Below are 144,179 nucleotides of genomic sequence, written 5' to 3' on the forward strand. Positions count from 1 at the left end.
TCAGTCGTTTTAGGTATTCTACTGTTTATACGGGGAAGTCATTAAACGACACTGAAGCTTAAACTAATTTAAAGGTATTAAGTTAGAAATAAAAATCATCAAGAGATCAGCATATTCACAGCGCCAGCAATGTAAATCTTTGCTTTTGCAGGAGAAAAAAATATGAAAATTGGTTTCGTTTGAAACGATTTCATTTTGATACAAAAAGCTTAAATAAATAACGTAAAAACTATACTAAAGTAAGTCATTATATATTTTGGATTCAAAGAAATTTAAGAATATTTAACATTAATAAAATGATGAACCGAGCGTATAAAAATATGTATGTATGTCCAAATGGGAAATTAAATTGCATATAGCTTTTACAGGCAGAAAATTTCATATTACTTACTTATGCCAGGCCTCTGTGCCTGGCAATAGAGAGGTTTTTCCCAAAGTCTTCTCCATGCGACTGGATTTGAAGCCTCTCTTCTGGGCGAAGTGCTTTCCACCAGACTTTGATACTGCATTGTAAAAACTCTACTTCCACGATTGAGATTCACTCTGTCCTCTTAAAAAAGTTCTAAAAATATAGACATTAACGAAGTAGCTGTTTTCCGAGAAGAGTTTTCTAGTTAATTTAAGAGCACTATAAAGTCAGAATATAATCATTGTACAAGTCAACACTATTTTTCTAAGCAAAAAACATTTACTTACTATTTGTATGTAAGTTAAGCTTAATATCATATTTGTTGTTTTACAAATTTAAAAACAACAAGTTTAAAGTGGGATGTAGTTAAAATTGATTACTTTAGGGGATGCCAGTGAAGACTAGTTTCGTCCAACGCCACTTGGACCCATCATTTCTCTTAGTTCTTTGTATTGAAACAAAGAACCCTTCCCCAATTTTATAACGACTCGAGCTCAAGAATAAGTGTGACTGATGAATTCGTTTAAATGCGAATTCAACCGAAACACCTATAAACTCTAGTAGCCACATATGTAAACCAAATTAACTGATGCTGCAGGCCCTCCTCAGAGCACTGGTCCCGCATGGACAAGAATATAAACGTTTCGGGGGCCGCGTTGCTGGCCGGTTGTCTGAGTTCTCCGTGTAAACCTTAGTGATCCATCTCTCTATTGTTGATACATACCTCCAGTTTTTGGAACCGAATTGACCATAATTATGAATTCTTTTCACTTCATAATATAAATCGTCGTTTTGACATAAAGCTCAGGTAATGATATCTGAAAATTTAAGATAGAAAACAAATCTCTTTTATTATACCCTTCGTATTATAGTAACACATCGAAATATTCGAAAAATTTACTGATAATTATAGTCAGGCCGATGTAGAGGAAGGTTTGGCGGCACTGTCAATTCATCTAAATATTTGACGTGTAGTCAAGTTAGGGGGTAGTAAATGGCTAGTCCATTCAGAAAGACATTCGGACTTGGACAGACTCTATAAACTAAAGCGCTTGTTTACAATCGACATAGTGGTTCGCAAGGACCAGACACAGTGTCATAACTGCCAACGTTATGGTCACGTGTCAAACAATTGTGGCATGCCCTTCCGGTGTGTCAAATGTGGTGGCACAATACCTGCTGGCACTCTCAAGCCAAAATTGGTTGCTGTAAAGGATACAGTTACTGGGCAGGTGACCATGAAGCCAGTGTTCACACTGAAATGTGTGAACTGTGACAAAAAATGGACATTCTGCAAATGTCCGCAGTTGTCCAACTAGACAAAAGCTATAAGCTCAGATGAAAGAAGCTAAGGCTAAAAAGGCTGAAACCCAGCCAAAGGCTACATTTGCTCGTGGCAGTGGCAAAGTACGTCCAGGTACGTCATTCGCTGCTGCCTCCGCAGGTAAGACCTCAACTCTACCCAAAGCTAATCCAACTTTGGGCCAACAATCATTGGGGTCAGCTGTTACTGAATTCACCTCATTTGACGAAATATGCATGGAAATCTGTGGTAAAGATTTCTTGACATCTGTCACGGAAGTTCGTCAATATTCGGATGAATTAAAGAGTAAGGACAAGGCGAGCCAGGCTAAAGCCATGGCATCCTTGGTTGGTATGTTGGGTATAAATGGATAGAATATCTACATTTATATTTGTCAACATCAACTCCATTATATCGAGGCATAAGAGGCACTACCTCCACTTGTTCCTCGATGAACATAAGCCGGGGGTCATGATGTTGGGTGAAGGCAGATTATCTCAAAATCACAGATTTGAGATGGGCGGGTATGTTAGTTTCTTACAGTATAGGCGGGAAGGACCTGGTAGAGGTACAGGTATACTGGTAAGGGATGATATTAGATGTGAACGGGTACCGCTTGATTTGGGAGTAACCGAGTGTACTTGTGTTGGGATCGATAGGGCCGGCGGTTCCCACTATATGTAGTGGCTATGTACTGCAGGCCGGGGGATAGGTTTGATATTGTTACTTTAGAACCTCTTGGGGATTTAGCTAGATCTGGGGAAGTAGTTATAGGGACAGACCTTAATGCTAGACACATTAGCTGGGGGGATGACCAAATGTGTTTAAGAGGGAGGATAGTTTTGGATTTTTTAAGCGGCTGTCCAGATTTAAATGTTATGCCTACAGATGGTCCAACCAGAGTCAGTATGGGATCTCAGTCCTATATTGATATCTGTTTGGTATCATCTGGCATTCATATTGATGACAATGGAGGTCGAGGATTTGAAAGTTTGGATTGCAATTCCGAATAAGTTTTTGCGCATTCCGACCTCTGAATATTATTTGACCATCACCAAACTCAATATGATTCTCTCTCTCTCTCTCTCTGGTACCCCCATTCGTGACGATCCGATCAAAATTGTGACCTGTAGCTGGATTACAAAAAATGGAAAAATGGGATGCATTTCTGACTATTGCGATTTCTCCGTTCTTTGACCACCTACGCCAAACTACTTTGCATCAATGTAAAGGTTATATTTTCTTCCTCCGTTGACAGGCTTTGCCGTTGGAATACCCCTGCTAAAGGCCGAAATATTCGCAAAAAAATAAAACTTTGAATTTTCTCCACACACGTTTTTGCCCATTCAGACCCGTGAGTATTATCCGACCATCACCAACATCAATAGGCTTCTTTCTGTGTGAGACCCCCATCAACCCCCAACATTTCGTGAGGATCCGATCAAAATTCCGACCTGTAGTGTGATTGCACAAAAAACTGAAAAAGGGATGCATTGCCGACTATTGCGATATCTCTGTTGTTTGACCACCTACTACAACCTACGTACATTGTTGCAAAGGTGATATTTTCTACTTTCATTAGCAGGTTTTGCTTTTGATATAGCCCTTATAAAAGCGGAGATATTCGCTTTGAAAGAAAACTTTGACTTTTTCTCCAAATAAGTTTTTTGCCCATTCCGACCCCAGAATATTATCCGACCATCACTAACATCAATAGACTTCTTCCCCTCCGGGACTTTCATTAACACCCAAAATTTGGTGACGATCGGATTAAAATTGCGGCCTGTAGCGTGATTACAAAGTTTAGATGGACATAAGTACAGACGAACAGACCGACTTACCTCGCCGAGAAATTCATTTTGGTATATATACATATGTATGGGTCTACAAACTTCTTGGCCAAAACCCAACTTATAATACCCTCCCCACATAGTGGTGTAGGGTATAATAATAATAGGGTTTTGTAAGAACTTTCAAAAATATATTTAATATTTAACCCTTTCGGTGATTCTTTTTTGTTTTTGATTTGAAAAATATATTTTTCCAATTAAGCCCACTATATGAATAATCGAAACTAATTTTTTAACATTTTGTTTGGAAAAGTGGTTTTTGGACACTGTGCCATAGTAAAAAATGGCAAGAAAAAAAAACAAAACTAAAATATTCAAGTTTTTAATTCAATTTTATCTTATAGAAGACCAGGGGTCCTTTTAGAAGAGGAAGATGTCTTCTTATAGAAGGGCAGGACGTCTTCCCATAGAAGAGCAGAAGGTCCTCTCATAGAATGGCAAGATGTCTTCTTATAGAAGAGCAGGAGGTCTTCTTATACAAGAGCAGGAGGTCCGATCATAGAAGAGCAGGACGTTTGCATATACAAAGGCAGGAGGTCTTCTTATAGAAGAGAAGGAGGTCTTCTTATACAAGAGCAGGAGGTCTTCTCAAAGAAGAGCAGTAGGTCGTCTTATAGAGGAGCAGTACGTTTGCATATACAAGGACAGGGGGTTTTCTCATAGAAGAGAAAACGTTCTCTCATAGGAGAGCAGGACGTCTTTTCATAGGAGAGCAGGATATCTTCTTATAGCAAAGCAGGAGGTATTCATATAGAAGAGCAGGAGGTCTTCTCGTAAAAGAGCAGGCAGTCGTCTCATAGAAGAGCAGGACGTCCTCTCATAGAAGGGCAGGTGGCCTTCTCATAGAAGAGCTGAGTGATTTTTATTATAGAAAAGCAGGAGCTCAGCTCATAGAACAGATGGTATTCTCATAGAAGAGCAGGGGCCCTTCTTATAGAAAAGCATAAGGTCTTCTCATTGAAGACCAGGAGGTATTCTTATAGAAGACATGAAGGTTCTTTATAGAAAATCTGGAGGTCTACTTTTAGAAGAGGTCTTCTTTTAGAACATTGAAAGCTTCTTATAGAAGACCTAGGGACTTCTTATGGAATATTTGAGGCCTTCTTATGGAAGATCTGAGACCTTGTTATAGAAAAACTGGAGGACTTCTAATAGAAGACCTGAATGACTTCTTATAACAGATCAAAAGGACTTCTTATAGACAACCTGAATGTCTTCCCATAGAAGGGCTGGAGGTCATCTTGTAGAAGACGTGGGGGTCATCTTATAGAAGATCTGGAGGACTTATTTTAGAAAATCTGCAGGAATTGTTATACATGATCCAGTGGTTTTTTATGGTAGATCTGGAGGCCTTCTTATGGTACATCTGGAAGTCTTCTTATAGAAGACCTGGAGGGAAAAATCTACGCCATATGGTATAGTAAAAAAAATCTGGCAGCTCTATTGAACTGTATTTCGAATCTTTTAATTATTAACTCAATGATTATCTACTAAATTAATTACAAAAAGTTAAAAAAAAAATAATTTTTGTTAATAAAATATATAAAATTGTATTTTCATGCAAATTTTAAATCGAACGAGGAGCGCTCAAAATTTTTTGTCGATTTATTTTCAGGGAAAAATACAAAATCATTAAAAAAGGGTACCCGTAAATATTTTGCCTTAAAACTGGCTTTAAAAACTAGCTATGCCATATGGCATAGAATCACCGAACGGGTTAAGAAAATAAAAAAAATAACAAAATGTGCCATAGCGCCGCAGCACAGTAGTCGAAATCACTGATCTATCGGCGCGAAATTAATAACTTGCAAACGAATGGAGATAGATTTCTGAAATTTTGCACAAACGTAGTATGTGTCCTTGGGTAATAATGGACTAAATATGAACAACATCTGCTAATATTTTGGTATAGCCCCCATATAACGGTACCTCCTGATATTCGGTATTTTGAGGATTTTGTCAACATTTTCAGACCAAATAAGCTGAATGTTGGCATTGGAGCTTCTCGTTGGTTATACATCTTCTCCACCAAAAATTGTGAACATAGGCCAACATTTTGACATAGCCCCCATATAACTGTACCGCCCGATTTTTCGTATTTTGATGATTTAAGCTACAGTTTCCATACATTTATTAGCAATATTTGCTACTATTTGCAAAAGTTGATTATTCCTAATCTAGGAATTCCAATTTAATTTGTCGAAAAAAAACACAAGAAAAATAATAACCCCCTGTTTTTGTAACTTATTTTTGTTCGTTCGTCTATATTCGTAATAATTTAGGCATCCATAGCACAGCCCCCAGAGGACATACACATCTAATTTTTCGTATACCCGTTCCATATCGTTAAGAATTCCTCATCTAAAAATCAGCGCTCTACATTAGCGTTAAAGCGAGTAAATCGATCTACAAAATTTGACAATTCGTGTGAGAAGAATAAAAATTTTTACAAAAACTGGGGGTAAATTTTGAAAATTTATTGCTGTATAACTATGTAACCATAGGCCCAAACATTTTTTTTCGTTTAATTTACACATTCTCTGTTAATTAAAAATAAACTTTAGTTTTATTAGGAATTTTTAACAATTAAACAAATATGAAGTTAGTTATTTTGAAACAATTTTTATAAAATCTGATGCAGCAAAGTTTCTTGCATTGGATAGTGAATAGCTGAGAGAATATTTACAACAAAAAAGTAAAAACAAAATATTAGTCACCAGAGTGACTGTAATGGATACAATGGAAAACATTTCGCGCCGCTAGGTCAGTGGTTTCGAACAGTGAGCGCAGGCGAAATATTAACAAAAATATACAAAATACAAATTTTTTGTATGCAAATCTTTCCTGAAAAACGAAAAGAATCTATAGCGATAATATTTTTAAAACAATTTTTACAAAATTATTTTCACTAGTTAAGAAAATACAAAATTTTGTAAAAATATGCAAATCCTTTAAAACTCGCTGAATAAAAAAAAACGATTTTTAATGAAATTCATTCCAGCTGTTTCGGAGGAGTTTAATTTCGAACATTATGACAGTCTTGAAGAATTTTATATATGTATGTAAGTATTTGGACTATGACGACAATTAAAAAAAATATCCAAATCGGGCCAGCTATGTTCAACTTATACATTTACAATTTTTGTCATTGTCGTCCTCTGCATACTCATTTTGTTCTTTTTATTTATTACAGGTTACTTCTGATTATTTGGCTAATATACCCACAATAATTGTGGGTATATGCAGAAAACTGCACAAAAACTATTCAACGATTCAAATAAAATTTATTAAAATAATTGAATTAGTGTGTATAAAACAACAAATTTAATGTTTTGAAATCTACATTTCCCAGTTAAAGACAATGATTAGAGCGGCAAAGTTTAAACGATTAAAATTTTGTCTACTGTCAGAAAATAATAAATATACTTTATAACAGAATTAGTAACTTCCTTTATTCACTCACTGTCAACTTGTTGCAGATGTACATAAAAAAGAAAATAATAAATGACCTTGACCAATGGAGTTTCTACCGATATTCAAGAAAATTCTATTATGCATTTATTGTAACGATTTTTCTGCAAACTTTTTTTCTTCGTTTTACATACGTATAAATGTATGTTCAGTGATTTGTATGTGATGCAAAAAATACGACCGAAAGAAAGATTGGCGTTGAAGGCTTTGTATTTAGTATACTTGAAAAAGAAATTGTAAGAAAACAGAGAGAAAGAGAAAGAAGAAAATACAAAGTACGGCATGATGATCATCATCAATTATTTGTTGTGTTTGTCTGAGGTGGAATGCTTTCGTATGCTCCGCCACTACTACATGCAGCCAGCCGCAATGCGATTGAGAGAAGAACGTACTGTCTGTCGTATGAGCAATATTCTGCTTACAATTTTTTTACTTAAATTGAATATATCACATTTCAAGATTTTTTTCGTAGTTTTATTATTATCATCGTTGCTTTTTTCGCAATTTAAGGTAGCTAGATTAAACCGTAGACGAGAAAAGTGAATTTAGTCTGAGATAGTCAAGCGGTAAGCGCGTTTTAAATTCGTAACTTATCTAAAAAGAAAAGCGAGAAAAAGTGTTTTGGATACAAATGAATATAGAACCGCATTAAGTGCTGCAAATGTGAATTGATTGTACTACATTCAAACATATAAATCATGAAAATAAATTTAAAACAATAAAATTCAAATGATAATAATTGCATTTTATTGCTGATAATAAAAGCTACACGATCTATTAAAATTAATTGTGATTGTTAAAGAAATTTTGTTGTGATAATTAAAGATTTCTTAAAATCTAACTAATCTAGCATGTCTTATGTAGCCATCGATTATGTAATATGAAATCAACAATTGAACAACAAAATATTATGTGCATATGAATTCAATATCCATTGTGTTTTCTGATTTAAATGTAATTCAATATTTGTTACCGCAAAGTAGACATTTTCATGTGACAGAAATTAATTTCAAATAAGATATTATTAATTGCTTTAGATTATGTGTTGTGAAGTGAATAATCAAGAAAATGACATAATTAACAATAAAATAATAAAAATTAAAACAATCAAATAGATCAAAAATCCAATAAAATTGTTTTGTGTCTATTAGAAATACTCGTTGCTCTTAACGAATTTCAGTGTGCTGAGAATAAATATAAAATTATAAAACATGTAATGCTTCAATAATTTGATAGCCCTTATACTTGTTAGAAAATATTAGCCTTCAAATTTACATTACATTTACATATTGTGATATACACACGTCCAACCAATTTACTATGACGTTTCACTAGTAATTATGCAGTTCATCAAGCATGTAACACCTGAGGCAAGAAAAGTTGATTTTGGGTTGATGTAAAAATATAAACTTCTTTTTGTCTATACACCAGGCCGCAATTATCGTACAGGCTGGCGATCATCACAAAATCTTGCATAGAAGTCGGTTTTAGACCAGGGTTCTATATCATGAAATAATTTGTATACCCTCAGCCTTTAGGCTAGAAAGGGTATATCACAAATGTTGTCAAATATTTGATATTCCATTTCAGAAAAAAATGTTAAATTTTTTTCGCGCTACATCAACGATTTTTTAGACTTAAGAAACAAATCCCATTACGAATCCGCTCGCGAGCCAGTTTTTTGTTGATGCAGACAAAATTTATGGCGGTTTTATTTTCGTTTTAAAGAAAAAAATTATTATAAAAACGCTAATTATTTTACCGCGAGCAATTGCTACTAAAAAATTATCTGGAAGTGGCTTGAGTTAGTAGATTGCATAATATTTGTTAAATGTTACTCAGTACTCGCGAAATGTATAAAAGATTGATAAATTATTGAATGTGAGACAACTTTTTTCAAAATAAAGTTCCATTCACCCGCTATGACATTACGAAAAATTTCGTACGGAAGCAAAACTTCACGGCGAATCAAATGAGACTAAAATCATTGAGATTGGTATTATAGTTTCGATGTCACAGCCAAACACACATAATTTGGGTAAAAAAATTATTTTTTGTTTGAAAAAATATTTTTTCACATTCATTATGTAGTAAAAAAATTTGGAAAAATCTATAGGAATACTTTCTTCATTTTGCTTAAATCTCCCATTAAAATATACGGATTTTGCTTTATAGACATTCATATAAAAGCTTTCCTATTGAGGAAGATAATTGGGTTGCTGAGGATATATCTCAAGGCTTCTGAAATGGAAATAGGGGTCAAATAACCCATTTTAATTTATATGCATTTCAAAATACGTGTAATACGCATGTGATTTTCATTTACAGCAAGACCATCTTTTAATTTGTATATATTTTTCGAAATTTAATTTGGAGGCTAAGATGTAGCATCGGCTGCATCTTAGCACTAAAAAACCTATAAAATATCGCTAATTTGCGCAAAGTGAATACAATTTTTGTCCGCATCCGATTTCAGTGTTCACCATGAAAATCTACATCGATATATATCTATTTCAAGGCGATCAATCAAGAACCGTGGATGTAGCATTCCACACTATTTTTTTTGGATAAAATGAATGTAGTTTCCTTATCATTGAAGTTTTCAAATCTCTCTTTCCGCTAAAACGAAGATGCTGTACTAGTTGTTTCATTGCAGTGGAAACGAGCCGCAGAAAACGCGATAAAATGCGCGATATTTTCAAAAACATTTTTAGGTGATTTTTCTACTACTTAGTAGATGAATTTTCACGGGGAATGACTTATTGGATCCGGAACGCAAAAAACTAAAATGTATAATCAAGTACGAGGAATTCGAATGACAATTGTAAAAAATAGATCCGAAAAATATGATTTTTAGAAAAATGTTCGCACAAAATTTCCGTATTTGGATGCAGATTTCTATGAAGCTGTGCAGACTACATTCACGACACATATATCATATAAATCAGAATCGCGAGTTCTACAATCCTGTATATGATTTTTTGAAAAACCTGTTTGCGGAATGAAATTAGAAGAAAATGCAAAAAACACTGTAAACCTGGCTTCAAAATGTCAGCATCATTTAATGGTAGAAGCAGATAAAATGTTGAAAAGTAGTACATTAGAGAGATGATCCTTATTTAGTTTGCTTCTACTTTTACTTTGACAGGAAAATCGGGAAAAGTTTGGTCTATTCACAAATCAAGAGAAAACAAAAAATGGACACGTTGGCTTCAACCCATTTTTACCCATTTTTTAACATAAATATAGCCACAGCTTCCACACAAATTATCTTTTAAGGCCAATATTTTTTGCCACGTCCAACAACATTTCATTTTATCCAAAAATATTTAATTTGTATAATATAGAACCACAAGTCGCGTATTCTAAAAGGGTAAAACTTGGCTTCAGCTATGTTAAATTTTCAAAAATATTGGTGACATACCACTGTTGGGCGGAAATGCTCGGCCTCATACACACGCAATTTGCCCACCATTGGTATATACCCTCGTTAGCACAAATGCTGAGGGTATAAAAATTAGCTCTCTTTGTAATTTCAGTTCCACAAACGCTCTCTTCTGCTAAGTGAGCAATTGCCACTGCAACAGATAACAGAAAAGTTTGCATTTTGTTTTGCAGGTGAAATATTGATAGGTTTGGCCTAAATTTGCGTGGTATACGACCTCTTTGCCAATGTACATTGTTAAAGCAAGTTAAGTTTTCAAACTGCTACGACGGGAGATTATGTTCGAAAATAGTGAAAAGACGATAATGACAAGAACTCGTAGGATCGAACTAAATTACTCCAAACTCAGATACTATGATAGATCCACTTTAGAAGGAAAATGTTGCAATACTCTTTAAAAGAGCTCATCGTTTTTTTATCCAATACAAGGGTCAGTAGAGAACTTTCTTGCCTAGGTAAAACGCAGTGTCGCCAGGCGTAATTTGACATTTCTTTTAGCCTAAGCGTACACAGGACAGTTTGATATACGACAATGTGTTGGGTTGTTTACATTGACTTGAAAAATCACTTTGCAAAAAAATGGAATTTACTTGTGAACATTTTCGTCTGATAATTTTTTTCTATGCGTCTGAAGCAGAAAAATAGCAGCAATCGCCAGAAGATGCTGTAAAAGCGCTCAAAACCCATGTTTTTAAGGTGTCTCAATCAAGCCATTGTAAACAACCCAACACACGGTCGCATGTCGAACGGTCCTGAGTACGCTTAGACTTAAAAATGTCAAATGACGCCTGTCGACACTGCGTGTTGCCTTGGCCAGGAAGTTTTCTAGTGACCCTTGTACCAAATTACGGCAATCTCAGTTCGAAAGTTTGACAAAAATCCCTCGTAATACACAAAATTCGGCAATACCGGTATATGGGGGTCTGTAGACTAAAACCTACATATATGTATATGTGTAGTTTTTTGCGAGTAAGTTTTCTTTCTTCTGGGAACACAAAATTCCAAATAACAACCAAATCAGTAGGAATAGTTGACAAAAATCTTCAGAAAAAAACACTTAAATTGGGTGGTACACTTACATAGGGCCTTTGGCAAAATGCGATCTAATGCTGTATGATTTTTTGCGAGGAATGTTTTGTATCTGTTATAAATTTGTGTACCATTTAAATAGCAAATTTCACCCATTTCGGAGGAATATTGAGGCCGCAACCTACAGAATAACCAAAATCGGGAGGCACGGTTCTAGGGAAGCTATATTAAGACTTTGACCTATACCGACAAATTTCAGGTGGAAAGTTTTATACCCCCAAAAAGAAGACTAAATACTAATTTCCAACCCTTTCAGTGGTATATTAAGGCTTAAAGCCTTAAACCTCATTCTACTGGGTTATATGAATACGTTGCTCTATACCGACAAATTTCCGGTGGAAAGTTTTATACCTCTAACGAATACTAAGTAAACAAGTGCAGTCATTTAAGTAGTATATTGAGCCAAAACCTTCAAAGTACTGAAAATCCGAAGGTACCGTTCTATGGGGGCTATATGAAGACGTGAACCTATACCGACAAATTTCGGGTTAAAAGCTGTATACCCCCAGCGAAGGCTAAATACTAAATTTCAGCCATTTCTTTGGAATATTCAGGCTAAACTTTTCAAAATTCCAAAAATCGGGAAGTCCCGTTCTATGGGAGCTGCATGCTATATAGCTTCGCAACGGAGTCTAAGTACCGATTTTCAGCCATTTCAGTGGGATAATGAGGCTAAAACCTTCAAAATACCTAAAATCGGGATGTACTGTTCTATATCAAATCATGGACCGATATAGCCCATTTTCAATGCCAAACATCCTAGGAGTAATATGCCAAATTATAAACACCATACCTTAAAAATTTTATGCTGATCAAGAATATATGAGAAAAAGTCAGAATTTTTTAATATTCCATTTGAAAAAAATTAATTTTTTTTACGCTACATGAACGATTTTTGGTACATGCATTGAAAAAAATTACCATTCCATACCATATTGCGCGCAAAAGTTATTGCGGTTTCAATTCTGATTATTAGAAAAAATCGTATAAAAACGCTATTCATTATATCGAGAAACATTGTTAATTTATGTCTTTGTACATAATATATATTTACTGAGGTCCCATAGCTTTAGTGAAAAAGTTGTAAATTTTCGCGGAAATTAGGAAAGCATTCAAAACAATTGGTAGTTTGAAACTTGTTTTAATGAAATTCAAGCTGTTTATGCATCTGATAAATATATAAAAAATATGTACGTAATCTAAACATCGCAAAGATTCAAATGAAACCAAAACTATACAAATCCGTTTAACGATTTGCATATTATAGCAAAAACAAAAAATATATTGAGGACATTTATAAAATTTTTGTATGAGAAAATATTTATTAAAATTTATTTTGTGAGTTAGTTGAAGAAAATTTAAGAAAAATAGGTCGGAGTTATTCTTCCATTTTAGTTAATTTCACGCAAAAAATCACATTTTTATTCTAATCACTTCTCGAATACACGCTAACATCAACAGAAAATATGGGTATATTTCAAATGAATGTTCGGTTCCTTTAAATGGGGTATAATCTTGAAATAAACTGTATCGGGTAATGTTCATTTTGAAATGCATGTAAATCGCGAAATCCTCACAATGACTTGATGCACATGCGGTTTACCAATACAGCGAATTCTTCTCTTTTAATTTGTACACATTTACTTTGGCCGCTAAGATGTAGCATCGTCTGCAGTTTAGTGTGCAACAAGCTGTATAACGCTTATAATTTGCACAAAGTGCATACTAGAGGTGGGCGCGTGTCGTGCTGTGAGCAGTGCGTGTTCGTGCCTTCTCGAAAAACGCCATGTTTGTGCGTGTCGTGCCGGAATGCATTTTCGCCCGTGCGTGATCGTGTTTTTTTGTTCCACACGGTTTTGCACGACACGTCTAAACACGATCTGCACTATGTGACACGATCGTGCTAAATTTTTGGTCTCCCTTTAGAAGTCGTGCAAGATACCTTACTAAACACGAACATCGAACAAGAAACCGACCAAAATATTATTTTTATTTGCTTCGTTTTTGCAGTCTGGTATTTATTGCCGTTTTGTTATGAGTGAAAAAGATGATGTTTATTTGCCATTTGTTTTGTTCATGAGAGAAGCAAATACAAAAACTACTATGAGGGTTAACGCAATATACTCTCTTTGCAAATCAGATGTTTATCTGACTGTATTCCCGAATTGAGAAAACTGATTGACTGCCCAAAAAACGTTGTGAAATATTTTAAACACTCGGAGCTAAACAACAAATTGTCGAAAATGTTAAAACAAAATATAAGAACACGTTGGAATTCAACATATATACTTGAGAGAATATACCAAGTCCAGAGTCTACCAAGTAACAGCCTGTTTCTGTATGTAGAAAGAAGAATGTGTGCGAATGAAACACTCCTAAACTTTAGTTTTCGAAATAATTTAACCTTTGCTTTTACTTCAAAACAAAAAAAAAATTGAAAAACACACAAGAGTTTGGACGTGTTTCATTCGCACACTTTCTTCTTTCGACATACAGAAACTGGCTGTAAGTGTATTTTGCTACAAACGCATGAGTTGGATCGTATATCTGAGTTAAAGTTTTCATTGCTATAACTTCTATTGGGTTTTCATAAAATATTCTCGGAAAAGTACCCTACTATGCACATTTTTGCCCTTTGGTCTAAAAAACTTTTGAAAGCCTGCTCAATTGAAAGATTTGAAAGCTAAAACTAAACAATCATTGCTTAAAAGCTTTGTACCAACAATGACACATCTTATAGGGGCGTTTTTATTTCCGCCGTTTAACAGCTCATTTAGACTAGCCATAAATCCTCATCTAGATTTAATAAATCCAGTACAAATCTCATTGCATTTGGATATACCTTTTCGAGGATTTAAATGTCAATCAGCTGATTTTTGTTCATACCACAATTACCAAGGTAGATGCATCAGCCCATCCGATCGAATTTGAAACGTCAGAAGAAGTTGTTGTAAATTGAACTCGTCTCAAAAAACATACGGCAAATTACAAATTTATTGTTTAATATTGAAAATGTTAGCTTATTGTAATACTAATGCTAACTAATGCGAAAATAAAGAATTATTTTATCGTTTAAACATTTCAAATATTTGTCTTGGTATAAATCAGATTTGTATATCAAATCAAATTTATTATTTTCGTATCGTTTACAAATTTTGACATTTTAAGTTATTTTTGTAATGGCAATTCACCGATGAATCTACCTTGTTTCTTGTCCCAGTTTGCAACTTTTTGTATTTTCTAGCAACATGTTGCAAAAAACAGAGTTGTATACGAGGATTTATGCCGGATTTAAAATAAATCCACCCAATACGAGGATTTATTTTTGACCGGATTTAGCAAATGAAACCTGATAATGCACTAAATCCGGCTAATGAAGTCATATCTAAATGACCTATAAGAAGATGATTTTTTATTAGCTACTGTAAAAGCAATGTTACTTGATATACAAAGTGAGAACATATCGACACCTCCAAATAATAGTATGCTAAGTCTAAAAAGTGAGTTTTGCAGGAGAAGCTCTCTAAGTGTGGAAATTTTTTTGAACTTCAGTACTATGCTAAGTCAATATTTGTTTATAACTTCTGTTCGGATTGACCGATCATTACCAAAATTTGACAGAATTTAAGTTAAAGGACTTTCGACACCTCCAAATAATAGTTTGCTAATTCTGAAAAGTGAGTTTTGCAGGACAAGCTCTAAAAGTTTGGAAATTTCTTTGACCTTCAGTACTATGCTAAGTACATATTTGTTTATAACTTCTGTTCGGATTGTCCGATTATTACCAAAATTTTACAGAATTTAAGTTAAAGGACGTTAAATATAAAAATGTAAAGAACTTGAAAACATGCTAAGTCGACTTAGCATACTATTGTTTGGAGGCGTCGATATGATGAGTAGGAAATTACAATGCCACATTTGCACTAATTATCACAGTTTTTGGATCAAAATGGCAAAAAGACGAAAAATGAAAAAGTTGATATAGAAATTCATACATATTATCGAGTGCCGTAACTAGCCCGACTGATGTTTTAAACTTTTGGAAACAGCCTAATTTTCCAATTAGCCAGGAAATTTTTGGCTATACCCGTCAGCTCAGCAACGAGCGAGACATTTTTTCCACATCTGGAAATATTCTCAACGAAAGGCGTACTAGACTTTTGAGTTCTAACTTGGACAAAATAATGGTTTTAAATAAGAATAAAAAATTAGAAGTATGTACATATGAATATTTTTAAAAACAAATGTACACCTATATCGATCTCTCCTTTTTATACCCTACACCACCTTGTGGTAAGGGGTATTATGTCTTTGTGCATTAGTTTGTAACATGCAAAGAAAACGAGATAGACCAATAGTTCCTTTTAGGGATATACATAGAATCACTTTCTGAGTCGATGTACGCATGTCCGTCTGTCTGTCCGTCTGTCCATGTATTTTTGTAAACAAAGTACAGGTCGCATTAATTGTCCGATTCGCATGAAAATTGGGGAAGATAGTTTTTGGTATTTGATGCACCCAACGCGCTATATATGTCCGATTTCAATAAAATTTGGAATGTTTGCCGGGATTTGGCCTAGTGTGTCGAGTGTGCCAAATTATATCGAAATCGGTTCAGATTTGAATATAGCTCTCATATATTATTTAGGCAGATTTGAGGTATTTGATGCACGAAACACGCTATATTTGTCCGATTTTGATGAAATTTGGACTATGTGACGGAATTTGGTCTACAAATAAATGTGAAAAATTATATCGAAATCTGTTCTGATTTGGATTTAGCTCCCATACATATTTTACATATTCACAGTGGTGTAGGGTATTATGTAGTCGGCCCCGCCCGACTTTGATCCTTTCCTTACTGGTTTTGTAATTTCGTGCGTGAGTATGCGTGTTCGTGCCTTCTCGAAAAACGCCGTGTTTGTGCGTGAATGTGCATAAAAATGTTGGTCCGTGTTCGTGCCTAATTTTTTAGGCACGTGCCCATCTCTAGTGCATACACTTTTTTGCGCATCCGATTTGCCTATCATCCATGAACAAATACATCGATCTAAACATATTTCGATAAAATCCATCAAAATCCGTGGATGTAGCATCACACACTTAATTTTGTAAACCGCTGTTTTCGCAAAAACGCTAGTGATGTGTCAGTTTCTTCATTGAAAAGGAAACGATCCACAGAAAACGAGATAAAATCCGCGATACTTATAAAAACATTTTACGCACATTTTTCGGTTTTTGCAGTTGCTGTTTTCGCCGTTCTAGTCGATGGATTTTCACAATCTATGATTTGTATAATTCGGGCCGTAAAAAAAACTAAAATGTCTTTGGGTCCCAGCACAATCAAAAGTATATTGTAAATACTGTACCCATAAAATAGGGTTTTTCAAAAAAAATATCGCACTAAATTTTGGCCTTTGGCAGTATATCACTCTGCTGCTGTGTGGGCTACATAGCCAATATACATATCAAATTATGAGTAATTGTGAGTACTTTAATCCTATTAAGTTTTTTAAAACACTCGTATGCGCGTTCCAGTTAAATTAAAAATACGAAAAAGACCTAAAATCCGGCTTCAAAATGTCAACATCCATAAAAGGTGGATGCAGTGGAAATTTTGAAATGTGATACTTTAGAAGTGTGGTTTTCATTTTGTATTCTTCTACTTTTACTTTGGACAGATATCCGTAATTTAAATGGTTTAACCGCCAATCGAATAACAACGTAAAAAACTCGTGTGCTTCAACGCGTTTTTACCTATTTTTATTCATTTACGCGGTCATAGCTTCCGCGCAAATTAACTTTTTTAGCCACATTTTTGAGCTTTGATTAAAAACACTTAGTTTGTTCCAACTATGGCAATATTTCGGGGTACACTGTAATATTTCGCGAATTATAACAGTGCAATGACTTTTCGTCATATATTCTTTATAGGGTCTCCAATGAATATTTCGATGAGTTACAAACGGATTGACAAATTTAATTATATCCTCCATATTATGAAGACTCGTCTCGGATCTATTTGAAATTTCTTGCAGAAGATTGTTTTCACAGTCACTTCACAGAGGAAAAAAGATGAGCACAGGCGTGTTCATTTTTTGTACCATCATTATTATTATTTATTTTTTGTTAATCTTTAATATTACAACCACAAACATGCTCCCTTTGACCACAGTACGTTGTCAATTCTCGAAACCGTTGACATCATCTCGTCGTCAAATTAACAACAGCGCACAGTGGACAAACATAGAAAAATGGGAGATTCACTTTTATATATGTTTACGTTTCTTTCTCTGAGTAAACGCATCAGATACGACGAATCAGAAAGAATTTTGCCGATATGTGCATCCATAACGAAGTTATAGCTCTTTTCCAGGTAATCTAAAGCGATAATCGTATGAAAATAAGACGACCACTAAAATAATTATTTTTGAAAATTTTATTGATAATATTTAATGTTTTGGATGGGGATTTGATGGTTGTTTTGTTGTTCTTGTAACAGTGTTTTTTTATTATGTTTGTATGTTCGTTCCTCCGTTAAATCTGGGTCTGGGTCTATCTCCAGTTCCAGAAAAATGGCTGTTTCGATGGGATGTAGCCAGAGATCCACTGGAGTTAGAAGTAGGTTTGGCGGGGCAATTGAAAAGGTGTTCTGTGTCGTGCGGCCCATGCCGCATACTGGGCAGATGTCTTGCACGGCGCGATCGATTTCCGCCCAATAAGAATTTAGGCGACTGCAATATCCCGAGCGTAGTTGAGCCAAAACTACTCTAGTTTGTCGTGGCCGCTGACGCTCCTCATCTGCGATAGATGGGTGATGTACTCCGAGTACTTTATTCACACTATAATTGCTTAAGGCCTTGGCAACTGCGTCCGTGTGAATGCTATTACAACCTGCTTGATATACTTGTTGATCTAGGGGTTCTCTCCTGTATCTCCCTCTAGAGCATGGATAACCTTCCTGATCTGCCTGAATGTGCCAGGCATACCCAAAAGATGGTGATTGGGATGGCTCACACGTAACATCCACGCAGGTACTGACACGAAAGCATCTCATTGTGTTGCTTCACTGGAAAAAAACTTTGCCTCCTCATGTAGAAGATCCACTGAAGATTTCAGGAGGCACCCTGTTGCTGTTTTCAGGGCATTCTGGCAAGTGTGAATCTTTTTCCAATTCGTATCACATAATCTCGGGGACCAGACTGGAGCCGCATAGTTTACCACAGACTGACCTATCGCGTTATATGTGGTCAACAAGGTTTCTTTATCTGCACACAAAGTGCTGCCGGCTAGGGACTTGAGGACCTTGGTACTACTTTTCAGCTTGTCGCAGATAGCTGTGGCGTGTTCGCATAATGTGAATGTAGTGTTGAATGTGACCCCCAAAATTCTAGGGCAGTTTGTGGTCGGAATTCTGCTACCGTCGACCACGGGATTCAACTCACGTCCAAACTGCACTGTCCATGTGGTGAACAGAGTGGCTGTAGATTTTGTGGCGGAAATCTGCATATTCCTCGAATGGAAACAGGTGGTAAGATCGATTACGTAGTTGTTTGATGGGTGGGCTATAAATATACAATTTTAGTACAATAAGTTGACATCAACTGGACATGGGCAAAGTACTGTTACAGTGTGCAACACTAGAAATGCAAACAACTTCTAATGGGCATTTTCTGAAAGTGCATATTGAGACTACAAAAACCTTAATTGGGTTTTGTGTTCTTAGATCGGGTTTAGATTTTATGGCCTCATCTAAACCGACCTAAAATGAGCCTTTTTTCCAGTGATCGGACCTTTATCTCCGAAACTTATAAGAATTTTGCTTTGCAGTCTTCAGCAATATTGTAGCCCTAAATTAGTAGAACTTATGTGTTAAACATATGTACTAAGAAAAGCTGCATCTAGCGCATCAAACTCGTTAAAATATAGAAAAGTTTACATAATTTCTGAAATTCCGGTCAGTAACAACTAAACTGTTGGCAGTTGAAACAAGCAACCATTCTAAAAATTTTCCAAATAATGTGACCATCAATTCTTCAGAACATTCTGAAACTCTAAAATTGTTATTTCACGTTGTTTAAGGGGTATTTCATAACATACCTTTTACAAAACTTATTTCAAACAATGTTCACACAGGCTGTTTACTCTCATGTTGGGGGGTTTCAATGCATTATTGAAATATTTACCAAATTGTTGTTGAAAAATTTTCTATAAACAAGGCGATAGAGGCATTTTACAACAACATAATGTTCTGAAGAGTTGTGTATTACATTCAAGAGAATACTTTCCCAAAAGGTAATATTAAGATGAATTTAAAATTTTGGGAGATACGCTGCGAAATATACACAAATTATAGAATTTTTAGATATATTATAAAATTTGAGGCAATAAATGCAATTTTTCGAGTTCACTATTCCTCTAAATATTTTCTTCTTGCTCTTATCTACAAGTTTGCTGCAGATGTCAAAACAGGATTCGTATTGGTTTCAGAGATACAGCCCCGATTTGTTTTAAAAATTCGATCTTTAACCATGTTTAGATGAGGCCATAAAAACCGAACCCGATCTAAGAAAACAAAACCCAAATATGGATTTTGCCTATTGGTCCTCTACTTTCAGAAAATTCTGGAGAGAAGTTGTTTGCACGCGATTGGCTCAAAAATGTTGCACAGTGTTATCAAGAATTAAAGATACAGGGTGTTTTTTTAAGCCCGATAGAACTTGAAACTGTAAAAAATAACACAAAAAATTAAATTGTAATCAAAAATTTTTTTATTCGAAAGATCAATACGTGACATTAACATTTGAAAACGATTTTGGGCATATGGGCACCGCGGCTGACGAAGTGCATTCTGGGCGTCTAATTTTTGGCCACTTTTTTGAGCACTGCTGGCCGTATGTCACGAATAACACGAACAATGCTGGACTCCAAGGCATCAATTGTTGCTGGTTTATCAGCATAAACCAGTGACTTCACGTAGCCCCACAGGAAATAATCGAGAGGTGTCAAATCGCACGACCTTGGAGGCCAATTGACAGGTCCACTTCTCGAAATCAACTTATCGCCAAATTTTGATTTCAATAAGTCGATGGTTGCGTTCGCCGTATGGCACGTAGCGCCATCCGGATCAATGTCATCCATATTTTCAAACAAAAAATCATTGATCATGGCGCGGTAATGATCTCCATTGACCGTAACGCGAGCTCCGGCCTCATTTTTGAAGAAATAAGGTCCGATGATGCCACCAGCGTGAAAACCGCACCATACGGTGCATTTTTCTGGATGTAATGGAGTCTGTAGGGTCTCTTGTGGATTGGTCTCACTCCATATGCGGCAATTTTGCTTATTAACAAACCCGTTAAGCCAAAAATGCGCTTGTTCAGATGGACGATTATGTACGCCATACAAATGACGAAGTCGTCTATAAGTTGCGCGAATCGACGACTGATTTTCAAAGTAAATTTGGATAATTTCGTAGCGTTTTTCAAGCGTAAGTCTATTTATGATGATTTGTCAGAGTATACTGAAACAAATAAAAAAAAAAAATCATCAAAATTTAATTTTTTGTGTTACTTTTTACAATTTAAAGTTCTATCTAACTTAAAAAAACACCCTTTATATAAATTCTTAATATTTCGTAGAGCATATCTTTTGATTGCCACCTTGGCTCTTGATTTCCGTTAATTGGACATCTCTTCCAAAGCGAAATGTGTAAAAACATTCTGCCCATCCCTGCAACCATCTGAGATACATCGGTTCAGATTTGGATATAGCCCCCCTATAAAAATCGGTTCAGATTTGGATGTAGCCACCATAGATATCTTTCCCCGAATTTGCTATTATTCGCTCAATTTTTGATGAATAGCCTTCAAATTTAACATGGGATGCTTCCTCAAGCCCCTGTTTAGTTTTATCGATGGCCTAGGCTGACGAATTTTTGCACAAGTACTTATGAGGGCACAGGAATGAAATATATCAATTTTGGTCAATATCGGATCAGGTTTGAATATAGCTTCTATATAAAATTTCGTCCGTCTTCTATTTTTGTCCACTTTTGTATGAAAGCAGCAACACTGAGCGGCGTTCTCATTTCGACCTAACACCGACAACGGATGATATTGTGGTGTCATGATGATGATATTGTGGTGTCATTTTCTCTCTTTCTTTTCTTTCTGGTTGTATGTATTACAACAGCACACTTTTTTCCGGAATCATACCATACTTCCTGAGATCATGAACCGAAAGCTCAAAAAAAAACCCTGCCTGACATTAAAAAAATGGATAGAATGCAAACTAACTCTCAACATTTTGAAAAATTTCTTCCAAACTTAGTTTAGCGTAATTTAATATTTTGAGTTCTTTCAGAATCAAAAGTTTGTTTATTAAAAATTTTTGGTATACGACAATGACACATTACCATACTTACATATTCCACGTATTTTAAAGCAAACTCGTGATACAAAATCAATACATTTTATATACCGCATAATTATTGTGTTTACTTCATTTTTTGCTGAGTATAACTCCGTCAGCACAGCTGACAGATACTTTCTTACTTGTTTATCTACATTTTCGTGCAAAAACATATCATTTTGGCATTTATGGTTCATAGTGGTTAAAAACGTCTCTATCAACAATTGTAAACATAGACCCACTTTGTGGTATAGGTCCCTATAACGGTACCGGTATTTTTTTATTTTCAACTGCTAACACCCCAAAACGTACACCCTTTTTCTGATAGCAAAGAAAACGGAAATATTAATTATCATTTGTAGTTTTTAGTGAAGCTACTGTTGATCAAGTTTGCAATTTTCGCTACACTTGACAGAGAAAATAAATTAGTGAAAACATTTCATCTTCTTCTTAAGAGAAGACACTCTAAACAATTAAGCACGTGAAAAAGCTGACATTTTAAATCATTATAAATTGTCTATAACAGAGTGAAGTATTCCAGGCAATGGCTATGACATTTGATGTGGATTTTGTGCAACTCAAAAAAAAAAACAAAACCAACAACAATAGAATTATTTACTTAATAAATAAAAAATATGAGATTACAAAAGCAGAAGTTCGAGTGATCTCAAATCTTTATTAAAGAATACACATCAAATTTACCTAATATCATCAAATGCAATTCTAAGAAAATTCTATAGTATATTTGTATTTGTATACTGCATACAAATACAGTATCTATTTGTATGCTTTTAGAAATATTATCTTGGAACATGCTAAAAATATAAACATAGAAATATGACATTTAGAACAAAAATATCTCTTATTTTAGAAGACTGTGTTTTGGGTATTAAGATATGATTGTTAAATAACATTTAATAAAAATTATAGCGTGGATATCAAAACGTGTTTAAATTGAAATCAGGGGACTTTCTTTTCACAAACATAAACATTTCTTCTTATTAAAATGTGTACATAATTTAATTATGTTATTTATCATTAGTTTTATACAACTCTCCAACCTAATATTTCGTTTATAGCTTGGACATTTATTTATCGAAAACTTTATCTGCTGTGGCGCATCATCTTTGTTTATGGCACCAACCTTAGATAATCTTTTTATTTAACTTTAACACAATCTTATCTTAGCCTACTAAATTAAAATTATTTTCTCTAAGGCTGCAAACAACAAATACTAAGGTGCCACTTTTTTAATATTTTGTTTTGTTAATTTGTTTACTTAAATTAGTTAGCAAATTTTAGCTAAAATAAAAGAGAAAAAACGGTATTATGTTGGCTGCTAATGTTTCACGGTGCTCTTGAACCAACTTTAAATGGAAGGTGCTTACACCTTGGATGAGAAAAATCAATAACGAACGACTTTAAGGTCGGCCGGTCTGAACTTGTAAAATAGAACAATTGGTTTCCTTTCGTTTATGAAGAAGACTTAATAGCAAATGTCAGCAATTTCGGTAAAACAATGTCGCTAACCTTCAAAATACCGAAATTCGGGAGGTACGGTTCTATGGGGGCTATATCAACAAATATACCGACAAATTTCTGACATAAAGTAGTTAGACTCAAAGAAGACTAAATACCAAATTCTTGAACCAACTTTAAATGGAAGGTGCTTACACCTTGGATGAGAAAAATCAATAACGAACGACTTTAAGGTCGGCCGGTCTGAACTAGTAAAATAGAACAATTGGTTTCCTTTCGTTTATGAAGAAGACTTAATAGCAAATGTCAGCAATTTCGGTAAAACAATGTCGCTAACCTTCAAAATACCGAAATTCGGGAGGTGCGGTTCTATGGGGGCTATATCAACAAATATACCGACAAATTTCTGACATAAAGTCGTTAGACTCAAAGAAGACTAAATACCAACATAATGTGGTTAAAACCTAAAAAATACCTTAAATCAAGAGGTACGCTTCTATGAGGGATATAGGAAGACGTGGACCTATACTGATCAGTCTTTTCTGAAACATTTTCTAACCCCTTGAAAGGCTAAATAACAAATTTCAGTCATTTCAAAATTCATTCAAAATTACGAACATTGGAAGGTACCGTTCTATGAGGGCTATATCGAAACTTGGACCTATACTGACGAAATTCAGTCGGAAAGGGTTTTACTTCCAACGTAGACTAAATATCAAACATCAGCCATTTCTGTGGGTTGTTGTGGCCACAATCTTCAAAATACCGAAAATCGGGAGGTACCGTTCTATGGGGGCTATATAAAATAAAGGCTTTTTAAATTTCATATGGAAAGTTTTATACCTCAAATGAGGACTAAATACCAATTTTCAGCAATATCGGAGAAATATTGAGGCCACTACCTTCAAAATACCGAAAATCGGGAGGTACCGTTCTATGGGGGCTATATGAAGGGTGGACCTATACGAACGAAATTCTGGGGGAAATCTTTATATTACCAACGAAGACTAAATACCAAATTTCATCCACTTTGGATGAATATTGAGGCCAAAAGCTTCAAAATACCAAAAATTGAGAGGTACCGTTCTAAGGGGGCTATATGAAGGCGTAAACCTGTACCGACAAATTTAGAGGGGAAAGTTGAATACCCTTAACGAAGAGTAAATACCAAATTTCAGCCATTTCAATTGATTATTGTGGCCATAACCTTTAAAATACCGCAATCGTTCTCTGGGGGATATATGAAGGCGTGGACCTGTACCAACAAATTTCGGGGAAAAGTTTCATCCATTTCGGAGGAATATTGAGGCCACAACCTTTAAAATACCGAAAATCGGGGGTACCGTTCTTCCATACCATACCAACAAAATTCTGGGGAAAAGTTTTATACCCCTAACGAAGACTAAGTACCAAATTTTAGTCATTTCGGTATGATAATGAAGATAAAACCTTCGAAATACCAAAAATCGGGTGGTACCATTCAATGGGGACTATATCAAAACGTGGACCGATATAGCCCATTTGCAGTACCAAACATCCTAGGAGTAATATAAGCTTTTTTGTACCAAATTAAAAAGCTCTTTCTTAAAAATTGCGAGATGTATCTTGATGGTTATATCGACTTAAAATTTTACCCTGATTTCCCTACTTAAACTTATACATATATCTCAAAAATAGTACAACCTATAAAAAAATTGCGTAAGCCAATCTAGTAGAGAATTTTAACAGCTATAAGATTTTCTCTAGTCCCATTTCGATAACACTTACCGTTTTCAAGCAAATCGTTAAAACCTAACAGAAAACCTAACAAGTAAAAAAGAATCAGTCGGCTTTGCCGACAGAGATATATCCTCAGCCTGTGCAAATTAAAAAAAAATTTTTTATAACAAAAAACTTATGTATTTAGGGGGTTTCAAAATTTTGTTCGTATGAACCGACAAAAATGTTGATTAGGATTAAAGTTCAAAAATTTTGCGGAAAAGGTGCTTAAAGGAATGGACCGACATAGACCATGGCGGTGCCATAGGGGGTTTTCACACCCTTCGGGCTGTTTTCTCAAGAAGTATGGACTTACCCCTGAAACAACTTTTACCATCGTAATTGAGGCAGCGAATGTAAGTTGCTTCAACAAAAATCAAAGTGATTCAATAGCAGGTCTTAAAGTGAACATATCAAAATTTTGTGTGGGAGGTACGGGATGGAGTGGACAAATATAGTCCATATTCGATCCTGATCTATATCTGGTAGATATTATGAGAATGTGTAAAGTATGGACCAAATCGGTCACTCTCATCAAGATTTATCGTGCGCACAATTTTTCCGAATATTTTTGAACTTTTGTGGTGTACGAACTTCTACGAACTTATAGTAAGTTTGGAAACAATATTACGAAGGCCAAATTTTGGCCGAAATCGGCATTTCGTTCGAGGTATATTTTGCGCTTCCACCCATAAACATGGTGTCATAGGGTTTGTTTTTCAACTTTCAGGCTATTTTTTCAGGAAGTATGGACTTGCCCCTAAGGAAACTTGTACCTTCGTATAGGGGACAGTGAATACAATATGTTACAACAAAAACCAAGGAGATTCGAGAGCAGGTCCTAAACTGAACTTTTCCGAAATTTTGTGTGGGATGTACTCGAAGGAGTTTACCGATTGAGTCCATATTGGAACCTCATCTAAGTCTGGTAGACATTTCATAATGTGCAAAGTATGGACCTAATCGGTTATTACCTACAAGAGTTATCGTGCGCACAAGTTTTCCGAACATTTTTGCACTTTTGTGGGGGAGGTACCGGAAGGAGTGGACCTATATAATCCATATTTGAACTTAAACTAAGTTTGGACAAAATATTACGAAAGCCAAATTTTGGACCGAATCGGCAGATCCGTTCCAGAGTTATCTTGCGCTCCAACCACTACACACGGTGTCATAGGGTTTTTTGTAACTTTCAGGCTATTTTCTCAGGAAGTATGAACTTGCCCCTAATGAAACTTACAGCATCGTATAGAGGACAGCAAATACAACTTGCGGAAACAAAAATCAAAGCGATTCGAGACCAGGTCCTAAAGTGAACTTTTCCGAAATTTTGTGTGGGAGGTACCCGAAGCAGTGAACCGATTGAGTCCATATTGGAACCTTATCTAAGTTTGGTAGAAATTACACGATGTGCAAAGTATGGACCAAATCGGTTATTCCCTACAAGAGTTATCGTGCGCACAAGTTTTGCGACAATTTTTGAACATTTGTGGGGGAGGTACCTGAAGGAGTGGACCTATATGACCCATCTTCGAACTTAAATCGAATCTGGACAAAATATTTCGATACCCAAAATTTGAACCGAATCGATTGATCCGTTCGAGAGTTATCGTGCGCACCAGCCTGCCAGACAGACAGATGGACGGACATTGCTAGATCTACTCAAAATTGTCTGAAACGGATATCGTGCAAACATACTTGGGGTCTAAAACCATTATTTCGATGAGACACATTTTTGGTCGTATCAAAGTGTAAATACCCTCTTTAGCCTAAAGGCTGAAGCTGAGACTTAGATGAAGTTCCAATATGGACTCAATCGGTAAACTCCTTCGAGTACCTCCCACACAAAATTTCGGAAAAGTTCAGTTTAGGACCTGCTCTCGAATCGCCTTGGTTTTTGTAGTACCATCTTGTATTCACTGTCCCCTATACGAAGATACCAGTTTCCTCAGGGGCAAGTCCATACTTCCTGAAAAAATAGCCTGAAAGTTGAAAAACAAACCCTATGACACCATGTATATGGGTGGAAGCGCAAGATAATTCTCGAACGGAAATGCCGATTCCGGCCAACATTTGGCCTTCGTAATATTGTTTCCAAACTTACTATAAGTTCGTAGCTAAGCCATATCGGTCCACTCCTTCAGGTACCACAAAAGTTCAAAAATATTCGGAAAAATTGTGGGCATGATAACTCTTGAAGGGAGTGACCGATTTGGTCCATACTTTACACATTCTCATAATATATACCAGATATAGATCAGGTTCGAATATGGACTATATTTGTCCACTCCATCCCATACCTCCCACACATAATTATGGATAAGTTCACTTTAAGACCTGCTATTGAATCACTTTGATTTTTGTTGAAGCAACTTACATTCGCTGCCTCAATAACGATGGTAAAAGTTGTTTCAGGGGCAAGTCCATACTTCTTGAGAAAACAGCCCGAAGGGTGTAAAAACCCCCTATGGCACCCCCATGGTCTATGTCGGTCCATTCCTATAAGTACCTTTCAGCAAAATTTTTGAACTTAAATCCTAATCAACATTTTTGTCGGTTCATACGAGACCAAAATTTTGAAACCCCCTAAATACATAAGTTTTTTTGTGAAAAAAAGTTTTTCAATTTGCACAGGCTGAGGGTATATCTATGTCGGCAAAGCCGACTGATACTTTTTTACTTGTTTTTTTTTTTTTTTTTGAATTTTCTCAACTTCCTATCTGTAAGTTCCTTTCATGTAAAGTTGGTTCAAGAGCACCGTGTTTTGTTAACATCATTTAAGATTAACCTAAAATTTTAAATAATAAAGATATGAAAAGATATTGTTGGAATATACCATTTTGTTATTCAAATGGTCGTAATACCGGTAACAACTACAATTGACTGGAAACTGTCATGTTTAAAAATAGATTATTGTAACTGCATTTCAATGGTTACAACGGAGGGAGCCATGCTCAACCGACATGTACGCTGAATGCCCTGGTGCGATTCCCAGAACAGGCAACATTTATTTTTCAACGGTTGCAAAAAATGCCCTTCGGCAATTTTGGCGACATTTCAGCCATGTAAAACTTCTCTACACGTGTTGTCTTAGGACACGTAGTTAGGACTCGGCGATAAGGAGTAGGTAGAATCGGGGTGCACTCAGTGGTTTGTGGAAAATATTTGATTCATAGAGGAATCGAAATATTAAATTACGTTAAACATAGTTGGAAAGAAATTTTTGAAAAAGTTTGTGAGTTACCTTTCACGCTACACATTATTTTACTAAGTGCCGGCAGTGTTTTTTGGAGCTTTTGGGCCATTATCTCAGGAGGTATGGAAATGACCGTTGTAAAATAGATCCCAGACGAGTCGTCAGTCTGCACTTTTCCCAAATTTTGTGTGGGAGGTACCCGATGAACGGGACCGATATATTCCATATTCCAAACCGATAGATGACTGGATGAGATAATACAATGTGCAAAGTTTGTATCAATCAGAATCTCGCTGCGAGAGCTATCTTGCGGATTGCAAAACTTTTAAGGAAATCTTGTGCAAACATTTTAAACTGAGGATTTTTGGAAAGTACAAACTCTAGTTGGGTTTTGTTGTGCCAGATTCAGCATGGCTTTGTATAGTCCCATCTAAATATGGTTAAGTATTGACTTTTTAAATTTATTCGGAGCTATATCTCTGAAACTAATGCAAATATTTTCTGACCTCTGAAATTTGTAGACAAGGGCAAGAATAAAATATTTGGAAAAATAATGAATATCTTAAAATTCCATAATTTGTATACATTTCGCACCATATCTCCAAAACTGTTAAATTTTTCTATCACATTGTTTTTAGTATATTTTTCGATGACAATTTAATAAATATGTCAATAAAGTGGTGAAATCTCGAATACGAGAATAAACTGCTCATTTGAACAGTGTTTGAAATACGTGTTGTAAAAAATATGGTACAAAATTCCGCTGAAACAACCTGAAATAAGCACTTTAGAGTTTGGGAATGTTCTGAAGAATTGCTGAGAACTTTATTTGGAAGATTTTTGCAACAGAATTCTTGGTTCAACTCCCAATAGCTTAGCTGATACCGAAATTATCAGCTTTTAATTTTTCTATATTTTATCGATTTTGAACTTCCACCCTGCACCCTGCTTCCGAACTTCCAACCTCCGAACCACCCCATTCCGAACTTCCAACCTCCGATCAACACCCTCCGAACCACCCCACAAATCACTTAGACTAAAGTCTGTTTCAGAGTTTTTTATTTTATTTTTATTTCATATTTTGTTTTATTTTACTTTTATTTTATATTATTTTTATTTTATGTTTAGTTTATTCTATTTTATTTTATTTTTATTTTTATTATTTTTATTTTATTAATTTTTTTTCATTACTCACTTTAAGTACACCAGTTACTTTTCAGTTCTGTTCTCGCGTCCCATTTTTATATCCTCTTTCATACGGGCAAACTGTGCCTCATTGAAATAATGGTTTTAGACCCCAAGTATGTTTGGACGAAATCCGTTTCAGACAATTTGGAATTGATTTAGCAATGTCCGTCCGTCTGGCTGGCTGGAGCGCACGATAACTCTCAAATGGATCAACCGATTCGGTCTATTCGTAATATTTTGCCCAAACTTAGTTTGAGTTCGAAGATGGGCTATATAGGTCCACTCCTTCCAGTACCTCGCCCACAAAAGTTCGAAAATGTTCGGAACATTTGTGCGCACAATAACTTTTGAAGGAAGTAACCGATTTTATCCATACTTTGCACATCGTGAAATTTCTACCAGACTTAGATGAGGTTCCAATATGGACTCAATCGGTACACTCCTTCGGGTACTACACAAAAATTCGGATAAGTTCAGATTACGGAGAGCACGATAATTCTCGAAATGTTCGATCAATTTGGTACAACATTTGGTCTTCGTCATATATCCAAAAATAGTTTCATGAGGCAATATCGGTCCACAACTTCCGGTACTTCTCCCCAATATTTAAAAAATATCACTAAAATGCTAGGACGATATCACTTGAATGGGGCAACCAATTTGGTCCAAACTATGGATTTCCTAATATTTTGTCAAAATTTAGTTTAACTTCTAAAATGGTCCATATCGGTCCTCCATAAGGGTACCTCCCCCACAAAAGTTCAGCATTTGTGTCTTAGTGCCTAATCTACATTTTTGTCGGCATGTTCAAATGTCCAAAAAGGGCCACAAAATTCTGAAGAGACCTTAATATCTGTCGGCAAAGCCGACTGACACTTTTTTACTTGTTACATGTCTTATTTATCGTTGCAAATCAGAAAATAATGCAAAGATGATAAAATAGCACCCACACTTTGCAAGAGAACGGAGAGATTTAGCAAGATGGCAGAAAAATTAAGCAAGAGAGCACAACCACTTTGCGAAAGTGATAGTCAAATTTGCTAAGTACCAAGATAAACTGAAAAGTAATTTTGTGGAACAAAAAAAAATTATCACTTTTCAAAATAGCTGCTTTTTGATAAGTGCAAAGTGAAAAGCGATAAGTTGTTTCGTGGAATAGGCCATTGTTTTTCGGTATTTTGAGGATTAAAGCGATAAAACTACCCGTAATTTGACATTTGAGGATCCTAACAATCCTAACAAGATAGGTACAAAGGTACATGCCGATTGAAGACAGGTTAATGTATAAAAACACATTTGCATTTGAAAAACGAAAAGTTCTGGGACTGAGAAGCCATTCGACAGTCGATACGTCTGAAGAGCTGCTTAACCAACAGCGAAACCAGGTAACGTAATTTGGTGACTGTGTGGGTTCGAGTCCTTGGCTTTCCTTTTTCACTTGCAAAAAATTTCCGATCATCAAGCTTAACTCTAAACGAGAAAATTAATACAAAACTTTTTTGTTTAATCATTGTATGAATTGGATGTACTCTTTTTCACAATTCTCGTCGAAAAGCATCGAAACGTTTTTAATGAAAATTTTACTTTCGGCCGATGTAAAACATGTTTTTTATTTATTTCGCTGTAAGCAGTTTTTTTGAATGTGAAAACTATAATTAATCAATATTTGCAAACTTACTATACAAATACAACACCTTAAAAATATTTATGAGCAGACAATTTAAAAGCACTTTTATACACTTTTTGTATACATATAGCAGGAATATGAAAGATATCGAAATTTTCTTTTATTTTTAAAATATCATACTAGAATTTTTGTTTGCTGGCTAAATATAAATTTAAAAATCCACCAAGGGGATGATCTCGGTATCTTTCTATTTTCTCTTTTATCTGATGAGATGCCCTCACGTTTCATATCTGTCTTCTGTTGCCGTAAATATGTGTTGATTGTAAATAATTTTCAATGGGATCAGCAAACGAATCCAAAGGCAAACAAATCTCACATTCAATTTACAAACATGAAAACTGGCGACAACAACGCTGAACACTGAACACAATTCAAACAAATTAAACGCAGTCGAATGATGTCGGTATCTTGTGGCGTTTTGACTCCTCTCTTTTATTTAGCGAAAGATAAGACAGTGACAGTGGATTTTCTAATGTGTTTTGCCTCCCTCGCATAATCCCATTGTTTGAATGGATTAGTAAAGAAAATTTAGTGTAATCGTATTATTTTTTGCAGAAGACAGAAGAAATGTTATAAAATAAATATGTTTATAAATGAACGATGTGTGTAGGTTTATGCTTTACCACTTTATAACAGCGTGATATGCAATTAACTTATCTTAGTTGTTTTATTTTTATTATTATTATTAATTTTATTGTTATGAAATGTAGGAAACTGCATTTGTTTTGGTGAGAAAGTGCGTAGTTCCTGGTAGTATTATTTGCTATAACTAACCTTCCAATTAAAGCTTTAAACCTCTTCCGCGTTTTATCAATTTGTTTGCTGAATATCTGTCTTTTCTAGTGGGCATAGTGTACTAACCAAAAGCTTCATGGCTCAAATATCGTTGTGGAATTAATTAATACAATTGCAATCAAACATTTTGGCAGATATCATGAAATATTCCCTAACAATTAAATCCTAAATAATACTTAAGAATACAAAAAATACTTTGCCCATAATAATTTTAATCCAGTTTATTAAAAATGAACTTTGCCCCATGTTTTCTGTTTTCATTCTTCAACATTTCACTATGCAAACTATAGTTCATTTGCCTGGTGTCACAGCCACCTTGAGATGACACACCAATGAAATGACATCCTATTATATATTTAACAGCAAATCTCTTTACCTCTTTATCACGCATAACAAACGGTGTTTTTCACTTCGTTTTTCATAGACAACACAGATGAGATGATAATCATCATATTGAATGGAAATATATAACCCAGCGAATATGTCTGCAACAAAAATAAATGTGACAAACAAGACAAACTTTATTTGAATAGCAAAAAATGACAAGTAATAACATGAGAAGAAGGCACTCCGATAACAGAGACTATCTATCATCCAGAGACCAGAGATAGATGTGATTGCAGTTCGTGCCACTGTTAATCTTTGACGCGTTTTTTTCCAGTAATAAAGCAAGGAGTGATTATTAACGGCAGCACTATTAAAAATAACACTTCTGTGGTGACTGGCCTCGAAGACAGTCACAGAATATCGGATAAATATTTTGAGGACCTCAAGACCCGGAACTGTGTGTGCTTGTGTGGAAAAAAGTGCAAAAGTGTGATGTTAAATTACTGTGCAGTATAATAAAAAAAACTCTTTTCTGATGTCCTATAAGAAATAATTGAAAATAATTAAACTATTTATTGTAAAGAAAAACACTGTAGAAAATGGTGGAAATTGAAGAAAATTCGTGCCATAAAAGTGACACTAATGATAATCGAACAAGTGAACCCGCCGATGATCGTGATGTTATTGATGTGGAGGAGGCACGTTTGCTTAAAGTTCCAGAAAATGGAACTGTACCCAAAAATGGTTTTAAGAAAAATGAAAAATCCGAATTGGATCGCAACACAACAGAGGAAATTAATAAATGGTTACGTGATACACCCTTAACAGATGATATGACCTGTGGTTTTTGGATATTCAAGGGAAAATTCCTACAAAGGTAAGTGGAAATAAAAAACATGCAGGAGTCTTTTTATACATGTCAAAAAAATATTTTGGATATTTTTAAAGAATTATATAGCCACATGACCTCTGTTATCGTTTTAAAAAAGAAAATAATGTGAAGAAAGTCGCAGAGTATGCTATGAAAGTCCAATTAATTATTATTAATAATAGGAAACCCTGTTGTTAAATTAATTGGGAATTTCAAGAAATATATTATTCAAATAGAATCCATAAAAGCGGGGATTAGTCCTTGGGTTTTTATACATGAAAATATTGAGCTTGTTTGTATTACATACGCCTTCAAGTTTATGATGCGTATTTTTGCTGTATTAGGTCTGTTCGACAGCTGCGCAAATAAAAAGTACCTGAAAGTTGTTGAAAGTTCTTGCAAGCACTTGCAATTACTTCTCAGTTCTTTTTTAATACCGGACAGCATTGTGTAAAAGTTTGTAAAAATTTATACAATTTTGGGTTATCGAGCAGACCTATTATCCGTTTCAGACAATTTGGAGTTGATTTAGCGATATCCGTCCGTCTGTCTGGCTGGCTGGAGCGCACGATAACTCTTGATCTCTAACGGATCAACCGATTTGGCATTCGTAATATTTTGTCCAAACTCAGTTTAAGTTCAAAGATGAGTTATATCGGTTCATTCCTTCCGGTACCTCCCACACAAAAGTTCGAAAATGTTCGAAAAATTTGTGTGCACGATTTGGTCCATGTTTTCCACATAGTAAAATTTGTACCAGACTTAGATAAGGTTCCAATATAGACTCAATCGGTTCACTCCTTCGGGTACCTCCCACACAAAATTTCGGAGAAGTTCAGTTTAAGACCTGCTCTCGAATCGCTTTGATTTTTGTTGTAACAACTTGTATTTACTGCCTCCTATACGACGGTACAAGATTCATCAGGGGCAAGTTAATACTTCCTGATAAAATAGCCTGAAAGTTGCAAAAATTCCCTACGACACCGAGTGTAGTGGCTGGAGCGCACAATAACTCTCGAACGGATCAACCGATTCGGTCCATCGTTATATTTTGCCCAAAATTATTTTATGCTTGAAGAAAGGCCATATCGGTCCATTCCTTCAGGTACCTCTCCCACAAAAGTTCAAAAATGTTCGGAAAAATTGTATGCACGTTAACTCTTGAAGGGAGCGACCGATTTCGTCCATACTTTACCATTCCTACCATATCTACAAGACAGTGATCAGATTTAAATTAGGACTATATTTGTCCACTCATTCGGGTACCTCCTACACAAAATTTCGGATAAGTTCACTTTAAGACCTGCTCCCGAATCACTTTTATTTTTGTTGAACCAACTGCATTCGCTGCATTCTTTACAACGGAAAAAGTTTTTTCAGGGCAAATCCATACTTCTTAAAAAAACCGAAAGGCCTTAAAATTCCTAGCTATATGTAGTGGCTGGAGATAAATCTCGAACTGATCAACTGATTTGGTCCAAAAATATTTTGTCCAAATTAAGTTTCACTTCGAAGATGGGCAATACCAGTCCACAACTTCCCGTAGTTTCAATTCGAAGATGGGCAATACCGGTCCACAACTTCCGGTACTTCCCCCAGCACTTAAAAAAATGTCACTAAAATGGTATGCATGATATCTCTTGAACGGGCCACTCAATTTGGTCGAAACTTGGGATCTCCTAATATTTATTCCAAATTTAGTTTAACTTGTAAAATTCTAAAAAAAAAAAACCTAAATACGTTCGATCTGTCCTTAGATGAAAGTTTCAATTCACATAGGCTAAGGGTATATCTGTGTCGGCAAAGCCGACTAATATTTTTTTACTTGTTTTTTGCATAATTTGCTATTCGCGTCGGACAATAATCAGATGAGAATTTGTAGCCCGAAATTAATCTACGCTGCAAACGGGTGCAGAATCGTTTTTCTAAGTCGGTATAACCATATCCGCCTGTCTGTTCAAATCAGCTATGTTTAAGATAGTGCTTTGTAATTGGGCATACAAGTTACAACGGTCCACGTTTTGATATAGCCCCCATAGAAAGCTACCTCCCGATTTTCGGTATTTTGAATGTTGTGACCTCAATATATTGCCGCAAAATGTCTAAAATTTGGTATTTAGTCTTCGTTGAGGGTATACATACAACTTTCCACCGGAAATTTGTCGCTATATGTCAACCATTGAACGGTATTTCCCGATTTTCGGTGTTTGGAAAGTTTTAGCCTCAATATTCCGCCGAAATGGCTTAAATTTGGAATTTAGTCTTCATTGAGGGTATACAACTTTCCATAAGAAATTTGTAGGTATAGATTCACGTCTTAATATAGCCTCCATAGAACGGTACCTGCCGATATTCGGTATTTTGAAGGATTTTGCCTTAATATCCCACAGAAATCGCTGAATTTTTGTATTTAGTCGTCGTTGGGGGTATAAAACTTTCCACCTAAAGTTAATCGGTAAAGGTCCATGTCTTCATATAGCCACGATAGAACGGAATCTCCCGAAATGAAATTTGAAATTTGCCGATTTTCGGTATTTGGAAGGTATTAGCCTTAATATCCCACCGAATTGACTTAAATTTAGTATTTAGTCTTCGTTGGGGGTATAAAACTTTCCACCAGAAATTTGTCAGTGTAGATCCACGTCTGCATATAGCCCCGATGGAACGGAACCTCATTTTGAATGCTGTGGTCTCAATATACCACTAATATGGTTGAAATTTGGTACTTAATCTTCGTTGGGTATACAAAACTTTCCACCTAAAATGTGTCGGTTTAAGTCAATGTCTTCATATAGCCGCCATAGAACGATATCTTCCGATTTTCGGTATTTTGAAGGTTGTGGCCTCTATATCCCCCCCGAAATGGCTGAAATTTGGTATTTAGTCTTCATTGGGGGTATAAAACTTTCCATCTGAAATTTGTTAATATAGGTTTATGTCTTCAGAGTTGGAAGGTTGTAGCCTAAATACCTCTCCGAAATTACTGAAATATGGTATTTAGTCTTCTTTGGGGGTATAAAACTTGCATGCTAAATTTGTCGACATAGGTCCACGTCTGCATATAGTCCCCGTAGGTCGGTACCTTCAGATTTTCGGTATTTTTAAGGTTGTGGCCTCAATATCCCCCCAAAATGGTTGAAATTGAGTATATAGTCTTCGCTGGGAGTATAAAATTTTCAATCTGAAATTTGTCGGCATAGGTCCAAGTCTTCATATTGTCCCTATAGAGCGGTACCTTCAGATTTTCGGTATCTTGAAGGTTGAAGCCGCAATATTTCCTGAAATGGCTGGAATGTGATATTTTGTCTTCTTTGGAGGTATAAAAGTTTCCACTGGAAATTTGTCGGTATAGGTCTTTATATAACCCTCATAGAAAATCTCTCACTCATTTTCGATATTTTGAAAGTTTTAGCCAGGGGTACAAAACATTATTACAGGTACAAAACATTCCTTGCAAAAAATCTGACAGTATATATCCAAGTTTTGCCAATGACCCCATTTTAGGGGGCCCACCTAATATAAGATTTGTTTGAAGATTTTAGTCAGTCAGTTTTTGTGTTGGCAGAAGATATAAAATGTACTTGCAAACTCTCATGGACCGGTATTGTCCAATTTTATGTATTTCGAGGGATTTTTGTCAAATTTACTCTAAGCAAAATAAAAAACAAAAATAATTATTGAAATTGAGAACTATTGTACGAATCGCTTACAAAACAAATTGTCTTCGTAACTAACTTAATTGACCCTCTACATAACATTTGTGAAATAAGCCGAACTAAGCTAATATTCACATTCCTCTCTATTTGTTGCTTAAGGGGTTATGGCCACTTATTTTGCACGAAATATTAAATTTTTCATGAATTTGATTGCTTGAGTGAAGTATTCCCCCATTGGCTCAACTTCATTTATTACCCTCTATTACAGAGAGTAATGTTTTTCAAAACGAACTGACAGTGTTGCAAAATTTTACTGATCGCTACCAATATCATGATTTCATCCCGGCGAAGGGAATTATCAATTGGCTTCTCAGTTTTTGAAATTATGCCTTTTTAGCGAAAAACCGAACTCTTTAAGTGTCTAGTATTCCCATATGAATGAGAATCACACTCACTTTTCGGCTTTTCCAAAGAAACGCCAAAATCAAAATATTTTGCAACATGTCAGCAACGTATCAACTAAGAATTCATCGAATTCTGTGAGTTGAAAAAAAACATCACCATAGTTGCCTGTGAGGTTGTTTTTTGAATTTTGTTTTTAACAAATTTCCCTTTGAGCGGAGGCACCGCTGTTTTTTGTTTGTTTGTTTTGTTTGTTGTTGAAGATTCAATCTCATTTGATTGCTTGAGTGGAGTATTCCCCCATTGGCTTAACTTCATGAATTTTTTACAAGAACAATTTGGAATACCGCGGGCCATGCGGCCCGTATTTATACGCCTTTTTGGCGGGTTCATCATCGTTCATTCTTATGACATGGCCTAGCCAATACAATCGTTGTATTTCGATACGTTTAACTATACTGATATCGTTGTAAAGCAGATATAACTCGTGGTTCATACAACGCATATCGGCAAGTTGATCTTACGAAGAATTTTTCTCTCAAACACTCCAAGCAATGCCTTATCTGCTTACGGAAGCACCCACGCACGGGTAGTATCAGTGATTTGTAACGTGTTATTTTTGTTTGACAAGTTGTGATTTTGACGAAGTCTTGATTTTGTTTTTAGACAAAGTCTTTAACTACCTCAACTTTATATGAACCAACTTCCACAGGTCTAAAGCCGCTTTGTATCCCAATTATTTCGATGACCCTGTTTTTATTAGCATGTAAGCGTTGAGATTCACGTTCGACCGCGTGGCATAGTGTGTTCGTCTACAAATCAGAAGTTCGCATGATCAAATCCAGCAGAGAGCACAATAAAATAAAAATATAAATTGTTTTGAAAATGAAAATAAATTCCACCTCAACTATTCTAAAATTATCTATTTTTAGAATGTTTTTTAGCATATTTTTCAACTTCTAGTGGCCATAGAATAACTGGTTATTCTAGTGGTCGCAGAATAACTAGTTAATCAGTGCCCTTGTTAAAATAATAGGTTAGTAGGGGGTTTTGTAATTAGTACGACTACAAAAAAGTACTTTATCAAGTAAGAAAGTATCTGTCAGCTGTACTGACAGAGATATACCCACAGCCATTGACCAAAACAAACACAATAATTATGCCGTATATGAAATATATTGATTTTGTATCACGAGTTTGCTTTAAAATCTGTATGTACCGTAATGTGGGGCTATACCAAATCATTGACATATACCAAACATTCTTAGTAACCAAACTTCTTCATATAGGACTCGAAATGTTAAATTACGTTAAACTAAGTTTGAAAGAAACTTTTGAAAAAGTTTTAAAGTTATATTGCTCAATAGCCGTTTTGGTATGTACCGGAAGGGTTTTGGAGCTTGGGCCATTATCTCAGGATGTATTGACTTACTCCGGAAAAAGATTGTACCGTGTTAAATAAGGCCGCTAGAACAACCTACTGAAAAAAGAATCAAAACGATGAGAGAGGAGCTCTTAAATATAACTTTTTTCGAATTTTTTTGTGGGAGGACCCGAAGAAGTGGACCGATTTAGCCCATATTCCAACTTCATACATGACTGGATAAAATAATATAATGTGCAAAGTCTGCACCAATCAGGAACTCCCTTCGAGAATAATCTCGCGGATTTGCCATTTTGGTTGGTGCCGTCAGGGTTTCTTGGAACATTTATGCCAATATCTCAGGAAGTATGGACTTGCGCAAGAAACAAATTGTACCGTCTTAAAGGGAGCCGCAAAGACAACTTACTAAAACCAATTTCAAAACGATCCGAGAGGAGCTCTGAAACTTCACTTTATCCGAACTTTGTGTGGGAGGTACCCGAAGGAGTGGACCACTATAGTCCATATTCCAACCTGTTACATGACTGCATGAAAAAATATGATGTGCAAAGTCTGCACCAATCAGAAACTCCCTGTGAGAATTATATTGCGGATTTGCCATTTTGGTTGGTGCCGTCAGGGATTCTTGGAACTTTTAGGCCAATATCTCAGGAAGTATGGATTTGTGCAAGAAAAAAATTGTACCGTCGTAAAGGGAGCGCAAGGACAACTCACTGAAACTAATTTCAAAAGGATCCGAGAGGATCTTTTAAACTTCACTTTACCCGAATTTTGTGTGGGAGGTATCCGAAGGAGTGGCCCAATATAGTCCATATTTGAAGCCGATCTATATCTAGAAGGAATAATACGATGTGCAAAGTTTGGACGAAATCGATTGCTCCCTTCGAGAGTTATCGTTCACACCATTTTACGGGGGAGGTACCCGAAGGAGTGGACCGATATGGCACATCTTCGAACTTAAACTAAGTTTGGACGAAATATTACGATACCCAAAATTTGGTTCGAACCGGTTGTTTCCTTCTAGAGCTATCGTGCGCACCAGCCAGCCAGACAGACGGACGGACATGGCTAAATCGACTTCAAATTGTCTGAAATGAATATCGTCCAAAAATAATTGGGGTCTAAAACCGTTATTTCAATGAGGCACATTTTTGGTCGCATCAATGTGTATATACTAGACAGGGGCGATTTGAAAATCTTAATGAGCCCTTCGCGTTTCTGATTCCTGGGATTGAACTGAGCTAAAAAGTCCACTGGACCATATATCTACCGTGAAAATCGAGCCTCCCAAATTTGACTTTAAGTTTTTTATTGACGTTTTTTGGATATATATAATACAAAAATTTTAGCCAAGACCGTAATTAAGAACTCTCTAATACATCGCGAAAGCATTGGAACGCTCCTTCAGGCAGTTTTGGCCTTGAGAAAGTGCAAACTTTTCGAAAAATGTCGATAAATGACACTGTGCTACAAAAGTTGACCAGAAAATATTCAAGTGTTCTAATGCAAAATTATATCGTGGTGGGATCCATGGACAACGACAATGCCTTTAGTTCGTTGGGGTCACTTCGTATTATTTTTTTATAACGGTAAAAGTAGTGAAAATCTTGGTTTCTTACAGTTTCAAATTTAAACGGACATATCTTCTTTTTTTCACAACAGATTTATTCAGTTATAGTTTTTTGAGGGGGTTTTCAGACTTAAACCACTATAACTTAGCCATTTGTTAACCGATTTAAACAAATAATAACTTCTTCTAAAGATATTAATCACCCCTTTAAAAGGAAGAAGGATCACTAGAAATCCGTTGTGAAAAAAAGAAGATATGTCCGTTTAAATTTGAAAATGTAAGAAACCCAGATTTTCACTACTTTTAGCGTTATAAAAAAATAAAACGGAGTTACCCAATCGAAATAAAGGCATTTTCGTTGTCCATGGATCCCATTACGATAGAATTTTGCATCAGAACGCTTGAATAATTTTTTGGTAAAATTTTGTAGCACTATGTCATTTATCGACATTTTCCGAAAAGTTTGCACATTCTTAAGGCCAAAACTGCCTGAAAAAGCGTTCCAATGCTTTTGCGATGTATTAGAGAGTTTTCAATTACTGTCTTGGCTACAATTTTAGTATTTGTGTTGGATCGAAAATCTCAATGGTTTGGCTGTTATATGCCAAAATATCCAAAAAACGTCAATAAAAAACTTAAAGTCAAAATCGGGAGGCTCGATTTTCACGCTATATATATGGTCCAGTGGACTTTTTTGCTCAGTTCAATCCCAGGAATCAGAAACGAGAAGGGCTCATTAAGGTTTTTTTCCTTCCACACAAATCGCCCCACCCTAGTATATACCCTTTCTAGCCTAAAGGCTGAGGGTATAAAAATGATTTGGGTCGGCTATTCTGATTTCCTGGAGTGAATTAATTAAACATGCTATTCTTCTCCTTCTATAACAGTATTACGTGTTGGCAGATTAATATAAATGTTATAACCTACCCTACACAATGTGCAAAGATTATTTTTTGTTTGTTTTGCCTTAAAGCCAAAACATTCGTTCAAGACGCATATTTTTGTGTAATGATATTCATACTTCGACGAGATAAAACGATATAATTAAAATGATACGACACTCCATCATAAAATATCGAAAAAGAATCTTAACCTTTCCAATAATAACAATGTTTGTATACGTATAATATCGTTATCAAGAAAGAGAACCTAGTACCCAGCTAGTATTACTAATAGCCCTCTCCTACAAGTTTACAATTATTTTATATTACAAACTCTTCGAATATTTTTATTTGCAGATTTGCTAACCAAACATCATATGTCATATTGTACGGCTTGGTAGGATGTATATTCTCAATGACATATGCCTACTTTAATGGAACAATAACAACGATCGAGAAACGTTTTAAGATACCATCGAAAAATACTGGTCTAATATCGGTAGGCAATGACATCAGTCAAATGTTAGTATCAGCAGTTTTAAGTTATTATGCCGGCAAAGGTCATCGACCAAGATGGATTGGTTTTGGTAAGTGTAATGAGATATATTTTGAAAAGATATGGCATTAAATTCCATTCTAATATTTAATAGGTCTTCTTACAATTGTATTATTCTGTATGTTAACGGCGGCACCGCATTTCCTCTATGGCCCCGGTGATGATGCATTGGCATTAACAAAGGAATTTGGTGCAACACCTGATGAAAATGCTACCATCGAAGCGATACGAGAACAACGTTCAAAGACACTGTGTCGACTAAATGGTGCTACTGAATGTGAGGCGGGTGAGGGAAATTTTGCACCACAAGTTGTACTGTTTACCGCACAGTTTATATCGGGTATCGGAGGCTCATTATATTATACCCTGGGAGTGTCGTATATGGATGATAACATAAAGAAATCTAAAACGCCAGCCTTATTAAGTAAGTATGGCAGTAATAAAACAGATTCAGATTTATGAATATTGCATAGTGTTTTAATTTTAAATAGTCTCACAAAGTAAATACAATTAACGTTTGAGATAATTGTCCATTGTTATAGATAGGATAAGATAATGAAGAGGAAATTAGTGTCTCAAGGTGATGAACTGATTTGAATATGAATTGAAATTTGTTATCTTGTTTCAGGTTTGTCCTATTTTTTGCGAATGTTGGGACCGGCAATTGGATATGCCTTGGCCTCATTATGCCTGAGAATTTATATTGCCCCTCAGTTACACCCTGTTATTAAAATGAAAGATCCTCGTTGGTTGGGTGCCTGGTGGATGGGTTGGCTTATTATTGGATCTATGATATTTTTATCGGGTCTTTTGTTAACAATGTTCCCCAAAGACCTGCCCAGAGCTGTGGCACGTCGAAAGGTCGAAGAGGAGAGACGGAAGCAAAAACTTGCCATACAAGATAAAGCGAAGAATGAAAAAGATATGCTCAATGAGCAATTAGAGGAAAAACCACCCGCAGAGCACAAAGCCTCATTTAAGGATATGATGACAACTTTCAAACGTTTGACCACCAACAAAACGCTGATGTATAATAATTTCTCATCGGTATTTTATTTGTTTGGTTATACACCATATTGGATATTTGCACCCAAATATATTGAAATTCAATATAGGCAATCGGCATCAACATCGAGGTATTTATAATTAATAATAAATAATTTTTATTGTTCTCAAATAAAATTTAAATTTTTTTCTTTTAAGTATGGTAACCGGTACTGTGGCCCTAGCATTTTCAGCCGTAGGTGTATTACTTTCTGGTTTCGTTATTTCGAAATATAAGCCCAGTGCTCGTTATATGGCCGCATGGAATGTTATTGTTGGCTTTCTAACAGTTGTTGGAATTGTATCGTATGCATTTATTGGTTGTCCTGGAAATGAACAATCGGTGGTGGTCAATATACATGATAAGTGAGTATCTATTTTGTAGTATTGAGATATAGTATCGGTGGCAGGCTTTAGTGTTCAACAAAATGTGTTTTATAGTTTGCTATGCACTTGTTTGAAGCTGACGAAGTTCTTGTAAAATTTTATAGATAATACAGAGTATTCTGAAGAATTTTTCCTAATCCACACTTCTATATTGGTACGAAAGTAACCGGTGGATTTATGTTAATTTAGATGAATTTCTGTTAATTTAAGAAAATGAATTGTAAGGAAAATTTTCATTAAGCAGTTAGTTTATTTAAATCAAATTTACAACAGCAATTACTGTATAGAATTCCAATCACTACGTTTCTATGTTTGTTTTGCTATCGTTCAGTTGTAGCTAACAATGCACAGTGGATGCGACCAACGACAAAAATCTAAAATTCATGTCAACATTTTAAAAATTTAAAGATGCAAATTGCTTCTAAGCATTTCAAATTTTTTGAAACTAAACCTTTTGCCAATTTTCTCGGTTCTTAAGGAGAAAAAGGTTTACAAACATGACTACACGGAGGAAAAAAAGACTCTCTAACATATGCCCCAAACCTAGTTTGCAGCAAATATTTACAGCCTTATTACGGTTGGCGTACACTGAAAGAAACAGCTACGTAATATGAATGAAATCCTACGTTGTATCAATGAAATTTGTCATTGATTTTGAGCCAACGTAGAGCTTCATTGAATAAATGAAAAAAGTTTCATTGAGTTTCATGAAGTAAAATTAACGAAATTGTTCATTAATGCAATGAAACTCCTACATTTATGCAATGAAAATTTTTCGTTAATGCAATGAAACTTTTTCATTAATGCAATGAAACTCTTTCATTGATGCAATGAAACTTCTTCATTGATGGAATGAAACTTTTTCATTAATGCAATGAAATACTTTTATTGTTGTAATGACACTTCTTCATTTATGCAATGAAACCTTACGTTGGTTCAAAATCAATGACAAATTTCATTGATACGACGTAGGATTTCATTCATGTTATGAAGTCATTTCATACTCACGTAATGAACAAAAATGAAGTCAATGCTAAATATGTTTATTTCATTTTATTGCAATTAGTTTTGACCATTAATACAACAAGTCATATTTAATACCTCAGGTATTAAGCACATTAATGATAGTATTGGGCGTTGCATCTTTAAGTAAAATTGAAACAATAAAAAAATTGCTAACAAATTGACTGGTTTTCTAAACCATAACTTACCTCCAACTTTTGCCTCTGAGTCATCCCCTGTGTACGTCCACGATGTTAGGATACAGCATTTTTTTCTGAAGGGAGTAGTGCTTCCTTGGCCACGGACCGTCTCCGTAATTCCACTGATCATTGGATTTTCTATTTTTTATCTCTATTGCAACTATAAATGAAAATTAAAAAAAGTAAATAAACGAACACATAAAAACTACAAAAAATAATTTAACCAATATTTGAATTTTCATTTCACATTATTAAACACTTCATACTTACTTTCTGCGAAGTTAATTATCCTTTTGAGCGTTGTCATCTGTAAGCAAAATTGAAAACCACAAAACAATTTTTAGTAATTTATCTGGTTTTCTTTCAAAACATTAACTTACCTTTAACTTTCGCCGTTGGACAGAAAACTATACAACAATACAACATTTTCTTTTTCTAAGTGAGAGATGCGTTGTTGGCCAATGGTAACAGTTCCTCCGCCATTCCACTCATCTTTAGATTTTCTATTGAATGCTCCCATTACAAGAAAAATTTAAATGAAAATTCACATAAAAGAATAACTGAACACCTAAAAAAATATTTATATTTTCTTTTCGTGTTAAACACATCACAGTTTTTAAAGTTGAAAACACCAGACGTAAAATAACTTTTTTTTCATCCACACTTGACTGTGGTTTAGTGCAAACTAAAATAATGTTCTTGAACACCTTTTGAAGTAGCTAAGAAAGCGGTGGTTGTTTTGCCAACACGTGTTTTTTTTCTGTTTGTTAAATACTCACACACAACCACAAATGGAATTCAATGAACGACAATACAAACATAAACAAAGAATTGAGAAGAGCATTATTTTTAATATGGATGAATATTTATGTATACCAACGCCAATCGGCGATAGTAGCGAATTTTTGTACAGTTGATGACGTTTCTACTAGTTTTGGCAAATATTCATGTATACGTATTTATGTATGTAGCCAATATATAAGTGTGTTCTTTTTATGATTGTCAAAAATTTAATTTGTTTAATAAAGGCAAAATAATTAGAAGACACATTTTATAACGTAACAGATTTACAAAGAATGCAAAACGCAAAAAGGAATTTCAAAAATGTTTCATATATTGAATGAAACTCATTCATTTAATGAAACTGTTTCATAATTTTTAAAGCAAATCAAACACATCGAATATATACATTTTTCGCCATTTTTTAAAAAGATGTTTTAGCCCATTCTATTTAGTTTGAATTCAAAACATACATATTTCTCTTAAATTTATAGAAATTAAAAGTTTCATTGCATTGGCGTAGACGTTTTTGTTTTCATTGGTGTAGTCGTTGCCGTAGGGTTATTTTATGGTATCACGAAAAATTTACGACAACGTCAATTTTTTCTCATACAAAATTAAAAAAATATATGGGGAATTCCAAGGGAAATCGGACAGTTCGGAGAAAAGTAATTTTTGATTTCAATTGTTTTTGGTTCAATTAATGCTCCTAGCCAACAGAACATTTTAGTATATTTTAAGTTTTTTTTGACCAACGGTACAGAGGTATCGCCTATTGAAATTATCACATTTTTAAAGAACTATGTCCAAATAAATACTCATAACTTCTTTAATATTGGTCCAAATGGGACCATCTTTTTTTGAATTGTTTGTTTTTTCATCAGCTATCGAAAGAAATACTTAAAAGAGAAATGCACAGTGGGCTTCAATGCAATTTTCGGGATTTAATATTTAAAATCAATTTTTAAATATGATTGTACCCTTCGATTTTTTCAAAAAAATTATATGTTAAACTACGTTCAATTACAAAAATTTTAAGCTCTAAATCGTAATGGGATGCGAATAAATACTATTTTTTCTGAATTTTTTAAAATTTGTCAATTTAATTTTTCCTTTATACCTTTGTCCAAAATTTGTATTTCCTGTATTTTTGAAGCTAAGAGTACATATTTATCATTATATGTTATATATTTATCATAAAAAATAGAAAAAAAATGGACAGTGGGCTTTAATGGAATTTTCGCTGATGCATTTTCAAAATCGAAAAATGAAGCAGTTTTTAAGATGTTTGAGATAAATTCATAAATATAAAATCAAAACAAATATTTATAAATGAAACTTTTAATTTTTTTTTAATAAAATAATACATTTTAGACAAAGGTATAAAGGAAAAATTAAATTGACAAATTTTAAAAAATTCAGAAAAAATAGTATTTATTCGCATCCCATTACGATTTAGAGCTTAAAATTTTTGTAATTGAACGTAGTTTAACATATAATTTTTTTGAAAAAATCGAAGGGTACAATCATATTTAAAAATTGATTTTAAATATTAAATCCCGAAAATTGCATTGAAGCCCACTGTGCATTTCTCTTTTAAGTATTTCTTTCGATAGCTGATGAAAAAACAAACAATTCAAAAAAAAGATGGTCCCATTTGGACCAATATTAAAGCAGTTATGAGTATTTATTTGGACATAGTTCTTTAAAAATGTGATAATTTCAATAGGCGATATCTCTGTACCGTTGGTCAAAAAAAAAAATTTTAAAATATACTAAAATGTTCTGTTGGCTAGGAGCATTAATTGAACCAAAAACAATTGAAATCAAAAATTACTTTTCTCCGAACTGTCCGATTTCACTTGAAATTCCCCATATATATTTCTTTTAATTGTAAAATAATTCATTCGAAATCATCTTTTGAACAAGAAGTAAGAAATTTCCATTACTTGAATCGTTATACGAGGACTCTAACAGATTTTCAATAGAAATTTGTCACCTGATAAAAACACGAAATTTGTCATACGAAAATGAATAAAAGAAGTAAAATGTTTATTTATCTTAGTTATTTTTCAATATATTTCATTAATCATTGCAAAAAATTCTTTTGAAATTGATTTTGTTTTTATTTTTATATGCAGTCGTTAAAAAATCGGTCACGACTCTTTCCTCATATTTCAACGCCATACGTGATACCGAGTTGTTGTATCAGAAAAATAAATTTTATTTATAACCCACGAAATCCGTCAAGGGAATGATGAATGCATTTCTTTCGATATTTTATGGATCTATGATGCTATAAAATAAAAAATGATCGTAGTACATAATTTTTCATCATATAAACAAGTAAGAACGGCGTTAAGTTCGGTCGAGCCGAACTTGTCCACCACGAGTTGTATTGAAGTAAAATGGAACAATTCGTTTCCTTTCGCTTATGAAAAAGGCAAACACCAATATTTTTGTAAAATAATGTGGCTAAAACCTAAAAAATATCAAAAATTAAGAGGTATGCTTCTGTGGGGGATATAGGAAGACGTAGACCTATACTATTTTATATCCCTATGGAAGACTTAATAACAAATTACAGTAATTTCGGTGGAATATTCACGTCACATCCTTCAAAATACCGAAAATCGGAAGATACCGTTCTATGGGGGCTATATGAAGGCGTAGACCTACACCGAAAAATTTCAGGTGGAAAGTTCTATACACTTAAAGATAACTAAATACCAAATTTCAGCCATTTTGGTGGGTTAATGAAGCTAAAACCTTCAAAATACCGAATATCGGGAGGTACCGTTCTATGAGGTCTATATTAAGGCGTGTACCTATACCAACAAATTTTAGGTGGAACCGAAGACTAATTACAAAATTTCAACCATTTTGATGGGATAATGAAGCTAAACCCTTAAAAATACCGAATATCGGGAGGAACCGTTCTATGGAGGCTATATGAAGGCCATTTTGGTGGGATATTGAAGCCACAACCTTCAAAATACCGAAAATCGGGACGTACCTTTCCATGGGGGATATATGAAAGCGTGGACATATACCGATAAATTTCTAGGCAAACGTTTTATACACCCGACGAAGACTAAATACCAAATTTCAACCATTTCGGTTGGATAATAAGGATAAAACCTTCAAAATACCGAAAATCGGGTGGTACCTTTCTATGGGGGCTATATCAAAACGTAAACCGATATAGCCAATTTGCAACACCAAACATCCTAGGAGTAATAGAAACTTCTATACCAAATTACAAAGCTCTATCTCAAAAATTGCGAGCTGTATCTTGATTATAATAGACGGACGAACGGACATGGACAGAATTTTACCCTGATCAAGAATATATATATACGTTATAGGGTCTCCGATAAATATTTCGATGTGTTCCAAACGGAATGACAAATTTAATTATACCCTCCATATTATGTACGTTTAGAGGCGCAATTTTACCAAAGCACCCTGTTATACGACACTTCTGGTTTGTACCGAGTGCGACTTTAACATGTAATCTGTCCGGCTTGTTCTTGGATCTGATAAATATCTCAACCTCATCCATCCAGTACCATACATGTCTATAAAAATACCTCCAGGACAATATAAACACCTTCTACATTTTGAGTCAACTTTTTGGATGAGGGGATAAATTCTATTATCTTTCTACATGGTGATACAGTAGATTTTTTTTAAAATCAGTTAACTTAAATATTGATTTAAATCGACGAGAAGTACTCGGTTTAACTACTCCAAAAACAATACCATACATTGTTTGCAAAATTTCTATGAAAAAATTTCATTTTTCCTGGAAATGGTCGTTTTTGCAAAATTTGCCTGTTTTTACACGAGTATGTCACGGTGCTCTTGAATCAAATTTAAATGGAAGGTGCTTACACCTGGGAAGTTTTTGCGGATTCTGAAACTACAATGTTCATAGATGAGAAAAATCAAAAAACAAAAAAGTCGCCGGAGCGCTTTTTAAATAAATCGCGATTCAAGTTGACATTTTTAGGGGTTGTTTAGGTTTTCGCGATTTTGCTTGGAACCCGCAAGTCCTATCAAAATGGGAATAAAAAAAATTTTGTAACTATCAAAATTCTCGTAGGTTTTACAACTTTTTAGATATAGAAGTTGAAATTGGGACAATTCAAATTCCATTCAATTATGTATCGTCTCCTTATAAAACAAAGTCATGACTGCAATTTCCCAACTAAAACTTATATATCTAAAAAATGGTACAACCTAGGAAAAATTACATAAGCCAGTCTTGTAGAGAGTTTACAAAAACCTAAAAAAGTAAACTGGTACATATTTCGATTGGACTTGCGGTTTCCAAGCAAAATCGTAAAAACCTAAAAATCACCTAAAAATGTGAATTTTTACCGCGATTTATTTAAAAATCCCTACAGCGATTTTTTATTGTTTTTGGATTTTTCTCATCTATGAGCATTGCTGTTTCAGAATTCACAAAAACTTCCCCTGTTTAAGCGGTTTTCATTAGAAGTTAGTTAAAGCGCACCCTTCATGACATTGTTTTATAAGGGGGCGATACAGTCAGTGCATTGTCCCAATTTGAACTTCAATATCTCAAAAATGGTAAAACCTACGAAAAAAATGCTCTGGCTATTTAAATTTGATTCAAGAGCACCGTGACGTGCGTATGTGTATTTGCGAATCTACTAGCACGTCGCGTGGTCATTGTGGAACATTCTAGTTAAGGAGACTAGAACAGTCTATGTATGTATTTGTTTTAAGACATAGAGCATACTCAAAAAAAAAAATCTTAAATGGTGTATGGAACGCTTAAGCATGCCTCCGACAACAATTAATTATTCTTTTTTTTTTTTTTTGTCAACAGAGCCCTTGATTCAACGCCAACATGTAATTCAGCCTGTGGTTGTGATTATGTACGTTATTCTCCAGTATGTGGTGAAAATAATATGACCTATATTTCTCCATGCCATGCTGGGTGTAAGAAACAATACATGAGTAAAACGGGTCAAAAGGTAAGTTATTAAAATATTATTATAAACACTGCTGCTGACTTAAATACTGTTCCCTATTACAATTAACTAAATTGGCCATAATTCGAAAAATGTTTGTCATTTTGATGTTCCCTTTGTGTAAATTTACTGAGACTGGTGAAATGACCCGTGAGATTTGGTGTTTGTCTTGGTTCATTTTAATAGAATCTCCCAAAATTAGTGCATATTTGAGACGGGCTTAGTCGATCTTTTTATATGCCAGTCCGTCTATAGAGGAAAAACCCTGTACATTTTGGTGATTCAGTGGTCGGATGTGTAAAACATGAGAAATAGTCAAGGGTTTCGTTGTACTGCAACAAAAGCATACCAGTGTGCTTCTGTAATGGATGAATCTTTGTCTCCTCATGTAGATGATCCACGGAAGACATGAGGTGTCAGCATGATGCAGTTCTCAGGGTGGCATTCTGTCAAGTTTGAATATTTTTTTCCATCGCGTTGGTCTTACATTCGGGTCTGCTCGATGTGCTTGACAGTAACAAAAGAGTGCTTGACAGTAACAAAAGCTTTTGATAAGTCAATCGTCACCATCACTGTTCAATCAAACGGTTTGCTCTGGTTGAGTCCTCTACTAATATGTGTGGAGATGGCGTGCAGTGCTGTTGTTGTGCTGTGCTGCTTACGGAACCCATGTTAATGATCGTCAACTGGGTAGATATTTCTGATGCTGAAAGGACTAAAGCCTCAAGGGTCTTTGATACGGGCGGCAAAAACGAAATCCTCTGTACGATTTACCATTGCGGGCATCCTTGCCTGGCATAAGAAACGGGACCGCTTTGCCCATTTTCCAGACTTCGGGAACGAAGTGAGTGGGAAATTTTCTTATCGTGAGTTTCCACAAAACTGTTCGCAATAATTAAAATGTGCCTCATCGAAATAATGGTTTTAGACCCCAAGTATGTTTGGACGAAATGTGTTTCCGACAATTTGGAGTTGAATTAGCCATGTCCGTCCGTCTGTTTGGGCTGGTGCACACGATAACTCTCGAACGGATCAACCGATTCGGTCCAAAATTTTACTTTCGTAATATTTTGTCCAAACTTAGTTTAAGTTCGAAGATGGGTTATATCGGTCCACTCCTTCCGGTACCTCCACCACAAAAGTTCGGAAATGTTTGGAATATTAGTGCGCACGATAACTCTTGAAGGAAGTAACCGATTTGGTACATACTTTGCACATCGTGAAATTTCCACCAGACATAGACGGGGTTCCAATATGGACTCAATCGGTCCACCCCTTCGGGTACTTCCCACACAAAATTTTGGAAAAGTTCAGTTTAGGACCTGTTCACGAATCCCTTTAATTTTTATTGTAGCAACTTGTATTCACTGCCCTCCATATAACGGTATAAGTTTCATCAGTGACAAGTCCATACTTCCTGAGAAAATCGCCTGAAAGGTATAAAAAAAGCCCTATGACACCGGTGCAGTGGTTGGAGCGCAAGATAACTCTCGAAAGGATCTGCCGATTCGTTCCACAATTTGGTCTTCGTAATATTTGTGCAAACTTAGTTTAAGTTCGAATATAAGCCATATCGGTCCACTTCTTCAGGTACCTCCCCCACAAAAGTTCAAAAATGTTCGGAAAAATTGTTCGCACGATAACTCTTGATGGGAGTGACCGATTTGTACCATACTTTACACATCCTAAAATATCTACCAGATATAGATGAGGTTCGAATATGGACTATATTTGTTCACTCCTTCGGGTACCTCGCACACAAAATTTTGGATAAATTCACTTTAAGACCTGCTCTCGAATCACTTCTATTTTTTTTAACTTGTATTCGCTGCCTCAATTACGGCAGTAAAAGTTTTTTAAGGGCAAGTCCATACATCTTGAGAAAACAGCCCGAAAGTTGTAAAAAAAACCCTAGGAACCATAGGTAGTGGCTGGAGGGCTCGAACCGAATACTGCGTTCGTCCACACGTTGGACGCTAAAATGGTACGCGCGATTTCTCATAGACGTAGCAACCGATTTGGTCCAAACTTTGTCCAATCCTTGTAGTACCACCCACACAGGCTCGTGTGATAAAAAAAGCCCTATCTATCGATATCCCCGCAAATTTTTGAGCTTTAATCCTATCAATACTTTTGTCGGTGCATACGCCCAAATTTTGAAAACCCCCCTAAATACATAAGTTTTTTTTTGGAAAAAAGTATTTCAATCCACATAGGCTGAGGGTATATCTCTGTCGGAAATGTTAATTTTTTGGAAATTGTATGCCGCTGCCTGTAGAGATGTACAAACTGATTTATGTACTTGTAGGGATCTCTAACAACTGCTAATACTCCGACTCCGTTTGGACTGCATCCGGATGCTGTTAAATTGTGAGGAATTGGAGTGCCTTTTTCACTACTCCGTTGAACTGCATGCCGATGTTGTTAAAATGTGACACATGGATGTGATTCTTTGGTTGCATCCAAATGCGGTTAAAATGTGAGGAATGGAGTGCCTTTTTACGTCTCCGTTTTAACTGCATCAAAACATGCAGTGACTGCATCAAAACATGCATTGCACTACTTTCAATTTATTTTGCTGGGGACAGGCTGAAAACTTTAGAGAGATTTTCGACTACCGGCTCATCAAACCGGTACCAGGGCCAACGCTTTAGCGTTCCTGATGTCATTCACAACATCATTGTGGTGGTAAATTGTGGTGGTTCCTCTTATCTTCGGCCTGTCACTTTCTTGGTGTTCAACCAGCAGCGGCTGCAGCAGTGATGATGTCGCGGAAAGTCCTTTCTGCTACCCGAACATCAGAAGGGTTGAGCAGATCTCTGAAGCTTTCGCATGAATGATGAAAGTGTGGCATTCAGAGAAATCGGGCGTTCTGCTGATGGAGACGATTATGGGGATGGTTTGACACAAAAGAAACGATGGGTTGCCAGCTGACATTATTTGTCAGACCAAGGGACTCTCCTCCAATTCTGGTAGCGTCGTCCTCATTGACCGTGTAAAACGTAGAGCTATCAATCTGCTCAGCTGTAAGAAACTGAAAATACCTAAAATCGGTACCTTTCTATAGAGGCTATATGAAGACGTGGATCTATGCTGACAAATTTCAGGTGGCAAGATTTATACCCTCAACGAAGACTAAACATTAGATTTCAGACATTTTAGTGGGATATTGAGGATAAAACCTTCAAAATACCGAAAACCGAGAGGTACCGTTCTATAGGTACCCCTAACGAAGACTATATACCAAATGCCTCAGTGGTACATTGAGGGTAAAACCTTGAAAATGCCGAAAATCGGGAGGCACAGTTCTACGGAGGATATACGAAGACGTGGATATACCCCCAACGAAGACTAAATACCACATTTAAGCCATTTCAGTGGTATATTGAGGCCACAACCTCCAAAATACCGAAAATCGGTATCGACCTCATAGATCGACTTCTGTATAGAAGACGATCTCATAGGTCGACTTCTGTATAGAACACAACTTTATAGCAAGACTTCTGTATAGAGGACGACCTCATATGTCGACTTCTGTATAGAAGACGGCCTCATAGGTCGACTTCTGTATTGAAGACGACCTCATAGGTCGACTTCTGTATAGAAGACGACCTCATAGGTCGACTTCTGTATAGAAGACGACCTCATAGGTCAACTTCTGTATAGAAGACGACCTCATAGGTCGACTTCTGTATAGAAGACGACCTCATAGGTCGACTTCTGTATAGAAGACGACCTCATAGGTCGACTTCTGTATAGAAGACGACCTCATAGGTCGACTTCTGAATAGATGACGACCTCATAGGTCGACTGCTGTATAGATGACGACCTCATAGGTAGACTTCTGTATAGAAGACGACCGCATAGGTCGACTTCTGTATAGAAGACGACCGCATAGGTCGACTTCTGTATAGAAGACGACCGCATAGGTCGACTTCGGTATAGAAGACGACCGCATAGGTCGACTTCGGTATAGAAGACGACCGCATTGGTCGACTTCTGTATTGATGACGACCACATAGGTCGACTTCTGTATAGAAGGCGACCTCATAGGTCGACTTCAGTATAGAAGACGACCTCATAGGTCGACTTCTGTATAGAAGACGACCTCATAGGTCGACTTCTGTATAGAAGACGACCTCATAGGTCGACTTCTGTATAGAAGACGACCTCATAGGTCGACTTCTGTATAGAAGACGACCTCATAGGTCGACTTCTGTATAGAAGACGACCTCATAGGTCGACTTCTGTATAGAAGACGACCTCATATGTCGACTTCTGTATAGAAGACGACCTCATATGTCGACTTCTGTATAGAAGATGACCTCATAAGTCGACTGCTGTATAGAAGACGACATCATGGTCAGCTTCGGTATAGAAGTCAACCTCATTTGTCGACTTTTGTATAGAATACAACTTTATAGCCCGACTTCTGTATAGAAGACGACCGCATAGGTCGACATCTGTATAGAAGACGACCGCATAGGTCGGGAGGTACCGTTGAATCGGGGCTATATGAAGACATTGACCTATACCGGCAGATTTTAGGTGGAAAGTTTTATACCCAAAATGAAAACTAAATTCCAAATTTCAGTCATTTCGGAGGGTTATTGAAGTTAAAACCTTCAAAATACCGAAAATCGGGAGGTACTGTTCTATATGAAGACGTTGAGCTTTACCGCAAAATTGCAGGTGAAAAATTTCATACCCCCAACGAAGACTTAATACCAAATTTAAGCCATTTCAGTGGTTTATTGAAACTAAATCCTTCAAAATACCGAAAATCGAGAATTAACGTTCTATTGGGGGCTACATGAAGACGTTGAGCTATACCGACAAATTTCAGGTGGAAAGTTTTATACCCCCAACGAAGAGTAAGCACCAAATTTCAATCATTTCTGTGTGATATAGATGCTTAATCCTTCATAATAACGAAAATCGGTAGGTATCGTTCTATGGGGACCGACAAACTTCGGGTGGAAAGTTTTATATCCCCAATTAAGTTTAAGTACCCATTTTTATTCACTTCGGTGGAATAATGAGGCTAAAACAAAATACCGAAAATCGGAAGGTTATATGGGGACTATATCCAAACGTGGATCGATATAGACCATTTTCTATACCAAACATCCTAGGAGTAATAGAATCTATCTTATAAAGCTATTTCTACTTAGAATTTTATGCTCATTAAGAATATATACTTTATAGGGTCTCCAACGAATATTTCCAAGTGTTACAAAGGGGATGACAAATTTAATTATAACCTCCATATTATGGTGGAGGATATAACAAATCTTAAGAAAAATAACGAGTCTAAATACAGAATATGTTTACGTATGTTCTCCGGGGTTGACAATATATTCGAAATCGAAACCTATTTTCATAATTTTGGAGAGAGTTAGTCGTTGGGACAGAAAACTTTACAGACAAAAAGTGTGATTAGTTGTAGTGTTTACAAATGTCAACATACATCAAATAGGACACTTTACATACATTGATTTATTTTTCCAAATTCTTTTAAAAGCTATCCTTAGTTTTACTAAAATGTTTGAAATTCTTTTTCAGTTCTTCTATGATTGTTCCTGTATACCAAGTGTTAACACGACTTTGAACATAAATCCAGCATTTGAACGTCTAACATCAATTAATTTAACAGATGACATCGATTTTAAGTTCAGTTCGGTATCACCATCTCTGATGACATCTCTAACAAATAGCAATGAGGATGTGAGTTATTAATAACATGATCTTAAATTGATAAACATTAACGAAAAAATATTTTATTTGCAGTATTACCTTGGCGATGGTGGACAAGCTATATCCGGAGCATGTCCAGTGAATTGTTTTACACAATTTGTAACATTTTTGGCGGTGATGTGTGCTTTGAAATTTATTGGTGCCACTGGTAGAGCATCGAATTTCTTGGTCACAGTTAGATGTGTTCCAGAAAAAGATAAAACAGCGGCCATGGGTTTCGGTATGATGATGATGTCCATGCTGGCGTTTATACCAAGTCCAATATTCTTTGGTTGGGTCTTGGATCGTTTGTGTTTGGTATGGGGTAAAACGTGTACCAACAAGGGTAACTGTTGGCTATATGATCCAGAATCGTTAAGGTAGGAATGTGAAGTCTTATATATACTATTATATACTATTACCTAATTGTTTTGTTTTTTAGATACATTTTAAATATGACAGCAGCTGTCTTCATTGCTATTGGCGCCGTATTCGATTGTGGTGTCTGGTATTATGTCAAAGACCTCAAAATATTCGATGATGAAGTGAAAGATGTTGAAATGGAATTGGTCCAAAAGGAGGAAGAATCAATGAAAACCGAAATTTAATAGAGAGTTTAAATAAATATAGTTTTGTTTTTCATTTATATCTCATTTCTTTTACAAATAGAAGAATCTACAACTGTTATATTTTGCTGTGTATGTGTGTATGTGATAGTTAGTATTATTACTGCGTATTGTGAGTTGTGTGTGTGAATGCGATATAGTGAATGAATGTGTTATTGATTTTAATAATATATATTTTTGATATTCAGAAAGCGAAAAAGAAAACATTTCGAAAATAAATATTTTTGTTGGCTTTTAAATTAATTTCTATTGGTATTTGTTAAGTTTTATTATCTACGCTAATGTATAATGTTACAACATATTGTAATAAATAAAAACAATTTGTTTTCAAAATAAATGAAAATTGAATGATTTTTACAAATATTTGTTTTATAAGCCAAACTAATAAGAATAGATTTCCACTCCATTGACTGTATCGCCTTATATAACAAGGCCATGCAGGGTGCACCTTAACTAACTTTAAATGAAACCCGCTTACACCTGGGAAGTTTTTGTGGATTCTGAAATAGCAATGTTCATAGATGAGAAAAATCGAAAAACAAGAAGAAATCAGTGAAAGAATTTTTAAATAAATCGCGGCGAAAATTCAATTTATTTATTTATTTTAATTTTCAGGATTTTGCTTTGAAACGACAAGCCGAAAATGTTGCTGCAGTAAAAAAACCTATGCAATATCTTCTTTTATTCTCATTTCGATAGGGCTTGCCGTTTCCTAGAAAAATCTTGAAAACCTAACATATATCTAAACATGTGTCATTTGACCGCGATTAATTTAAAAATTCCCCCAGCGATTTTGTCTTGTTTTCGGATTTTTCTCATATATGAACATTGCTGTTTCAGAATCTGCGAAAAGTTCCCAGGTGTAATACCCTAGACAGACGACAACGCTAATTTACATTAAGATGGGCAGTTAATTTTAACCTGACAGACGACAGTTTCTGCATTTACGAAACAGCTGTTTGCTGATAAACGACTGTTTTGTTGTTGTTTGCAATGCGAATTGTGTCTCAGAGCATGAATATATGAATATGCTCTCTCTTCTACATGAATATGGGCTCTCTTTTACAGCATTGCCATATTGAAATACCTAAATTCAGTTTAAATTCCTTTTGATTTTGTGCATTAAGAATGTGGATAATGCACGAATTAATTTGAATTAAGGCAGTTAATGCAAATTAACGCTGTCGTCTGTCTAAGGTATAAGCGGTTTTCATTTATAGCCTAGACAGGCGGCAGCGTTAATTTGCAATAACTGCCTTAATTCAAATTAATTCGTGCCTTATCCACATTCCCTCACATTGTAGTTTCGAAATCCGTAAAAAACTTCCCAGGTGCAAATACCTTTAATTAATAATTAGTTAAGGCGCACCGTGTACATATTTATACCCTATACCACAATGTGGAAAAGGGTATTTTAAGTTTGTTTTGGTAAAAATTCATGTAACACCGCGAAATATTCGTCGGAGACCCCCAATGCGGTATACCAATCTTCATATCTCGACGAGATAAAGTGATTTTGAGATGTGTGTCCGTCCGTCCGTCCGCCTGTCCATTATAAATTGTAAACACGCTCCAGGCCCAATTATGGACCGATCGTCACGAAATTTTGTATGGAGGTCGGGTTCAGATCAGAATAGATCCCTATTCTTATTGGTGATAATCGTGAAATACTTAGCGGGTGAAATGGACCAAAAACATAATATTTATCCAATTTTCTAGCGGCTCTGTAGGTCTCAATAATAGTCCGATCAACGCGTAATTTTAAATAAGGTAAGAGTATATCGCAAAGGAGAAGCTTGCAATTTGACATGGCGATCGGATAATATTTAGAGGGTTAAATGGACCAAAACTTTTGTGTGAAAATTTTTAATATACAGCTTATATCTTAATTCCTGGAAGTGACATTCCGGACAAGTGAGATATACTTCAAAGTGAAACGCTTGACCTTTCAATTGATGCAAATTATGTTGGTGTGCATGATCAGATAACAGAGTTACAGCCTAATATATTCCGTTATTTGTTTGTAGTGTAATAATAAACTCGCTAGAAGTCGCAATTATACATCAATAGTCACGAAATTTTGCACCGGGTAAGAGTATAGGTCGAAAAAGATGCCTAGAATTTTGAATGATGATCTGATATCTTTAGCGGGTTTAATGGACCATTACTTTTGTATGAAAAATATAAACATTTTATTTTTGGTCGATATTTTAATTCCTTGAGGACATATATATTTCTCAAAGTAGCCTACATAGTGTTTGGTAGATAACGGGCCTACTGTCTAATATATAATGGGTTCTGTGTAGAGAACCACATTTTTATCCCATGCTACATATTGTCTCTCCAAAAGTTTATGTAACACCACGAAATATTCGTCCTAGACCCCTTATTTGGTATGCCAAAATTCATATCTCGACGAGATAAAGCGATTTAGCGATGTGTGTCCGTCCATTAAAAATTGTGAACAAGCTTAAGGCCGCAATTATGGACCGATTGTAACGAATTTTTTAAGGAGGTTGGGTTCGGGCCATAATATAAATTATTAGTTTTTGCTGATGATCGTGAAATTTTCAGGGAATGAAATGGACCAAAAACAAAATTTTAACCAATTTTGTAGCGGCTCTGTAGGTCAAAATAATAACCCGCAAAATTTTAAGCAAAGTTTGAATTTATGATGAAGAAGAAGCGTACAAACCAACGTGAAGATCAGATAATACTTAGCGGGTTAAATGAACTGAAACTTTCGTGTGAAATTGGTAAACATTTCAATAACGTAGCGGTTAAACAACGGAAGTAGTAGTACTACATAAGTGGGTTTCATTACATTTTAGTTTGTGTGAACTAAATTTTCCTTTCCTGCTACAAAAATGTCTTTGTCATGCTAGATACCTTTTTGGTTTTTGATAATAAAATTTTCACAATCATTGAAAAGAGTTCCGTGGAGAGCGATTGTCCAGGGATAGTGGTATAGGGTATCCCATGGTCGGCTCCGTCCGACTATAGACTTTTCTTACTTGTTTTGGTATTTGTTTGGTATAGACCCACATTACACAGTGGTCCCACTTGTATGGGAAAAGTATGCCAAAAATAGTTCTAATCGAGCTACCGCCTCCAAATTTTAAACGTAGGTTTATAACAAGCCAAAAAGATAGAAAACCATTTTTAGTGGATGTAGGTCCACTTTGGGTATAGCTCCCATAGAAAGGTACCTCCCGATTTGTTGTATTTTGACGATTTTGGCCAAATTAACCAACCGATTTGGATGTTATTTTGCATTTTGAGTTCTGAGTGAATAAACTACCTCCTTGCCAAAAATGTTCAGTATAGGTATAAGTTTAGGTATAGCTCCCATATGAACGTACCTCCCGATTTTCGGAATTTCGGCGATTTTCGGGCGTGGTGTAAGAGGAATAATTTAGCGGGTGGCAGATGGGGGCAGCTGGACTTTTTTTAATCGTAAACTAGAGTCTTTCCCCTGCATTCTAAAAAATTCAAGACTCACAAATGCTCACAACATTAGTAAAACTCAAAATAAATTAATAGTAATTATATTAAAAATAGCAGAAAAAGTCATTTAATAAGAATTTATTTTTAATTGAGTTAGAAAACGAATTATGAATTTGTTTTTTCGTAAAAACGTTGCCAATGCCATCACCTATAAGTTTAATGTTGAAAATGCACATTTACCCCTCCAATTTTTTATAATTTTTCTCATAACCTACGAATGCTTTGCGGATGTATTTTTCGGCCTCACATACAAATCACAACTTCTTCGACTTAACTTGGCGTATAACTGCTGTAAATTTACAAAAATAAGGCTGGATGTTAAAAATTTGATATGTCTAGAGAATATTTATTTCAATCGCAATAAAATTTGTTGCCATCAATTTTTCGATTTTTGTCCACGGGCGGAACCACTGTGCATTACTGTACATACACGCAGAAAAATATATGTTAGAAAAATGTTTGGATCCAAACAAATTTATGTTTGGGACTGGTTGCAACAAATATATGTTTGGGTCCAAACATAATATGTTGCGGTGCAGCGGCGGTGATTAAATTGACATTTTGGCTGTAAACATTCGTGTGCACGTTAATCCGTTGCCTTCTCAACAACGACTAAAAAACTGAGAGTAAGTGTTCGTATGTGTTGTAGTTAACTCTTTCGTCAAGAAGCGTTCATGCCTGCTATGGTGTAATAGACGACGCAGAGACGAGGAAGGGAAGGTAAAAAGTTCATTTGTTAGTGCTTTGGTAGTGTGTATGCGGCCAAACACGTGTGTTACGTGCTTGCTACGTTGTTAACCAACGTAGCAAGCAAAGAGGAAAAGAAGTGAAATGCTGTTATTTTTCTTCAGTTTTCTAAATGCAATCGTTGAGTAAAACGGTAAAGTTAGTGAATAAATCAGTGTTTGTGTTTTCTTAAAGAAATGGCACTTTTTAGTAAATTAAATGCCAAATACATTTTATAATTGAATCAAAAAAGTGTTTGGAAATATTTTATTGGACAAAGAAGAAACCGCATTTAATATTGGTAATAACATCCCAGTAAAATCTTCGATGAAAAATCATGAGTTGGATCATGGGTGCAAGTGATCTGGCATGTCATCTTTTTGTCATTTTCACTCATGAATTTTATATGACATGTCATTTTCACCAATGCTTTGGCATGTAATTTTAACCAATGCGTTGAAACGTCATTTTCACGCATTCTTTGACATGTCATTTTAACCAATGCTTTGACATGTCATTGTCACCAACCCCTTGGCATGACATTTTCATGTCTTGTTTGGAAAATGGAAATGCTCTATTGAAATATGGACAAACAAAACTCTTTATTAATTCAAACTAATTCACGAAACAACTACAATTAATTGATCAACAAACAGTTTACATCCAAAATTGCAATGTAATCACCACCGCTGCAACGCAAAAGATTACTTCCTCCGTTCTCCGCAACTGATATTTTTTCATCTTACAAAAGGTTTTTTCTATTATCTTCCCATCATCAGTTCAGATTTCGACATGGACTCCAAATGCACTCCTTTAAGTATTTTTATTTCGAAAATTACTTTTATTTTATAATTTTGTTATTTTATAACAACATTTTAGAAATTTATACTCTTTTGATCTACAACCCGGCTTGCTTTAGGTATCTCTAAGAACAAAATGTAACGAACGGGGAGGAGAGCCTTTTTCTGGAAAATACCATTTATGCTTAATTAATTTATTTTTAATTGTTTCTTTCCAAAAGTCGTTTCTGCTTTATTTTCAGATTCTTGTTCCTTTTCGTTTCGGACTTTTTTTTTCAAATTCCAAGAAGCGAGATTTGATTGATTTCGTTCTATGTCAGATTTAGAACAGACAAGGGAACTTTTAAAGTAGCAATGTGTGCAGTCCGATTCTATTTTTAGCTCGATGATTGGGACTTAATTTTTATTGCAGACATTTCGAGCTTCATACAATACCAATTGTTTAGAAGTTTTAGTTGTCAGATATGCAGGAAATGTAAGACAACATCACGACGACAGTTCTAACAACTTTGAAAATAAACAGGTGTGTAAATAAAAACACAAACATCATCTCTATTGGATCGATGGAATGGGTACAAATGCTGAAATGATGAAAATATCGGATCTTTCACGACTTCCTTTGCATTGGTTCACATCCTAATGAAAAAATCGGATCTTTCACGACTTCCTTTGAACCAATGCAAAAGATGACATGAAATTCGCAAGGAGGAAAGACAAAAGAACTTGTGGTATATAAGTTCTGTGGCCGTTCTCTAGGGTTGTGCGTTGTACCTAGACTATAACAAATCAAACAAATTGTGAACTAAGGTCAATAAGGCAACCACAGCATCAGAACCAACGACCAGAAAATCATATTGGGAGGACCGTGAAGTCTTTTTTAATACCAGAATCCGCTTGGTTCGACACCAAGCATATTCACAGGTGATACTAACTCCAAAGAATAAATCAGTAGACACTAGCTACTATTGATTTACTTCTATTCTTGAGTGGTAAAGTGTAGAAATTTGTTCAACTTCTAAAATTTTTAAATAATTTTTAATAATGGTGCTATTTTTTCGCCAAATTTTTGGAGTTTTTGTGAAAATTGGTTTAAATTTGAAAAAAGTTCCGAATTAAACCATTATTTTTGTTATTTTTAAATTCATTAGAGTCGTTTAGTTATAAATAAGCATAAAACGGCCAGCAAAATTTGCACATATTAATAAGAACGTCGATTTCCCGTTAATAATTTCAATTTTGAGGAGTATGTGTTTTATTTTACAACTAACGAGACGCTTTTATTTGTTTTTATACCCTCAGCATTTATGCTAACGAGGGTATATACACTTTCATACGGGCAAAATGTGCCTCAACGAAATAATGGTTTTAGACCCTAAGTATGTTTGGACGAAATGTGTTTCAGACAATTTGGAGTTGATTTAGCAATGTCCGTCCGTCTGTCTGTCTGGCTGGCTGGAGCGCACGATAACTCTCGAACGGATCAACCGATTCGGTCCAAAATTTGGCTTTCGAAATATTTTGTCCAAACTTAGTTTAAGTTCGAAGATGGGTTATACCGGTCCACTCCTTCGGGTACCTCCTCCACAAAAGTTCGGAAAATTTGTGCTCACGATAACTCTTAAAGGAAGTAACCGATTTGGTCCATACTTTGCCCATCGTAAACTGTGTACCAGACTTAAATAAGGTTTCAATATGGACTCAATCGGTCCACTCCTTCGGGTACCTCCCACACAAAATTTCGGAAAAGTTCAGTTTAGGACCAGGTCTCGAATCGCTTTGATTTTTGTTATAGCAACTTGTATTCACTGCCCCCATACGACGATACAAGTTTCATCAGGGGCAGGTCGATACTTCCTGAAAAAATAGCCTGAAAGTTGCAAAAACCCCCTATGACACCGTGTGCGGTGGTTGGAGCGCAACATAACTCTAGAACGGATCTGCCGATTAGGTCAAAAATTTGGCCTTGGTAATATTTTGTCCAAACATAGTTTAAGTTCGAAGATAAGCCATATCGGTTCACTCCATCAGGTACCTCCCCCACAAAAGTTCAAAAATGATCGGAAAATTTGCTCGTACGGTAACTCTTGAAGGGATTGGGCGAATTGGTCCATACTTTACATTTCATTATTTCACCACTCCTTCCGGTAACTCCCACACAAAATTGCGGATAAGTTCACTTTAAGACCTGCTATCGAATCACTTTGATTTTTTTGAAGCAACTTGTATTCGCTGCCTCAATTACGATGGTAAAAGTTTTTTCAGGGGCAAGTCCATACTTCTTGAGCAAACATCCCGAAAGATGGAAAACACCTATGGCACCATATGTAGTGGCTGGAGATCCACTTCCATAATGGTCAATGTAGATCCATTCCTTTTAGTATCTCCTCCGCAAAACTTTTGATCTTTAATCCTAATCAATATTTTTGTCGGTTCATACGCCCAACGTTTTCAAACCCCCTAAATACATACGTTTTTTGGGAAAAAATTGTTTCGGCAAAGACGACTGATAACGTTTTACTTGTTTTTATTTGCAATTTTTATGTATCTACGAGCCTCTTGTTGCTTTTGTGTTTGGTATTTCTATAAATTTCGATAAAAAAACCACCATCATTTATAAATGTGTGTACGAGTATGTCGGAGTAAGACAATGGGTCTCCCGTGAACGTACATTTACTCTCGGTCACCACCAGTTAGTGTTTTTGTGGATTTTGGGTTTGTATTTATATTTCATCTGTACCCAAACATATATTTGTGTGCAGAACCAAAACGTATGTTCCCAGCAAAAAGTTTGCCTCCAAAGAGGCAGTTAAATGATATGTACAAGTGATCTGGAAGTGCATCAAATTATGCATTTTCACTCATGATTTTTACAAGTGCGTGACTACTGAAAGAGGCACTCCATTGCACTGCATTTTAACAGACCCTTAGGCACTGCATTTTAACTGACCCTCTGGCACTGCATTTTAACTGACCCTTTGGCATTGCATTTTAACTAACCCTTTGGGGTAGAATAGGAGGCAGTCCAAAGCACGTGTTTTGATGCAGGCATTCTGCGGAATGTGTGCATTACAAAATATCCCAGAACAAATAAAATGCATTTATTATTTGTGTAAAACAAAAATATTAAGAACTTTATTACATTAACACAAATTATGAAAATTCTCCATTGAACTCAATCGCAAACATTCGTGTTTCCTCCGCTCTCCATTTAACCCAAGCTAAACTGTTTTTGCTTCATTTGCTAAATGAAATAATAATATTGGGAAATTTTCTTCGCGTGAGTTACCGGAAAAATGTTCACAAATTAAATATTATTTAGCTTGCATTAACAAATGTTTGGAAATGTTAACACTCTTATCTATTTTTGGAAAATGTATGCCGCTGCCTGTAGAGATGTACAAACTGATTTATGTACATGTAGGGATCTCTAACAACTGCTAATAAAATGTAGCGAACGGAGTGCCTTTTTCACGACTCCGTTTGGACTGCATCCGCTGTTAAATTGTGAGGAATTGGAGTGCCTTTTTCACGACTCAGCTGAACTGCATCCGGATGTTGTTAAAATGTGAAAAGTGGATGTGATTCTTTGAATTGCATCCAAATGCGGTTAAAATGTGAGGACTGGAGTGCCTTTTTAACGACTCCGTTTGAACTGCATCAAAACATGCCATTGCACTACTGCCAATTTATTTTGCTGGGTTATGTTTGGTACTGGTTGCAAACAAAACATATGTTTGCTGCAAAATATGTTTGAGACATATCGACGCCTCCAAACAATAGTATGCTAAGTCGACTAAGCATGTTTTCAAGTTCTTTACATTTTTATATTTAACGTTCTTTAACTTAAATTCTGTTAAATTTTGGTAATAATCGGACAATCCGAACAGAAGTTATAAACAAATATTTACTTAGCATTGTACTGAAGATCAAAGAAATTTCCAAACTTTTAGAGCTTGTCCTGCAGAACTCACTGTTCAGATTAGCAAACTTTTATTTGGGAGTGTCGAACGTCCTTTAACTTAAATTCTGTCAAATTTTGGTAATGATCGGTCAATCCGAACAGAAGTTATAAACAAATATTGACTTAGCATAGTAATGAAGTTCAAAAAATGTCCACACTTTGAGAGCTTCTTCTGCAAAACTCACTGTTTAGACTTAGCATACTATTATTTGGAGGTGTCGATATGTTAGAGAGGCCTTTTGTTCCTCCGTGTACAGATTTCACGTATTTGCAAGCAATGATACAAAATCAATATATGTTACATATGGTATAATTGTTGTGTTTCTTTGTATCATGTGCTGAGAGTATATCTCCGTCACCACAGCTGACTGATACTTTCGTACTTGTTAAACATTCAATATTCAAAATTAAAAGGGCTATGATTTTTCGAAAGTGAAAATATTGCATACATTATTAAAGTTCATCAGCCTTTATTATCAATTTGGCTTAAACGACCTAGTCACTTTATGCCAAACTATTTATCAGTTCAACTTCTAATCAAATTAATTTAGACCAATTGAAATTATATCGGTAATAAAGTTAAGAAGCCAAACAAAAAGCATTAATGGGCCTCACAATTCATTGTTCACACATACATAGCTTCCATGAATATGAAAAGCTAATTCGACCTATAAACAAAATTTTCTTCACCCGCAAAAATGCCTATCAAATGATCGGTAAACACATTAATTTAATCCCTAAGCAATGAAATTCTCCCGCCATTAGATTTACAACAAATGGTTTACACCTGCCAATCAGTAGGGTGCATATCATTGTTTTTCTGGTGAAGTAAATATTATCGAATAAATAACAATAAAATATAAAGTACAATCATATAAAACAAAACTGATAAGATTTGGTGCCCCTAACCAGCTCTAAGGTTTTGCAATTATAATTCGCTTTTCTTTATTTTAAGAAAATAAAATTTAGAATGATTGCAATCATTCGTTGGACGGTTGTCGTTATTAAACAACAAGTGACGGTGTTTTGTTAGACTCAAATGAGTGGCGTTAGAAAAACGTGATAATTTTGTTTTGTGATATTTTATAAGAAAACGTGATATTGAATAAAAACATAAGCCTTCTAAAAATGTCGAAAACGGACAAGGATGTGGAGAATGATCCGGAATCGAGTAAAAAACTTTTGGATACACAAAAATCAATCGATGCCGAAGAATTGCAGCGTATATATGCCGAATTACCTTTAACAAAAGATACAACATGTGGCGTGGGATTTTTAAAGGGAGCCTTTTTACAAAAGTATTTTCTTTCGATTAAATTTATTATTGTGTTGCTGATTTAGTGCATTTTTCCTTAACCCAGATTTGCTAATCAAACGGCTTACGTTATTATCTATGGCATGGTCGGTTGTGTTTTTGCCATGGCAAGTGCCTATTTTAATGCCACAATTTCTACACTGGAAAAACGCTTTAAAATACCTTCACGAAATACGGGCATGATTATGATCGGCAATGATTTGAGCCAAGTATTGTGTTCAGCATTTTTGGGCTATTATGCTGGCAAAAAACATCGTCCACGTTGGATGGGTTTTGGTAAGTAGCGGAAAAATAAATTGTGTTTGTTTTCAATACCATACAAATTTATGTATAAAGAAAATATTTTAAAGAATAAATGAGCTTATTTTAATTTTCACCAAAGCAAAAATTACCAAACTCCTTCCATCCAGATCTGGATTTCCATTGTGTTTTCAATTTTTTTTTACTTTTTCAAGTCATCATAAATTTCAAATTAAACATAAAACGCTGGTCATAACAACAACTACGTGCACAGAAATTAGTTTCAGACAAAGTAGGAACTTCAAAGGGTGTTTACGCCCACTTGTCCCTTTCGAAAAATCGAAAATAGGATGGCTAACCAAAATATGAATATTTGTGCAAAATGTTTAACCCCAAATGCCAATCTACAGCTAATTCGGTAGCTAAAAACATAAAAATACCGGTTATATGAGGGCTATAACAAACCACGGACCTATATATAGGGCGCTCAGCACCAAAACGGCCTAAAGGCCCCGGCACACACTGGTCGAAACCACTGATCTAGCGGCGCGAAATTAATAACTTGCAAACGTATTGAGATACGTCACTGAAATTTGGCACAAACTCAGCTTGTAACTGTGGGTAATAATGGGCCAAATATGAACAATATCGGCTGATGTTTTGGTATAGCCCCCATATAACGGTACCTTAAGATTTTCGGTATTTTGAGGATTTAAGCCACAATTTCGTAGCAAATTACCTGTAATTTCGTACTTAGGGTTCCTAGTGGTCAACAAATAATTTCACCAAAAATTATGGACATAGGTGCACGTTTTAATATAGCCCCCTTGTAACCGTACCTCCCAATTTAAGGTATTTTGAATATCATGACCACAGTTTTAAACCGACTTGGCTGTAATATTGCATTCCGTGTTCTCACTGCGTATAAAATCTTCTTACAAAACATTTCCAACACGGATTTATGTTTCGATATAGCCCCTTTTATGGTACCCCCGATTCGATGAATTTTTACTTGTTATCCCATATTTAATAACATATTTAGCTATAATATGGTATTATAGTGTCTCCGAGGGTAGAAATCCTCCTTGCAAACATTTCTCAAGATAGGTCCATATTTTGATTTAGCTCCCATACAAATGCACAGCTGAATTTGTTTGAATTTCATGCAAAATCCCTTTTTTTAAAAGTGCAGTCATCAAAAGATTTGCAAATATTTGCAGCCCAAATGTGGTTATTCCGTATCCAGAGAGTCCAATTTCTTTCCCCAAAAAATAATCGAACCTAAGTTCGGCTAAGTTTACAAGATGCACTCTATGGAACAAGCGCGTACAACCCATAAAAACACAAAAAAAAATGAATTTTTTGAAAATTTATTGCTATATAACTAAGTACCTCCAGACCCCAAACTAATTTTTATAATTTAAATCTCACCTTCTGCTATTAATTGAATATAAATCTTGTCCAGTTTCATTACGAATGCATTTAACATTTAAACAAATATGAAGTTAATTTTTTTGCAAGAATTTTTTAAAATCTGATGCAACAAAAACTCTTGCATTTGATAGTGAATAACTGAGTGAATATTTACAACAACAAAAATTAAAAAACAAAATCTTTGTCTGCGAAGTGTCTGTAATCGATACAATGGAAAATATTTCGCAATTTTATAGTTCGATTTTTTTACTTTTGCGCCGCTAGATCAGTGGTTTCGACCAGTGTGCGGCGTTGCGTTACAACAACCACATGAAAATTTCAAGAACAAACTTGGCATCACTTACATATTTTTCATGTGGTTGTTGTTTTTAACGGGTGACGCGACTCGCAACGGATCGTATGCGCCGGGGCCATAACCAACATGTAAAAACTGACTATAAGGATTTAGGCGGAACCCTTTGAAATAAATACCAAAAAACTCCATATTGCATTGCTTTAGCAGGTAGTATAACCTAGTGTTATACAAGGCAATATTGAGTTTTTAATATTTATTTCAAAGGGTTCCTATTAGATGTTTATAGTCAGTTTATAGTCTTTTGGCGCTGTGTGCCTCATATGTCCATAATGTGTGATTAAGGAGTTACTCGATGGGAACCCCAAATGCCAAATTATGGCTAATTCGGCCGAGAAATGTAGCTAAACACGTCAAAATACCTGAAATCGAGCGGTACCATTATATGGGGCTATACCAAAAGGTGGACCGATATAGCCCATCTTGGGATTTGACCTGTAGTATCGTTATACCAAAACATGGACTTCTGATTATTGTTTTTGGTGGAGAAACCCAAAATGCTAAATTGTAGCTACTGTGAAAGTGTAGCTGAAAACGTAAAAATAGCCCCCTTTTATAAGGAGTGATTACCACAGACGGACGGCCCGACGTGCATGGAACTGCCTTTACTACGCGTTAAAGGTAGTAAGCTAACATGTGCCGCGCATTCAACCATAAGAACGTTCAAAACTTGGATTTGAGCGTCGGGTTAGTAACCCTCCCATAGAAAAAGCAGCCTACTATGAAAAAAAACGAAAGAAAAGAAAACTCAAACGTTTTAATGTTCGCACACTTTTTAGAGATGGTCCAGTTCCCGCATTGGCAGATGTACTTAAAATGTACAATGTACGACATTACTGGCATACAGGAAATACGATGGATTGGGAAAAGCATCACAACAACGTTAAAAGTGAAATGTCTTTTCCGCAGGAAAAAGGGAGATATGGGAAAGCGGTAATGTGAAAAAATCAAGAATGAAGTCCGAAAGTTCTTTTACCGAGTGAAACATTAAACTGATGGCTTTTGTACAGGCACATCTTCCTGTTGAGACCAGCAAAATAATTTGGGAACTAATACAGAAAGCGTACTCAGGATATGGAAAGAACATTTTTCCAAACTGTTGTCATCCAATACTAGCGAAGACAACGAATATACCACAGATCCAATCCGGTCGAGATAAAGGCAGCAATAAACCTGCTGGAGAATAATAAGGCAAAATCCGGAGGAGACAAGTTGATAAGTTGTATGCATCAGCTAGTTAGCACCATCTGGCAGGAAGAACGCGTAACAGACGATTGGAACCTGAGCATCATGTGTCCCGTCTACCAGAAGGGAGATAAGACTGTGTGCTCTAACTACAGGAGCATAAGTCTGCTCCGTATTGATTACTAAGATAGTGTCAAGGCTATTGTGCGAAAGACTAAAGCCTATGGTCAACGAAATAATTGGGCAATACCAATGCGGCTTTAGATCTGGCAAATTCACCATTGACCCGATATTTACACTGCTGCAAATCCTGGAGAAGACCCAAGTGATGCAGATCGACACCTAGCATATTTTTGTCGATTATTATCCTTGCAAAGTAGGTCTGGCGGTAAAGGGCGAGAAGACCAAGTCCATGGTGTCGACGGGCAATGAGTCCACAGAGCTCGTACCAACAGTGGGAGTTGGTTCCTATAATTTTGAAGTAGGAAAAGACTTCGTCTACCTCGGCAACGCCATAAACACAACAAATAACATCAGTTGTGAAAGAAGAATTGTATTGGCCAACAGATGCTACTTTGGTTTAAATAAGCCCTAAATGGTTTGGTGGAGTAAAATTTGTTGAACTACTTTAACAAATTATTACCTTTTTTCTCTCTTTCTAATAATTTTATTTATTTATTTATTTATTTTTTTTTTTTTTTTTTGAAAATGTTAAAGTAGTCTTATATTGTTCTGAAGTGAAAATCTACTTCATTAACACGTTCTGTAAGGAATATTTTCAAAATGTTTGCTTGAATACTCTTTTTGAGAGAAGCTGCTAAGTAATATCGGTTCACTCCACTGGGTTCAAAATTTAGTACTTCTTCCACAAATTCACGGTGCTCTTGAACCAAATTTAATTGGAAGGTGCTTACACTTGGGAAATTTTTGCGGATTTTGAAACTACAATTTTCATAGATGAGAAATATCACAAAAAAAATCGCCGGAGCGCTTTTTAAATAAATCATGATTCAAGTTGACATTTTTAAGGGTTTTTAGGTTTTCACGATTTTGCTTGGAAACCGCAAGTCCTACCGAAATGGGACTAAAGAAAATGTTTTAGCTATGAAAATTCTCTACAAGACTGGATCTCGTAATTTTTTCCTAGATTGTACCATTTTTGAGATATATAAGTTTAAGTTTGGAAATTGCAGTCATGGCATTGTTTTATAAGGAGACGGTAAAAACTACGAAGGTATCATAAGAGTCAATATTGTAGAGAATTTTCATAGCTACAGCATTTTTTTAGTCCCATTTCGATAGGACTTGCCACTAAAACCAAGTTAAAGACCAGAACATCATCACATAAATCTGACCATAAATCCCGGAACAAACCCCTGGAGCAAAAAACTGCGCTAGGGGCGCACTGCACCCTCACAGGACACGTCCCTGATTTCGATGACGTCAAAATATTAGCTCAAGAGAAAAACTATCACAAACGCTTCACTCTCGAGATGCTACACATAATCAACACACCTACAAACAAACGATTAAACTATAAAACAGACACTGACAATTGCGCTCAAAGTTACAGACACTTAGTAAATAAATACAGATTCACAAAACTTTAGTTAAAGAAAGTGTTTTGGGCAGTAAACATCCATTACTTCCTTTAAGTAAGTTTTTATTTTTATTCCTCTTAAGCAAACCTTTTGTAATGTGCAATTATTGTAGTTCCCTGAAGATGATTGCAGACTCCAATCGAAATATTGGAAATAAAGAAAACTTGAAAACATAGAACATCAAGTCTTTTTATTTATAAAAAAGCCTGTAGCCGAACAATACTAAAACAAAAGAAATCACAAGAAGGCAAACTATTGATAAACAACAAAAACCTAAAATCCCTTAAAAATGTCAACTTGAATCACGATTTATTTAAAAAGCGCTCCGGCGATTTTTTTTGTGACATCTTTTTTTCAGCAACATCTTCGGGTATCTCGCTCACAAGAGTTCAACATAACTGCAGATTAAGAGCAGTTCGAGGAGCCTTTAGGCATTTTTACCAAAGGCACTCCTTGTGGTCTTGTTTACAGCGATATTCTACTTTCTATAGTCAAATTCATGCTTCCTGACACAATGGTAAAGAACTATACGGTGACCAACTAAAATGGCTGGTGGGGGTTATAACTATCGAAAGGAAGATCTCTCAGAATAAGGTCCACTTGCAATATGGATGTCGGTCCATTCCTTCAGGTACCTTCTCCGCAAAAGTGCAACCCTTTTGCCCACTAATCCAAATAAAATTTATTAACAAAACGTAGGCATTCGGAACGTTCACACTCATTAGGATAAATTCCTCAACCGTTTCGATTTTTTTGTCTGCAAGTTCATATGCCCTTATACATATTTACGTGGAAATGTTTTTTGACCACTGGAAACCCCAATACCTAATTTTAGCTAATTCGGCCAGCAAAAAACTTGAAAATACCTGAAATCTGGCGGTATCGTTATATGAGGACTATTTCAGAACGTAGATATATCTCCATAGCTTTTGGTGGAGAAATTTCGTGATTCGAAATTTTAACGATAATTTGGCCAGAAAATGTAGCTGACAACTCAAAATACCAAAAATAGGGCGGTACTGTTAAGATGGGGGCGGTACCAAAACGTGGACTTATGTCCATAATTTTTGGTGGATAAGTTTCTTGGTCACTGTGAACACTAAATGTCATATTAAAGGTATTTCGGCCAGAAAAGTAGCCATAAATATCAAAATACCAGAAATAGCGCGTTACTGTTATTTAGGGGCTATACCAAAACGAGGACCGATACAACCGTTATAGAATATATATGGGGGTTTCTGAGTGAAATCGGACACTTTTTGAAGATGAGGTTTTTGATTTCCTTTATTTTTTGCTATGGTGATGCTGCTCATTAGCAAAACATTTTTGTATATTTTCAGATTTTTTTGACTAACGGTTCAAGGGATATCGCGCCTTGAAAAAGCCAAATTCTGTAAAAACTACATGCAATGAAATACTCACATCTTCTTTAATATTGGTCCAATTTGAAAAAACTTTTTTTTTGTATGTTTTGTTGTTTTAATAAAAATAGCAAAAAAAATCGCACAGTGGGCTTGAATGCTATTTTCGCGATTTAATATTTAAAATACATTTTTAACGATGTTCGACCCCTTCGATTTTCTTTAATTATTTTTGTATTAAGCTACGTTCAATTACAAAAATTTTAAGTCCTATGGGACGATTACTATTTTTTCTTTTTTTTTTTAAATTTTTCAATACAATTTTTCTCTTATATCCGTGTGAAACATTTGTTATTTTACCAAAACAATACAAAATTAAATTTTTTGACATTGGTTTTGTTGTTTTATTTAGGAATTTATCTTAAACATCTTAAAAAGTGCGTCATTTTTCTATTTTGAAAATGGATTAGCAATAACAATAAGCTCAATAAATTGATAATAAAATAACACGGTTTTGGTATTACATGAATAGGCATCCGAGCAAATAATATACCAATTATTAAAGTAAGATTTTCTCAAGAAGGTGATTATTTAAACACGAAAGTGAATTTGAGATATGAAGTGGCTAAATTTGTCGCAGGCACAAAAAAACGCCATTCAGTAATGCCCACTAATGCTGGTACGCTAATTACAAACCCATTCTTAAAATTAAAATGAAGAAGTTAAATGAAGTTAAAATCGCAAAATGAAGAAGTTTTTAAGATGTTTAAGATAAATTTCTAAATAAAACAACAAAACCAATGTATAAAAATGTAATTTTGTATTATTTTGGTAAAATAACAAATGTTTTGTTCGGTAAAATAAAAGAAAAATTGTATCGAATAATTTAAAAAAAATCAGAAAAAATAGTAATCGTCCGAATCCCATTACCACATAGGACTTAAAATTTTTGTAATTGAACGTAGTTTAATACAAAAATAATTAAAGAAAATCGAAGGGGTCGAACATCTTTAAAAACTGATTTTAAATATTAAATCGAGAAAATAGCATCCAAGCCCACTGTGCAAATTTTTTGCTATTTTTTATTAAATAGCTGATAAAACAACAAAACATACAAAAAAAGAGTTTTTCAAATTGGACCAATATTAAAGAAGTTGTGAGTATTTCATTGCATGTAGTTTTTACAGAATTTGACTTTTTCAAGGCGCGATATCCCTGGAACCGTTAGTCAAAACAAATCTGAAAATATACTTAAATGTTTTGCTAATGAGCAGCATCGCCACAGCAAAAAATAAAGGAAATCAAAAACCTCATCTTCAAAAAGTGTCCGATTTCACTCAGAAAGCCCCATATACTTTATAGGGTCGAATGTGATTATTTCAATGCGTTGCAAAAGGAAAAACAAACTGAATATACCCTATGGTGGAGGGTGTAAAAATATTTGACTTCATTTTCCAATAAATATCAAAAACGGCGTCCAGCTAAGTTTTTGATGTTTCCGGATCCGAAAACTCGTAAAATTAAGAAATTATTAACGTTTCTTCTGCAACATTTTATCAAAAGTAGAGAATGCTTCCTGAACCAAAGTCATGGTGTTTTTTAATTTTATTTTTTTTAGGACTTAGCAAAAAGTTTCTGAGAGTGTGTTTCTGACAATGTTTTCTGATGTATTTGTTCGACCATGTTTTTGTAAAGGCCAAACATGAGTTTCCTAGTCTCAAATAGTACTGCGAGTAGGATTCGGAGTCTATGAACCGTAGTCTGTATCTCCCGATTCCTTGCATAAACGTTTTCCTGTTTTCCTAATGTAAATTCCTGCATGTTTTAGTTGGTTTGCATCGACTCTATCAATTCTGGTAAAATAGCAATGTTTGATGTTTTGATGACATAAAAGAGTCTTGTCATTTTGAGAAAAATGCAAATAACTGAATAATGCCTCCAAAATATTACCTTTTGCCCTGAATAACTTCTTTTGCACATATGGTATCGATGGGGACTTTTAGGAAATTACTTCTAATAGGAAACCCTAGCTCTCCACCAAAATTCTGCTTGTGGTTTTGTTAGTTACGTCTTTGGGTATTTAGGGTGACGATATATAGGATTAGTTCATACCCAATATGTCATACATATTTATTAATTACCCTATTTAATATATCGTACATTTTATCCGTTTTTCTTGTAGGCTTGTTAACGCTTGTCGTCTACTGTATGCTTACGGTGACACCGCATTTTATGTATGGTCCTGGAGATGATGCTCTGAGTCTAACAAAGGAGTATGGAGCAGTATCGGATATAGATATTTCCATGAAAGATTTAGAAGAGCAACGGCAAAAAATTCTATGTCGTGATGATGGCACTGGTGTGGAATGTGAAGTGCGTGAAGGCAGTCTTTTGCCGCAATTATTATTGTTTATAGCTCAATTTGTGGCTGGAGTTGGAGGTTCGCTCTACTACACCTTGGGTGTTTCTTATATGGATGATAATACGGAAAAGGCTAAAGCCCCAGCTATGTTAAGTAAGTTCTCCATCATCATGATAATAAAGACTAAATAATAGCAAAATATTTTTTACTAATTTATTTAGGTATTTCATACTTTTTTGGCTTATTGGGTCCATCATTGGGTTATACTTTGGCCTCAATTTGTTTACGAATTTATATTGCTCCCTACCTAACACCGATCATAAATAATCGTGATTCACGTTGGTTGGGTGCTTGGTGGATGGGTTGGTGTATAATGGCGGTGTTAATATTTCTCTGTGGCCTCTTAATGTTCCTCTTCCCCAAGGAGTTACCAATGACAGCTGCCCGTAGAAGAGTACACGAATTAAGAGCAAAAGAAGAGAATATGGGCCAATCAGTTGAACGTATTCAAAATAAAGCATCCTTCTCCGATATGATTCGTACCTTTAAAATGTTTTTCAAGAACAAAATTATTTTATTTAATTCATCATCGAATGTGTTCTATTTCTTTGGTTATGTTCCATATTGGATATTTACGGCTAAATACATTGAAATTCAATATCGACAATCAGCGGCCACTTCAAGGTTAGTAAATATCATGAAATAATTGGTCAAAATTTTGTGATAAAATTTATAATGCTATAAAAACTAGATTTTCCTTAAAGTAATTTTATTTACATATCTACTATAAATAATAAAACATTTTGTATTGAATTCATATTTAGTTACAATTTTGGAAATAACTTATTTTATTATTTTTGAAAATTCTCTTTTTTATATTTTTAGTATAGTAACCGGCACAGTTGCCTTGGCATTTTCGGCCATAGCCATTCTCTTATCCGGCTTTATCATATCAAAGTATAAACCAAGAGCCCGTTATTTAGCTGCATGGAATATTTTGGTCGATATCATTACCATGTCGGGTATGATTGCTTATGCTTTTATTGGCTGTTCGGGTAATGATGTATCATTGATTAACAATTCTTATGATAGGTAATGGTTGCAATATTTTTTTTTTTCTTTTTTCTACAGACTTGCCATTAAATTTATTATGTGTTATTTATTTCTTCTGTAGCAATATGCTGACTACAACGTTGGGTTGCAATAGTGCTTGTCATTGTGATTATGTACGCTATATGCCCGTATGCGGAGAAGATATGATAACATATATATCACCTTGTCATGCTGGCTGCAAGAGGGAACACATGGACTCAAATGGTATTAAGGTATGTAGGTTTTTTGTTTTTGGTTTTTTATCTACATTTTCCGGCAAGATTTAATGTCCTTTCTCCATCAAACATTGTGGACATAGATAGGCCCACTCATATAACTGTACCGCTCGATTTAAGGTATTTTGAAGTTTAAGCGAACTAGCGCAAAAAACTTATACACCTAAAATTGTGGGCATTGGTACTTTCGTAACAGAAAAAAATAAATAATTATACCATATACATATGTTCAGAATATATCAAAGTTCGATAAGGCCAAACTTAACGTTTTTTAGTTGTTAGAAATTTATAGGATCTAATAATGAAATTTAGATATTTATTTCCATTAAATGATTCGTGTCATTCTTAACGTGTAACAAGTAAGAAAGTTCAGTCAGCTGTGCCGACGGAGATATACCCTCAGCCACTGACCAAAAAAGAACAACAAAACCAAAGCAAACACAATAATTATGCCGTATATAAAATATATTTATTTTGTATCACGAGCTTGCTTTAAAATTTGTACGTATCGTAATGACGCTAGAGCAAATCATTGATATATACCTAACATTTTTAGTAACTAAACTTCTTCATAAAGGACTCGAAATATTAAATTACGTTAAACTAAGTTTGGAAGAAATTTTTGAAAACGTTTTTGAGTTATCTTGCATTTTAGTGTGTGCCGGCAGCGGTTTGGAAAAAATTTGTACCGTTGTTAATGAGGCCGCTAGAACAACCTATTGAAAAAGAATCAAAACGATGCGAAAGGAGCTCTTAAACTTCACTTTTTCCCAATTTTGGGTGGGAGGTACCCGAAGGAGTGGACCGATATAGTCCATATTCCAACCTGATACATAACTGGATGAAATAATATGATGTGCCAAGTCTGCACCGAACAGAAACTCCCTGCGAGAATTATAATGAGGATTTGCCATTTTAGTTGGTGCTTTCAGGGTTTCTTGAAGCTTTTAGGCCAAAATCTCAGGAAATATGCACTTTCGCTAGAAAAAATTGTACCGTCGTAAAGGGAGCCGCAAGGACAACCTATTGAAAAAAAAATTCAAAACGAGCCGAGAGGAGCTTTAGAATTCATTTAACCCGAATTTTGTGTGGGATGTACCCGAAGGAGTGGACCGATATAGTCAATATTCGAGACCGATATATTTCTGGAAGGAATAATACTATGTGCAAAGTTTGGACGAAATCAATTGCTCCATTCAAGAGTTAACGTTCCCACCATTTTACAGACAAATTTTGAACTTTTGTGGGGGAGGTACCCGAAGGAGAGGACCGATCTGACCAATCTTCCAACTTAAACTAAGTTTGGAATCGGTTGATTTGTTCGAGAGTTATCGTGCACACCAGCCAGACAGACGGACGGACGGACATGGCTAAATCGACTCCAAATTGTCTGAAACGAATTTCGTCCTAACATACTTGGGGTCTAAAACCAAGTGGACAATGGCCTACCCGTTGTATCACCTGGAGAGTTGCCTTTAACAACCGATAAATGTATGTATAATGTGCCGCGCGTTTACCCATAAGAAACTTGGATTGGGCGCTAGGCTGGTAATTCTCCATTCCAAAAATCATCGTACTATGAAAAAACAATAAAAAAAAAAAACAAATCCCTCTAAAGTTGACGACCTCCGCAAAAATTTCAAGGACAATGATGTGCAAATCTGCACCTGGAATGTTCGCACTCCTTATAGATAAAGTGCAGTTTATGCATTAAAAATTCAAAGTCGATATTGCTGCCATACAAGAAATACAATGAATTGGGAAATGCGTCTCAAAAACACCTTTAAATGACGCACTGTATTAAAAGACATAATTGGGCTATAAAACAGCTGGTCTCAAGCTTTACACCAGTGAATGAAGGCTTTGTTACAATACTGAAAAAGGTAACTTTTTCAGCAGCAGCGTATTTTACACTCATCCTCACACTGAAGACAAGGACGGACAGACCAAACATATACATACATTTTAGGCTGGGGCGATTGGAAAACCTTAATGAGCCCTTCGCGTTTTTGATTCCTGGGATTGAACTGAGCAAAAAAGTCCACTGGACCATATATCTACCGTGAAAATCGAGCCTCCCGATTTTGACTTTAAGTTTTTTATTGACGTTTTTTAGATAATTGAAGACAAAGATAAAAATTGTAGCCAAGACAGTAATTGAAAAATCTCTAATACATCGCAAAAGCATTGGAACGCTCAGTCAGGCAGTTTTGGCCTTAAGAATGTGCAAACTTTTCGGAAAGTGTTGATAAATGACATTGTGCTACAAAATTTGACCAGAAAATTATTCAAGCGTTCGGATGCAAAATTCTATCGTGTTGGAATCCATGGACAACGAAAATGTCTTTATTTCGATTGGGTAACTCCGTTTCATTTTTTTATAACACTAAAAGTAGTGAACATCTGCGTTTCTTATATTTTCAAATTTAAACGCGCAGATCTTCTTTTTTCACAACAGATTTCTATTGATCCTTCTTCCATTTAAAGGAGTGAATAATATCTTTCGAATAAGCTACTATTTGTTCAAATCGGCTAACAAATGACTATGTTATAGTGGTTTAAGTCTGAAAAACCCCACAAAAAACTATAAATGAATTTCTCACAATTTTCAAAATAAATATTGAACAAAATAAAAAAACATTATATTTTTGAAAATTATGAGAAATTTTGTAGCACAATGTCATTTATCGACACTTTCCGAAAACATGGCACATTCTTAAGGCCAAAACTGCCTGACTGAGCGTTCCAATGCTTTTGCGATGTATTAGAGATTTTTCAATTACTGTCTTGGCTACAATTTTTGTCTGTGTGTTGGGTCGAAAATCTCAATGGTTTGGCTGTTATATGCCAAAATATCTAAAAAACGTCAATAAAAAACTTAAAGTCAAAATCGGGAGGCTCGATTTTCACGGTAGATATATGGTCCAGTGGACTTTTTTGCTCAGTTCAATCCCAGGAATCTGAAACGCGAAGGGCTTATTAAGGTTTTTTTCCTTCCACACAAATCGCCCCACCCTAATACATATATTACCATCGATTCGAAGAAGCATATGACCGTAGAGCTGCCTATGGTATTAAAATTATTTGGACGATTTTAATGTAAAAATTGGAAAGGATAATATCTGTGGCCCAATATTCGGGAAATTCAGAGAAACACTAGACTAGAAACTAGAAACGTTTCTGGCCTGTTGTTTTCTTAAGTAGTCTCCAGCATTATTTATACACTTTTGCATTCGCTCAAAGCAATTGTTGAAGCACACTTTCCACTCCGATTGAGACACCTCCAAAACATGGCTATTGAATGCTCCAACATCATCTTCTGGCGACGTAAATCGTATATTATGCATTTTGTTCTTAATGTGTCATCAGGTTCCAAGTCAGGTCTGTACGGCGGCTAACCCATCAATTCCACGTTTTGTTCGGTCACACAGGAGCTTGTTTGAATCGATGTGTGAGAGCTCACATTGTTATGGTGTACAATGATTCGTCTTCTCATGTTCGTTTTTCGATTTTCACCAGAGACTTCAGTCAAACAAATTATAGCGTTTCACTCAGAATTAACCATCGTACGTTTCTCAAGCCATATAGTAGCCACATGGTCAATTTGGACAAAGAAACAGGCGACCATATGCTTCCAATTGCTTCTTTAATAAACAACTTTCATTGGATTTGGCTCACCTTCGTGGACCCCCACGGTCGTTTGCTATTTTATTTCGGGCTTGTGAGCATCGATCCGAGATTCATCTCAGTGACGATCTTATAAATGTCGTTTGAAGCACCACGATCGTGTTTATTCAAATTTTTTGCAGCGATTGGATCTAAGGAGAAAATCCCATTTTTGCGGCCAAGTGTTCATGCAATATCAAATTTTATTTGATGGAATAAATGCCCAAGGATGTCTCTATATCATTTTTTTTCTGGCGCAACGGTCGTTTTTTGGCGAGTGTCGTCCACGATTGAATTCATTAAACCAGTTTTTCATAGTGCTGTTAGAGGTCAAACTTAAAAAAAAAAGAAATCTTTGAAATAGACATTTTTCTATTGCCCCTCGTGCCTGAATGATGTCCGAAAATTCTACCAAAAAGTGAAAGATCAAAGTGATGGCTTTGGTACAGGCACATCCTCCTGTAGAGAATAACAATGTAACTGAGACAGGAAATGTGCTCTTAATATGGAAAGAAGACGACGAAGATATCAAGGTCAAATCCCTGAAGATGATTTTGAATGTATATCGACCGACCATGAATAATGAGGTAAATCCAATGTCACCCGATTGCTTACCAGCCGAGATGTTCAATAGAGGAGACGACCATACCAGTAATATGTATGAAGCAGCTAGTTACCACCATCTAGCAGGAAGAACGTATACCCGACCATTGGTACCTGAGCATCATGTGCCCCGTAAACAAGAAAGGAGATAAGACCGTGTACTCGAACTAAAGGACTATAAGTTTACTCCTAATTGCTTATAAGATGCCTATGATCAAATAATTGTGCCATGCCAATGCGGCTTTAGACCTGGCAAATCCACCATTGACCAGCTATTTACCCTGAAAAAGTCCAAAGAAATGCATTTCGAAACTTAACATATTTTTGTCGAAACTTAACATATAATTGTCTCTAAACATATCCTATTTTAATATTCCAGCCTGTTTTTGTATTTTATAGCGGTATTTAAAAAAAAAAAACAGAAGAAGTTGACATTTACGTATGATCTCTTAAAACCTTTAAAAACATCAGTAAGGTTGTGACTTCTTACAAGGCAAGTAACTCAAAATTGAAAGGATAAAATAATTTTTTTCGAAATGGAAGTTTTATTACAAGGGTTTCTAATTACTTTTACATAAAAAATTTTACACATTATTCGCATAAAATATGCTGGAAATCACAAATTTGAAATTGAGTTTTACTAACTTCGCCATCTTTCGCCACTCCCCAAATTTTTTTAAGAAAGTTCGAAGTAGTATCAGGTTTACAAAAAAATTGGTTCCAGCTGCATATATTTGCATTTCCGTGTGTGACATTAAAAATACTGATGATGCCTCTGGTCGTTTCAGTGAATATGCCGTATGACTGTATTCTCAGTTTCTTCTTGGTTTTGTGTTTTAATTGTTTGTTTTGGTTTTTTTCTTTAAAGATTTAGACATTTTTGTTAAGGGATCTACTTATGAGTGAATTTTTTTACATTTGTATATTTTTGATATATGTATGGTGCTACATATAATATGAAAACCATATAAAAATGTAGAGTTCGGTCGCACCGAACTTTATTATATCCCCTACCATGAAATATTCTGACCTCAAATGGAATAATTTGTTTACTTTCCTGTCCACGATACCAGTCGGAGACGTTTTTTGACCACTAGGAACTCCAAATTTCAAATTACAACCAATTCGGGCCGAAAATGTTGATAAAATCTTCAAAATACCTGAAATCGGAAGTTACCGTAATATGAGGCAAATTACACCCAATTCGGGCCGAAAATGTTGAAAAAATCTTCAAAATACCTGAAATCGGGAGGTATCGTAATATGAGAGCTGTACCGAAACCTGGACCTAAGACCACAATTTTTGGCGCAGAAAGTTTTTGATAATTGAGAACTCTAAATGGCAAATTACACCCAATTCGGGCCGAAAAAGTTGATAAAATCTTCAAAATACCTGAAATCGGGAGGTATCGTAATATGAGAGCTATACCGAAACCTGGACCTAAGACCACAATTTTTGGAGCAGAAGGGTATTCACCATTGGGAATCCCAATTACCAAAGTACAGCCAATTATTGCCGAAAATGTAAATACAAGTTTCAAAATACCTGAAATCGGGTGATACCGGTTCATGGGGGCTATAGGAAAAACTGGACCCATATTGATGATTTTTTGGCTAAAGTATTTATACCCTCAGCCTTTAGGCTAAAGAGGGTATATACACTTTGATACGACCAAAAATGTGCCTCATCGAAATAATGGTTTTAGACCCCAAGCATGTTTGTACGATATCCGTTTCAGACAATTTTGAGTAGATCTAGCAATGTCCGTCCGTCTGCCTGTCTGTCCGTCTGTCTGTCTGGCAGGCTGGTGCGCACGATAACTCTCGAACGGATCAATCGATTCGGTTCAAATTTTGGGTATCGAAATATTTTGTCCAGATTCGATTAAAGTTCGAAGATGGGCCATATAGGTCCACTCCTTCAGGTACCTCCCCACAAATGTTCAAAAATTGTCGCGAAACTTGTGCGCACGATAACTCTTGTATGTAATAACCGATTTGGTTCATACTTTGCACATCGTGTAATTTCTACCAAACTTGGATGAGGTTGCAATATGGACTCAATCGGTCTACTCCTTCGGGTACCTCCCACACAAAATTTCGGAAAAGTTCAGTTTAGGACCTGGACTCGAATCGCTTTGATTTTTGTTTACGCAAGTTGCATTCGCTGTCCTCTATACGACGCTGTAAGTTTCATTAGGGGCAAGTCCATACTTCCTGAGAAAATAGCCTGAAAGTTACAAAAAACCCTATGACACCGTGTGTAGTGGTTGGAGCGCTAGATAACTCTCGAACGGATTTGCCGATTCGGTCCAAAATTTGGCTTTCGTAATATTTTATCCAAACTTAGTTCAAGTTCAAAGATGGATTATATCGGTCCACTCCTTCCGGTACCTCCCCCACAAAAGTTCGAAAATGTTCCGAAAATTTGTGCGTACGATAACTCTTGAAGGGAGTAACCGATTTGGTCCATACTTTGCACATTATGAAATTTCTACCAGACTTAAATGAGGTTCCAATATGGACTCATTCGGTAAACTCCTTCGAGTACCCCCCACACAAAATTTCGGGAAAGTTCAGTTTAGGACCTGCTCTCGAATCGCCTTGGTTTTTGTTGTAACATCTTGTATTCACTGTCCCCTATACGAAGGTAGAAGTTTCCTCAGGGGCAAGTCCATACTTCCTGAAAAAATAGCCTGATAGTTGAAAAACAAACCCTATGACAACATGTTTATGGGTGGAAGCGCAAGATAATTCTCGAACCGAAATGCCGAATCCGGCCAAAGTTTGGCATTCCTAGTATTGTTTCCAAACTTACTTTAAGTTCGTAGATAAGCCATATCGGTCCACTCCTTCAGGTACCTACCCCACAAAAGTTCAAAAATATTCGGAAAAATTGGGCGCACGATAACTCTTGATGGGGGTGACCGATTTGGTCCATACATTACACATTCTCATAATATCTACCAGATATAGGTCAGGTTCGAATATGGACTATATTTGTCAACTCAATCCCGTACCTCCCACACAAAATTTTGGATAAGTTCACTTTAAGACCTGCTATTGAATCTCTTTGATTTTTGTTGAAGCAACTTACATTCGCTGCCTCAATTACGATGGTAAAAGTTGTTTCAGGGGCTAGTCCATACTTTATGAGAAAACAGCCCGAAGGGTGTAAAAACCCCCTATGGCTCCCCTATGATCTATGTCGGTCCATTCCTTTAAGTACCTTTTCCGCAAAATTTTTTAACTTTAATTCTAATCAACACTTTTGTCGGTTCATACGACCAACATTTTGAAACCCCCTAAATACATAAGTTTTTTGTGAAAAATGTGTTTCAATTTGCACAGGCTGAGGGTATATCTCTGTCGGCAAAGCCGACTGATACTTTTTTACTTGTTTTTACTTATTTTTAGCATATACTGAAAAAATCAGATTGGTCCGACGATTATAAATATTTTTATCGCACCTTCCCATACAAGTGGGACCACTGTGCACTAGGGTGGGGTGATTTGAACACCACCACGGGCGCCTGGATTTTCTAATTATTGGGATTGTACTGAGCAAAAAAGTCCACTAGACCATATGTCTACGGTGAAAATCGAGCCCCCGGATTTTGACTTGAAATTTTTTTCAAGGATATTTTGGCCAAACCCTATCTCAGAAACTTGACCAAAATTTTGAATTCGTAATATTTTGTCCAAACGTACATAGTTTAAGTGCGAAGATGGCCATATTGGTCCACTCCCCACAAAAGTTCAAAAATGTTTGGTAAAATTGTGCGCACGATAAATATCGAAGGCAGTAACGGAATTGGTCATAACTTTGGATATGGTAATATTACTTCCAGGCATAGATCAGCTTCGGCACCAACGAAAGTGGCATATCCACAAGATAACTCTCGCAGGGAGTTTTAAATTGGTTCACAAATTGCACATCGTATTTTTATACCCCCCACCATAATATGGAGGATATAATTAAATTTGTCATTCCGTTTGTAACACATCGGAATATTCATCGGAGACCGTATAAAGTATATATATTCTTGATCATGTCCGTCGGACCGTACATCCGTCTGTTGAAATCAACATACAGCTCGGCAGCTGATAGGGCTTTGTAATTTGATATAGAGAAGTTTCTATTACTCCTATGATGTCTGGTATTGCAAATGGGCTATATCAGTCCACGTTTTGATATACACCCATAGAATGGTACCACACGATTTTCGGTATTTTGAAGGTTTTAGTCTCATTATCATACCGAAATGGCTGAAATTTGGTACTAAGTTGCGGGTACAAAACTTTCCCCCAGAAACTTGTCGGTACAGGCCCTCGCCTTTATATAGTCTTCTTTGAGTCTAAAAAGTTGCCGCCAGAAATTTGTAGGTATAGATCGACGTTTTGATATGGCCCCCATTGAACGGTACCTCCTGAATTTCGATATTTTGAAGGTTAGCCACATTGTTTTATCGAACTTGCTGAAAATTTGTATTTAGTCTTCTTCATTAATGAAAGGAAACTAATTGTTCCATTTTACTTCAATACAACTCGTGGTGGAGGGTATAAAAATTTCGGCCTGGCCGAACTTAACGCCGTCCTTACTTGTTTAATCTAGTCATGTTGGAATATGAACTATATCAGCGAAATTATTCGAGGGCCACACTTTCTGAGATACTGGCCCAAAATCGCCAAAAAAAGCCAGCCGGTAACAACTAAACTGGGTAGTACGTAAGGTAACACTTGAAGGAAGAAACCGATTTGGTCCAAATGTTGTGCATGATATATTTCTTACAGCCTCGAATTTTGTCCGAATATCGGACCACTCTTCCGGGTACCTCCCACACAAAGTTTAGAAAGAGTGCAGTTTAAGGTCTAGTCTGAGATGGTTTATAAAATATTGGCAAAATGTTTTATATGCGGCCCTAGTTAAACCGGTACAAGGCCATACTTCCTGAGATATAATTCCTGAGAAATAGTGTTTGCTTATTTTCTTTAGTTCCGGGCTGAGGGAATATCTCTGTCGGCACAGCAGACTGATACTTTCTTAGTTGTTTATTTTCAGTTCGGTTAAGATTGGATATTAGCAAGTATAGTTCATCGTGGTTAACAACTTTTCCATCAAAAATTGTGGGCGTAGGCACACGTTGTGGTATAGGCCCCATAGACTTGTACGGTCCCATATTAGATATTTTGAAGTTTTAGCAGACCGAATTTGCTAAAATAGATATTTGGGGTTCCCAGTGGATAAAAACATGGGCATTTATACTCCTGTAACGGAAAGAAAATCAAATTCAAGCGAACTTATCGTTTCCCTTCCTAAAAATTAAATTTTTTGACTATTTGTTACTTTTCAACTAGTTCGAAACCGCGTTTGGTACCAAGCGGGAGTCAAGGTTGTATTTAAATTATTAGTTGAATGTCCCTGCCTAATTGCAACATTTTGACAGTGGTGCCAAATACCTTTGATCGCATTGTTAAATATTCTGCATCAAAAAAGGACAGTTCCATATTCTCAGTCTCTTATGCATCCATGACTTTTCAAATGCATATTTTGATTCTTTCTTAAAAGATTTCTCAATCAATGCAGATTAAAATATTGTAATAAAAATATCAATTTTTCTTCCAGACATACTATGATTGTTCCTGCATACCAACTGTGTCCAATGAAACATTGAATAAAAATCCACTTTTTGAAAGGATAACAACTGAAGACATCAACAATTCGAATTTGAATATAACAAATGTAAGTAAATAACAAAAATATATACATATATTGGATTAAAAAATTTATTTATCAATTTCATTCTCCAGCTTTCTTTGGGAATGGGAGGTCAGGCAATGTCCGGAGCTTGCCCCGTCAAATGTTCACAACAATTTATAACATTTTTGGCTGTAATGTGTGTAATTAAATTCTTTGCTGCCACTGGAAGAGCTTCCAATTTGTTGATTACCATGCGTTCCGTTTCACCGGAAGACAAATCGGCTCTAATGGGTTTTGGTATGATGTTTATTTCGTTGGTTTGTTTTGTACCGGCACCAATATTTTATGGTTGGATATTTGACAAGAATTGTTTGGTATGGGGTAAAACATGTACCAACAAAGGAAATTGTTGGTTATATGATGCAGCAAGTTTAAGGTGAGAATAAGGAAAAATATTTTTAAATCCATACAAATGCAATTGCTTCTCAATTTCAGATTGACATTAAACCTGGTGGCTGCTTTCTTTGTGGGTATTAGTACATTTTGCAATGCAGGCGTATGGTATCATGTAAAACATTTGAAAGTTTTTGACGATGAAGAAGGGAAGCCAAGAGAACTGCAAAATATTTCTAAAAATAATGAACAAAGTGTTACTCATACTGAGTAGAGCGAATTTCCTTCTCACAAAATTATTTATAGATTAAAAAACGAACAAATATTAAATATATAAGAAATGATTAAAATAAATAGTTATATTTGAAATATATTTTGTCTGGAATTTCTCTCATGTCATTGAACTGATATGCCATACTATAAACTCATTGAAGATATTATTCTCTTTTTCGCAGTTTGTTTATTTCCTCTAATTGCCATGTTACTGTTTCCAATAACAAACATTTTTAATCGGTCCTTATTTCAAAGCAATAAAAATATGAGTTTTTTTTCTTCTAAGAAAAATAAAAACAAATTTTGAATATCGACGGTTTCTCACTAATTTTTAGTGAGATTCTAAAAGTCTACTAAAGAGGTTCTCTTATCAATAATCAGTAACTATAATTTAGTTAACGGCATAAACAAAGCAGTAGATAATAACCAGGTTTATCAATATATTTCTTTTATGCCTTTCACCGCAGAATGGCAGGTATATTAGGCAGGTCAGTACATTTGTAATCAATATTGTTCCGCCCGATTTTTTAATATTTTGAACGAATATTGATTACAAATGTGCTGACTGATTGTCTGCCAAGGAGAGGTTTTTTACATCTAGGGAAGAACAACATTTTTTTCAGAAAACATTAAACAATTAACAATTAAGAACGGAGTTAAGTTCATCCGGGACGAACTTTTTATACCCTCCACCACGAATTGTATTGAAATAAATGGGAACTATTAATTTCCATTTGTTTGCGAAAGTACTAAGATCTTCCTCTGCGTTAAGGTTTCATCTTTGAAGGAGCAGAATATCTTAGCTGATGATAATCACTAATCACTACCCTTTTAGATTCCATAATACCAAGTTACATCGAATTCAGGATGAAAATGTAGCAGAACCCTTTGAAAGAATTCACATGGGGCTTCACCGTTGTTCTTCCAAAATATGAACCAATTTTTAAAATTTCCTAAATTATCTGACAACACACAATATCAAATGACTGTAATCTATGTTCGAACATTTGACAAATTCGAAATACATAAAATTGAACCGGGGCTAGACTAAAACCTGGATATACATGGATATTTTTTCAAATTAATTTTTTTAACATAAAATTATTATTAATAAACAATTATAAAATTATATTAATAAACAATTCGATAGAAAAATGTAAATAAAATCTTCAAAAATCTTAAATCAGGTGGTATCTTATATATACCGAAACGTGGACCTATCCTGTCCTATTTTTGGCAAGGGATATTTTTTACATGTTATAAAATTTTGTGCATCTATTAAAGACTAAATAGGTGCCACCGTGGTGCAATGGTATGTACACCCGCCTTGCACGCTGAAGGTCGTGGGTTCGATTCACCGGTCAGACAACATCAACATTTTCAACGGTGGAAAAAAATACAGTAATTTTGGCGACATTTCCTGAGTATTTCAGCCATGTAAAACTTCTCTACAAAGTGGTGTCTTAAGACACGCCGTTCGTACTCGGCGATAAAAATTAGGCCCCATATCATTGAGCTAATATGAATCGGGGTGCACTCATTGATATTAGAGAAGTCTCTCTTGCCCCGTATGAGATGTTTGTGGAACAAATATATTAAAGACTAAATAACACATTTCAGTTATTCCGGTTGAATAATGTAGCCACAACCTTCAAAATACCGAAAATCGGGAGGTACCTTCCTTTGGGGGCTTTATGAACCTATACCGACAATTTCAGGTGGAAGGTTTTATACCACCCACGAATACTACATGCCAAATTTCAGCGTTATGGTTGAATATTACGGCCGCAGCCTTCAAAATACCAAAAATTCTCTTCTGGGATGTTTTACAAAAATTAAAACGTGGACTGATATGGGCCCTTTGTAATACTAACATTTTTAGGAGTATTAGAAACTTCTATGCCAAATTATAATGCTCTATCTTAAATATTGCGAGTGGTATCTTGATTTCAAAGACAGACAGACGGACATGGTTATATCGACTTAGAATTTTATGCTGATCAAGAATAACCCTAATAGACTTTCCGACATTTTTTCAAAAATGATTTCCTGCAGCACGGAAATTTATCCCATTGAAATATACAAAAAGTTCACGCACAAATCGATTTAAAAAACTATTTTTTTTTTTTTTTTTTGAAAAAATGTATGAAATAAAAAATATAGGAAAAGTTTGGAGTTTCAATTAACTGACATAATTTCGCATATGCATTTATCTAATGAAGTGCGATATATATACTAGTTCCCAAGCTTTGCCTTCGTCTGCCACAAAAACAACATTCAATACGCCTGAAGATCGGATTAACCACCCTTGAAACGTAGCGTAATGGTTGAATGTGTGGGACTTCGGGACTATGCACGAATGCATAAACTTGGGCCCACTAATAGCATAAATAAAGTTTATTCAACTCAAATATCGAAAAAGGTCATGTACCAACCCCCTTGAATTTTTTGTTATTTGTTTTTTTTTTTTTTTTTTGTAAACAATTATATCTTTGAGAAAAGCGTTTACATTTTAATGATTTTCAGAATTAAAGAAAATTAGTCAGAAACAAATGTTATGTCAGTTTGGTTATTTTCAATTATATATCTGCTTACAAAATTTTCCATATTTCTGACAAATTCAAATTTTAAAATCATTCTGTGCCTGTTTTTTTTTCACCGAATCACCTTATAATTAAGATTTTATGTAATCTTATGTAGAAACTCATCACCCAATGATACCTTAATATACATACTTTATGGGATCTACGTCGAATATTTCGATGTGTTACAAACGGAGTGACAAATTTAATTATACCCTCCATGTTATGGTGCAGGCTATAAAAATCGGGATATAGGAAAATGTGGAAGTATAGTGTCATTTTCCTGATTTTAGTTTTCTACCTATTGGGAAGACAAAACAATTTGTTTGAATGACATGTAGAAACCTTTTTAAAAACGTCATACTACGAAAAACGAAAGAAAAATATAAGTTGGCTTTGCCGACAGAGATATACCCGTTCATACCGACAAAATCATTTTCCCCAAAAATTAGGTATTTAGGAGGTTTTCAGAATTTTGTGACCCTTTTTGGACATTTGAACTTTGGTGTAGGATTAAAGCTCAAAAGTGTTGAGGAGTAGGTACTTGAAGGAATGGTTCAACACTGTCAATTTTGGAAGTGGATCTTATATTGAGTGTCATTTCTTTTCGATAGATATGCAGAGATGGTCTGTCTGCAATAATGACGTATCTGACATACATTTCTGACGTATATTACATACGTCGGAAACGTCGTAAACCTAGCCAAACAAACAAGGTTTTTGACAGAATAAACAAACGAATTTTATAACATAAAAATTTATGTTTTTCATAATAGAACTCATTTTATTATTATTTTTTTTTTTTTTGAGATCCTATTTTATTATAAAACAGACATACAAAGATTTCACTCTAAAATATACATTTCATATATTTTTTTTTATTATATGGACATTATACCTATTTTTTTTATTACCTCACCCGCAAATTCTTTGAATCATAGGTAAAGTAGTGGTAGCGGTCGGAATATATTGTAGATGGCGTGCTAAGTGCATAATCCAATTTATTGTTCAATTATTTCAGTTATTTTAAAAATTAAAATATTAATAAAAATATGCTGTTATTTTCAAAAAAGGCACGGACGCTCATCAATAACAAAGACAGGCTTGCAGAATTAATATTAAGTGAAAAATATGGTGGTAACATAAATTTTTTCAGGTTTATGACGTTTACTACTTTTTATACGTTTTCTATGGGTAAATGACGTTTTCGACGTTTACAACTTTCTTACCGTCGAAAACCTAAAAAATCGTCATACAGACCATCTCTGTAGATATGGCGACCACTAGTCACTTTAGTTGGTCACCGTTTGACTTATATCTTTTGGACTACAATGTCAAGAAGTATGGACGAAGGAGTAGCATTGGTATATATTTCCACGTGATCATCGAACGGACACTAAACTGCACTTAAAGGAATATGTTGAACTTTTGACAAAATATTTGGAGATCGAAAGTGTGGACCAAATTGGTTGCTCCGTTCAAAGCTATAGTGCGTACCATTTTAGTGACATTTTTTCAATTTCTGGGAGGAAGTAACGGAAGCTTTGGACTGATATTCTCAATCTTCGAACTTAAACTAAGTTTGGAGAAAATATTATGGGAGAGTTATCTAGAGCTCCATCCATTACACATGGTGAAAACACTTTTACCGTCGTAATGGGGCAGCGAATACAAGATGTTGAAACAACAATTAAAAAAGTATCAGTCGGCTTGCCGACAGAGATATACTCTCAGCCTGTGTGAATTCAAACAGTTTTTTCCAAAAAACGTATATATTTAAGGGGTTTGAAAATGTTGGGGGTATGAACCGACAAAAATATGAATTTGGATAGAAGCTTAAAACGTTTTGCGCGGATTATATCTAAAGGAATGAACCGATATATTCCATTTTGAAAGTGGGTTTTTTTTTTGGGTGTCATTCCCCTCGATAGATATCGAGACCACATGTCGTTTCAGTTGGTCACCATATAATTCAAAGGTTTTGGACCACTATATCAGGAAGCATGTACTTGCCTGCGAAAAACATGATATCGCTGTAAACAGGACCACTAGGTAAAGGGATCCTCGCACAGACCCTTAAACGGGTTGCTCTGTTTATGAGATATCGCGCGTACTATACTAGCTAATATTTTCGATTTTTTGTGGGGGAGGTACAGGAAGGAGTGGATCTACAAGCACCACCTTCGAATTTCATCTAATATTCGAATAAATATTACTATATGCAAAGTGTGGATAAACTCAGTATTTAGTTCGAGAGTTGTCGTGCTCTCCAGCCACTACATCGTGCTATAGGGTTTTTTACATATTTCTGGTTGTTTTCTCAAGAAGTATGGACTTGCCCCCGAAAAAAACTTTTAACATCGTAATTGAGGCAGCGAATGAAAGTTGCTTCAACAAAAATCAAAATGATTCCAGAGCAGTTCTTAAAGTGAACTTATCCAAAATTTTGTGTGTGAGGTACCCGAAAAAGTGGACAAATATAATCCATATTCAAACCTTATATATATTTGGTAGATATATTGGGATGTGTAGAGTATGGACCAAATCGTTCAACCATCAAGAGTTATCATGCGAACAATTTTCCGAACATTTTTGAAACCTTGGGGGGGAGATACCTGAAGAAGTGGACTGATATGGCTTATCATCGAACTTAAACTAAGTTTGGACAAAATATCACGAAGGCCAAGAGTTATCTTCAAGAGTTATCTTGCTCTCCAACCACTACACACGGTGTCATAGGGGTTTTTTTGCAACTTTAAGGCTATCTTCTCAGGAAGTGTGGACTTGCCCCTGATGAAACTTGTACTGTCGTATAGAAGACAGTGAATAGAAGTTGCAACAACAAAAATCAAAGCGATTCGAGAACAGGTCCTAATATAAACTTTTCCGAAATTTTGTGTGGGAGGTACCCGAAGGTGTGGACGGATTGGGTCCATATTGAAACCTCATCTAAGTCTAGTAGAAATTTCACGATGTGCAATGTAATGTCCAAATCGATTACTCCCTTCAAGGGTTATCGTGCTCACAAATTTTCCGAACATTTCCGAAGTTTTGTGTGGGAGGTACCGGAAGGAGTGGACCGATATCACCCATCTTCGAACTTAAACTAAGTTTAGACAAAATATTACGAAAGCCAAATTTCGGACCGAATCGGTTGATCCGTTCGAGAGTTATCGTGCGCTCCAGCCAGACAGACAGACGGACATGGCTAAATCAACTCCAAATTGTCTACTTGGGGTCTAAAACCATTATTTCGATGAGGCACATTTTGCCCGTATGAAAGTGTATATACCCTAAAAAACATATCGTGTAAAGTACCCATAACCGCGAGGAATTGATAAGATTTTTTTTTCGCAGCGGATTTATTTTTGCAACTACTAATCATAAAAAATATGAAAAATATTTTTATCTCTACGGAAAAAATCGGCATTCAAAGGGTTAACATTATTATTTTGGGCGATTTTAATGCCAGAATATGAAAGAGTTAAATCTTTTGTCCAACAGTAGGAAAATTCGGTCTCCGCAATGAAATATGAGACTGACAGACTTCACAGCAGCAAAACACATGGTAGTTAGCAGCACCAGATTTAAACATCTCGACGTTCATAAAGGCTGCCACTAAATGAAAAAACAAGAATTTATTGAGCGTTCTGGATGTACGAGAAGCAAACATTGACCCAGATAACTACCTTGTTGCAGCAAAGGTATATTACCGATTAAACTTTGCAAAGTTTGACATCGGAAAGCAGCAATATCAAAAGGCATATTCCATTCCGTCAGAAATAAACGGACAGACGAATAAAAACACCACAGGAACCGATGGCTGGTATACCAGCCGTGTTATTCAAGACCAAGGTGATATGTTGATATGGTGTATGCATCAGCCAGATAGCACTATATGACAGAGGCAACGTGTACCCAATGATTTCAACGTAAGCATTCTATGTAACTTCCAAAAGAAAGGAGCTTAGATTGTGCACTCACATTATAAGAGCATAAGTCTGTTCCGTATTGTCTATAAGGTAGTACCTAGTAGATTCAGTAAACGACTAAAGCCTATGCTGCGCTAATACTGCGCCAAATCCTCTTTTCCATGCAATGCAGTCTTCGACAGCCCTCTCCGTATAAAGAGATACCAAGCCATGACCGAATTAAATATTCCAGGAAAGCATATTCGGCTTTGTTGGATGACATTGACCAATACCAGGCCTGCAGTTGTAATAGGAAAGAACTTCTGCGAACAGTTTAGTACCAAAACGACAAGGAAATGACCTTTCATGTTACCTGTTTATACCCTCCGCCATAGTATGGAGGGTATATTATATTTGGTTTTCCGTTTGTAAAAATTGAAATGATCATTTGAGTCCTTATTAAGTATAAATATTCTTGAGCAGGGTGAAATTTTAAGTCGTTCTATACATGTCCGTATGTCCGTCATTCTGTCTTTGTTAATCACTCTAGCATCCAGATAAATTGAGTTAGGGCGCTACACATGATATACAACCCTGTTTTTGCCTAAAAAAGTATCAAAAGTTGCAACACTTTTCACGTATCACAATAAACAAGGTAGATACTCAATTGCTACCACAAAAAATTTTAGTATCAAAATTTGTAAACAACGTGAAAAAATATTAAATGACTTTGTTACAATGCTATTTTTCATTGTATTCCCGTACTTTTTAATGGTAATTTAGAAAATAGAATTGTCAAAAATTTCTCCCCCATACAAATTTCCTAAAAAATACGGGAACGGAAAAATTACGGAAATTGCAAAAACTCCAGCATAAATGTCAAAATCAACGTATCAGCTATCATATTAGATGTCAATGAACATGCTTGCTGCTAGTTTCAACTAGGCCAAAATTGTATGGCAGAAAACAGGGGAAGAGGGTGTTATTCGGCGCTATTTTTGTTTAAGGAGAACTGCAAGTCTTGCTAGATTTCAGAGTACGGGAACTCATTTTTAGCACTAAACGGGAAAACTACTGCAAGTACTAATGTTGTGCAGGTTCTCAGCACAACTTTTATTTATTATTATGATGTCTCAAAGATAAAATATTTTTTTTATTTTTTCATTATATTTATTTTTCATTATAGATAATTTTACGATAATTTTCCAAATAAAGTTGTAAAGTTCTATATTGTCGTATATTTTTGGTGATTAATTCAATTTACAACAACTTCTTTTGAAAATTAATTTCCATCAGCTGCGCATATGCACTTACCTTGATCATTTTGATATGTTTGAAATCAACAAAAAAATAAGTGTAAATACCGGGGTGTATTTCAGGATATCGTGAAATCCAGTGGATTTTGGAGCGCAAGTGTAAACTTGGCATAATCGAACTAAAACTTAGCACACTTTTCAGATTTGAATGACAGTACATGAATATATATGGGTCCATTATAGCCCCAATATAGCGGTTCAAAACGATTTCAGGTATTTTCGGGATTTTATTTCATGTTTAGCCCGAATTGGCGGCAGCTTGGAGTTCCCAATGGTACAGAAACTTCCCACCAAAAATTGTGGACATAGGTCCCACACGGCGGTACCACCGATTTCAGGTATTTTGAAGATTTTTATATTCACTTTTAGCCCGAATTGGCTGTAACTTGGCATTTGCAATTTCCTATGGTACAGAAACTTCCCCACCAAAAATAGTGGACATAGTTCCAGGTTTGTTGGCGGTTCGCACGAGATTGCTCTTAAGTTCGGCGGAGGTTGTTCAGGGGTTCAGTGGTACGGTGCTCTTGAAGCAAATTTAAATGGAAGGAGCTTACACCTGGGAAGTTTTTGCGGATTCTGAAACTACAATGTTCATATATGAGAAAAATCAAAACAAAAAAATATCGCCGGAGCGCTTTTTAAATAAACCGATATTCAAGTTATCATTTTTAGGTGTTTTTATGTTTTCACGATTTTGCTTGAAAACCGCAAGTACTATCGAAATGGGAGTAGGGAAAATATTGTAGCTGAGATATAGATGTTCAAATTGGGACAATGCACTGACTGTATCGCCTCCTTATAAAACAATGTTATGGCTGTAATTTCCTAACTTTAACTTATATATCTCAAAAATGGTACAACCTAGGAAAAAAATTACGAAAGCCAATCTTGTAGAGAATTTTCACAGCTACAAGATTTTCTCCAGACCCATTTCGATAAGACTTGCCGTTTTCAAGTAAAATCTCGAAAGCTTAACAAAAGAGCCTAAAAATGTTATCTGAACTTCTATATCTCAAAAATGGTAAAACTAGGAGCAAATCATAAGAGTCAATCCTCTAGAGAATTTTGGCAGCTCCAACATTTTTTTAGCCCCGTTTCGATAGGACTTGCGGTTTCCAAGCAAAATCGCAAAAACTTAAAATAAACCTAAAAATGTGAACTTTGACCGCGATTTATTTAGAAATACCTCCAGCATTTTTCTCGTTTTTGGAATTTTCTCATCTATGATCATTGCTGTTTTAGAATCCGCAGAAACTTCCCAGGTGTAAGCGGTTTTCATTTAAGGTTAGTTAAGGCGTACCGTACATGACATTGTTTTATAAGGAGGCGATACAGTCACTCCATTGTCCCAATTTGAACTTCTATATCTCGAAAATGGTAAAATCTACGACAGTATCATGAAAGTCAGTCCTGTAGACAATTTTCACTGCTATAATATTTTCTCTATTCCCATTTCGATATGACTTGCGGTTTCCAAGCAAAATAGTGAAAACCTAAAAACCACCCCACCTAATGTCGACATGAATCGCGATTTATTTAAAAAACGCTCCCGCGATTTTTGCTTTGTTTTTGATTTTTCTCATCTATGAACATTGTAGTTTCAGAATCTGCAAAAACTTCCCAGGTGTAAGTTCCTTCCATTTAAAATTGCTTTACCGTGGTGGAGATTGTTCGGAAATTCGGAGCAGGTTGTTCAAAATAGTAAAATATATTTACTAAAAAAAAATAAAAATACAAAAATAATTAAAAATAAATAAGTTACAGTGTTTTATTTTTAAATGCTCTAAAAACTTGAAAATACTTTTTCTCTTAGCCTCAATAAGTAACCGCTTACATTTTAATTAAACATGGTGACAAAATTAAATGACAGTAAACGGCAAGCAGTTTATTTGAGAGATCCCATCACGAAGAAGAATATACGAGACTAAGAGAAAAATTACATTCTAGTTTTAAAACACTGTAACTGCTGGTAGTAAAAAACATTTTATACGAGATGCAAAAGAATTGGCACAATTTACGCCACACGTTAGTTACATATGTCGACGACATGTTGACATGATGGGTCGACCTGCCAACAAAGTAACTGGCACCTCTAATAAAGTCTAAAGGAAATCTGCTAAAGTGGGTCTGGCAGTAAGCGGCGATAAGACTATGTTGATGGTATCTACGCGCAATGCATCTACAATACTCCGACCAGTTGTTATTTATAACTTTGAGGTAGTTAAAAACGTCATTGACCATAAAAACATCAGTTGTAAAATAAGAAGAATGATATTGACCAAGAGATACTACTTGGGCTAAGTAAGCAGTTTAAAAACAAAGCCACATCTCCTCAGAATAAAATTATAATTCACAAAACATTGATATTACCCGTGCTTGAATATGATTCCTAAGTATGGGTACTTGCTCAAGCAGATGAGGCAGTACGTGTTGTGTTGAGAGAAATGTGCTTTGAAAGAAGAAGGTGGGTATCGACGTCGTAGGACAAATATTCTGCAGAGAGCCCACCTAAGTAGTTAATAAATTTAATATATTGGTGTAGCACATTAAATGGTCGGTGTGGCTAATGCCTCAGCATGTTTAATTTATGTGAGAATTGCAAAGGCTGATAAGAATATTACTCTCTTAAAGAACAAAAAGAAAACTTTGGCACCTGTCATTAATGCCCAGCGCAATTCATACCTTTCAGATTAGACTTCGTGTGAGACTTCGTCCAATGCGGTATCAAGAAAAAACATTGAAGGCAACTGAAAAAAAGAAAAAGTGAAATTGAAAACTACAAACGGACAAAATGGCCAAAATCGACAGTGATCAGCAAAATGATCCGGAATCAACCAAAAAACTTTTGGATAAACAAAAATCCATAGATCCCCAAGAAGTTAAACGAATCCTGGAGGATATGCCACTGACTGAAGACACAACATGTGGTTTTTGGTGTTTCAAGGGGAAATTTGTGCAAAAGTAATTTTAAAATTCATTAAACATTATTTAAAAATATTCATTTTGAATTCTGTTTACTTTCAGATTTGCAAATCAAACGGCATATGTGATTATTTATGGCCTGGTCGGTTGTGTTTTCTCCATGACAAATTCATATTTTCATGGCACAATTTCAACGCTGGAGAAACGTTTCAAAATCCCCTCCCGAAATACTGGCATGATTATGATTGGTAATGATTTGAGCCAGGTTTTGTGTTCGGCATTTTTGGGTTATTATGCAGGGAAAAAACATCGACCACGTTGGATGGGTTTTGGTATGTTGTAGATGTTAAAAACTATGTCAAGATGTATAATAGGCTTTTGTCCTAGGTCTTCTAACGCTGATTGTTTTTTGCATGCTCACTGTAACACCTCATTTCATTTATGGCCCCGGAGATGATGCCCTAAGTTTGACCAAGGAATATGGAGCAGTAGCCGATATTAATATTTCCTTGCAAGATTTAGAAGAACAAAGGCAAAAAATACTTTGTCGCAACGATGGCACAGGGGTGGAATGTGAGGTACGGGAAGGTAGCTTGTTGCCACAGATATTAATGTTCATAGCCCAATTTGTGGCCGGTGTGGGTGGTTCTCTATACTATACCTTGGGTGTTTCCTATATGGATGATAACACCGAAAAGTCCAAAGCTCCAGCCATGTTAAGTATGAAAAAAACTAAAAGTTGTAAAATAGCTTTTAATATTTCTCCTTTATAAAGGTATATCCTACTTCTTTGGTTTACTAGGACCCTCCTTGGGCTACACCTTAGCCTCATTATGTTTACGCGTCTACATTGCACCATATTTAACACCAATTATTACCAATCGCGACTCTCGTTGGTTGGGTGCCTGGTGGATGGGTTGGCTAATAACTGCTGGTCTCATATTTTGTTTTGGCGTGTTTATGTTCATGTTCCCCAAAGAGTTGCCCATGACAGCTGCACGCCGTAAAGCACAACAACTCAGAGCAAAAGAAGAAAATATGGGTGTATCTGTGGAACAGATAAAGCGAAAAACTTCCTTCAAGGATATGCTCCAAACATTCCAATTGTTCTTTAAGAACAAAATCATTTTCTGCAATATGTTATCGAACACTTTCTATTTCTTTGGCTATACTCCGTATTGGATATTTACCGCCAAATACATAGAAATTCAATATCGACAAACCGCATCTACGTCAAGGTAAGTGTACAATGACAATATTATGGTTATTGGCGATTGATGATTTTGCGCTAATGTGTTTGAAATCGAAATTGATAAGGTACACCGAACAACAAACCGTAATAATATTGAACAAGTGTTAAATGTTATTGCCACTTGTAGATAAATTTTATTCATGGGGAAATTAATTAATTGATCGCGATTAGAGGAAATGCTTAGTTCATTGATTATTGTGTGAAGCGTGTTTCCTTATTTATTTAAACATAAATAAATAAATTAAATATTGAAAGTGTTAAAATTGTGATAAAATTAAAATTATGATAACAGCGCACAAGTAGCTGAGTATTTAACTTTGCTTCGGTGGTTGAGAATTCCCAAGAGATTTATTTTTGATAACAATATATGGCAAAAGAGTAATTGTCTCTTCAAGCAGGTGGGCTCAAGTAGCGAAGACCATCACATAATTATCCAGAAATCCCACGACGCACAGTGCCTCAGAATCGTTTTTCCCGGTCAAAATTCTGTAACTTTTGAACTGATAGAATTCAGTCTAGTAGTTGCACAGGAATTCGCTGACAAAGTAAAAATTTTCAGTTTTTTGTACTATTTTTCATCAAAATATGAGTATTTTTGGGATTTGTATATCTTCCTATATATATATAAAATGATCAAAACCCAGTAAATAAGCTATAAAAATACAAAAAAAAAAAAACTAGAAAAATGATTGAAAAAATGGAAATAAAAAAAAAATTAAAAACTTAGGAGGGTTGGCGTTTTTTGTTTGGGATGATGACTTCTATTTTGTTTTTCAAAATAGTCAGGCTTAATCCCATAGTCGTTGTTTTAATATTTTATTAAAACAACTTTAATTTATTAGTGGGAAAAATTGGCGATGTTTACCAAGGGGTAAGGCAGGGAATACTATAGTTTCAGATCTCGCCACAGATCTTCATCAGTTCCCTTATTTCTTGTTTTTCAACAAGAAACTTTTTATACCCAAGTGTCAATTGCTAGCTCAAATAGATACGTGCGCAAAGAAACACTCTGATCGATGGCACTACCTAAACTCTAGCAAAGAAATTCTCGATCAGAGTGTTTCTTTGCGCACGAGAAAAAATCAACTTTTTGAAATGTGGCAAAGATACCGCTCAATGTGAGTTTGGCGAAATTTCCTGAATAAATTAAGCAAGTAAGACTTGCTATTCGCACTCTGCTATAAAAAGTAGTTCCCATCTCATTTAGCTAATAAGAGTTAGAATGCACTCAATAATATGAGAGAAGTATACCTTGTCCCTTCGGGGATGTAATACCTAAAATTTCGAATGACTTTAGCCATAAGTTAAGAGCATTATAGGAAAAAATTCTTATTTTCTATTATAATAAAAAGGAAATAAAAAACTTAAAAAAATTACTTAATAAATTTAGGAACCACTTTCCATTTCACGGGTGGTTAAGTCCAATCGTCATGATGCTTTTGGCTTTTTGAGCCAATTAAGCCAAATAATGTTCAGCACTTTACGTTTGCAAAGACCACTCTTCGCGCGAAGCTTCAAAATTAAGACTCATTTTTTCTCACAACGAATAAATTTTGCGTAGAATTTATTTTTTATTAATAAAAAACCACATTACCACTGCAATCAATAAAATAAACAACAGAAATAAATCAATGTAGCAGAAAACTAATGAGAATTGAGGAAAACAAATTGCAGTGTGTCCGGATTACCGAGTCTACAGTGTAATTATTTTTAGTCTCCGGATTAACGACTGTCCGGATTATCGAGACTATACTGTACTTAAAAAATTACCATTTGTGTAAAAAACTATAATTAATATGGGAAACGGTATGGAAAAAAACATATTTTTAATCATGTAATTTTAATAATTTTAAAAAAGTGTTAAACCGACGAAACGGGACTGGTACAAAAATATATATGGGCTGAACAGGACGCTCTCAGAAATATTTTGCGGAAACGAACTGCTGCTCCATGTCGTTCGGAAAAAGTTCTAGTCCACTAAAATAGTTATTTCACTAATATTAGTACATGGGGAAAAATAAAATACCTCACTAAATGTAAACGCTAGAGTAATTTATTAAAATAATTATTAAAGGCAGCAATCCTACATATTTAACAAAAAAGAATGAACACGATATTTGTTATGGTTTCTGAGGATTAGCTATTTCTTTCTCCAGAAATGTGCAACAACGCCACGCCCACAATAAATTGTAGACAACGCACGGTACGCATTAACTAACTTTAAATGAAAGGTGCTTACACCTGGGAAGTTTTTGCGGATTCTGAAACTACAAAGTTCATAGGTGAGAAAAGTCAAAAAACAAAAAAATTTCGGAGGGATTTTCAAACAAATCGCGGTCAATGTTCAGATTCTTAGGGTTGTTTTAGGCTTTCACGGTTTTCTCTTGGAAATCGCATGTCTTATCGTTAAAGACATTAAAAATGCTGTAGCAGTGAAAATTCTCTACAATATTGACCTTAATGGTATTTTCTAAGATTTTACCATATTTGAGATATAGAAGTGCAAATTGGGAAAATGCCCAGACTATATCGCCTCCTTACAAAACAACGTCATGTACGGTGCTCTTAACTAACTTTAAATGAAAACCGCATACAACTGGGATTTTTTTGTGGATTCAAATCGTGGTCAAATTTCACATTTTAGGTTAATTTTAGATTTTCAGGATTTTGCTTGGAAGCGGAAAGTTCTATCGAAATGGAACTACTATGAAATGAATTACAAATAGTTTTTCCTGTTGCACGAATGAATGACCTTTTGCCTATTTTTGACTATAAAAACTAATAATCCATAAAAATTTTGAAAAAAGGTCCCGCAGAAACCACCTTTAATAAATTAAGTGAGAAATAAAAGGTTATGCTATTTTGTTTATGTCGTGTGACTACAAAGCTTATTTTCAGTTATATATCTGGTTATACTGACTTCAAAAGTTTGTCAAAAATGTGTTTTTATCGAATCAACTTGGTATCGAGACAATGAAACCTTGATGACCTCTTAAAAAGCAATAGGCTGGTATTATATGCACCAGACGTATCCAAATGTTATCACGAAGTATTGGACAAATGCCGCCCAGATTACTGTAACAGGGTGCCTCCACATGACACTAGCGTACAACATTCATGAGGAGACGACGATTTTAACAGTGCATCAGCACAAAAAAAGAATGGTTTTAGCCCATTTTCTTTAATTCTGAAAATCATAAAAATGTCGTAAACGCTTTGTTCAAAGATATAACTTTAAAAAAAAAAACTAAAAAAATTTTCAAAGTGGTTGGTGCGTGACCTTTTTCAATATTTGAATGGTATAAACGTTATTTAAGTTATTAGTAGGCTCAAGTTTATTCATTCGTGCAACAGGAAATCATTTTTGAATTTTTTTTTCACCCCATAAATCGATTTGTGCGTGAACTTTTTTATACCCTCCACCATAATATGGAGGGTATAATTAAATTTGTCATTCCGTTTGTTATACATCGAAATATATACCCTATAAAGTATATATATTCTTGATCAGGGTGAAATTCTAAGTCGATGTAAACATATTCGTTTTTCCGTCTATCCGTCCGTCCGTCTGTTGAAATCAAGATACAGATCGCAATTTTTAAGATAGAGCTTTGTAATTTGGTATAGAAGTTTCTATTACTCCTAGGATGTTTGGTATTGCAAATGGGCTATATCGGTCCACGTTTTGATATAGCCCCAATAGAACGGTACCACCCGATTTTCGGTTTTTTGAAGGTTTTAGGTTAATTATCACACCGAATTGGCTGAAAGTTAGTACTTAGTCTTTTGTTGGTATAGGTCCATGTCTTCTTATAGCCCCCATAGGACGGCACCTTTCGATTTTCGGTATTTTGATGGTTGTGGCCTCAATATTTCACCGAAACGGCTGAAAATGGTATTTAGTCTTCACTTGGGGTATTAAACATTCCATGTAAAATTTGTCGGTATAGGTCCATGCCTTAATATAGCCCCCATAGGACACATAGACCCCATAGAACGGCACCTCCCGAATTTCGGTATTGGGCTATATTGGCCCCCCATAGAACGGTACCTACCGATTTTCGGTATTTTGAAGGTTGGCCTCGAAATTGCTGAAATTCGGCATTTAGTCCAGGACTTCGGAGTCGAGTCATTTTTGGTCAGACTCCGACTCCAGTCCATTTTTTTTTTCTCCACTCCGACTCCGACTCCAACTCCGGAGTCGACTCCGAAAATAGATAAAATAAAATTCACAACTTAAATTACAGTCATCTCAGTTTGAACTTTCAAGATACATTACATTGGGAGGATACCAAAACATAGACCTTTATTGTTAGTTTTTTTCTCGTTGACAATACGGAATACAAAGTAACAAGCACTTCAGCATACTTCACACTTCAGAACATGTAGCAAAACCCTTCAAAGCAACTGCAATCGTTACAAGGTTTATTTACCTGAACACCGACATACGAGTATATTTACAATTTTCCGAATTTGACTTATGTACCCAATGAGACTCGAAATACCAAATTACCATTATTACTGACCGGTAACACTCTTTGTAATTTTTTGAGTTATGGAACGCATCGTGATAGACGACCAAAATAGCGTATTGCCCCTTAACATACACTTTCGTGGTTAAGGTTACTTGAAACCTTTATGTCAAAAGGGATCATTTTCTTCAAACCGTTAAGAATTTTGATTTACACTTGTAGGCCTTTGTCTACATAACTCTTCATCATAGTTATAGTTCACCATAGTTATTTTTTACGTATTGCACCACGTAATGTGACAAAGGAATACCTTCGAAATACATAAAATCGAGCCGTGCCGTTATACTAAATCGTAAACCTATACCGGCAATTTTACATCTTTATACTTTATAAAGTTCCCGATGAATATTTCGATGTGTTTCAAACAGAATGACAAGTTACGAGTAGTATCTTATGGTGGAAAGTGTCTTTTGTCTACCACCTCAAAAAGAATACAAGTTAAACCAACGTTTGGTATGACTAAGCCGAACTGACAATCGGAAATGATTGAATAGTTCTGGAAATTTATATATCCACCATCCTATGCTCATAATTTAACGTCAATTTGTTAAATATTTTTCATTCCTCAGCATAAATATATTGACAAATTTATCCCAGATGCATGGCTTAATCGAAAAATCATTTGATCTCATCTCATCGAAGAACAACAGGATAGCATAGGAATATCCCCTTAAATAGAGAGAGATATGGTTAAGTAGGTTTACTTATAGATAACCACACACTATTCTATTATAAAAAAAGCAGACTTCTTTATAAAAGACTCATGGTTCTTCAAAAGACCGAATATGTCGTACGATTTCCCTTAAAGTACTACAAGGTCTTTCATAAAAGTCCAACAGGTTCTTTCACACCAGACATAAATGACTTGTAATAAAAAACAACACGAGAAGACCAGCGAGTCTTCTATAAAATGGCCTGTAAATCTTCTAAAAGATCTTCTCTAAGTATATTTGGAACATGCAATCATTATTCCAATCAATTGACCCAAAAATGTTTCCGATATGCATTTTGTAGTCAATATAGAGATTAAGAGTTTTTTTAATTATGATCATTTAAATAATTTAAATTGATTTGACAAATTTTGATAAATGTAAAACAGATTGTTGCCCGGAGTCGGAGTCGAGCTTTTTTTCACGACTCCGGCTCCGACTCCGACTCCAGCAAAATTTGCTAGACTCCGACTCCAGACTCCGACTCCAACTCCGACTCCGAAGCCCTGATTTAGTCTTCGTGGGGGGTAGTCTTCATCCACCTGATATTTTTCGATATAGGTCAACGTCTTCATATAGCCACCATAGAATGGTACCCCCGATTTTTGGTACTTTGAAGGTTTTGCGCTAAATATCACACCGAAATGGCTGAAATTTTGTATTTAGTCTTCGTTGGGGGTACAAAACTGTCCACCTGAAATTTGTCGATATAGGTCCACGTCTTCATATAGAAGGAACCTCCCGATATTCGTTATTTTGAAGGTTGTTGCCTCAATAACCCATTGAAATGGCTGAAATTTTGTATTTAATCTTTATTGGGCGTATTGGCCCTACTTTTTGAAGGTTGTGGCTTCAATATTCCACCGAAATGGCTGAAATTTGGAACTTAGTCTTCGTTGGAGTATACAACTTTCCCTCAGAAATTTGTTGGTATAGGTTCACGCCTTTAAATAGCCCCCATAAAACAGTACATCTTTCCCCACTAAATTTGTCATTACCTCCCGATTTTCGTCATTCTGAAAGTTGTGGCGTCAATATTCCACCGAAATTACTGAAATTTGTTATTTAGTATTCATGGGGGTTATAAAATATTCCAGAAGAGAATTATCAGTATAGGTCCACCTCACCCTATATCACCCAGCGTACCTCTCGATTTTCAGTACTTTAGAAGTTTTAACAACATTATCTTGCCGAAAAATCGGAAATTTGATTTAGTTTTCTTTGAATCTAAAAACTTTCCGCCAGGAATTGATCGGTATAGATCGACGTTATGATATATGATTATGATTTTACTTCAATACAACTTGTGGTGGAGGGTATAAAAAGTTCGGCCCGGCCGAACTTAACGGCGCTATTACAGGTTTTTTTTCTAATGTTTTTGTATTTTTTCTATAATTTCCAGCATGGTTACCGGCACAGTCGCATTGGTGTTTTCAGCTGTAGGTATTTTACTTTCGGGTGTTATCATATCAAAATTTAAGCCAAGAGCTCGTTATCTGGCTGCATGGAACATTTTGGTGGATATTGTTACACTGGCTGGTATGATTGCCTATGCTTTTATTGGTTGTGCGGCAAATGATAATTCCTTAATAAATAATCCGAATGACAGGTAAAGGTAACAGTAAAATAATGTGATATATGTATTTACTATATTTATGCTTCCCGTTGCCCAGTGTTCTAAATACAAGCTTGAGTTGTAACAGCATTTGTCATTGTGATTATGTCCGTTATATGCCGGTATGTGGGGAAGATCAGAGGACATATATTTCACCATGTCATGCTGGTTGTAAAGGAGAATATATGGATGATAAAGGAGTTAAGGTAAAAATTTAAAAATAATTTTAAAATAATAAAAAATGCTCTTTGCCAGAACCAGTAAGAATCTACTATTTTTGAAATATATAGATAAAAAATTGTAAACATTTCAAAAATATGTAGCAGATTTTTTCAGGTTCTGGAATAGACAATACTTTATTTTTTTCTACCCTTAGAGTTATTATGACTGTTCCTGCATACCCACTGTGTCAAACCAAACTTTAAACACAAATCCACTTTTTGAACCGATAACATTAACAGACCTCAATAACTCAACAATGAATGGAACGAATGTAAGTTCGCAGATTATTAAACGAAATTCTTGTTAAAGAATATTTAAATTAACTTTTATTTTTTTTTCCTCGTTTCAGTCAACATTGGGTTCAGGTGGCCAGGCAATGGCTGGAGCATGCCCTGTTAATTGTTCTAGTCAATTCATAACTTTCCTAGTGGTAATGTGTACCATAAAATTCTTTGCTGCCACGGGAAGAGCTGCCAATATGTTGATTACAATGCGAGCAGTACCTCCTGAAGACAAATCGGCCATTATGGGTTTTGGCGTGATGTTTATATCGTTGGTGTGTTTTGTACCAGCTCCAATTTTATTTGGTTGGATTTTTGATCGAAATTGTTTAGTTTGGGGTAAAACTTGTACAAATAAGGGTAATTGTTGGCTTTATGATTCAGCCAGTTTGAGGTAAGTGAATAAATATGAAGTTAGATTTTTGAATATTATTTTGTTTTTTGTTATTCTTATTTTAGATTAACTCTTAACATCGTGGCGGCATGTTTCATTAGTATAAGCACAATCTGCAACAGTGGTGTTTGGTATCATGTTAAAAATCTTAAAGTGTTTGATGACGAAGATGAAAAAGGTACAGAAATGAAAGTTATGGCCACAATAGAAGGTGATAGAAGCGAAAAGTAGAATAAGTAAAAAAGAACAATAGTTCTCGCGAATACACATTTGCAGGGAATACAATTAGTTTATTTTTGAAGGATTTGTGTTATACTGTATTTTATACGAATTTATTAAAAAACTGTATAAAAGTTAATTTAAATAAACGAAGGAAATATATATAAATTATCCTGTGTTCGCTCAAATACTACTGGGAAACTCTGAAGCAACGTTCGAAAACTGAAAAAATAGAACACGTCTGGTGTTCTGAAGAATATAGAAGCAAATTCTAAAAAAAGTAACAGCGCCGTTAAGTTTTGGACTTTTTATACCCTCCATCACGAACTGTATTGAAATAATGTATTGAAGAAAGTACTTAGCTCTTCCTCTTATTCCTGGCAGTAGCAGAATATCTTAACTGATGAAAATCGCTTCAAAAGAACTTATATGGGGCGTCATCGTTGTTCTTTTCAAAGCATATACCAAAACATATATATGTACCAGAATTTATATTTTTCCGAATTTAACTTTTGTATCCTCTGATAACACACAATATTAAACTACAGCAATCTCGGTTCGAACATTTCACAAGAAACCCTCGAATACATAAAATTGGGCAATACCGGTTCATGGGAGCTAAGCTGGATACATTTTCTCAAAATTCTTAAAAACCCTATTAGTAAGCTATTCGGCAGAAAAATGTGACTAAAATCTTCAAAACTTTTCAATGGATGCTACCCTAATATGGATGATATACCAAAACGTGGACCTATACTGTCTGATTTTTTGAAATGGATGTTTTTTAAAGGCTATTTGAAGGTGCGGAACTTTGGCGAGAAATTTCAGGTGGAAAGTTTCATACCCACAACGAAGACTAAATGCCAAATTTTAGCTATTTCGTTAGGATATTAAACGAACAACCTTCAAAATACCGAAAATCGGGATGTACGCTTCTATGTGGGCTATATGTAGGCGTAGACCAACACTGGCAATTTATTTTTTCGATTATTTTATACCCACATTGAAGAATAAGTACTAAATTTCATCAATTTCGGTGTGCAATTACGCTGAAACCTTCAAAATACAGAAAATCGGGAAGTAGGATTATATGGGGATAAATGAAGGCGTGGACTTATACCGACAAATTGCAGGTGGAAAATTATAAACCCCCAACGAAGACTAAATACCAAATTCGGTGGTGTATTGAGGGCACTATATTTAATATACCCGAAATCGGGAGGTACGCTTCTATGAGGGCTTTATGAAGGCGTGGACCTATACTGATAATTCTCTTCTAAAATATGTTATACCCACATGGAAGACTAAATACCAAATTTCATCTATTTCGGTGTGATAATAACGCTGAAACCTTCAAAATACAGACAATCGGGAGGAACCGTTCTATGATTGCTATGAAAAGGCGTGGACCTATACCAAAAAATTTCAGGTGTAAAGTTTCATACTCCCATTGAAGACTAAATACCAAATGTCAGCTATTTCGGCTGTCTAATGAAGCTAAAACTTCCAAAATACCGAAGTACGCTTCTATGGAGGCTATATGAAGACATGAGCCTTTACAGATAATTACTTTTTGGAATATTTTATACCCCCATGGAAGACTAAATACCAAATTTCATCCATTTCGGTGTGATAATTACACTGAAACATTTAAAATACCGAAAATCGGGAAGTAGGCTTCTATATGGATAGAAAGTTGTACACCCGTAACGAAGACTAAATGCTAAATTTCAGCCATTTCGGTGGGATAATGACGCTAAACCTTCAAAATACCGAAAATCGTTAGTTAATCTAAAAAAATGTGTTCAGCTAGGTGAAAGGTACCACCTACGGGGCTATATCAAAGAGTCAACCTATCTTTAAATTTTTTGGCTGAAAAGTTTTATAGCTGCAGGGAACTTCAAGATTCAAATTGAGAGTAGTTTCATCAAAACAATGTAGACCCTCAAAAAATGGACCCATGTTGACGAATTTTAGTGAAGAAATTTCGTGACCACTGAAAATTCCCGAAAATCGGGAGGTACAGTTATATGGGGGGGGGGATATACCAAAACATCGACCTATATTGACGATTATTTTTGAAAGACAAAATTGTAGCTAAAATTCTCAAAATACCGATCATTACAGCTAGTTCGGTTAAAAATTGCAGCTAAAATTCTCAAAATACCGAAAATAGGGAGGTACCGTTGTATGGGAGCTATACCAAAACATGGACCTGTGTTGACAATGTTTCGTTGGAGATGTTTTATGACCACTGAGAACCTCAAATGGCAAAATACAGCTAGTTCGGTTAAAAATTGTAACTAAAATGCTCAAAATACCGAAAATCGGAAGGTACGGTTATAAGGGGGCCATACCAAAACATGGACCTATGTTGACGGTGTTTGGTGGAGATGTTTCATGACCACTGAGAACCTCAAATGTCAAATTGCAGATATTTCGGTTAAAAATTGCAGCTAAAATTCTCAAAATACCGAAAATAGGGAGGTACCGTTGTATGGGAGCTATACCAAAACATGGAACTATGTTGACGATGTTTCGTTGGAGATATTTCATGACCACTGAGAACCTCAAATGGCAAATTACAGCTAGTTCGGTTAAAAATTGTAGCTAAAATTCTCAAAATACCGAAAATCGGGAGGTACCGTTTTATGGGGACTGTACCAAAACATGGACCTATGCCCATATCCTTTGGGTTATAAGTTTGTTGATCACTAGGAACCCTAAGTGCCAAGTTATAGCTAATTCGGTCTGCAAATGTGGCGAAGAACGTCAAAATACCTCAAATCCGGAGGTACCGTTATATGGGGGCCATACCAAAGAGTAGACCGATATAGCCCATCTTCGAACTTGACCTGCCTATGGAAAAAAGACTCTCGGGTGCAAAATTTCAGCACTCTATCTCAATTCTTGCGGACGCTAGAGTGATTACAACAGACGGACAGACGGACGGACGGACAGACGGACATGGCTAGATCGTCTTAGAATTTTATCCTGATCAAGAATATTTATACTTTATAGGGTCGCAAATGATTAGTTCGATGTGTTACAAACGGAATGACAAACTTAATATACCCTCCATACTATGGTGGAGGGTATAAAAAATTAGGAGGCTTCAACAATATCAATTTAAGTTAATGCTGCGGAGGTCCTGCTATCATATTAATGGTTACTTTTAATATTAATATAACCTATACGCTTGAAATCTGCTTGAAGAGTCCAAACAATAACAAAAGAAAACGTATAACAATGGATGGGGCTAAAGGGGTGTTTACACTAGCCATCAATCTCCAATGACCTGAAATTTACCATCGTTATACAGTCGCCAATGTGTGCAATATTGGGGATTTTCCTTACCCCACTTACTGTTTGCGTCCACACCAGCAAAAATGCAGTGAAATTACGTTTCCACATTGTATGTGTGTGCAGATATGGAATGTTTTTATTTCGGGTCATATGACATTGATGGCTAATGTAAACACCCCTTAAATGTATATGAAATTTGTAAGTACCCAGCAAAATAAATTGGAAGTAGTGCATTGTAGACTAGTTCTTTCACGGCATGTTTTTATGCAGTTCAAACGGAGTCGTGAAAAAGGCACTCCATTCCTCACATTTTAACCGCATTTGGATGCAATCCAAAGAATCACATTCATTTGTCACATTTTAACAACATCCGGAGGCAGTTCAACGGAGTCGTGAAAAAGGCACTCCAATTCCTCACAATTTAACAGCATCCGGGTGCAGTGCAAACGGAGTCGTGAAAAAGGCACTCCGTTCACTACATTTTATTAGCAGTTTTTAGAGATCCCTACATGTACATACATCAGTTTGTACATCTCTACAGGCAGCGGAATACATTTCCAAAAAGAGATAATCGTGTTAACATTTCCAAACATTTGTTAATACAAACTAAATATTATTTTATTTTGTGAAAATTTTTCCGGTAACTCACGAGAAGAAAATTTCCCAATGGAGTGCTGTTGGAGAACATGTCGAAATCTTAACTGGTGATGGGAAGACAATATCAAACCCATTTAGCAGATGAAGCAAAAGCACTTAAGCTTGGATTAAATGAAGAGCGGAGGAAACACACATGTTCGCGATTGAATTCAATAGAAAATATTCATAATTTGTGTTAATTTAATAAAGTTATTAATAATTTTGTTTTACACAAATAATAAATGCATTTTATTTTGTTATTCAAAACACGTGCTCTGGACTGCCTTCTATTCTACCCCAAAGGGTCAGTTAAAATTCAATGCCAAAGGGTCAGTTAAAATGCAGTGCCAAAGGTTCAGTTAAAATGCAATGCCAAAGGTTCAGTTAAAATGCTATGCAATGGAGTGCCTCTTTCCGGGGTCACTCCCTTGTAAAAATCATGAGTGAAAATGCATAATTTGATGCACTTCCAGATCACTTGTACATATCATTTAATTGCCTCTTTGGAGGCAAACTTTTAGCTGGGTATGTAACGAATTGTCATTTTCTAAAAAAGTACGACATGGAATGAATCAAAAAGAGAGCCATCTATACATTTATATGGTAGTTAATTTAAACTTGTAAAGAAGAACGCTTTGACAACAACCGGAAACGCTATGCCAGTAACGTCGTTATTACCGTTATTACCAACATGAAACCCTCTGTTAGGATGTGCGTAAACTAAAGAGTGTGTGCATAAATATGGTGAGTATCCGAGCTTACGGAAAAGCATATTCAACAACCCCTAGCTGTAATGTTAGTCGTTTTGACAGATGATCAATTTTACTTAATTTATACCAGTTAATTTAAATCCATGTATAACACAATATACGAGAAATATAAATTCATTGACTAATCTAATATTAAATACACAGCGGATATTGAATATTTTCCAAAAATTCAAAACATATTTTAATATACAGTGAGTCAGAAAATTGAAAAAATTTCAAAAAAATCGTTTAAAACCTTCAAATTAGTTGTCAAAAAGTGGAATATTTGTATGCATAATGTTTGTGGATAGTTTAAGATCCAATATCTGCAAGAAACGCTGCGAAAGACTTAAAGGTCTTCTAGATATTGACAAAAATCTAGAACAACACAAATTATTTTACCTCAAAAAAGTATTTTGACTTTTACATATTTTTTGAGAAAATGACATTTTTGTTACACGCTAAAGATTTTTATAGTAACCTTTGGAGACAATCACATTCTACAGCCATTTCGGTACCAGTTCTACTATCTTGCGACATATTTTCGCGGTTATTTTCTCCAAATTTCCTACATTAATTTCTCCGACAATATGTTGAATTAATTTTGTTCGTTACCGACAACAATCTCTAAGAAAATCAGTGAAAACCGATTTGCCGCTACTTTCAAATCATAATAAATGCGTAAAAAAATAAATAAAAAGCTAAGATGCATCGCTAATAGAGAAATAAATTACAGTTTTGAACTATGAAAATCAAGGACAGAGGCAAAAAATGATTTAAAAAATCTCAAGATCCTTCTTGGTCGCTTTGGATGGGGAGCTTCCAAAAGCAAAGCGTGACTATGAAAGTAGAATATCCCACCTTTACAATGATGCAAAGTAAGTTGGCATAAGTGGCCAAATAACGGAGATAAAACAATAGTCGGTAATTCATCCCATTTTTCAATTTTTTTTCGAAATCTACATTTCGCTACAGGTCGGGTTAATGGGGGTTCCACAGGGAAGAAGCCTATTGATTTTGATGATGGTCGGATAATATTCAGGTGTCGGAATGGGAAAAACTTATTTGGAGAAGAGGTCAACATTTTATTTCAATGCCAATGTCTATGTTTATTTAAGAGGTATATCAGAAGCAAAACCGGGCATGGAAAGAAGAAAATATCTCCTTTACAACGATGTAAAGTAGGTTGTCGTAGGTGGTCAAACAGCAGAGATATCGCAATAGTCGGTAATGCATCCCATTTTCCGATTTTTTTGCAATCACGCTACAGGTTGGAATTTTGATCGGATAGTCACGAAATTTTGGGGGTAGATGGGGGCCCCACAGAAGAAGAAGCATATAGATTTTGGTGATAGTCGGATAATATTTAGGGGTCGGAATGGGGAAAAACTCATATGGATACAAATTCAAAGTTTTATTCTATGTGAATATATCGGCTGCTAGTAGGGGTATTCCAACGGCAAAGCCTGTCAATGGAAGAAGAAACTATTACATTTACATTGGTGTAAAGTAGGTTGGCGAAAGTGGTCAAACAAGGGAGATTCCACTATAGTCGGTAATGCATCCAATTCTTCAATTTTTTGCAATCACGCCACAGGTAGCAATTTTGATCGGATGGTCACGAAATTTTGGTTGCTTATGGGGGTCCCAGGGAGAAAGATGCATATTTTGTTTAGTGGTAGTCGGATTATATTCCTCAAAATAAATGTTAACTAGTGAAAAGCTTATGCACAGGGGCAGTGGTGTACGGTATCACATGGTCGGCCTCGTCCCGACTATAGCCTTTGCTCACTTGTTTTTTTATTGTCAACTTTTATGCCTTTATATGTTACAATTCAAAAATAGATATTTTCTACCTCATTTTACCTATGTACATCTTCTAACTGACTTTGTCAGATTTTTTCCACCCAGCACCATTGGATGGATTTTGCCCAAACTTAGTTTTTGCTCAAATGTGGGCCCTATCGGTCCATTCCTTAGAGTACTAACCACACAAATGATCAACATTTTTGTTTAAGTGCGGCTAGGAGTCTGTGCGAGAATCCTTTGGAAAATTTTATCGAAGGTACTTCTTATAGCTCTGTTTACAGCGATATGATGTTATTCGTGGGCAAGCCCATGTTTTCTGATATAGTGGTCTTATCGGGAGGAATGACTCCCAAAAAAAAGACACACTTCCAAAACGGAATATGTCGGTTCATTCCTTTATGTAACACCCCATGAAAAGTTTTGAGATTTTATCCTAATCCAAGTCTTTGTAGGCAAGTTCTTACGCCCAAAATTCTGAAGAACCCCTAAATGCATACGTGAGGGTTTACATCTGTCGGCAAAGCCGAAAATGTTCGGAAAATTTGTGCACACGATAACTCTTGATGGGAGTGAGCCATTTGGCCCATACTTTGCACATCGTGCAATTTCTGCCAGACTTAGATGAGGTTTCGCTATGGACTCAATCGGTCCACTTCTTCGGGTACCTTCCACATAAAATTTCGGAAAAGTTCAGTTTAGGAACTGTTCTGTATTCACTGTCCCCTATATGACGGTATAAGTTTCATCGGGGGGCAAGTTCATACTTCCTGAGAAAATAGCCTGAAAGTTGCAAAAAAACCCTCATGACACCGTGTGTAGTGGTTGGAGCGCAAATAACTCTCGAACAGATCTGCCGATTCTGTCCAAAATGTTGCCTTCGTAATATTTTGTCCAAACTAAGTTTCAGTTCGAATATAAGCCATATCGGTCCACTCCTTCAGGTACCTCTCCCACAAAAGTTCAAAAATGTTCGGAAAAATTGTGCACACGATAACTCTTGATGGGAGTGAAAGATTTGGTGCATACTTTACACATCCGAATATATCTACCAGATATAGATCAGTTCGGATATGGACTATATTTGTCCACTCCTTCGGGACAACCAACTTGAATTTGGTCCAAACTTTGGATCTCTTAATATTTTTCCAAAATTTAGTTAAACTTCTAAAATGACCCATATTGGTCATCTCCATAGCGTACTTCCCCACAAAAATACAACATGTGTGTCTAAGTGCAGTTTAGGGTATTTTCGAAGATCCTTTGGAAATGTATACCGATGTTCGTTATGGTCCTGTATAAAGCGATATTATGTTTTCCGTGGACAAGTCCATGCTTCCTGGCATACTGGTCCAAAAGTCATACGATGACCCACTGAAATGACTAGTGCGCGCGACATCTATCGAAAAGATATGACTCCCAAAATAAGATCCACTTCCATAATGGACCAAGTCGGTCCATTCCTTTAAGTACCTCATCCGCAACACTTTTGAACTAATCCACTTTTTTTCTGCAATTCTGAGACCCTAAATACATTCGATCTGTCCGTAGATGAAAGTTTAAGTTCACATAGCCTGAGGATATACCTCTGTCGGCAAAGCCGACTGATACTTTTTTTACTTGTTTTATTTTATCAAATGTTCGGCCAGTAGTCGACCGATATAGCCTATTTTCTATACCAAACATTCTAGAAGTAATATAAACTTCTGTACCAAATTATAAAGCTCTATCTTAAAAATTGCTGTATCTTGATTTCAACAGACGGACGGACGGACATTTTATGCTGATCAAGAATATGTATACTTCAGAGGGTCTCTGAATGACAAATTTAATTATACCCTCCATATTATGGTGGAAACTTTCATCCATAAAATCGAATACCGGCAACCAAAATTCTTTTCCCCTATAATTAGATATTTAGGAGGTTTTCAGATTTTGTGACCCCTTTTGGAAGACAAAAATATATATTTGGATTAAAGCTTAAAAGTATTGCGAAGGAGGTACATGAAGGTATGCGTCGGCATTGTCCATTTTGGAAGTGGATCGTAATTTCGGAGTCATACCTTTCGATAGATAGAGTTGTGCCAAATGAACTATATGGCCCAAATCATTTGTATGAACAAACTGCGTATACGCAATATTACACTTTAGATTTTATGACGTTACTCATACGTTTTGGAACTAGAACTGTGAACTTGGAACTAGATTACCTAACTCTATTAGATAACGCACCCACCACTTATTTCAGTTGGTCACCCTATAACTGATATTTTGGATCACTACGTCAAGAAGCATGGACTTACCCACGAACAAAAGAATATCGCTGTAAACAGGACCACAAGGAGTAGCTTCGGTATAAATGTCCAAAGAATCTTCGAACAGTTCCTACACTGCACTTAACAAAATTGTTGAACTTTTGTAGGGGAGGCACCCTAAGGATAAGGCCAATATAGACCATTTTCAAACCAAATTTGGACAAAACATTAAGAAATCCAGCGTTTGGACTCCATTTAAGTTGATCGTGGACAAAATATTACAAAGGATGAGTCAGCTGATCCATTTTGGGGCTATATCAAAGTGTGGACCTATGTTTTTGGTGAAGAAGTTTTGTGACCACTGGAACCTCAAATGTCGAATTGCAGAGACTTGGGTCAAGAATTGTAGCTATAGTCCAAAAAAACCAAAAATCGGGAGGTACCCTGGCTCTACCAAAACATGGGCCTATGTTGACCGTTTTTTGAATTACAGATAGTTTGGTCAAAGTACCGAAAATGGTCTATGTTGACAATTTATATGGGGACCTGGACCTATGTTGACAGTTTTTGGTGGAGATGTTGTGTGACCACTGGGAACCTCAAATGTCGAAAGTTTTAGCTAAAATCCTCAAGATATCGATAATCGGGAGGTACCGTTACAGTTTTTGGTGGAGGTACGGTTATATGGGGCTATACCAAAACATGGACCTATGTTGACAGTTTTCGATGGAGATGTTTTGTGATCACTTGGAATTTCAACTGTCAAATTAAAAGTACTTCGGTCTAAAATTATAGCTAAAATCCTCAAAATACGGAAAATCGAGAGGAGCCGTTATATGTTTTAAGTGGAGATAGCTTGTGATCACTAGGAACCTCAACTGTCAAATTACAGGTAGTTCGTTCAAAAATTGTAGCTAAAATCCTTTAAATACTGAAAATCGGGAGGTACCGTAATATGGGGGCTATACAAAAACATGGACCCATGTTGGCGGTTTTGGGTGAAAATGTTTTGTGACCACTGGGAACCTCAAATGTTCAATTGCAGGTAGCTCGGCCCGACCGAACTTAACGCTTTTCTTACTTGTTCACACTCACTCTTTTCTAATACGTTTTTCTTCTCGCCTTTTCTCCCAATAAAGTAGCTATATACATATGTCGCATTTTTCGCTTCGGCAGCAGCACGACACTCCTGGTCATGCGATGGGTTGCTTGGTGGAGGCCTCTAGTATCATAGTATGTGAACACCAATTGTTTCATGTTTCTACTGAGCTGATATATATTTTTTTTTTTTGGGGGACGAGGACTGCTTTGATTGACCAATTGGTTCAGTTGAGTGGAATATGCTGTGGCTATCTGTTGTGATTGCAGCATACCGATGTCCAATTTCCGTGTTGTGTCTGTTCGTACTCTATTAATTACGTTTAATCGGGTACGTACCTTTGCTGCAACAAGGTGGTGGTCCGAGTCTGTGTTTGCTCCTCGGAACGACCGTTCGTCCAACATGCTCGATGAATATCTTCCATCAAGCACAGCGTGAACAATTTTGTTTCTTTTTTTTTGTGGTCTGGAGACAGCCAGGTGCCCTTATGAATGACGAGATGCTTAAATTTGTATTGCTAACTACCATTTTTTGCCGCTCCGAAGCCTATCAGTCTCATTTGATTGTCAATATGTTCAACGGGTGTTAAAGGCAGCTCCCTAGCTGCCACCATGGGGAGGCCACAGTCCACTTAAGATGAAAGAGAAGATTAGTCTTGGGATTTGCCATGTTATAGTCGGTCAGGTTTATTGCATGGTATCTTTCGTCACCCATTTCGATGCGTTACAAACGGAAAAACAAACTTAATATACCCTCCATATTATGGTGGAGGTTGTAAAAACGAAATTTTGCCTTGAAAATGAAACATGCTTTTTTTCGCTGTAACAAAAACCGTTCGAACATCTAACATCCTTGATATCCCAACAAGAAGTGGGTTTAATCGAAATTTTTGTGTTAGACGAAACATAAGCCCTTTAGAGACTTTTGTTTCTACTTTTGCTGTTGTATATGAAATAATCTCCATCCAAAGTGAACAATGTTGTTGCAATAACCAAACATAACCAAAGTGTTTTGCCACACACAAATACCAATATGTACACTAGCGGTCATCTGAATAGGTTTGAATATATAAAAGTCGGCGATATCATGCCCCTTTGAGTTAAATTTGAATTACAATTTTCTACTTTATTGTCGTCGAAGAAACATTCTTCCAGACCAATTTTCGAACATTAATGATACACGTGGTCCACTATGGTGGATTTGTGACCATGATAATACTTAAATTTGTACTGCAAGGATAGTTAAAAAATGAAACTTGAACTAAAATACCAACTATTTTCAACGACCTTTCTAATTTATCTATCCTAATAATATGGTTACACTTGGTATTTGCTTTCAGACAATTATCGAAGCTCAGAAGAGATCTTACGAAATCAAAAAGTCGTTTAAAGCATGTTTATAAAACGTTTTTGTTTGAATATTTCTTGATTTTATCTGAAAGTTCTTGGTAACTTTTCCATGTTGAGAATTGAACGCACGTTCCAAATAAAGCGGGTCAAATTTGTTGTAGGATTTATCAGAATGTTCCATTTTACTAAGCTAAAGCACAAAACTGCGCAATATTTGCTTGGGTAGTACAATTTTTAAATTTTTTTTGATTCAAACCTATTCTGATGATCGCAAAAATTGGACACTTTTTTGTACATTTTTTATTATAATTGGAATATTTTCCGAAAATATGGCAACACCGTCAAGTTTTTTCTTGGGAATGTTAGCATAGTATAGGACTCTCAAAAACTAAATAGTATGGATCTGTAATACGAACACATCAGAAGATACCTTAAAATATAAAAAGAAAAAAAATCAAACATATTCAGATGACCGCTAGTGTATGTGGGTTATACCAAAAAGTGGTCCGATATAGCCCACTTCGAACTTGACCTGCCTATGGAAAAAGAACTCGGGTTCGGGCGGTACCGTTTTATGGGGGCTATTATAAAACGTGAATGTATGTCCATAATTTGTGTAGGGGATTTTTGACCACTAATGCCAAATTACATCAATTTTGGTAAGAAATTGGAGGGTAGCGTTCTATTGGGGCTATACTAAAACGAGAACCTATTACCACAATTGTATGGACAAAAAATGTTTATCACTGGGAACCGTAAATACCAATACCGTCAAAAATGTAGCTGGAACTCTAAAATATCCGATATCGGGCTGTAGCCCATCTTCGAACATGAACTGCCGGCAAAGAAAAGACGCATCTGTGGAAATATTCCTATGAAAATTAAGTCCCAATTTACATTAGGCGAGTTTACTTGCGGCAAGTCCCAGTTTGTAGAAGAGACACGTAAGGGGAATGGAAATGGAAAAAAATTGCTCGTACCGGCAATTCTCAGGCAATTCATTTTATATTTTTCGTATTTGACATTATTTTCATTGTTTTGAAAACAAAACTTGTCGGTACAGAATTGCCTTTTATAAACGCAAGAGGCAAGTTTAAAAAGGAACGAGAAAAATTGCGGCAAGTAAACTCGCCTAATGTAAATTGGGACTTATTTACGTTTTTCGAAACGTCCACAATTGCCCTAAAGTTCCAAAGCCGACTGATACTTTTTCGCTTCTCTTTTTTTGTACCTTAGCAAAAATTAAATCATTTGATTTCCTACTTCCGTTAGAGATAAAATTCTTTTACTTCAAAATTTCCTTAATTTCAACTAATAATAAATGTTCAATTTTTCCTTGTACCATAGATTTTGTAAATATGCCAATCTTAATTTAATTAAAACATCCCTACAGACCATCTTGACTCGATTTAAAGTAATTTCATGCATTTCATTTAATTTACCTCCAATTAGGTTAAAAACAACAACAACCAGGGAAGAGAATAACATAAACAAAATATTATGATGTACTCCAAAAGCATGGTGAAAGAACAGCATCATGTCATCGCACTAATCCATCACTTAACAAAAGACATGAAAAATCTTTTGTGTCACCCAAAATGACAACACCACCACCAACCAACTAGGGAGCAAGCCAGCCCAGCCAGTCTAACACAGAAAAGAAACCACTGCAACCGCTCACTACCAACAGTCATGTCTAAGCTGTTGAAGTCTGTGTCTGGAGTTAACACTAGTTAAAAGGGTTCACCAACTATGCCAGGGCTGATGCAAGGACTGTCATCGAAAGACGTCACCGGCAACAGGAACAACAACAGCAACAAAAATAACAATGGATGAAACTAAAGCTAAACTATGACACAATATGACAAAAGAAGAAAAACAACCAGTAGAACACCACAAAACTAGTCGAACTAAAACCAAGACAAAATTCTAAGCTGTGGAAATGAAGGAACCAAAAATACATACACACATACATACATATATTCCTCACTACATATTCACATTCAAATGAAGTATATTTTGGTGAAAGATGAATGCCGTTGCAAACAAAAGATTATTTCTTACTGAGCACTGTTTGGAAATAGTTTACAGAAGAAAGAGGATTTTGGTAAAGGGATTATAACAACAAATGAACGAGCAAATGTGCAAGGGATTGATGGGCGGAGAAGGAAAATTTCGAAACAGTGTTTGTAAAAAGGAATTATTTGATAGTTGCAACTTTATAACGATCATAGTGAAACCTATAAAAATCTGTAAAAATGTTCATATCCATATATACTTTTGTACCAGTCACGTTCCGTCCGTTTAACACTTTTATAAATTTATTGAAGTTACATGGGTAAAAATGTGCGGTTTTTCCATACCGTTTCCCATATTAATTAATGTCCGTCTGTCCGTCTGTCCGTCTGTCTGTCTGTCCGGCTGGCGGGCTGAAGCGCACAATAACTCTCGAACGGGTAAACCAATTCGGTTCAAATTTTGGCTTTCGTAATATTTTACCCAAACTTAGTTTACGTTCGAAGATAGGCTATATCGGTCCACTCCTTCCGGTACCTCCCCCACAAAAGTTCGAAAATGTTCTGAAAATTTGTGCGCACCATAACTCTTGAAGGGAGTAACCGATTTGGTCCATAATTTGCCCATCGTGAGATGTGTACCAGACTTAAATAAGGTTTCAATATATACTCAATCGGTCCACTCCTTCGGGTACCTCCCACACAAAATTTCGGAAAAGTTCAGTTTAGGGTCATCTCTCGAATAGCTTTGATTTTTGTTTTAGCAACTTGTATTCACTGCTCTCCATACGACGGTACAAGTTTCATCAGGGGTAAGTCCATATTTCCTGAGAAAATAGCCTGAACGTTGCAAAAAACCCCTATGACACCGTGTGAGGTGGTTGGAGCGCAAGATAACTTTCGAACGGATCTCCCGATTCGGTTCAAAATTTGGCCTTAGTAATATTTTGTCCAAACATAGTTTAAGTTTGAAGATAAGCCATATCGGTCCACTCCTTCAGGTACCTCCCTCACAAAAGTTCAAAAATCTTCGGAAAAGTTTTTCGTACGGTAACTCTTGAAGGGAGTGGCCGAATTGGTCTATGGACGATAGGATGTGTAAAATCCTAATATATCTACCAGATATAGTTCAGGTTCAAATATGGACTATATTTGTCCACTCCATCCGGTACCTCCCACACAAAATTTCGGATAACTTCACTTTAAGACCTGATATCGAATCACTTGAAGCAACTTGCATTCGCTGCCTCAATTAGGATGGTAAAAGTTTTTTTAGGGGTAAGTCCATATCTCTTGAGCAAACAGCCCGAAGAATGTAAAACCCCCTATGGCACCATATGTTGTGGCTGGAGATTCACTTCCATAACGGTCAATGTCGATCCATTCCTTTTAGTATCTCCTCCGCAAAACTTTTGATCTTTAATCCTAATCAACATTTTTGTCGTTTCAAACGCCCAAAATTTTTAGAACCCCCTAAATACATACGTTTTTGGGAAAAAAAATGTTTCAATATCACAGGCTGAGGGTATATGGCGAAAACCAAAAATGTTTTACAATCGATGAATCCGAGTTTCACCCATTCAGAATTCGCGAACTGTTAACATATTGAAATTCTTTAAAATGAAGTGTTTTAGGAGGAATTCCATAAGGTTGACCATTAAAATTAATTTACGTGGAAGCTGTGTTGGCATCCATGTAGAAAAATAGGTAAAAATGGGTTGAAGCCAGCAATTTTTTTATGCTCCCTTCCGATTTCTGGCTTAACCTTACATTTTATAGACATATGCCCAAAGAAAGACTCAAAGAATACTTCATGGGCAATATGATACTAGGGTATAGTTTTTCGATATATCCACTGCATCCACCTAAAATTGATGGTGACATTTTGAAGCCGGAATTTCGGGGTTTTTGAATTTTTTTAATAATTTGGACGCGCAACAAGATAATATTCAAAACTTATAATAGGATTATAGAACTCGTGATTTTACGTCGTTTAATGCATATCTTATGAGTGTGCTTCTAACACCATCCTAGTAACTGTAGTCTAAAGGCCAATATTTGATGCGTGAATTTTTTTAAAAAATGCCATTCAATTTCCTTTGTATCCCGCGTGAATTTAGTTTTTTAACGCGACGGATCTAATGAGACCTTCCGCGATCGAATCCATCCACCAAAACCGCGGATATAGATACCTTGGAAATACGATAATCGGCAAAAATGTATTTTGACAAATCGGCGTATTAAACCGCGATATTCTTTAAATTTTTTTACATAAATGGAATCCTTTATACGCGATTATTATATGTGCGAAAACGCGTGTCATAAATTACAGAGATTCGCGAGTAATATCGTTTTTTTTACCAAAAATAGAATGTGGAGGCACATCCGCGGTTCTTGAAGAAACTATTTGAAATATGTGTATATAGACGTATTTTTGATGGCTGCTACTGAAACCGGATGCGCATAAAAATCGTATGCAAATTGCGCGATTTTTGCCCACTTTAAGGTTTTTGGCATTGTGAGATGCAACTGACGGCACACAATGGCCGCTGAGTGAAACATCGAAATATGCATAAATATTGAAAGAGATTGATTCACTGTATCCAAAAATAATAGGCTTTTTAATTTTCACATTTTTTGAATGATTGTAATTTCAATATTACTCTTAATTTCCTATGCTTCTAAGTTATCAAAGCAAGCAAATAAGCTTTCACGATGGTAAACCATATTTCTTGATGAAGTTTTAGCAGAACACATTAATTATTGTACGGGATTTTAGCGAAATAGTTGGAGAACTCCCAAATATTTTTTTCTAATTTTTTGAATCAAACCAAAAAATATGTTTGCAACAATATTTTCCAACAATAAGTTTTTCTCTTTTGTTGTTGCTACAACATGCAATTTATGTACCCAATCTCTATAAATTTGGTATCATATTTTTCTACGCATTGTCTAGATTCCGCAAATATTTTTTAATTTATTTTTTGAGGGTTTGTACGGACTCTGGGACTGGATAATTTGGATTTACTTAAATTTTTTTTTATTATTTGTTGATTTTCCGCGAAAATAATAATAAATTTAATAACTTTTTAAACATCTACGAACAGATATGGAATGCTGTTAACGATTTATGCATACATTTTCTCATAACAACAAATAAGATATTTTTAAATATTTTTCTTTGTATGATAATAAAAACCGCTATAACTTTTGCGCGCATCGTCCAATTTTGTGAACGCGAACAGATTCGAAACCAGAATTTTTTTCTTAACCTCTATGCCAAAAATTGTAGATGTGCTCGCAAAAAAAATTTTTAATTTTTTTCAAATGGAATTGCAAAGGATTTTTGTTTTTCGCCATATCTCTGTCAGCAAAGCCGACTGATACTTTTTTACTTGTTTAATTTGTGAACAAAGTCCATATTAAAGTAGGCAATTCTCAGTTTGAAGGAGAGAGAGGTGAAGCTAATCGTCGTTGTCATGCTTAAGTGTTGCATACGCCATTTTCCCGCATATTAATGTTTGCGTCACCACTGCGTGGAGACGACTTAAGAAAATATTTATATTTTTGACTTGAATTATTAATAATATTATTATCTTTGCAAAAATTTAGAGGAATATCAGTAGAGGGGTAATGGGGCTTCCAGACCAGTAATTTGATACCTTTTTACCTCCTGTCTGTGTGTGTGTGTGTGTGTGAGAGAGAGAGAGAGAGGGAGAGAGAGAGAGAGTGTGTGTGTGTGTGAGAGAGTATTTGGAGAGCGAGGGTTAAATTTAACTGCACAGTGGGTCAAAACAACAAAAAATTACAAGAAATATGATAGGCTAAGCCACCTATATGAACGGATGAGGGGGAGAGAGCCCGAGAATTTGAGAGAGATCCACATTTTTTCAATAATATAATCAAGAATACATACATACATATGTAAGCGTTTAAATATAAGCGAGGCAAAATATGAAACAATGTTGCATATTTTACCTCCTGTATGTGTGAAGCAAAATATGAAACAATGTTGCATATTTTACCTCCTGTATGTGTGAAGCAAAATATGAAACAATGTTGCATATTTTACCTCCTGTATGTGTGAAGCAAAATATGAAACAATGTTGCATATTTTACCTCCTGTATGTGTGAAGCAAAATATGAAACAATGTTGCATATTTTACCTCCTGTATGTGTGCTACAGAGAGCGAGACCGAGATTTGAGGAGAGAACCACATTTACCCTGTATATGTGTGGGAGGAAGCCAGACCGAGAAGTTGAGAGAGAACCACATTTGATCGCTAATGTAAACAAAATACATTTCAATAAACATATGTCTGTCCGTAAGCATGCCGAATCATGATCGTAATCAAAGTGGATTTTTCCGTCCGTCCGCCAGTCTCTCTGTGAGCATGTTCATTCATGTTCATAACTTAACATATGTATACCCAATTAATTTCACAATATTGTGAAATTCATGTTTTAGCATACTACAGTTTTCGTATAAAAAGCAAAAAATCTTAAATAAGATTCACAGTATAAAAGTTAAAGTACAAGTGAAGACATGGCGAGCGGAGATTTAATTACTTTCTTCAATTCCTTCAACATCAAATCAATAATTCCTTTGAAGGATATGGAGGACAACAAGGATTACATCATCACCGGAGCATTCAAGAGCAAAACAAAATATGGGGAGAGAATTGTATTGAGGATAAATGACTCTATTCTTTACTTGCCAACAAGATTTCTTTCACTAGGAGACGAACATGTGAAACAATTAGCTGGTGGAGGATATGCTATCACAAAATCTACCCTGAAAGATTCCAGCGGATCAGATGTATATAAATTAGAGTTAAAACAATTGGAAATTCCAACATTTTATTATCCACCGTATTAAACAAAAATAAAGAATTTTTATAGAATTTAAAGTTTCTGTGGCTTCTTATTTAAATTTGGGGGGATAGAGGTTTCAGTATGAAAATAGTACTTTAGTTAGAAAGATGTCTGCGCTTAATAGGGAAGACGAGCGTTTAAAAACCTTCAATGGTTGGCCATTACCGTATCCAGATACAAAGACGATGGCTGCAGTTGGATTTTATTATATTGGTATAGGAGATTTGACCAGATGTTATTTTTGTGAATTATTTATCCATCAATGGGAAGAAGCTGACTGTCCTGTTGCAGAGCATTTACGAATGTCATACAGCTGCCCGCTAATGAGAAGACTTTATACAAACAATATTCCCATCAATCAAGATATTTTAGATGATATCCTCCCTGAAATTGGTCTAGATGTTTGCGGCACCAGAGAGTTTTAAACAATATTAGTATTATTGTTCACATTCATTGCTTGCACTTCTATGAATAAAATTTGAGAAAAATTAAAACACTCAGATCTTTGTTGTTTTATTTATAATCTTTATTTTATGTTTTGGTTTTTACAATCCATCTTGTATTATATCACGAATATAATACCATTTCTGTTCAATGAAAACAAATATCTTAAATACATTATTAACAGCACATTTATACTTAGAATCTATATGTATTGGACAGTTGGTGAAATAATCTTGACGAGTTCTAAGATTCATATTACTTTCTAAATTAACAATATTAGTTTGAAGATAGTTTTCCAAAAAGCATTTCTTTTCTTTCCCATTTACAAAAACGTATTGATAGTTGTTTAATGGTGAGAGAACATCCTCGATATCATTGTAGCAGATTTCTCCATCGGTCCAGTCTAATCCATTCACATGTGCTTTGGTGTAGTTGATTGTTCTGAGTGCTTCTCCATCAAGCTCCTTTGCACTATAAGGTGGTCGAAACAAAAAATGATTCGGAATAACAGAAGTTCCACACATAAATGATAGCTCCTTCATGAAAATGGTTTTATCATTTCCATGACAATATTGAAAGTCGGCAAATGCGACATCCGATCTTTGGATTAGGTACGACATCTTGGATAAGTTGTATTAGACTGTAGTGAGTAATTTTGTTGTTGGTGTATTTTATTTATAAAATCTTGCTCATTTGCAACAAAAATTTTAAGCAAAGATGACCACAGTTGTATGTATTGAAACGTTGATCTCGTTTATAATTATATGTTGTAGCTGATCCCAAGTAACGTAAAATTTCAGCTGGAGGTTGAAGATTGCCAAAACTATCGTAATAGTCGATGATATTATTATTCTTATAATATGCCACCCAATGTGTGCCAGGCCCACTGTCAATATCCAAATTTACGACACCACATTCTTTTCGATACGGTTTTTTAGGTAGTTTATCTCGCATATAAACACCTCTAAAGTAAGGGATGTATTTCTTTCCAAATGTATTGATATGTGTATCGGTAAGTGGACCTTTGGGCAGCTGTTTTATTAGTTTTTTGGCGTTTCATTTTCATCAACATAAATTCCATAGCCTTTTTTGTATGGTTTGAGATAGAGACCTTTACCCATAGCTATAGCTTCTATGGTTTTGTTGTGTCTGGTTTGCTCTTGCAACTCTTGTTTAGCTTTTTTAGCATTCAAAACTGCATTGGTTATCGCTGAACTGCCCGAAGCTAATGCACCCAACGCTCCCAACCCAGTTAGAATAGGTATGAGAGGAAGAAATCCTCCCCTTTTGGGTACCCTTATTACTCTTGGTATGACCACCTTTGACTTTTTTCCTCGGAATGTCTTTTGTATTTCTTTCCTTGCTATTTTGATGGCAGCATTAATATCAGTTGGTTTAACGCTTTTAAGGGAATCTGTTGCATTCTTTATAGCATTTTTAAATATTTGTTGACCAAGTATTTGTTTGGGTTTCTTATTACCCACCCCCATTCCAAGCTTTGTCTTTGCCTTCATTATATTAGTTACAAGATATGCGTTTATTTTTTCTCCAATGCTACTATCCTTTGATTTTACTCGTTCCCAAGCTCGTTCAGTTAGTTCACGATCAGCAATATGTCGTTGTTCAATATCTTTGTTCTGTGAATAAGCAATATCGTGTTTTCTACAAGCAGCATCCAGTGGATTAACACCTTGATCTCCTCTTTGTATACGTTTTCTTAGCTTTGTACCTGGGCCACAAAATTGATAACCTGGTAGATGAAGTTCGACTGGAAGAGAGTTTATCAACTTATTTACAAGTCCTCCTCCTTTAACGGCTTTCTTTCTAATAAATCGATTTGCGTTGTAAACAATCATTTTATACTTTTTCACATGTGCTAAACAAAATATATATGTAAATTGATTATATATATTATAAATAGTCATGTGTTCTTATACTAGTCATTAGTTGTAAACATGAGATTAGTTGAGCAACAAGCTAAAATTACAGTACGAAATGGGGACTTTATACAAAAGAAAACCCCTCGACATAGTACTTTGTTACCCAATACTATACGAGCATTAATAGTGGGTCCATCAAACTGTGGAAAGACGAATGTTATGCTTAGTTTGATTGAAAGCCCAAATGGATTAAAATGTGAAAATGTTTACATTTATTCAAAATCGCTATATCAACCGACATATGAGTACCTAAAGAAACTGATTTCCTCTGTAAAAGGGATGGGGTTGTTTACATTCACCAATAATGATGATGTTATACAACCAGATGAAATAAAACCAAACTCAATCATGATTTTTGACGATGTAGCGTGTGATAAACAAAACAATATTAAAAACTACTTTAGTATGGGACGACATAAGAATGTTGACTCATTTTACTTATGTCAAACATACACCCGTATCCCAAAGCATTTGTTGCGTGATAATGCCAATATGATAATCATGTTTAAACAAGACGATCTGAATTTAAGACACATATACAACGATCATGTTGGATGTGACATGAGTTTTGATATCTTCAAAGACATGTGTCATGAATGCTGGAAAGAAAAGTATGGATTTCTGACGATTTCTAAAGATGATGAAATTCACTCTGGGAGATATCGGAAAGGCTTTCATACATTTATTCAACCATAATATTATTTAAAAGATGTTATATAGTATATTTACATTAGTACACCTGCAACCATGGAGGAAGCAATGTTGAAACGACTTGTAAAGTCCAAAAATGTTTTGAAAAGAAAATTTCAAAGCATTAAAATGGGCGAAGATGCTAAAACTACTGAATTGACAAACAGTTTTAAACCATTAACAGAACCCATAAACAAACTACTAAAGCTTTCAACTGAGAATGCAACCAAAATGATTGCACCCAAGAAGGAGAATATGGATTCATTTAGAGAATCTTTTGTCGCAAGTACACCCTTTAAAAAATATAAACCGGAGATTAAGCTTGAACCAAGTATATTGGAGGGGAAAGAGGATAAAGGAGATTATTTACAAAATGATGATACTTACAACACCTCAAAAGATGACACATTTTATTCAGAAAATGAGGATGATGAAGACGATCCTATTAATCTAACACTCTTAAAGAAAAATAAAAAACTAGATACAGTATATGGACCGCATAAAGATGAAAATGGTGAATGGATGTTTGGAGATAAACCACTGAAAATCAGCGATGAAAAGATTACGATTGGAAATAAAAATTGGGCATTTACACCAGGACTATTTGAACTCTTATTTTATCAAAACCCCAAAAAATATGATCCTACAGAACTCGACATATATAAAACAATCTTGTTGGACTCAAATGCATTTAAAATAAACTATGACCCTAATGGTAGAATCAAGGGGAACAAAGGACAAAAATATAAGCGGATAATTAAAAAGTTAATGGGGGATACTCACAGTGGCAAAGGCTTAATGACACTAAATCCAAGTAAACCCAACTATATATACTGGGACGACCCCAACGAGTTGGTAGAACGATTAAAGCTGTTGATGGCATCACAACAAGCCGGAAACAATAATCATACTAATGAGATTGTTTCGATTATCGAAGAACTGCGAGAAGGCAACATAATCTATTAAGTAAACTTTAAAGGAAACAATCAACCTATGACTGTTGACAAGTTTGGTCATCATTATAATCCAAAAACCCACTCAATAGAAGTAAGAGAAAATGTTTCGAGAATACTGGGAATTAATATTGACGAAGATAACAACCTTGACGTGCAAAATAAAAAAATTAGGAACGTTGCACCCCCAACAGAAGGAACGGATGCGGTCAACCAAGCATACATACATTCACAAATCAAGCACATACAAGAAGTATTAAACCAAAATATCATTCAGGAGTGTACTCAACTAAGAGAAGAAATATCCCATCTCAAACAATCACATAAGGAAATTTTTAAAGTCTTATCTCAACCCCCATTCAACTCAATTGCTCTAATATATCCCCCAAAACTTGAATAATGGAAAAGCGAGGATTGGTGAACGAACTCCACTCTCAAGCACGAAGAAATTTTAAAAGACGAAGGGTTATTACAAAGGGGATCGATGATCTTTGGCAAGCTGATTTAGTTGAAATGGGCAAATATTCCAAAACAAACAGGGGATATAGATTTATGCTTACTGTTATCGACACCTTTTCGAAATTTGCCTGGTGCGAAGCACTTAAAACAAAAACAGCAACGGAAGTATATAAAGCATTTGAAAAAATTTTGAAAGAGGGAAGAATTCCAAAGAATTTGCAAACCGATGATGGAAAAGAATTTTTCAACAAGGAATTTAAAAAATTAATGCAGAAACATTCAATAAACCACTACTCTACATACAGTGTCTTGAAAGCCTCAATTGTTGAACGCTTCAATAGAACTCTAAAAGGTATGATGTGGAAGGAGTTTAGCTACAATGGAAATTATCAATGGATTGATATTTATAGAGGCCTGGTTGATCAATACAACAAAACTTGTCATCGAACAATAAAAATGGCACCTATTCAAGTAAACTCATCGAATGAGCAGATGTTGTTAAAAACTGTATATAACCACATAAAAATCTTTAAGAGGCAAAATCTTTGTGCTGGTGATCATGTTCGCATCAGCAAATATAAACATCAATTTGAAAAGGGGTATACGCCAAATTGGACTACAGAAATATTCAAAATAAGAGGAATACGATTAACCAACCCTGCTACTTATTTACTAGAAGACTACGAAGGAAATCCCATACATGGATGTTTCTACAAAGAAGAACTTTTACCCACAAAATATCCCAACACATACTTAGTAGAAAAAATATTAAAAACAAAGGGTGATAAAGTCTTTGTTAAATGGCTGGGATTTTCAAGCAAGCATAATTCCTGGATAGATAAGACAAATGTATTGTAAACTTAACACATTTAAATAATTTTAATAAAATAAATAAAAACCTTATATAAACATATGTATATTTGATGTTTTACTTATTACTAGAAAGAATCTTACAATGTCAACAACGTTTACTTTGACGGGTAAATCATCAATTTTACACTCAAACTATTCACCTCCTATTGAATTGGGAGAGGGTAGTTATGAGTGTTGTTTAATAGATTTTCAATCCTACAATTCCATTCCAAATGTTGATAATGATAACAATCTCTTCCATATCGGAGACAAAATTATAAAGATACCCATAGGATCATATGAACTACAAGACATTGCTCACTACTTGGAGACACAGTATAGAGCAATCCACATTAACAGATCTATTGAGATTAAAGCCAACAATAATACGCTACAGATAGAGATCTTATCCTCTCATGATCCCATATACTTTGATAAAGAAAAATCCATTGCAAAACTCTTTGGTTTCACCGGAAAAGTTTTAGAACCCGGCAAAAAGCACATTTCAAACCTTCCAGTTAACATTTTAAAGGTTAATGCCATACAAATACATTGCAATATTGTTACCGGCTCATTCATGAATGGATCGCCTGCTCATATTCTGCACGAATTCGCTCTTGACGTCCCTCCAGGCTATAAATTGGCAGAGAGACCGATGAATCTCATTTATTTGCCGGTGAACGTCAAAGAAATAAGTCATCTGGAGATACTCATATTAGATCAAGAAGGCCGCTTGATAAACTTTAGAGGAGAAGAAATTACGCTACGAATTCATATAAGACCCAGACAGCCATGATTATTTACAATAAATACACCCATAAACAAACACCAAAACACATTCATCATCAAGGCGCCAAACCGTCAAGACCTCCTCTCAGCAAGGAAAATAAAGAATTTTTAAAGCTTATAAAATTAAAAGTCAAACCAAATGTCTGAAATACTCGATATTAATGAGCGCCCACTCTCTGACGAGAATATTGTAAAGAGAGACTACCATAGCTATGTTCCATATATTCAGTCATTTAAAAATAACGATGAAATTCGTATAAGTATACAAAATCAAGATCTTTACATACTACCATCGGAGAGCTATCTATACATTGAAGGAAATTTGAAAAACTCAAAGGGGGGTGTTTCGCAGAATGCTAAACTAAGGAATAACTGTGTGGGTTACATGTTTGATGAAATTCGCTATGAACTAAATGGAATTGAAATTGATCGTACTCGTTATCTGGGTACCACAACAAAAGTTAAAAATTGGATTTCTCTAAGTGAATCTGAAAGCAAGGTTATGAGTAATGCAGGCTGGAATCCAGATGGTGACGTAAATACAAGCTCATTCAATTTTTGTGTTCCCTTGAATCGTCTACTGGGCTTTGCAGAGGACTTTAATAAAGTAATTTGCAACAGTAAACATGACCTGATTCTCTTGAGAAGCGCCAACGATAAAAATGTATGTTATTCAACTACTGAAAACGAAGAAATTCAACTCACCATTACAAACATTGTTTGGAAAGTACAACACATTCATTTGTCAGACTATAGAAAAATTAGTTTCCTGAAAACAATCAAGGATGGAAAAACTTTACCGATAGCTTTCCGCAGCTGGGATTGCTACTTTAATCCAACTTTTGCTGGGGGAAGACAACACAGCTGGAGTGTTAAATTGTCTGCCAATCATGAAAGACCTCGATACGTTGCTTTGATATTTGAAAGAGACAACAAGCTACAACACTGTGAACTTCAAAACATTAAAGTTCACTTGAACTCTGAAACTTATCCATATGATGATTTGAATCTAAAGTTTGGAGAAAATCGTTATGCAGTACTCTATGACATGTATGCCAAGTTTCAACAATCGTATTATATGAGGGAACAACAACCACTTCTCACATATGCAAGTTTTAAAGACAACCCAATTGCTGTTATTGATATCAGTAATCAAAACGAAACTGTGAAGAATGGACCCATCGATTTAAAAATTCAGTTTGAAACCAATACACCAATTCCTCAAAATACCTCAGCATATTGCTTAATTATCCATGATCGTCTGGTGGAGTATGTTCCATTGACTGGAATCGTTCGAAAAATAGTATAAGTTCTTTGCATACTTACCATTATATCATGTAAACTCAATAATGAAATAAAACACATTGTTTTGTAATTTCAATTATAAAAAGTATTGTTTTATTTTTTTTTTTTTTTCAAAAAACGTTATAAATGTATGTAGTTTGTAATAGTACATAGATAATTAGTAAAAATAATGGTTTTTATGTGTAAAGTTAGTATTATTAATAATATATTGTTAATTAGTAAAACATTGTTAAAAAAGATTAATACAAATACCATGTGTAATTTCTAAAAAGTAACATGAAAATAATGCTGAAATTTTAATGACAATATGTTGAAATACTAGCAGTAAGGCAATTAATAACCAATATTTATACATTAGATTTTATTCCTTAATTTATTTTATTCCTTAATTTAATATATTTACATTTTAATCAATGTCCATTGGGACAGGTGAATCTAAATTATCCGTGTTTAAATCCTCATTTATATTGTTTAGTTTATAGTGGCCCCAAGCATATGTACTTATACCATCTTCTCGAATAAATCTTTTATCGTCTTGATGGCTTAGAGATATTTTTGTAATTTTGTCTGTGGTTATAGTATGCTGTCTTGACCTAAATGTATACATTGTGTCATACAAAACCTTTTTTATCATATAAGCATTCTCTATATGTATCTATTGTATATTTTTTTATTACGGATTTTTTAACACCCTTAGATTTCTTCACATCGTCGCTATCAACTACTTTGATAGCATAGACTTTAGGACGAAGACCTACAAACTCAATCATGGTTTTTCCGTTATTTTCATCCTTCATCATACCCAATTTCTTTTTATTAATGAGAGGAATACCATACTTATTGTTGGGTGAGAAGTCTGATGTGTCAAACCTTTCCTCTATTTCTTTCAAAGTCAATACCCTATATAGATTAAGTCCTTTAAATGTTATGATGAAAGAGTCCGTGTCCATATAATTTAAAATAAAGGCGTCGCCAAATTTTGCTTTCAGAAAGTCATAAAGGAAAGCATACATTAACAGCTTTGATATTTCTAGCACGCAAAAGCCTAAATATAATGGTTTATCATATTTTACTTTTACGTTTTGCATCTGGATAGCTACCATATTTTCAGAAAATATAGAAAGACTATGGAAATTGGGTTTAGCAATTAGCTTGCTAGCTACATTTCTTTTCTTCTTGTTATTCTTGTCCTCCCACTCTGTTACAATTTTAACAGTTTTCCTCTTGTCTATATTTTCCATAGTCTTACCGTATACCGAGTTATTCAGCAATTTGAAAAAATCTTTTTCAAATGCATTTTTAGCATTTTCTCGATGCATATTATTCTTTAATATATAGGGAGCTAACCAGGCACGTTGTGTAAATGACAAAACTCTATGTACTTTCTTAAGAATCAGTCCATGTTGCAAACATTGTTTTAAAGCAGAATAATGAATTGTGTACGATTTTTTGTCTGTCAAGTCCGCAATTAACTTTTTAGTTTTAGACCCCCCAACACATTTGTTTTCTGGACAAAAGGGTAAGTCATTATGTTTGTCATGAAGATGCTGAGGGTAATCGAGATCAACCTCTAATATGTAGCCAGTTATATTATCATCTGGAATTAATTGTATCACATTAGGATCATTAAATATTTCCAAGTCCTCTTCCCACTTGAAATTTTTTTCTGGGAGAGGTTTTGTCATGGCTGTTCCATATAAATTATTAACGTCCAAATAATATATGTTTACTTCTGGCTTGCTTTTATCATAATTGGGGACATCTTCATTATTGGCTACGGAATGTCTATTGGAGCACTGGGTTAGTCCACCTCTAATAGCATTTTTACAGAAATTGTACATATTTATATCTGTAAAAAGCTCAAGCTCAACCTTGGTGCAGAGAAGCATTGCATCCCAAGATAGAGATGGAGCTGTGAAATATTGACAAGGATCTAATTTGTGAATATTCATACAGACATCTCGAAAATTTTCAAAGACGTCTGTTAGTAAGAGGACATCTGTTTTCAGGTACAACTCCATATAATCTTGCAAAGTCTGACAACGAAAATGTGACCAAACTTGTTTTGCATGGTTATAGTCCTCTACTGAACATTCAGAATCTGTCATTTTATTGTAAAATTCTTCTATGGGTGGTAGTTGGGTATCTTTTAGTTTTTCAAATGATGAAAGATAATCATAAGGAAAAACACCTTTCCTTGTCAAGAGCGTAAAATCTTTCTCCTTAGGGAAATATGATTTCACCGCATGAAAATCGTCTTTAGGCAAATTCTTCGCCAATTTGTCTAAACTTGTAGGCATGAATCTAAAACTGTCCAGGAAACGTAGTTCAAGTCTGTTTTGTCTCTTCGTTTTCTTCTTGTCTTTTTCACATTGTCTTTCCTCCCCTACATCTTCTTCCTCTGAATCCTCTCCATTCTTCTTCATCCTCTTCTCCTACAACAACACTACTATTGGAGCTAGTAGTGTTATTCGACTCATCATCTTTCATATTAATGAAATAAGACATGGATATATAAAGTTCCTTATTTTGAGGAATTACTTTTATATCTCCACCAAAATTAGATAATTCTTTAATAAAAAGGTGACAGTCATAAGATGAGAAGTTATGGAAAAAAATTGGGATGAATTTAGGTATTTGATACTGCAGATTACAACGATTATGTGCAGGCCCGCGATATTTACCAGTTAGGTGGCAATGATCACGAACTCTATCACCACCTAACGGTTCATCGCATATGTGGCATCTGACACTTGTTTTAAAGTGTAATTCTTCTTCGGGTGTTAATGTAATCATTGGTTTAACTTTTGACAAATAGTTATTATAAAAAAACTTGCAATCATTAATTAAATTTTCTAAGAAAACTTTTGGCGCATCGATGCCAGTATAAGTAAAGAACTTATCTAAACTAGAGTCAAAACTACATTTTATATTATAACTAAAAGCACATGGTACGTGCTCTTTTACTTGCTCTGTTTTTCCGCTGTTATTGGATTCCTGCTCCTTATGTTTCAATACGCTCTCAGCATCAGCATATATACTAATGTCCACCCTCAGCATCTTTTTGTAGTTTACAAATTTGAGTATCGCGTCCTTCTTTGTCTTGGGCATGCTGCAAACTACACCTCCACATTGCTTTTTGTGAATATCGAGGTCCTTCTCCTTATGAAAATGTTGAACGCAGCCGTTGCAAATATATGCTGTCTCTTTATGATTTGTTAGCTGTGATCTCAAAAGGCTGAAATAAATACACAATTATTAGTATATAATTTATTTAGCATTATTAAATGTTGATATATTACCGTGACATGTTCTTAATCCATATGTAATGGAATTTATCCCCATCGTTGAGTAAAATCAGGTTAACATGATGTCTTTTTTCCTCCTTTGTAAGGTAGTATGGACCTTCAATGGAATATCGCTCATATCCGTAAACATTTATGCTGATTTCGGGGTTGGCTTTTTCAAATTGTTTTACATCCTTTAGAGCCAATGGAAAACTTAAACCCATAAAGTTTAATGTTAATCCTGAATCGAGACGGATGACATCCTGCTTGACATCGACTTTATATGTAGATGGTCTATCGACATGTGTTTTTTTCGGGAAACTTAGTGCCGCTACCATACACCATTTAAAGCAATATTCATCATTGTTTTTTATGTTTATGCATGCGCCTTTTGTTCTCAATGATGCTGGCGTTTGGATGTATTGTGACCCACGAGTTAAATTGACTTTGTTAATATTGATGTCAATTTTTAAAAGTTTTTCCAAGGCCCAACCAGAACCTCTTTCTTGAAACTCGTCTGATTTGTCGACAAGTTCATTCTCTTGGTTGGTAAAGATTTCATCTAGATCATCACCTAGGGACAGGATTACAGTCTTTGATATGTGATTAAACACTTGTTCTGTTTCTATAGACTCAGTAGATTTTGACTGAATCTCTTTTACAGCGGTGGGCTTCACATATTGCCCCTGCAGCTCCATATTGACTTTGATACAATTTTTTTCAATCAACTCAAATTTTAAACATTTTATTATTGAGTCTTTAGCGTCTCTTAGAAAATCACGGGGTAATATTATGTCTTTAGTGTTTTCAATTTCATAACAAGTAATGTTCTGATTGAATGCACTTTTTATAATTTTTATATTTTTTTCCAAATTTTTTCTAACAACACTGCGATGATTCTCACTTCGAATATGAGATATCATATTCTTCACTGTAACGTTGCACTCTTCACATAGCTTATCGGCCCGATTAATTTTGTCTATTTTAGGTGCATTCATCTGCGATACAGTTGGTTGTTCTTGTTGTTTTGGTTTCTGATTAGATGTTACAGTTGGTTGTTGTTGAGAAAGAGTTAAAGCTTGTTGTTGTTGAATTTGTGAGATTTGATTAGATGCAATAGTTGGTTGTTGTTGGATACCAGTACAAACTTCTTGATGCTGTTGAAGTTCTGAGCTTTGAATAAATGATTCAGTTGGTTGTTGTTGTTGGATAACACTTAAAGCTTGATGTTGATTAATGAATTGTATATTTGTTTCACTTGATTGGGCATGTTTTGTCAGTTGGTGAAATTTTAGTTGATAACAATTACTAAACAGTTGACCACAATTTTTACAATGCATTTTTACGTGTTTTAAAAACTCGCGTTTAACATTGAAAGAATTTCCACAATAATTACAAATATGGGGAGCCATTTTTTTAAAAGAAATTAGAATTTTGGAATGCGATGTTGAATAATCCGTGACTTGTTAAGTACTGATGATGTTCTCAACAATTCCCATCAATATATAATTATTTGGATGAATCAAAGTATTGATTGTATTCCAGAATCAAAATCCGCCCTCAACCATACCCCTCCACCTCACACCCCCATCCCCCTCCACATAATGGTCAACATAAACACATGCATTGCAGACTCAAACTGTGTAATACCCACAAAGGGCAAGAATTCCTACGAACAAAGAAATATTCTCGTAGCAATGAATACTGCAGATTTGTTTACATTTGTCTAAATGTAAACAAATTGCCTAAATGCTCGGTGACAAAAAATTAAATTTTTGGTCAATGTATCGATCACCAGTACGCTAACATGGAATATAACAAAGGAGAGAATTTGTACGAATCATTTCATGGTCACTTAATGTTTATTCTTGGGTTTTTGTTGCAATATGAGAAACTCTGACATTCATCTCAACTCATAGCGTTATGAAATTCAAAAGACGAACGAACCTGACCATCATCAATAATTTCACAAACTTGTGAAATTAATTGGGTATACATTGAATCTTATTTAAGATTATTTGCTTTTTATACGAAAACTGTAGTATGCTAAAACATGAATTTCACAATATTGTGAAATTAATTGAGTATACATATGTTAAGTTATGAACATGAATGAACATTCTCACAGAGAGACTGGCGGACGGACGGAAAAATCCACTTTGATTACGATCATGATTCGGCATGCTTACGGACAGACATATGTTTATTGAAATGTATTTTGTTTACATTAGCGATCAAATGTGGTTCTCTCTCAACTTCTCGGTCTGGCTTCCTCCCACACATATACAGGGTAAATGTGGTTCTCTCCTCAAATCTCGGTCTCGCTCTCTGTAGCACACATACAGGAGGTAAAATATGCAACATTGTTTCATATTTTGCTTCACACATACAGGAGGTAAAATATGCAACATTGTTTCATATTTTGCTTCACACATACAGGAGGTAAAATATGCAACATTGTTTCATATTTTGCTTCACACATACAGGAGGTAAAATATGCAACATTGTTTCATATTTTGCCTCGCTTATATTTAAACGCTTACATATGTATGTATGTATTCTTGATTATATTATTGAAAAAATGTGGATCTCTCTCAAATTCTCGGGCTCTCTCCCCCTCATCCGTTCATATAGGTGGTTTAGCCTATCATATTTCTTGTAATTTTTTGTTGTTTTGACCCACTGTGCAGTTAAATTTAACCCTCGCTCTCCAAATACTCTCTCACACACACACACACACTCTCTCTCTCTCTCCCTCTCTCTCTCTCTCTCTCTCTCTCACACACACACACACACACAGACAGGAGGTAAAAAGGTATCAAATTACTGGTCTGGAAGCCCCATTACCCCTCTACTAATATCTGTTGGAACATAATAGTTATAGAAGAATTTTTAAAAACAGAATTTTTGTCGATTCGTTCCATATCCATACTTTTGACACAAATGTGATATACACCCCACGTCAGTAGAATAGAACACCTAAATTTCTGTTAATGTTAGCTTATTTATCCCGAAGCGAATGAATGTACGTTTTTAATCTTGTAGGAATTTAAAGTCCATGGTGTTCCGTATCAAACACAGAAAAAATTATGTTTCTAGCTTTTCGCGAAATGATTTTCTGATCAATTTTCCGATAGTACTATGAAAAATAGGCATTTATTTTTGGTCATCAGGATAGAACAGTCAGTATATTTTCGCGAATTTTTGAGATATTAACGGCGAATTTTCTTTCAGTCGATAAAAGGCTTTCTAATCATTTTACCAAAGAAAACCTATAAATTATTCCGCGGGCACCTAAATAACAGCGTTAAAGGGTTTAAATTGACAGATATTTGAAACATCTCGGAATATCAATAGGAGTCGCGATTTTTCCGCGAATAAGTCTGCCGTTTAAAGGTTTGGAAATATGCTCCACATTTAGAGGAAGATAATCTGATATGAAACCAACCGCTTTTTTAATACGCTAAGCGAAATTTTAGTACTTTTTTTAAGCAACTTACGCAACCTAAAACCTCAATTTCTATGAACACAGTCATTCCCGCGAAAACGGGGCTTTTACATGCGAGTTCAGTTAAAAAACGACTAATTCGTAAAATCCGGTATGGAGAGCATAACCTGATCCATTATTATTGGAACATAACACAATTGAGAAAAGTCGCGGACGCCGACATAAGAACACATATAAAATGCAAAATCCAAAGGGTGTGTTCAATTTGAAAAATGTGCAAAAATTTCCCTCAGTGTATTAAAATAGCGGATGTTTTCATATCAGAGTATCTTCCTCTAAATGTGGAGCACATGTGCAAACCTTTAAAGGGCAGACTTGTTCGCGCAAAAATCATTGTATTGAAGAAAAAATCAAGGTTTTTATAAGAAATTTTGACGTTTTTCATACTTTTTTTTAAATGTTCCATCTTTTCAGCATCCGAAGCACTCGATTGTATCCGTCGAGGTTGTCTGTGTCATATTCTATCTTATTGTGAAGAAATATGACATAGCTGCGCGACTCTTATTGATATTCCGAGATGTTTCTTTTATCTATCAATTTAAACCCGTTTACGCTGTTATTTCGGCGTCCGCGGATTTATTTATATGGTTTTATTGGTGAAAAATGATTAGAAAGCCTTGCTTTATCGACTGAAAGAAAATTCGGCGTTAATATCTCCACAATTCACGAAAATAAAATGACTGTTCTATCCTGATGACCGAAAATAAATGCCTATTTTTCATAGTACTATCGGAAAAATGATCAGAAAATCATTTCGCGAAAAATTAGAAACATAATTCTTTCTGCGATTTATACGGAACATCATAGGCTTTAAATCCCTACAAGATTAAAATCGTAGATTCATTCGTTTTGGGATAAATGCGCTAACATTAACAAAAATTTAGGTGTTCTATTCTACTGACGTGGAGTGTATTGTATATCAAATGGAACAAATTGACAAAAAAATTTTCGAATCTTTGTCTCGATAAATTCAAAACTTCTAAATCGAGAATTTAAAGTCTGAATTTTTATACCCTCACCTTCGTTAGCATAAATGGTGAGGGTATAAAATATTGTCACCATAAATGCCCGAAGACGTTACCCACAAAACCAAAACTTTACAGGAGAACCAAAAAACGTTATAAAATTAAGAACTGTTTTACGGAATATTAATCTTATGAAGGCGAGTATATGGGATATTATCGATCGTATACGAAGGGGAATAAGTAGTGAAACCAAAACGGCTGAATTGCTTAGTTTTGAGATCCTCCATGACAACAACCACAAAACCCAAACTTTACAGGAGAACCAAAAAACGTTATAAAATTAAAAACTGTTTTACGGAATATTAATCTTATGAAGGCGAGTATATGGGATATTATCGATCTTATACGAAGGGGAATAAGTAGTGAAACCAAAATGAATGCTTAGTTTTGAGATCCTCCATGACAACAAAATCTGCAATATTATCCCATTTTCCGAAATGTAATTTCTTGAATAGGATCGTTGTTTTTGAACGTAGAAGATTGAAATTTTGCCAGAGCATATATTTTAGCTTTTTGTATCAGATTAAGTCAAAAAGCGAAATTCGATTTTCATGTCTGTTACGCCTTCGGGCATTTATGGTGACGATATACACTTTCATACGGGCAAAATGTGCCCAAGTATGTTTGGACGAAATTCGTTTCAGACAATTTGGAGTTGATTTCGCCATGCCCGTCCGTCCGTCTATCTGTCTGGCTGGCTGGTGCACAGGATAACTCTCGAAAGGATTCGGTTCAAAATTTGGCTTTCGTAATATTTTGTCCCAATTTAGTTTAAGTTTGAAGATAGGTTATATCGGTCAACTCCTTCCGGTACCTCCCCCCCCAAAAGTTCGAAAATATTCGGAAAACTTGTGCACACGATAACTTTTGAAGGCAGTAACCGATTTGGCCCACACTTTGCTCATCGTGAAATTTCTATCAGACTTTGATGAGGTTTCAATATGGACTTAATCGGTCCAATCCTTCAGGTATTTCCCACTCAAAATTACGAAAAAGTTCAGTTTAGAACCTGCTCTGGAATCGCTTTGATTCTTGTTGTAACAACTCGTATTCACTGTTCCCTATACGACGGTACAAGTTTAATCATTAATTAAAACCCCTATGACACCGTATGTACTGGTTGGAGCGCAAGATAATTCTCGGACGGATCTGCCAATTCGATCCAAAATTTTTCCTTCGTAATATTTTGTCCAAACTATGTTTAAGTACCTTCCCCACAAATTTTTAAAAATGTTCGAAAAAATTGTGCGCACGATAACTCTTGAAGGGAGTGACCCATACTTTACACATCCTAATATATCTACCAGATATAGATCAGGTTCGAATATGGTCCATATTTGCCCTCTTCTTCGTGTACCTCCCACGCAAAATTTCGGATAAATTCACTTTAAGTGCTTTTGAATCACTTTGAATTTGTTGAAACAACTTGCATTCGGTGCCTCAATTACGACGGTAAAAGTTTTTTCAAGGGCAAGTCCATACTTCTTGATAAAACAGCCCGAAAGTTGTAAAAAACCCCCTATGGCACCATACGTAGTGGCTGGAGAGCACGATAGCTCTCGAACTGATCAACCGACTTGGTCTTAAATTTGGCCTTCGTCATATTGTGTCCAAATTTCGTTTTTAGGTCGAAGATTGGCAATACTGGTCCACAATTTTCGGTACTTCCCCCCAATATTTAAAAATGTCACTAAAATGGTTCGCACAATATATTTAGAACGGGACAAGCAATTTTGTCCACACTTTGGATCCTAATATTTTGTCCAAATTTCGTTTAACATCTAAAATGACCCATATCGGTTTTCTCCTTAGGGTACCTCCACCGCAAAAGTTCAACATTTGGGATTGTTGAAAATGTATACCGATGCTCTTCGTTATGGTCTTATTTATAGCGATATTATGTTTTCCGTGGACAAGTCCATGCTTCCTGGCATACTGGTCCAAAAGTTATACGATTACCCACTGAAATTACTAGAGTGACCGATATCTATCGAAAAGATATGACTCTCAAAATAAGATCCACTTCCACAATGGACTATGTCGGCCCATTCCTTCAAGTACCTCCTCCGCAACACTTTTGAACTTTAATCCTAATCCACAATTTTGTTGGCAAGTTCATATGTCCAAAAAAAGGCCACAAAAGTCTGAAAAGATTCTTAATACATTCAATCTGTCCGTAGATGAATGTTTCAAATCACAAAAGCTGAGGGTATATCTCTGTCGACAAAGCCGACTGATACTTTTATACTTGTTGTTAAACATGAAGGTTATTAAAATATTAGTTTTATATCTGGAAAAAACGTATGCTTCCTCGTCAAAACAAAGATATCTCGGAAAAAAGAGCAGATAGTAAAATTCCGATCAAATATTCTGAAAGAGCATACGCGAAAACCCTTGAAACCACCTATATCCCAAAAAGTCAAAATGGCGTATGGAACACTTAAGCATGACACCGACGATATGGTAAACCTTTCCTCTTAATACGCTCTCATCGACAAGCTGACAACTGCTGAACTTTTTTGGTCCATGTTCGAACATAAACTTGGTATGGTGAAAATTTTACGAATGCCAAATTTTTGACCCAATAGTTTGAATCCTTCGAGAGTTATTGTGCGATTCATTTTAACCGAATCAATAGTATTTTGACACTTCCCAGTGACCACGAAAGTTCTCCATCAAAAATATTCAATAGGTCGATGTTTTGGTATAGCCCCCATATAACGATATTTCTCTATTTTCAGTATTTTGAGGGTCTTAGCTACATTGTTTGATGGAACTACCCGTAATTTGACGTTTGAGGTTCCCAGCAGTTATAAAACTTTTCCTAGTGAGTGTTTTAGCTATACTGTTTTTCTATTTATTTGGTGTTTCAGTTTCTCAGTGGTCACGAAACTTCTTCACAAAAAATCGTCGGCATTGGTCCATGTTTTGATATAGCCCCATACAACGGTACCTCCCCATTTTCGGTATTTTGAGGATTTTACCTAAAATTTTTATTCGAGCTAGCTGTACTTTGCCAGTTGAGGTTCCTATTGGTCATAACACTTTTCTACCAAAATTGTAAACAGAGGTCACTTTTTTGATATAGCCCCCATTTAGTGGTACCTCCCGATTTTCGGTATTTTGAAGGTTTTATCCTCATTCTGCCACCGAAATGGCTGAAATTTGATAGTAAGTTATTCGTTGCGGGTGTTAAACTTTCCACCTGAAATTTGTCGGAAAGGTCCACGTCTTCATATAGCACTTATAAAAGCGTACCTTCCGATTTTTGGTATTTTGAAGATTGTGCCACCGAAATGGCTGAAATTTTACATTTAGTCTTTTGTTGAGGGTATGAAGCTTTCCACCTGAAATTTGTCCATATTGGTCCATTCCGATTTTCGGTATTTTGAAGGTTTCAGCGTCATTATCAAATGGTCATTATGCAACCGGAATAACTGAACTTTGGTATTAAGTCTTCGCTAAAGGCACAAACCATGATTACAGGTAAAAGCATCCTTTGCAAAAATCAGAAATTTTGGTACAGCCCCCTTAAAATGTAGCACCCATTTAAAAGTTTTGAA

General features: G+C 35.4%; 3 protein-coding genes across 34 annotated transcripts; all 3 read left to right on the plus strand.

The window, feature by feature from the left end:
- Positions 1 to 7,503: 7,503 nt before the first annotated feature.
- On the plus strand, positions 7,504 to 56,848 carry LOC141406321 (solute carrier organic anion transporter family member 74D-like). 32 transcript variants are annotated; one of them, XM_073991581.1, is made up of 11 exons: positions 7,581 to 7,908; positions 8,071 to 8,246; positions 32,508 to 33,287; positions 41,532 to 41,761; positions 41,825 to 42,154; positions 42,359 to 42,866; positions 42,934 to 43,140; positions 50,005 to 50,152; positions 55,715 to 55,876; positions 55,940 to 56,265; positions 56,328 to 56,848. In XM_073991581.1, exons 3-11 carry the CDS (start codon positions 33,010 to 33,012, stop codon positions 56,491 to 56,493), a joined length of 2,355 nt encoding a protein of 784 aa, XP_073847682.1. In that variant the 5' UTR covers positions 7,581 to 7,908; positions 8,071 to 8,246; positions 32,508 to 33,009; the 3' UTR covers positions 56,494 to 56,848. The 32 variants fall into 32 exon arrangements, with proteins under 32 accessions (XP_073847680.1, XP_073847702.1, XP_073847706.1 ...); XM_073991580.1 differs by having other exon boundaries at positions 7,581 to 7,707; positions 7,884 to 8,246; XM_073991590.1 differs by lacking the exon at positions 8,071 to 8,246 and having other exon boundaries at positions 7,581 to 7,707; positions 7,884 to 7,987.
- Positions 56,849 to 66,472: 9,624 nt separating this feature from the next.
- LOC141406322 (solute carrier organic anion transporter family member 74D-like) lies at positions 66,473 to 87,418 on the plus strand. Its single transcript, XM_073991614.1, has 9 exons — positions 66,473 to 66,803; positions 66,867 to 67,096; positions 75,176 to 75,508; positions 75,577 to 76,039; positions 76,241 to 76,447; positions 76,530 to 76,680; positions 86,578 to 86,694; positions 86,763 to 87,088; positions 87,148 to 87,418. The coding sequence occupies exons 1-9, from the start codon at positions 66,634 to 66,636 to the stop codon at positions 87,317 to 87,319; spliced, it is 2,169 nt and encodes a 722-aa protein (XP_073847715.1). The 5' UTR covers positions 66,473 to 66,633; the 3' UTR covers positions 87,320 to 87,418.
- A 10,407-nt stretch (positions 87,419 to 97,825) lies between these two features.
- LOC141406307 (solute carrier organic anion transporter family member 74D-like) lies at positions 97,826 to 107,286 on the plus strand. Its single transcript, XM_073991563.1, is given in 8 exon segments — positions 97,826 to 98,088; positions 98,152 to 98,381; positions 98,437 to 98,769; positions 98,825 to 99,287; positions 105,946 to 106,152; positions 106,217 to 106,364; positions 106,535 to 107,055; positions 107,121 to 107,286. Coding segments are annotated over 8 exon segments (2,238 nt in total). The 5' UTR covers positions 97,826 to 97,918.
- The last annotated feature ends 36,893 nt before the right edge of the window (positions 107,287 to 144,179 follow it).

The sequence above is a fragment of the Musca autumnalis genome, unplaced genomic scaffold, assembly GCF_047663935.1.
Source record: "Musca autumnalis isolate F117 unplaced genomic scaffold, ASM4766393v1 scaffold_5, whole genome shotgun sequence".
NCBI classification, from domain to species: domain Eukaryota; kingdom Metazoa; phylum Arthropoda; class Insecta; order Diptera; family Muscidae; genus Musca; species Musca autumnalis.

What these genes read in the sequence shown, in the direction of transcription:
- LOC141406321 (XM_073991579.1), top strand. Translation starts at nt 33,010, where the DNA reads ATGGTGGAAATTGAAGAAAATTCGTGCCATAAAAGTGACACTAATGAT. An exon ending in AAGGGAAAATTCCTACAAAG is followed by an intron (nt 33,288 to 41,531) that starts GTAAGTGGAAAT and finishes TTTTATTTGCAG; the next exon opens with ATTTGCTAACCAAACATCAT. An exon ending in TGAGTAAAACGGGTCAAAAG is followed by an intron (nt 50,153 to 55,714) that starts GTAAGTTATTAA and finishes ATTCTTTTTCAG; the next exon opens with TTCTTCTATGATTGTTCCTG.
- LOC141406322 (XM_073991614.1), top strand. Translation starts at nt 66,634, where the DNA reads ATGTCGAAAACGGACAAGGATGTGGAGAATGATCCGGAATCGAGTAAA. An exon ending in TCCACGTTGGATGGGTTTTG is followed by an intron (nt 67,097 to 75,175) that starts GTAAGTAGCGGA and finishes TTTTTCTTGTAG; the next exon opens with GCTTGTTAACGCTTGTCGTC. An exon ending in ATTAACAATTCTTATGATAG is followed by an intron (nt 76,448 to 76,529) that starts GTAATGGTTGCA and finishes TTTCTTCTGTAG; the next exon opens with CAATATGCTGACTACAACGT.